The 144,179-nt window shown below is 33.4% G+C and overlaps 3 protein-coding genes across 3 annotated transcripts; all 3 read right to left on the bottom strand.

Moving 5' to 3' along the window:
• Nucleotides 1-4,973: 4,973 nt before the first annotated feature.
• On the bottom strand, nt 4,974-47,995 carry LOC129227575 (beta-1,4-galactosyltransferase galt-1-like). Its single transcript, XM_054862158.1, has 3 exons — nt 47,928-47,995; nt 7,957-9,884; nt 4,974-5,268 (listed from the first exon to the last, which is right to left on the bottom strand). The coding sequence occupies exons 2-3, from the start codon at nt 9,488-9,490 to the stop codon at nt 5,045-5,047; spliced, it is 1,758 nt and encodes a 585-aa protein (XP_054718133.1). The 5' UTR covers nt 9,491-9,884; nt 47,928-47,995; the 3' UTR covers nt 4,974-5,044.
• Nucleotides 47,996-75,244: 27,249 nt separating this feature from the next.
• On the bottom strand, nt 75,245-104,353 carry LOC129227646 (histone acetyltransferase KAT6B-like). Its single transcript, XM_054862236.1, has 8 exons — nt 103,592-104,353; nt 99,944-100,091; nt 98,422-98,537; nt 92,114-92,195; nt 89,312-89,356; nt 84,626-84,689; nt 82,144-82,258; nt 75,245-79,582 (listed from the first exon to the last, which is right to left on the bottom strand). Exons 1-8 carry the CDS (start codon nt 104,213-104,215, stop codon nt 79,463-79,465), a joined length of 1,314 nt encoding a protein of 437 aa, XP_054718211.1. The 5' UTR covers nt 104,216-104,353; the 3' UTR covers nt 75,245-79,462.
• Nucleotides 104,354-113,388: 9,035 nt separating this feature from the next.
• On the bottom strand, nt 113,389-139,850 carry LOC129228191 (SPRY domain-containing protein 3-like). Its single transcript, XM_054862855.1, has 7 exons — nt 139,704-139,850; nt 132,020-132,399; nt 129,005-129,160; nt 125,593-125,650; nt 122,955-123,014; nt 116,764-117,056; nt 113,389-113,786 (listed from the first exon to the last, which is right to left on the bottom strand). Exons 1-7 carry the CDS (start codon nt 139,726-139,728, stop codon nt 113,649-113,651), a joined length of 1,110 nt encoding a protein of 369 aa, XP_054718830.1. The 5' UTR covers nt 139,729-139,850; the 3' UTR covers nt 113,389-113,648.
• Nucleotides 139,851-144,179: the final 4,329 nt, after the last annotated feature.

Raw genomic sequence — 144,179 nt, 5'->3', positions numbered from 1 at the left:
GTAAGGTGGTTAGGTGTTGTTTACCAGGGCCTCGGGTGAAAGACGTTAATAAGGTTGCTGAAAAGAACGGGGTATTAAATAAGGAAGATATGGTTACTTTTTGTGGGTGGGAACAAATGATGTAGGTCACAGTAAAAATGAGGATTTTTCAAAGGAATGGGAGTCCATGTTGGCCAAAGCTAACAACTATTCGACCAATGTCCAAGTAGTTGGTTTGCTTCCCAGGTATGGAGTGCATAAGAGCTGACTAAATCAACGTGCTAGGTGTATGAACCTGCTACTTAAATTAATTTCCAAATTTTCAGGTTCATTGATGTATGGAGTCATTGTAAACGGGATTGGATTGCTAGGGATGGCCTGCATCTGAACTCTACAGGGGTCAAAATGGTAAGTGGTTTGATTTTAGAAGTTTCGAAGTAAAAAAACAAAGTTTGAATGGGTGGCATGGTTCCAGCATCAGGTATCGAGAGGAAGAAAAATTTTTAGGTATTGCTAGAAATGGAAATAGAGTGTCGAACAAGAGTAGTAATTTTAACAATTGTGATTTAGGAAATTTCAGAGTGTTAAATAAAAGCTATTTGGGCATGCTTACAGTTTACTATACCAATGCTCGCAGCATTAAGAACAAGATGGAAGAATTGAAAAGCATAGTTATAGATGAGAAGTTGGATGTTATTGGAATTACAGACATGGGCTACCGAATTTGATGTAGATTTATTACATATTGCTGGGCATAATTTGTTCAGACAAGATAGAGTAGGCAAAAGAGGTGGTGGGGTTTTATTTTATGTTAGAGAAAATTTCATTTGCAATGAATTGGTCATAAATGATAAACCTACTGATATTGATATGGTTTGGCTGGAGTTAATGAGCAATAAGGGCAAAAAATTGTGTTTGGAAACATTTATAGGCCACCTAATTCAAGCCAGGGACAAGATGAACAGATGCTTCATATCATTTGTGACGTGTCCAGTAAGGGATCCGTCATCATAATGGGGGACTTCAATTTTCCGGGTATTGATTGAAATATTTTTGATCCCAGTAATAGCAGAGAAGAAGAATTTTTAAAAGTAATTGGTGACTGTTTCTTATATAAGTTGTAACTCTGGGGACTCGAGAGGAGGCGATTTTTGTTCTAGTTTTCTGTGACGTAGGAAGTTCTGTTCAGGGGTTGTGTGTAGGAGATCATGTTGGAGATAGTGATTATAACAGCATTAGGTTCTGGATTGAATTTGATGTATACAAAGTTAAAAATTTTATGCCTGCGCCCGATTTCTAAAACACTGATTTTGTTGCACTTAGGCAGAGTTTGAAAGAGGTTTTTTCGTCACGATTGGAAAATAGCAACGTAGATTAGCTTTGGACGGAATTTAAGGGAGAAACTGGCAAAAACGGTTGGGGATTATGTTCCATTTAGGAGAAAAGGTGTTGGTACTAAAATTTGCCCCATGTGGTTCTTCAGGGAGATTAAAGAAGCTCTAAATTATAAGCAAGTGGCTTTTCGTCAGTTTAAGGAAACTGATCACAGTGCAAATAGGCTCCAGTATTGTAAGGCAAGGCGTAAATTTAAGTATTTGGTACGGACTCAGAAAAAGAGTTGGAGCAAAGACTGGAAGATAACATAAACAGGAATCCCAAGAGGTTTTTTGCATACGCTAATTCGGGAAAAGTTCGAGATAGTCATATTGGGCCACTGGTTGATGAGCACGGAATTTTAATCCAAAACGATAGGGATACTGTAAATGTTCTTAATAACTTTTTTCCAGTGTGTTTAACGATAACTGTATCTCAACAGTTGACACTAACAAGACACAAGCTATTATGCGGGGCCGTGGTAGCCTGATCGGTAGGGCATTGGACTCGGGGCCGGAGGGGCTCGGGTTCGATCCCCGCTGGTCGAAGACCCACCGTCGTCATTAAAGGGGACTGGGCGACGTTAAATATGCTCGTGGTCTCAATGTCCTCCAAGTGAAACGATACCTCTGGGGGTGCTAGTACCAGGTAGCTATTAGCTCTTGGACTAGTTCTAAATTCTCATTAACTGTTCGATCCGGTGATGGTGCTGCCATCTATCGGTATATAAAATAATGGAGGCAAGGCACTAGTATGCAGACCTCGACATAAAATACAGTTGAAGTCAGTTGTGACTCTTGAATAGAAATAGAAAAAGCTATTATGCAGCTTGAGGATTTTGTGTTTTCCAGGGAGGAGGTTCTATTTCATTTGAAAAAAAATTAAAGCAACTAAAGCTCCGGGAACAGATAATATTTATCCAAAAATTTTAGCTGAATGTGCAGAGGAATTAGTGGGTGTTATTTTAAATATTTTCAATGCTTCTTATATCTCAGGGACAGTGCCAGAGGACTGGAAACTGGCTAATATAACCCCGCTCTTCAAGAAAGGATCTAAGAGTAATGCTGGGAATAATAGACATGTAAGCCTGACTTCAGTAGTTTGTAAGATTTTCGAAACTTTGACCAAAATTAATATTATTAATTTCTTGGAGACTAATAGTCTGTTGACTAGTTTGCAGAACGGGTTCAGGAAAGGTAAATCGTATGATACTAATTTATTGCATTTAGATAACAAAAACTGTGTGGATGTTGTTTATATTGATTTTCAGAAAGCTTTTGATAAGTGACCGCATGTTGCGCTTCTCAGCAAACTAGCTAATATAGGAATAGGAGGAAAAAGCTTACTTTGGGTTAGGAATTGGCTGACTGGAAGGAAACAAAGAGTAGTTGTGAGAGGAAATCATTCTAAATGGAGTGATGTTTTAAGCACGGTTCCTCAGGGATCAGTTTTATGGCCTCTGCTATTTATTATTTTTATAAATGACATTGATGAAAATATTTCTGGAAGCATAAATAATTTTGGTGATGATGTAAAAGTTATGGGAATTGTAGGGAATTAAGAACAAGTAAAAAAGGTTCAAGAGAATTTAGATCATATTACTAAGTGGGCAGATAGGTGGGGTATGGCAGTTAATGTATGGGAAATGTCAAGTGCTACACATAGGTCATGGAAATAAGCGTACGAGTTATCGTTTACAGGGTTCAATCATTAGTCAGACAGAATATTTTATTGATCTATGTATCTTAATAAATCAGGACTTCAAGTTTAGTCAACAGTGCAGCACTGCAAGTAACAAAACCAACCGAATGCTTGGGTTTATCAATAGATCTATTTCAAACAAATCTGAGAAGGCTCTTCTGCCTTTATATAGGAGTTTAGTAAGATCCCATTTGGAGTATGCTGTGCAGTTTTGGTCATCTTACCTGAGGAAAGATATTTGTGTATTGGAAGTGGCTCAAAGAAGAGTAACTGGACTAGTAAGGGGATTTTCAGATTTAGATTGTGAGGCTTAATATGTATAGCTTGGAGCGAAAGAGGATCAGAGGGGACATGATTCAGTTGTTTAAATTTATCAAAATGAATGATGTTAACGGACTAAATTTTCCACCGAAAGCAGAACAGGAGTCATTGTTTTAAGCTATTGAAATCTCAGGCTGACCTGGAAATAAGAAAAAACTATTTGTGGGCACTTGGAACAGCTTACCGGAAGAGGTGGTAATGAGCAAGGGGGTGGATAGCTTTAAAAGGGACATTCATCTTTATTGAGAACTAATAAATTGACTAGGATCAGCCTAGCTGGGCCAAGAGCCAGTTGCTGGTCGTCACATCTGTATTTGTATTGTATTTGTATCTCACCATCTAGTAATGACAATATCATTTGCAATAATTCCGTTACTTGTAATGATATTTAAAATATGAGTGGATATTTAATAAAATACCTTGAAAGTTCTTTAATTGAGACCAGCGGCGCAGTGAAGGCGGGGGGGGGGTGAAAACACCCTTTAGAAGCATAAATGCGTATTATAATACAGTAGTTTAAACATATGAAAGGACTGCTTTAATAACGAAACTCCCTTAATGAGTTACCTTAATAAGGTACTTCTAACCAAAAAGCCAACCCTAGAAGATATTTTTTAATAAGAAACTACTTCCAGATGGTTCTTCTGGCTGCGCTAGTGATAGAGAATATTTATTATTTTCAGCTAATACCGAAAATACCGGTATTTTACCTCAGAAAATGCCGGTATTACGAAATTGCAAAATTGCCCGAAATACCCGTATTCGGTTTTTCGGTATTGCAATCACTAATTGGACTTTTCCATTGCTGTCTTCGTGACTGTCTCTCTTGCTCATTCTCTGCTAGTAGGCCATTGATGCGCAGACAGATGATTTGAAGTAGCAAGCCGGAATAAACGTAAAATAAAAACCTAGTTTAGGAAGTTCTTTTAACATTATGATAATAATATCTACCAAAAATTTAATAGCATTTTGTTCTGATATTACCCCCCCCCCCCCCCCCTCCTACGCATCTTCTTCCCATTGGTGTTTGCACAACATCAATGACATTGGCGGACACAACCAGGAAAAGAGGATAAAATATAAGTGTTATGAAAACAGATACCTGCACAGAGACGGTATAAAAAAGGAGACCGGAGTGCATGAGTGTACCAATCAACCTTGCATAATGCAACAAGACGCTGGCCGGAAAAAAAACGATTATCAAACGGCGTTATTATATTTTCTGCGATCTAAAAAAATATTACCGTAAAGTTCTTTAAATATTTCTGAATACTCGAAGCACTGTTACATGCAATATACCGACAGACCGGTTTTTTCTTCCAGATGTCATCTCATTGAAGCTGAGAGTGCCAACAGTGAGATGACATCAGACTCCAGCTCGGTTATTCCCTATTCCAGACTACTGAGTCCATAACAAGGACAAAAAAACTGCAGTCTCTGGTTGGGGAAACAGGGCTGTCGGTGTATTGCATATAGTTCTTCCTCAGCCTTGGGTTAGGTGTTGTAACTTCCTGCATAACATTGTTACATCTCTATTTGCCAGATTATTACTGTACTTTGAAAAAAGAAAAGGAAGCACAAAATGTTTTTCTGAGCTTAATTTTACTTAAAATATATTCCTACAATCTCAGACGAAAAAGCACAGTCGTAACCACTTCTTTTTAGCGTGCTACCAGGGTGATCCTAAGGGAGGAGATAGAGGACATTTCCCTTCTGATTCAGTGTACACCATGCGACACTGCCGTAGAACCCTCTTCAAAAGCTCCGGAGCAAATCTCTGAGCTGTCCTGTCCACGAGACTTTCCTTCTTCATACAGCTAAATCCGCCGAACTCACAAATCCGGTAATGATGCAGGAGTGCCACTGTATCCGGTACAGGAATTGCTCTGCTTCCTGAAAGGAAGAAGATTTAAAGTAAAACGACGTTATAGCACTCTCGGTGTACTGAAATCATGGATACGTTCGGAAACAAGAAACGGTGGCACTGGTGGCGCCACCTACCATCGTTCGGAAAATCTTCGGTTGCTCTCTGGCGATTGACCCGGTTGCAACCGCTCACACCGCCGTCTCGACGTGGTTAAGAGATCTCACGGTATTTTTTGGATAATCTACTGATGTTTCAAGTTTTACTTTCTTTGATTAGAGCAGCGGTTCCCAAAGTGTGTTCCGCGGAACCTCGGGTTCCGCCACGAATTGGATATTTTATAAAATTAAACATTTTTTCATACGAACGTCGAATAATCAAAACCAGTGATTTTTTTTCAATTGCTGGCACTACATCATATTAATGCCGTTTAGAAACGCATGTACCCCAGAGGTTGCAAAATTGAATACATGGGGATCGTCCTGTTATCCATTCTTTTTAGTGCTTTTCAAAGCCTTAGGCAGCTGCTTAATCTGCCTTCTTAAAAATTCAACACTGGTCATTAATATGGTTTTAGAATATGGCGTAAATATAATTTTTCTGTGCTATTAATCCATCGTTCAAATTATATTAAAAACAAGAGATAAAAAGGTTTTTTTTTTATATATGCTTTGAACAAAATAGATCCTCTCGTGAGCAAATACATTTATTTTTTCCCGAACAGCTTTTCAGTAATTGAGTTTATGAACGCACCGTACTTTCGCACGTAAGGCATATTAAGAGCAAGCAACATTTTTTTGCAATTATGTTGAAATCTGTATAGGTTTTCTGCAGAATTTGTTAACCACAGAATTGGTTCAAAAACTGCTTTGCTAACATGTGTTAACTCCTGAATTGAATAAATATAGGAGAGTGATCAGAAAATTTGAGGCAAAATGTTAAACGGGGTGAGAGAGGGCGATAACAAGAAGGAATCACATCGAAACATAGGCTCGCAAAAACAAAATCAGACGCGCTACATGCACACAAATTGACAAATTTGAAGCATGTTGTTAATTTTTAGCACAAAGACAGCATTAACAGGACTAATTACAGACGACATTACAAAACATTTTAGCTTTTAACAGAGTATTGATGCATTTGTTGAAGTTTGCGGCCAACAGCTGCATTTGCGTCGTAACGACAACCAACCGACCGTAGCAATAATGGCCAGCGATTTTGACGTAGGCTTAACAATGAGGCGGTGCATCCCCGAAATATAAGTATAAATAAATATTATATTATCAGCAGCACACTGAATTTCGATTTTAATCTCAATTATATCTGTGAATGAAACCCCAGCAAATATAAATAACACGGAAGTTTCTTTATTGAAGATCTGCTCGGCGACTCCTATGCAACATGCGATGCCTCCAAGATTTTTTTTACTATGTTAAAACGCTTCCGGGCATGGGCCCTCATAGGAGTGAGTCTGATACTCTGGTTTGCACAGAAAAATAAGTGAAAAATTGCAATACAGAGCCCTAGAAAAAATATCGTTTTTGGTTGCTTTTAAAATATTTTACAAGGGAATACCCCTATGAGTCTCCCAACTTGCAACATAACCATACAGTTTAGAAACAAAATATAATTATATACTTTGTGTTTGCTTTTTCCTTGTAAAATGCATTGAATACAAACACTTTGCCCTTGGAAATTTTTGAAATGATGAGCATGTTCAACAACCTAAAAAGCGCGTAAATCCATAAAAATTCGAAAAGTTACACGAATCTAATACCTTTTTCCTTTATTTTTATTTTTTATATCAGATATAGAAAAAGTAAAAATGCCAGCGAATAATTACAATTTTTTTTCTTTATCAGTGACTTCCAGCATTTGTCTTGTTAGGAATAAATTTCCAGGGTTCCTTGAAGTAAAGGTAGAGCCCTAAGGTGTCCGCAGCCTTAAAAGTTTGGGAAGCGATGGATTAGAGTGTCGCCTGCTGCTGAACTAGAACTACCGCGCTGTAACCATGAGTGTTCGGAAACACAACTGTTGCACCAGCTCACCAGAAAAATTCCTGTGACGTCATAACGGCAACATGACTAACTACGCGGTGTAACCTGTGGATTGTTTCCGAACACAGCTCAGATGTACTCAGAGGTGCCACGAAGGGAGGTCACTGTGACCTCCAAATAAGTCTTTATTCGGCAAATTTTGAGACAGCATTTCAACATTGAGGGACTTTTTTTTTTTTCAAAAGTTTTTCAAAATGTGTTTTTTTTTTTTTTTTGACACCTAATGTTCCTTCTCATTAGATCTTAGGTATGTATGATATGTGTGCATGCTCGCATTATATCATTTGGTAACACTGGAATTTCATTCGGCAAATTGAGAATTTTTTCCTCCCAAAACTTTTAGTTCGGGGAGTCCCTGAATGTACTGCGGGTACCCACATTTTCAGCCCATTGAGCAATATGTTTCCGACAGCTTCACAAAAGAATCCTCATAGCAAACTGTATGCTTCTTTTGTTGCACTTTTTAAACATAATTTATAATTATTAATTTGGGAATTTTTTAAAACAAATTCTAAATAAAACATTAAAGAAAGCAAAAGCTCTTCATACGTAATGTAAAGGCATCCATAGTCGAGTGACGGACTATTTTTCAGGGTCATTAATACAGGCTACTAACAGGTAGGCTAATTGTGCTAATACAGCATAAGAAGAAATACTCACCTGAGGTATGTCTCCAAACAACATGGTTTCCAACCTCAATTACCCTTTCAGGAACAATTATGTACTTGGAGCGGCTGCCAACTTTCATAGTCGTTGTTAGACGTCTAGTTTTGTACTGCGTTATGAGGTACGGTACCATCAGGGGTGGGGTTTCAGGTTCCGCTCCAAATGCTGTGGTGTCGTTTTCCCAATACAGGTAGAAGAATGTATTTTTGAATACAAAGCTGCCAGGCTTGCCACGGATTCTCTTGTTGTCTTCCTCCAGCTGTTGGATCATCTCCAAGTAAGTGTCGTGCTCCCGTGGAATGATGTATTCATCGAAGTCCAACATAACAACATAATGGAATAAGTACATTGTTCGAAATACACAATCATTCAGCGAAGAAAATATCCCTTCTGTTCGAACCTCTTTCTGGGATCGTATTGGTAAGTTCCACGGTAGAACGGTCACGATATTTTGTGTCATGTAGTACCGCAGAAGAGCATCGACACTAGAACCAACGGAATGGTTGTAGAAGTAAAAATGTTCAACTCCGAAAATTCGATGTAGTTCTATAAACTCCAGCAACCAGGTGGCTCTGTCGTAGTAGTAATGAAATGGCTTAACACAAACAGCAATCTCACCTCTCGGAGAGACTATGTTCTCTTTATTTTGGTGAACAGGCAACATTGCCGAGTAAGTAAAATTCCTCTGGAGCGATACCAAAACTTTTAATGGTGGATCAACATTTTTAGCAACCACACAGGAAAGAAAATACGATGCGTATTTGAGTCTCCAGTGTTCGTTCATTATTTTGCGAGTCACACGAACATCTTGTGAAGTACCATCCATCATCTGCAGCTTACAGTACACAGGAGGAGGGTTCTTAGTCACCATTATGGCCATTATTCGTACATAGTTTTCGTCAAACCTATCATCCCAGAATGCCGAGTACACAAGAAACTTAGTTTGATCTCGTGGACTGTTAGCCCTAATCCAGTCGTTCATACCCGTGCTAACATGTTTGTCGTTCATTTTAGGGGGACTCTCTGATGGAAACGATTTTGACCGAGCCATTTTATCAACAAAATCTCTATATTTTAGCCTTTTAGGAGAAATCATTCGTTCCTCTGTTGTCTTCAGTCTCTTGTTCACATGTCTTGGGTGGGACCGGATTTTGATAATGGGCATTGCAAATTTCGGAGAAAACATTGGTGGTGTCTGGGGAAATTTATCAGGAGTAATTTTAGATACGTTGTTGATTTTTTCCCCTGTTTGGATATGAGCATGAACTGCAGTCGTTTGTTTTTTAGTACTTTGAGGTTTCATAGTGGATTGAATGCTAGGTCTAAACTGAGTGGCAGCATGGAATTCATCCAACTTTGAGGTAAAAATTTCCTCATTTTCACTTTTTTGTATCGTCATAATGATGGACACAGTAATTACCACACTTAGAAGGATTATAAAATTGCAAGTGGTGAGAAAGCGTTTGAATACTCGAAAATTTGTGTATTTAAAACGTGCTGCACGAAATTTCTGTTTTGTTGTTGACATCTCAAAATCACCCAGACTGTCATTGTCAGATTTCGATCAACTCATTGCCGCAATAAAATATTATCCAGAATGCAATATCAAGTTTTTACTGCAAGTTACTAGCTGTTTACTCCCTCATCTTGAACACAAATATTGTTTACAATTGATATTGCAATTTTACATGCACATGCTTTATGCTCAAAGCTCAAAAACTTTCAAAATTAGGGATTCATCTTCTGCACAGAGTTTGCACATTTAAATGCATTCAGCATTTTCTCATTTGTTGAAAAACATATTTTCATATGAAATGGTTCTAGGTTTCCACTGAAAAGTTTCCAGATATACTTGAGCTGATTAAAATGAAGAGATTCAAATGTAGATTTTACTCACAAAAATAGCCATGTTTTTTGAAGATCTGAAAAGAAAAGAAATATTATTCATGACTTTTCAAAGTTAGAAAAGAAAAGAAATGCCGGAGGGTAGAATTACGGTAACAGGGTCGCGTTGGCGTATTTTTTTAAAAACTGCCAAATTTGGCACCTACGACTCAAGTAAACAAAGTACTTCAATGTAAACAAAGGAAATCATCCAATGAGAGTTGACCTAAAGAAAAGGGGCGGATCTTCGGATAGCTTAAACTATCACCTTGGTAACTACAACTGTTTTTCTTTCTCTGATCGCAACCGTAAAGAAAAAAAAAGCATTAAAATTCCTTTTTCCTTTTTAAAATATTGCAAAATATGGAAAGAAACAAATGATTAAGCCTATTTTTTTATAGAGCTATATCATTTTTCTTATTTTGAAATTAAGTTTGCAGAAAATATACTAATGAGAGGTAACGTTTTTCAAGATGTTAGCATAAACGTGGGAATATAAAGCTCAGATCTAGAAATAAATTTTTGAGACATTAAAAGAAACATGTTTAGGATTTGATACTAACAATAGCGAAATGATGGAATTTGACTTTTTTTCCCCCCCAGTGGAACATGAGCAAGCTTGTACAAGAAAGCTCAAGTACAACGCATGACAAAAATGCGAAAAAGATTTTAAAATAAAAATTTGCCGATAATGCTCTTTACGTTCCCATTGCAGTAATATTACACTCATTTTTTCCTTGAATTTGATACATTTTTAAAATTTAAAAAAAAAAATTATTTAGAAGCGGAAGTGTAGGAAAAGAAATAAAGTATCTGATGTATTTGAACGAAAAGGTTCATGACGTGTATGGTGTTACACTTTTTATCAACACGTTTAATTTCCTACGGAACATTGAAATGAAACATAAATTTCTACCAAAATTTAACAACAGTAAAATTTGGATAGAACACGACATTAGTCTGAAATAATCAGAGAAAAAGCCGTTAAAAATACGTATTGTCTAATTAAGATTTAAAACGATCTACTAAATAAGTTAAATCACATCAAAAGATCCATTCAGAGAACGTTATCATAACTAAAATTGAAATTCTTACTGAATTAATTATTACGATAATAAATAAATTTTGATGATTTCCTTTGTTTACATTGCAGTACTTTGTTTACTTGAGTCGTAGGTGCCAAGTTTGGCAGTTTAAAAAAAAAACACACCAACGCGACCCGGTTACCGTAATTCTACCGCAAACGCATTCCAAAAAAGTATCCAAAAGGTATGAATAACTAATTTTTAATTCTAAAACTTAAAAGTTAAAAGTGACAAACATTTCGTGATGTAAAATTTCATAAAATGTTTCGAAAATCTAAAAATTGAAAAAGCACAGTATGTTGCCAATTTTCAGGAAAAAAAAACCTTTGAGAAAATTAAAAATATTTCGATAATTGGGAAACTGGCGAGGTCGTCTCATTTTTGGCGTAAATAATTTTATTTTGGTAACCCTGCTGATTTATAGTAACACTATTTTAATCATAGACTAATAATAAGAGTAGACCGAGCTTTCCCAGACTTGCTGATGAAAAAATTGGTTCATGGATACATCATGTGACTGGTGGAAGGCTTGGCGAAAATTTTGGCAGCATGGTTGCTAGATGGCAACATTATCTATAGTTGGGCACTCGACATGTATTTTAGACGTAATGTGTTTTCATTATAATTTTTTCCCCAAGTGCAGAGATTGAACTGTTTTTCTTTTAGTTATGCATTATTTTGGCATTAGTTTTTGATCAGTTTTCAGTAACTTTTATTTCATTTGGAAATGCTACGTAGCGTTGGCGTGAACGTAATGGCGTAAACGTTTTGCGGTAACGCAAAAATGTACTAATCCGTATCTTAAATTGAAATTTTAGGTAAAAATCTTACATTTTGCCGATTTTTTTTGGGCGCTTGCATCTTTAATTGCTTAGAGAGTTATTGAAATTGACTAATGAAAATGCAAAATACGATCTAAACGAAAAACTCACTATATTAACAAAATATTTACAACTTAGAATAACAAATTTACAAATCAGACTCCATAAAAGATCATTCTTCCGTGTTCCATCAAATCTATTTATTTCTCGCGGGCGTTGATCGTCTGCTACGTTCAACGCCCGCTGTTGCTAGGATATCCACCAGTCACATGGTTTGGTTTATGAGCAGCAAAAGGGTTGCCATAGCTCGGTCTACTCTTATTATTAGTCTATGATTTTAATAGATGTTTCCGATCTCTTTGTTCAGATTTGCAAAGAAAAATTCCTCTCGCGCAGGCGCTGGAGCCAAAAATTTACGCCAATGAAGAAAGATCGCCAGATTCCCAAATATCGAAATATCCCCAAATATATTATTCTATGGAATTTAAAAAAAAATGATTTATTGGACAAATAAATTACAATTTTATAAAGGTGAATTCTGAAATAGTTGATTGGCCAAACGAATAGCAAATCAGCTTTGGTGTAGGTTTGCCAAAATTGCTCCGTCGCCAAGGTAAGGTAGCGGGTTGCCAGAATTAAATATTTATCGCCGTAATCTGGTTACCGTAATTCTACCTGCCGGAGAAATCACAAAGTTTTTGTTGAGTGAAACGCAACGCCAAATGCGTATTATAAAGAGTGGCGCTGCTGTCGCCAGCACTTGAGTGAGAGTGTGTGTGAACAATAAAAGGAGTTGAGCATCAATAAAGTGAGAGTGCAGTCCTCAATGAGATAGTTTGTTTTTTTTTTTTTTAGTAAGAGAAATTAATGAACTATGGAACTATCGACGAACCCCCATTCCGTTTTCATTTTCACTGCTGACGTCAAAAGTGAGCAAATCGCTAGGGTTACCAGAACTAAGTTTCAGGATGCCGCCAAACTTCACTAAATGAATATTTTATCACACTAACAATTCTCGTTCCGCAAATAAATTGCTCTCTGTGAAAAAATCCATTATAAGGCCACATCTTGCCTGAAAAGACAACCACGCACACAAATTCAAGATGGCTCTCATCACTTGTGACGTCACACGATGAAACATTTTGGTTAAAAATCAGACATTAAAAAAAAAAAAAGATGTGAATCACCGGACGCTCAGCCGAAGTGATAACTTTCATAGGATTAAATTATTATCATTATTTAATCTTATGAAAGTAACAATTGGCTTATGGTAGTTATAATAAGCAACGAAATTTTTGCATTGTATGTTATATAAAAATCTTGCTAAGACTGCATCAAGTGCAGTTCCGTGACTTACTCGTATAGTGACTTCTTCTGGCTTATTAATTATTTGTAATTGTAATTTGGATTGTAGAAAGATACTAAACTTTTAGCTCGATCAGAAGCAAAATTGAAATTAAAGGAATTATATATTAATATTCATTAACTAAAGCAGAACCTTCTTGTGTGTAATTTAAAAGCTGTTTATGAATTAATTGAATAATACTTGAAATACTTTTTTTTTGGAGATATATATATGTTGGCAATAATAATTTGTTGCTTTGCTTCATTGAGACATTACACATTTCACCAATATCGTTTTGTGTAGTCGTATTAAAGCTTGTAGCATTATTAACATGTAATCCTATACTTGGGGTGACAATATTTATGTAATCAAGATCATTCTGATAAACTGCTACACCTCCTGCTCTTATATTTTGACGCTTTAATTGCACAATACGTTTAAAAGATTAAATAATTTTAGTATCATCATTTTCAAGCCATGTTTCACATAATAATATTTCGTTTATCAGAAAAAGCACTCAAGCTTACGAAACATTTTAGATTTTACTCTGTGATACACAAATTTAATGTTTATTTATTATTTTTTGTTTTATCGGTTGCCCCAACCCCCGCGTTGTGGAGTCAGCGGGGATGAAGTTCGTTTAAAATATGTACACCTTATCACAGTTCAAAGCCCTAAATGAAGCGAGATATTTTTAGTATAACTAATCGCAAAAATGTTTTTGTTTTGAAAACAAATTTAAAGATTAAATGCTGTTTTGAATATATGCTGTTGTTGTACATTGTTATACAATGTTATTGACATTATATTCTATTGTTAAACTCACCTTTCGTTAGGAGATTGCGCAATGTTGCGACGATCATCCATCTTCTGTTAGTTTCATTACTTTTTCTACTATCACTTAACGCTTAAAGCTGACCCAAAGAGTAAAGTAACAGAATTTCCCCGAGCATGCGCGCTTCTGTCGTATGCACGAACAAAAGGAATGCCAGACGAGAGTTGCGCCGTTACGCGTTATGTAACAAATCGGTTTACCCTCCCATAAGAAGTAATCACTTCGAAAATTAATTAAAAATTAAAGGTTGGGGAAAAAAAAGTATTTTCTGTGTCCATGTTTTTTTTTTTTTTTTTTTCTTATTCTACCAATTTCCGTCATTAAAAGTAATACTTTTGACTGAAGGAAACATCCCCATTGTTGAAAAGTCTTTGAAAACGTAATAAATCGAGTCATTTTTTCAAAACTGAAGATTTTAAAATGCGATGTTATGCTATGTTTGGAAACGTAAGGTGTACTTTTTTGAATTGGAATTTTAGAGACGCAATTTCAGGCTATATGCTGCTCTTGCGCAATACAACCCAACAGAACTAACCAATCAGGCTATATGTGAGATGTTAGGTTAGGAGACATACACTCTCCTTCACAAATGTTTCGAAATTGAGGCTTAAAAATGAGCTTTCAGGCTACATTTGGGAGCATCAGGAACAGGGATGACCAGTAGAGGGGAGGGAGGGGCATGGCGCAGATTGCGCCATGGAAACATAGGGGGGATTATTTTAAGAGGGGTTTGACCTCATTTAGGAGAGGCTCTGATTTTTTTGGGGGGGGAGGGCGGGGGTCATAGCTTTTGAGGAGAATACGCCATCGATTTTGAGGGGAATGAACACTCTACGTTATTATTATTATTATTATTTATTTTAATTTTTTTTTTTTTTGGAGACAATAGATATTGTTTAGAATAATTTAGTTTTTATCGCAAATAAAACCATTTTCAGAAATAAGTATTTAAGCTGAACTATTGAAGAAAAATCTGGGACTAGTTTCATCAAGGGAATTTAGAAAACTTTCTCTATTAAGAACTTCTGCAGAAGATCTATTTACTCAATTTTCGAATTTGAAGGAAATATCTACATCCCGCATATTGAAGATGTATAAAAAAGTATTTAATGTGCAAAGTGGCAAAATATCGTTAAATATTTTGTAAATAGTAATCATTTTTATGTTTATACTAGAAAATCAGCCATCAAGGTATGACGGGTGAAAATTGCTTCTACATTTGAAAGAAGCAATTGCCTGTTTGATTACATTTTGATAGTTGAAATATTTACCCTAACTTCAGGGGATTAACCCTTAACTCTGGCATAGCTTTAATTGTTGACCACTTTTTCGTTTCTTCATACTCTTAAAATTAGTCTTACCAGTAAAGCAGTCAAGTTACCGGATCCAGTTCAGCCCTGTCAAAATAAAGCATTTCCCTGCATGTCAAACATCACCAAAAAATATCAAATTATCATACTATGGCACGAGTTTCATTGTTGATGACGTCAGAAGCGTTACTCGGTCAGTGAATTCGCAATTATGTATACAGTAAACTCCCGATTATCGGCGGTTTGGATTATCCGCGATCCTTTTCACAACTTTTTTTAACGGTTATTATTTTTTTTTAAACTTATGATTTAGTTGTTCGTTTTCATCATTTACATATGTATATTTTTTAAATAAAATGTTGGTAGATGCAATGTAGCAATGTTTTTAGCAATAATTTTAATGTATGTGTGGGTGTCATTCATATTTTTAGCTATTGTATACAACAGTATCGTTTTTTACCTATTTTTCGGATTATCCGCGGTTTTCGATTATCCGCAGTTACCGTGCCACCCTATAATCGGGAGTTTGCTGAATGAGGATTTGGTTAACGTATTGTAATTTTGCGCTTATTTCATTAATTTTTGCTCATTAATTAACTTTGGTCTTGTAACTCAACCTGTAGTTTGACTTTATCTGCCACGTGCAATAAAGTATGTCATTTAAAAAAAAAAATTTAACATTGACTTGCGCATTCGGGATAAAATGTATTTGCACCCGACAAATTCACATCGATTTTCTTTATTATTATTATTATTATTTTTTTTTTTTTTTTTTTGAAAAATAATAAGGTCTACCTACCGAGTATATAGTTTCAAAATTTGAAAAAAAGGTAAAGAATTATCAATTTCCAAACATTTTTATGAAAATACAAGTGTTTAAAATTTTTGTTCTGATACAATTCAAATGCTTCCTTTCAACTTTTTTTTTCACATGTCTTCATGATTAACTACATCAATTTATCAATTTACAGTTTTTAGTTCGCGAAAAAAACCTTACATTTTCGTGAAATCAACCAAAGGGTTTTTTTTTGTACGTTGCAGTGTTTTAAAGCACTTTTAATACACTTGGTATATTCGTCACGGAAATTCTGAGGCCTACTTTTGCTTATATCTCAACAACTAGACTACGTAGAGACTTCGGGATTTTACTAAATGATTTGTTTAATCGGAAGGTACAACTTAACGCTAAAACTTAAGTTAAGATAAAATTATTATTTCGACCAGGATAAAAAACAGTAAATTTCATGTAATTTCCCCCATACAATGGTTAAATATGAAACTGATTGTTACAAAAATTCGTTGCCTTACAGTAGTAATATTAATAGTAACCATAATGAAGATTTTGAATGAAGGCTTCTCTGCACTTTAAAAAAATTCCGAAACGTCACCGATTATTTCCGGGTAACGTTTCGGGATTTCAAGGGTTTACACCAGTTTCCTGAGAAAAACATGTTTTGTAGCGAAAAATTCCGTTTTCGCAACAAGTTCCATGAATACCGATTTTATACTTTGGTGAAAATCATTTTTAGCTACCAGTATAAAAAAATACTAGGTTCCTTTATTATGTGTTTCTCCTTCACTCGTGTCAGCTCAATCACGAATCTATTTCAGGCAGCGTAAAAGAGAGTGTTTGCTGTAGCGCGTTGCACGATCCCAAACTGTGTATAAGACTAGTGACCCCTCCCGACCTTATTCGGGTGGAAAAATTATCAATCTTGAATAATAATTACACAGGTACTTTTTTTTTAGAATATCACTGTGCACAATATTTTGTGTTTCGTTTTTATGAGGTTTCAAAACAAAAAGATTCACCTCATTTTCCGATCAAGAGAATTCCCAATGAACAATGCAATATCCCCATATGTAACGTTGTACTACGCATAGTTGCACGTTTGACTTCAGGTTTGATGATGGTGATGGTATAAGAAATATTCATTGGAAATTGTAATCACCTAATTAGGAAAAGGAAATATGCAGGAGCCATGGCAATGCGAGGAATATGAGTCAACCGATCTGCTGCTGGTCCTGTAAGACTCTAAATTATATTATTCCGTAGTGATTTTAATTGGTATGCGATTTCATTGCAAAGATTCGACAAATTCAAGTTTCACATACGTTGGGCACATACGTGACAGTTTGACTATAATAGCATTTAATACTAGATAATTTATTTCTATGACAATAGAGGAAGATATTTCCTCGTTTTGTTTAGCTAGTGCAAATTGTTTTATTTATGTAATTGAGTTATTTCTTAAATTGTCGAATCGATTTATTTTAATTCTCGCTGTTTCATATGTTTATATTCGTCAGTTAAATGGTTTTTAATTCTGTCATGCTAAACTGTGTACATCATCTACAAAATGCTTACGGATATGTAATAGCAGTTTTGTTTTAATTCACCTATAGTGCTTTTAACTTATTGAATTCTGTAATCTTCATTCATTCAATTCATTCGTCATAGAAATGATTTAACTGATAAGCGGAATCTCGCCAAGATACATTATTCTTTCGTAAAACAGTAACTTTATAAAAAATTTTGGCGGAAATCTTCCACCGATAAAGGCAGCTTTTGCAGAGCAATAAAGTAAAAATGGCGCACTATTTTGGCTATTCAATTTCCTAGCTTTTATTTTTTACTGTTCTAATTCTTAACGTTGTTTCCCGATTTTTCATTCCATTCTGCGATAAATATTTTCAAGAATATTTGTTTGCATAAATCAATTTCAGTTAGGTGCTGTAGTAACAATTTTAGTTAAATAAATTATTTTTGAATTAGGTGAAGGTAAATGCAGTAATTTTTCAGCATGACCCCAGTATTCAGCCAATGTTATTCAGTCCACTTTTTTCATCGAAACGAAAAACTCATATTTATACAAATTCACTCAGATCAAGAAAAATAAAATGTCTACTCACAGTTTTTCAGCAGATATTTTTGATATTACGACATATTGATTACAAATGATGAATCTCACAAATAAAAAAAATACACACAGCAAACTGCTTTTCTTACCCAAACTGGTACACGTAGAACGTAATGTTTTACCTTTTTCGGTAATTTTGTAAATCACCGCAAGGTAACGTATTCGAGCTCTGGAGTAGTGAATTCGCTCATATAGTATGTCAGTTACTTCTTAGATGGCGCTGTTGAAAGCTATTTACAACAAACAGCTTTAAAAGTAGTTCCATCTAAGGAGTAACTGACTAACTACGTGTTTAGTAGTTTCGTTCTTAGGTTCTTTTGTTGTTGGAGACTTGGTTTTTATCATGTTGGTATCATTATTATTGCAGTTTTTTTTTCCCCCCTTCTTCTTTCCTTAGCTCTCCACCGCAAATTTTCTATGAATTTCAGTAAATTCCCGCTCGGATTGACTACGCTCCCAATGAGAGCGAAAGAGTCTCTGGATAGCTACACCTTTGCATGGCAAAGGATGTACTTGTTTCTTACCTGCGTTTCTGCCTTAGCTTTAGTCAGGGTTGCATTGATGCTGCTGGAACTTTCGTAGTAAGTCAGGAAGGTTCTAATCAATAAAATTAAACCTACCAAACTTCCCTTGAAGATTCCTAAATTCATCAGAAAGATTCAAGGATTATTTTAAAAAGGTTACTGACTTTTAGCGGAAAACGTTCCTGGATCTAGAGATATATAGATATCTCTAGATATATAGATATATCTATCTATCTAATATAATAATAAAGAGTAAGATATCTATCTATCTCTATGTAGAGATAGATAGATATCTTACTGGCTGAAATTGGGCACATCAGCTGCCCATCCTTTTTCAGGAACGTTTCTGAATCGTTTTTACACTGTAGTCATGGCTTCTCTAAAGGTTTCTCTTGTAAATTTCTGCACTCTATGGATCATAATAGAGAATGTAATCTGAGAAACAGTCCTTAAAAATTATATAGATTATCTTTCCCTAGCTCTTCGCGGGCCACGTAAAAATATCTTGCGGACCACTAGTGGTTTTTTTTATTGATTATTCGAACTGGGTCCGGTCCAAATTGATTTGAATAATTAGGGTTCTACTGTAGTACCATGGCATTAATATGGAATGATTCTTTGGCTCTTTTCATTTTGGGATTGATAGTAGACCGTTAACCTTAAGCCGAACCTTCTAATTTCCCATGAGTTATTCCCTTATTATTGAAAATAGTTTGTTCCAGACATACGAAACGGAATGGATTTTTTAGTGTTGCTGAACAACTCGTTTTGTTCAGGATGGCGTAAAATACTATATTGGAATTCTTAATCAATTAGAAGCTTATTGCTCTCACTTTGACGTTTGTACTTCATGCCGTAGTTGTCTTTATGATTGGTCGGAAGAGTCACGTGTCTCCATCAAAGTGTCCTGAACATTTTTATTCATTTATTTATTTATTTATTTTAATTCTCAATTTTCGGAATGAAACTCCAAATTCCACCGAATGATAATCATTTTGACATTTAATCTCAATTCAATTCCTGTCTTTGAAATTATTCATAAGGCAAGTGAAATTAAATGATAATGCCTCGACGTTGGGTGTAATTGTTCTATCCGTGTAGGAACTGTTAGATCCGTTAACTGGAGGAGTAATCAGGGGGAGATCAATATCCCCGGATCCCTCCCCTGACTTTTGGAAACCAATGTATTTGAACATGTAAGTGGGCGTGGATTTTGCTGTTTTTTGGCATAATTTACATTGAGTATACACCCTTTGCTCTCCTCCGAGAATAGTTCAAAATGTTGGGCCTGGGAAAGGTACTCATTTTTCTATATTCCTTGTTTCAACAAGTGAATGGTGAAAACAATGTACGTATTGGCATTTTGAAATTTGGTTCAGTGTGCCGCGAGGTTCCAGCAAAATCGTAAGTGAGCCGTAAACTTAAAAAGGTTGAGAAGCACTGTTCTAAAAGGTTTCTATATTGACGAAGTTTGTAGATATACGACTAAATACTGAATTGACGACATCTTATACCTCTTTTAACGAGCCATTGGCCAGAAACAGCAACCAGGGAATGATTAACGCACAGTCCTGCAGGTTCGTGGACCGGGGCACGACAACTTTAGGGGCATCAATTTTTTAAAGGACCTGGGCATCACCTTGGCCTGATCGGGCACTGGCAGCAGCGCCTGATATGGTTTATTTGAATTGCGAAGAGCAGTCATGTGTAGACTATTTTGATATGCTCCGTCGCTAATAATAGCAGAAAATGTGAAAGTAACTAATCAACCTGCAGTAAAACCCATCTGGGGTATACGCCAACAGGAAGACATTTTTTCCCGTAAAAGGAAGGTGTCGCAGGACAGAATTTTCATTTAAATTTATTCCTTTTATTTTATTTATTTAATTTTAACTCTCAACATCTTCATAGTATTCACTTAACGTCTTTATAACTTTTTAATTTTAGTAGTTTTTTTAACTGCCGGGTGATCCAAAAGTCAGGACGAACTTGAAAAAAAAAATAATAATAAGATGCGGTTGCACTAAACGTATAGAAAAGAAGCCGGATTATGTGTGGAAACGAAACAAAAATAGTTCTGTTTGCGACTAAGAGATGGCACTACACTGTCAAAACTACGGGTGCCTTTGACTAACTATTTGGCTCCCTGGGGTAAAAACACCGGGCCTCAGGGTGCAGTAGAGGCTAGGAAGTGTGATCAAGGTGAATGACGCTAATAAATGTGAAAACGGACCTCCTAAATGCATGGGTGAAACGCTGGCGCATGCGCTCTCCGCTCTGACATCATTCAACCACAATCAATGGCGGACGCAAGAATAACTACGCACATGCACTTTCCCATTGAATGAAGTACGAAATTGGATTACAACTCATAAGTTTCTGCGATTTACTCTTCAAAGTTTCGCGTAAGTACATGCATTTGATCATAGTGTAGCTTTTAAGGCTTTCGAACATATTTAAAATTGTTTCAAAGGTACGTTGATTCTTCAGTTAGCCGTTATATACATTTGCTATTCCTATCATGCATAAATTTTACCTAAAAATAGCTATCAGCACCGGATAAGTAACATTTAATAATCAAAACGCTTAAATTAGATGATATTTGAAAAGTTATTTCAACTATTAATTTTGACTATGTGGTTTTACTTGCTTGTATTATCAACAATCTTGTGGATTTTTAACTAAGAGATTCATTGTTAGCAATGTGATGCACTCAGCAAGTAAACGGAAACTCTAACTACGATGATGCAAATAGCAAAAACATAAAAGCACGAAAAAAAAAAAGGAAAGCGGATTGAGAAAAAGAAATTTCTTCTCCATCTCGATTTTTTTTTTTTTTTTATTTATTATCTCGTGTCTAAGTTAACTAGCTTTCCTCGGCGTTATTGCTTAAAGCGAATGACTGAACTTTTTTCGTCACTCTAGTAATAGTAAGAATGAATAACTCGTTAGAATTTGTTTTGGCTTTTAATTTATCGAAAGACTTTTGTTCTTTTATATTCTTTACGGATATTCAAATGTCGAATCATATATACGTACGTACTAATATGGTGCTCTTTGATTAAAATTTCGAACGTGATGAAAGGTTTTATTTTTCCATGATTGCAACATAATTGAATATTTATTGTTCGTGTAAATGATTTACAAATAGTACCTACGTTCTTCATTTTCGGTACGATCGTGCTGCAGTAAATGTCAATAACATATTAAAATTACTGAGCAATCCAAGTGGATGTACGAAAATTAGTGCACGGCAGACAAATTTAAGTCATGAACACTTCTAAACTATGTTCGAAAGTTGAAATGTGATCAAATGCCTTAAAGTACAAGTTTTAATCATTTTCAGAACTATTCAATGTGGAAAATGTACCAAGACTTAGCTTTTTATAACTCAAAACAATAAATAATAATGTATACAATTGTTTACGGAAATGCACACAAAACCGAGGGGGGGGGGTGCTCAGCAACAGAAAACAGAGGGTGCCAATGTTCTGCCATAGGGTTCCGTTTTTCACCGCGGTGCACGCTGGGTGAAGGGTGCCGGTTTCGGCACCGTAAAGAGTGCCGCTGGTGAACAAGCTTTTCACCCTCGAAAAGTGCCAAATGCAACCTGTAGTTTTAACAGTGTATAGATTTTTATTCTTCCATAATTTTTGCAATGCACTTTAACTGAGACTGTTTTTTCAACTATGGACGGCATTTCGATGCATATAAGCTTCTACTACCATTGCCTGCTGCAGTTGCTCCTTTTTATATCGTTTGTTGCTTTGCATGATCTTACATCAGAAATCCGACAGCGCCATCTGTTGTTCGCTAACAGAACTATTTTTCCTTCGTTGCCAGACAAAATCCGGCTTCTTCTCCGTCCGTTTACTGCAAACCGCATATTTTTATCTTTATTCGTTTTCAAATAATTCAGTTTTAAAGTTCACCCGGACTTTTGAATCACCCGGTAAATGTTAATAATTAATGACATTTTATCAGGTAACATGGTATCAGTTTTCGCTTCTAAAGCCTGTTTGATGCACTAACGAATGCGAATTTTCGAATTCGTCACTGCCATAAAATTTCACTCTGATACGTGATTTTTTGAATCCAACGCGAAAAGAGCATCTTGCTGTTTTTCAGTTTTAACTTCCTTTATTATTATTATTATTTCAAATGACAGAGAACTTGAGAAATTGGCAAAATACAAATAGAACTAAATCGAAGAACAGGGGGGGGGGAGAGTCATTATCTCAACAATTTTAACTCCCCTCCAAGAAACATCAACAGTTTTGAGCAATTCGCTACTGCTTTTAGCGCCTTTCTGCTTATTCGTCAAATCATGGCCCCACTAGATGGCGCTGACGCTTTGACAAATTATGACTTTTCTGTGTTAAACCGATGCGACTATAATCTACTCTTGAAATTCTCGAAACCTCATTTGTTGCCCATTTTGATCACAAGAGGCGCTGAACGGAACTCTGACATCCACCAATCAATGTCAGCGTAATGGAGAACAGGGATTCCCCTGTAGCGCCCTCTTTGTTGCCATGAGTTTCAGCGATTGTCACGGCGTAAGCGAGATTTAGCGGGGCAATGATCAACTGCTTAAAACATAATTGTCTGTAATGAATTTTGAAGGTTTAATTTCAACATGCATAATTGACATTTCGGCGTTGTGCTTGCCAAATAGATGATCGTCTCTAAATTTTTTGAATGAAAACCTTTCAAAGGGGAAGTCGCATCGCTTATGAAGAAAACAACATACCTCTTTTCTCCAGCGAACTCATTATCCCACGTCACAAACAATACAAAAGTCTTCCCGGTCGAAGTCAGTCAGGTTGCAGTAAACAACAGAGAAAACTTAAGTAGATCTAAAGCAAGAACTCGGCGCCTTCCTGACACCTAGAAATATCCAAACGCATTATTGCAACAATGGCCAGCGATGAGGCAGATTTGCAAGAAGTTGCCAAGCATCTCACTTGTTTGCAATACACAGAATCCCGGGAACTATTCGCTTCCATTGCGAGCCTAGTCACGCTGGGCGTGCTATTGTTTGCAAAAAACCGATAAACCAAATAAATACGTTACTTTAATCTTTAAACTGGTAGCGAAAAATATTTTTCACAACAGTGAAAAGTCTGCGTTCCTGCAATTTATAGCAATTCAGGAAACTTTTTTGTGGAGTTACATATTTGATTAAATGGGGAAATAGGGGTCTGGTCATTTCCATGGAACCTTTCCATGAAACTCGAAACGTTCCATGGAAATGACCAGTAGCGTTTCGGAATTTTTGTGAGGAGTATGCATTCGTGCCATTCATGCACAAAATTTTTAGCGTCTTTGAAAATTTTCACTATAGCAGTTATTTGTCCGTTAAAGCAAAGTTTTGTCCTGCAGAACTCTGTAAAACAAGTAGGTTTCATAAATTTTAAAATGTATCAAGCTTTAAAATGTTAATTATTTTTTTCTCGAAGTTTTATTTCTTATTTTTGAAATAATTGTCCGTAAAAAAAGGATATATCAATGTAAATGACACTCAAAATAGAGTGAGTGTCCGTATTTGAATGTGTCCGCACGAGAGAGGTTTATAATACAATATAGCAAAAATACCCCGCGTTGCCTGGGTCAGTAATAATTGTAAGAAACAATCGCTACTTTCTTTCGTTTTCTGTTTTAACTGAAAGAGCTCAAAACACATCGCTTTGACGTGATTAAAAATGGAGCTTCTTCCGTACTCATAAAAGTAAAATAGCAATAAGTTTAAAGAACGAACGAATATTCATTTAGAAATGAAATCACGAATTTAAGCATGTAAAAATTTGAAGAATTTCTAAAATATGAACTAACAAAAACAAAGATCACTAAAGAAAACGTGCGCTTTATTTAACTAAATAGTACACATACACACACACACACACACACACAAAAAAAAAAAAAAAAAAAAAAAGCTCTCTACTATGTTTCTTTAAGGGTGCAAAAAGCAGAGTTTCCAAATGTTTATTAATGACTTTAAACTCATGTTTACTCTGGAGAAGCTTTGATTCAAAATTTTCATTATGATTACTTTTAATATTGCTGTTGTTAGGCAACAAATTTTCGTAATAATGGGTTTTATATTCGCAACTCCAGAGCTCGAATACGCTACCTTGCGGTGGATACCAACACTAAAAAACAGGTAAAACATTCCATTCCACGTGTTTTCTTTGGGGTAAATTACAGGTTTCAAGCAGTTTTGGTGCAATGTAATTTCAGAAGAATAGAAAAGAAAGCTTCTCACAAACACGATGAAAAATTACTGTCATTCACCTAGCGTCAAAGCAAGTTATGAGTTACAGCATTTGTTTGTTTTACCTTTTTCATCCGCCATTAGACAGTGGCTGCTGCGCCCCCTATAGTTTATTCGAATTGCGAATTTAATCATTTAATTGGGGAAATTACATGAAATTTACTATTTTCCACCATAACTTTTTAAAACTAAGTTTTTAAGGAATAAATTGTAGCCAAGTTGCTCCCTGATAATGTAGCTATCTATGGTGAAAAAATGGTTAAAATCCGTGCAGTAGTTTTGAAGTTTACCCCGGACATTCCCACAGAAGTAGACATTTATGTATAAAGATTAGTCTTTAGGCCTTACACTGTAAAAAAATTCCAAAACGTTACTGAGTATTTCCGTGTAACGTTTCGGGATTTCAATGGTTTTTATCCACTTCCTGGAAAAATCAAGTAGCATTGTCGAAAAGTTTCCTATCTTGCTACAAGTTGCACCAACGCAGACTTCTCACTGTTGCGAAAATTATTTTTAGCTCCCAGTTTTAAGATTAGCTGAGCGTATTTAAAAAGAGTATCGGCTTCTGTTCAGTTACGGTCCGTCCTTGCTTGCGATTCGGGATTGACTTTGGCTATGTTTGCATTGCTGCTTAGGGAATTTTACTAATAAATTAGGAAGGTGCTAAGCTATTGTTATTATACCTACTTAAGTTTCCTGTAAAGTTCCAGAAACACGACTGGGTTCAAACGGTAATATTTCTGAATTTTTTAAGAAGCTTCTGGTATAATTTATGGAAGGTTACTGAATTTTGTAAGGTATGTTACTGGCAGAAATTGGGCACATCAGCTGCCCATTATTTTCCACGAACGTTTCTGAGTCGTTTTTACAGTGTAGTGTCGGGGAATTAAAAACTTCCACATTAAAGGAATGTCCGTAAGGAGTTTTTTTACTGTAGTTATGAATGCAAAATAAATTATGTACTTTTTTAAAGATACATAAGAGGGAATGATTAACTTCTGGAAACAGAATGGTATTAAAAACAAGTATTTTACTGAATCTTATTAAAATAGAAAATTTTCCATTCGATTCCATATTCGATGAAATTACAAATATTAATTTTAGATAGAGATGCATTAGAAAACAACAAAATGCGTTCATATAATTGTTCCATTGTAAGAAGTTACTAAAAGTTAAAAAAAGACAGAAATACTCACTTTTTTCAATATCTCAACCTTATAAATTTTCTTTACAATAGTTGTGGCATAAAAAAGCTGAATTTTAGTCTAGCTAGATTTTATCACAATGCGTTTCTGCTAAACGTTTATCCACAATAGATACAATTTGTAGAATGGAACTTGCAGATTGTGCGGACAACTCAAGCGTCAAAGTTTTAACCACCCTCGTTTCCATGGAAATCGGCTGCTGTTCTTTTCCACTGCATTTTCTTTTTTATTTTTTCTTGGCATGAGTAAAAAAAGGGAGTTTTCTTTTTCATCCATGCGTATAATTAATGAAAGTCGCAATTTGAAAATTCAAAAAAAAAAAAACTTTTTTCATAACTTTTTGGAGCAATATGAAGCTTTTAGTGAGATTATGTCACGCCAGAATGCAATATAAGCGGCCACATTTAAAGCGTATAGCAGAAAAGAATGTTTTAGTAGCATTAATAAATAGTTCACAAACTACAACTCGGATGAATTAAACTAGCCAAAGATAGGGTATTTCATGTCAAATGCTGAAAACAGAAATTTTTATATTTAATTTGGACTTCTGATTACTAAAATTCGTGAAAAAGGATACACAACTATTGTTTACACGTTTAAAAGTCGCCTGGGCATCATAAAGTTCTAACAAAATAGCAAAAAAAACAGCAGCATGTCCTAAAATTTTGTTATTTTTTGCCATTTTGTTTCAACCAGTGCTTCACCATAAATTTTATTCAGACATAGCAAACAGGAACGGATTCAAAGATTCTGCCTCCCCCCCCCCTGCAAAAAAATCAGCAGGGTCTCACCAACATACCATAGCTTCAATGGATGACAAAATATATTTTATAATATCAATGTTTTTGATTTTCTGTATAACATTCCATTATTCCGTAATAAAAGAAAACATAGCTCAAAAACATATCAAGGATGTATATATAGAACTTACTGTTTGACTTTTGTTATTACTATTGTGGTACTCCGTTTCAAGTTTGAAAATGTTATCTCTTGTCGTTTTCGACGCAACATTGGAAGAACTGATGCTGAGCACGTTATTAGCACGTTTAATTTTCGGGTTTCCCTCCCTATTTCGATAAAATCAGAGCAGAAATGACGCATGCGCAAATCGGCGCTAGGTCTCGGCTAAGGAAAACAAACAGCAAAGTCACGTCTTCTAAAGTTTTATTACTGAAAAAATTCCTAAGCTTTAATCCAGTTTCAAAATTTGTTCAACATTCCGAAAGAAATCTTCTTGAAATTTTCTTTTTTGAGCAATCACGAACTGCTTATTGTTTTCATTTGACTGCTGAATGATGTCTTTTGATTTTCCCCCCGCCTTCCTCTGCAGCATCACCATCGACCGGCCCCTCCCGATGCTGCTCCTCTAGCGAGCAAAGTCTCCAGGTTGCATCCATATCCTACACACGCGCGTACACACGCCTATATAAACACACGCACGCCTACACACATGAACGCTTACACACATGCGCGCGTACATACATGCATACGCACACAAACGCGTGCCTACATATGCACACACGCTCGTGATTGCAAAAAACAAATTTTAAAAGCGGTCTTTTCCAAAATTTTAAAAGTATTTTATTCTGAAAGAGCATGCATAAAAACATAGGATCTGACCATTTTAAAAATTATGTGACTATGTTTAATATTTTTAAAAAATTACTTTAATCGGAGCGCTTTCATTGTTGACGCTTCTGCCGGATGACATCACAAATGACGAAAAGACATTTAATGTTGCCATTCACAAAGCCTAATATTTAATATGCATCTTTACTCAAGTGTACTGGCAACGATATAGTTGATAGCAAGAGAGTAGAGCGCAATATTTAATTCGCTTCTTAATTATCATAACGTGGAAACGTAGTAGAAAGATGCGAAAAAGTGCATCATTTGTGACGTCATAAAGACTACGCCTTGTTTGAAAAATCGGACATTTTAGAAAACTATTTAAAAAATAACTGTTAGGAAAATGAAAGTATTATCTGGGTCCATGTTTTTTTCCTTTTTTTTTGAGCAATCATATTGCTTATTGTTCTCATTTGACGGTTTTGATGTTCCTATGATTTTATCCCCCCCCCCCCACCTCCCTCTGCAGCACTACCGTCGACCGGCCCCTCCCAATGCTGCTCCTCTAGCGAAAACCGTCTCCAGGTTGCGTCTATGTAATACACACAAATGCTTACATACACACGCATACACATGCCTGCATAAAGACACAAACACACACGCATACATACACACACCTACACACACTCATGCATGCACACAGACACAAATACACACGCATACATACACACACCAATACACACACACACACACACATGCATGCACACAGACACAAACACACACGCATACATACACACACCTACACACACACTCATGCCTGGACACAAACACACACGCCTACATACACACACACTCGTGATTGCGAAAAACATAATTTGAATTCAAATAGTCGAAATTCAAATTAATTTATCTTTTTATTTATTTATTTATTTTATTTATTTATTTTTTTGAGCAATTACGATTGCTTATTGTTCTTATTTGACTGTTTTGATGTTCCTATGATTTTATTTTCCCACCGCCTCCCTCTGCAGCACCACCGTCGACCGGCCTCACGATGCTGCTCCTCTAGCGAAAACCGTCTCTAGGTTACGTCCATATCCAACATACACACGCATGCACATACACACCTGCCCACACACATACACACACACACACTCATGCCTGCACAGTGCACACACACATACACACACACATGCCTGCACACAGTCACAAATACAAACGCAGACACACACTCACTTACATACACACACACTCATGCCTGCATAGAGACACAAACACACACGCTTACATACACATACCTATACACACACACGCAAACCCAGACACTCATGCCTCGACACACACACACACTCTCGTGATTGCAAGAAAAACGTAATTTGAATTCAAAATGCCATAATTCAAATTATTATTATTTTTTTTTTTGCTTATTCTATCAATTTCAGTGACTAAAAGTAGTACTTTTGACTGAAGGAAGAAGGAAACAACCCCATTTAAGGTGAAAAAAATTCAAGTTTCATTTATTTATTTATTTTTTCATTTTCTTTTTGAGCTCAGCGGATCTTCTTTTCAAGCTTTCGAATGCATTTAAAATTCTCAGAGGATCTTTTACGTATTTCAAGTTTGTACTGTTTTTCCATCAGCAACTCTTGTTTATTTTACGTCAAACATATCTTTCGTTTGTTTCCCTTTGGTTTTGACTAACTGTCAATAACATTCCAATTCAGGATTGATGGCTCTCGGTTTTAGAAGAATCCCCCTCCAAACCGGTCGAAAACAAGATGTAGTTGTGCCCCGGATAGATGGCGGATGAGCTGGAAACGGAAACGGAAGACTTCATTTTGTATTAGGTGTGTTCGGCGAGACATGATGACCACCTACCGACACCTATGATTTAAAAAAATGCTGTTATAACTGGCAAAATGATCAATTTTTATTCAGATTCACCGCAAAGTGTTTTTTTTAATATATATATATATAATCTTTCTCTTTTTCTGTAGTCTCTGTCTCAAACAGCAATGTTACAAACATTTCCGTGAAATAAAAAGCATAGTTTGCGAAACAAGCTACGAAATGTCTTTTGCATCATACCCTGTGAAAACGTAGGCAGCTGAAGTGCCCAATTTCTGCCAGTAACATATCTTGCAAAAACCAGGAACGATTTCCCACTAAAAGTCAGTAACCTTTCTGAAATTTTCCTTGAAACTTTCTGACCAAATAGGAAATCTCCCCTGTTAAACTGAGCCATGTCTTGGAAACCTTCCAGAAGAATTAAGCAGGTTTAACATTATTTAATAGAATTTACTAAGAATTCTCTGCAAGCATTGGAGAAGCCATGGCCAACGCATTGCAAGTAAGAAACCGTTACCTGCAACTCCGACCTTGCAAAGCTGCAGCTATCCAGTTACTTATTCAGTTTCATTGGGGGCTTAATACGGCATTACTGAACCTCAGCCGATACTCTCAATAAACGTGCTCATTCAATCTTTAAACTGGTAGCTAGAAATATTTTTCACAACAGTGAAAAGTCTGTATTTGTGTGACTTGTAGCAGTTCAGGAAACTTTTCTGTGAAGAAACTTGATTTTATGGGGAAACAGGTGAAAACCTGTGAAATTCCAATATGTTCCACCGAAAAAAACAATAACGCTTCGGATTTTTTTTAGTGTAACGGAAGTATTACTTTTAATGTTTCCATTTCTGCTCTAATTAATTCCATAACATCTATTTGAACTAGGTAACATCCAACCTTATCTGTCTGGTGCCATTAAGGTGTGACCTTGCCACAAGACTGAACCCCGTTATTGATTCTGCAGGGCGGTAGTAATTTTCTCCGTAATGATTTCATGCACTCGTAAAAGATGACGGGCAAAACACAATTATGCTGCCCGCATTCATTTTAACAAACGTTGCTCCGAATATGATCAAAGCACCTACATTAATCTATCGCTTCTGAAACAGTAATGTTTGGACAAGTTATAACCGCACTATTTATGCGAGAAGTTGTGAATGGTTGTGTGAAATGTTGATTCATCACAGTTGAGGTAAATATACAGGGTGATAATAAATTAAAGACCCGATTTCAAAACACTCTTATTTCAGAACTACAGTTTCAAACGATTCGATATTTCCCAAGAACAGTCAATCTAATCGTCTGCGGTTACCTTTTATTTATTTATTTGTTTTATTTATTTATTTATTTTTTTCATGGTTTAACTGAAGCAGATTTTACGTTAAAAATGGGGGGGGGGGATTTGGGGAAAATTGCGTTTTTCCAGAGCAAACACCGATATAGATAAATTTTAATAACAAAACTTCTTTAAAAAAATTTCTAGTTTACTACTTATTCCTATTATTCAAGATTGATAAGAAATGAAAATATCATAACGTTGCACGCTATGATCTTTATGATATGTGTAAGGGTACGAATTGACCATAATAACCATGTCTTTTTTACCGCATCCTGATACATTTTTTTTTTTTTTTTTTTTTTAATGAATAATGCCACGTTGTCCAATCTATAAATCAGTTATAATATGAAGGGTGCGCATTTCCTATCAATTTTCATTCCATTGTGGAAACAAGAAAAATAACAATAACAATAAATTGTGTAAAATCAGAGAGAACATCACCTGGAATTGAAAACGTTGTAGAATTTTAGCAACCAGATAGCTCACAGATGGGAAGAACGGCAAAACAACCAAATTCTTTCTGGTGAAGGTTCGGTAAAGGATAAAAGTTTGGGATTTATTTGAAAGTTTTTTTTTTTTTTTTTTTTTTTATAAATAGAAACAATGAAAGTTGGCGAATAGCCTCTATCAATGGGGTGGTTTCCTTCAGTCAAAAGTACTACTTTTAGTCATTAAAATGAATAAAATGAGCAAAAAAAAAACATGGACCGAAAAAATGCTTTTATTCCCACCAGTTTTTTTTTTTTTTTTTTTTTTTTGAGCAATCACGTTTGCTTATTGCTTTCATTTGACTGTTTTTGGCGTGCTATCTTTTTATTTCCCACCGGCGCCACCCTCTGCCAGCACCACCCGTCGGCCGGCCTCATGATGCTGCTGCTTCTCTAGCGAAAACCATCTCCTGGTTGCTTCCATATCCTACATAAACACATACAAACACATACATACACATACACACACATACACAAACACCACCATACACACACATACCCCTATACACATACACATACACACACGCATTCATACACAAACACGTATGCTTACACACATACACATACCCCTCCCCCCCACACACACACACAAACACACACCCTCGTGATTGCGAAAAATATAATTTGAATTCAAGATGAAAAAATTCAAATTAATTTTTTTTAATTAATTTTTTTAAATGTCCGATATTTCAAACAAGGCGTGATCTTGACGACGTCACAAATGATGCGCTTTTGTGCATCTTCCTATCGCGCTTCCACGTTATGACAATTAAGCAGCTAATTAAATATTGCGCTCTGGGCTTGCTATCAACCATATTGTTGCGAATACACGTGAGTAAAGATGCAAATTAAATATTTTGCACTGTGGATGGCAACCTGAATGGCATTTATCATTTGTGACGTCATCGGCAGAAGCCAAAAACAATGAAAGCGCTCCGATTTAAGTAATTTTTAACACGCTTTTATTAGCTTCACCTGTATGTATGTATGTATCTTGTAACGGAATCTTGCAGCTCAAATTTCGCCCACTTCCTGCGATCGTATTCTTTTGAAATTTGGCACGCAGCCTCAGACCCGATGACAGTGCAATATTCTATAATCAAACTAATTAATTAACTCTTTTAATTGTTATTTTCCTCCAATTTTAATCAATATTTTGGCATAAATCCAACAATGCAAAAAAGGAAAATTCTAAAAAAATACATTAAAAAATGCTCGTAAAAATTACTTAAAAATATCTACAAAAACCTTTAATTTTTTCTGCATCAGACAAAATTTGTTCCAATGTTCCAAGGTAATTAGAACATGAAATATAATTGTTTTTAACTGATTTCATGCCAAAATTTAGGTAAGCCTTCAGTTACAAATTCATTGTTGATCACACCATTGTTAAACAAAACTTTTATTCAAATGCATCTTAAATTTTCAAAGTAATATAAATATGATTTCCGCAAACATACATCGATGACTCACAGTAGCTTCTCATCGGGGTGCCCTTGTCTTAACTTTAAGATATTACCTCGCACTCGTTTTATAAATAATTTCGTCGCCTGATAACTCTCCAACATACGACTAAAAAACAGAAAAATAAAATAATAGTTTAAAAAAACTAAAAAAAAAATCACGCTTTCGTAGCAAAATGAACTAAAAAGTGAAAAATAATCTTTGGATGATAGTAGTTGACCAATCACTTAATTTTAATGTAATACAAAAAAGAGTGGGGTGCTTCTTATCAGTTGTCTTGAATTTCTTCCATTTGTTATCCAAGCAAAAATGTAAATAGACAGCACCCCACGTTTTTTTTTTGTATTACATTAAAATTAAGTGATTAGTCAACTATCATCATCCAAAGATTATTTTTCACTTTTTAGTTCATTTTGTTACGAAAGCGTGTTTTTTTTTTTTTTAAACTGGTATTTTATTTTAAATATTAAACGTAAACAAATTTATCAAAAAGTGGTTATATCCTATGTTTTTAAGCATGCTCTTTCAGAAAAAAATACTTTTCAAATTTAGGAAACGACCCCACTGCCACAGTTTTAAGATAATTAAGTTCCTCCTCACGATGTTCCGGTGAAGAACAAATATTAATAGCACGATAAACAAAAGTATCGAACGCATAATATTTTTTATTAGGAGGATGGACCTATGAGGAGGTAAAGAAACAGCAAAAAGTTTGCGATAAACAGTAGTTTCAAAACCAATTTCAGTACGAGAGACGAGAACATCAAGAAAGGGATGCAATTATCCCATTCTTTCTCACAAGAAAAATTGAATATAAGAATCAACCGAGTTTAAAACAGATAAAGGCTCATCATTTCCAAATTGATTCTGGTTCGTTTGAACAAAAGTCATCAACGTCCGAATATAAAATTGAAACTGCAGTTTTTGGATGACCTTAACCTCAGAATAATGCATGTAAATACCACTAAGAATGAGGCCAAGTGGGTTTCCCATAGTCATACCATCTAAAATAGTGTAAAATTTCCCATTAAAAACAGAAGAACATTGCTTAAGATAGGTACAAGTAAGGAAAATTAAATTCTCAATTTCCGTAGAGTTGAAATAAAATTCAGAAAGTCTTCTCCGAAGGCATAACAATTAACCCTCGACGGGAACGTTCGTAAATAAAGAGTTAACATCTCAAGAAGCCATACAAGAATTATTTAGAATGAAACTAGAAATTTTTTTAACAAAATCTGAAGAATTTTTAATAGTAAATAAATTATGACTCCTAAGAGGAGAAAACACAGAGACTAAATACTTCGCAATTTTGTAAGAAGCCGTACGAATATTGGAAACAATCAAACTGAAAGTAATAGATGGAATAACAGAGCTTTTAACATTTTAAGGAATAGACTAAATAAGGGAACCTTCGGGGTTTTTTTTTTTTTTTCCGCCGTCGGACTTTTATTATTATTATTATTATTATTATTATTATTATTATTTTGCTATAATTGCGTCCTCAAACGTGTGCGCCTTAGAGATTTTTTTTTCCCACGCCCTGAAACCTGTTCGCTTTTTTTTTTCTTTTTACGCGCTTTAGGAGTCAAGGTTGGTGCTCTCATGGACCCAGTCTGCCCCTGAATAGCGGTGCTTGCAATGAAAGCAGGGCCCGACTAACTAAAAGTGAGATCCAAGGCCCACAATGCTTTGGAGCCCCCCTCTCTATTCTATCACTTTAAGTCAAAGCAAAATAATGTTAAATATTTATTTAAAAGAGGAATTTTTATTATTTTCACAAAAATACATGATTTTTGGAAGCTATGCATGTTTTTGAAGAAATTGGGGCCCCTAAAGAAGATGGGGCCCCACACCCAGGCGTAGCTGGCCTGTGCGGTAATCAGGCCCTGAATGAAGGGACAAGCCAGAAGTTGGCAGAGAATCTGCGATACGCGCTTAAGGCACATTTGAAGGCCATTTCGAAATTGCTTAGGTCGATAAAATATCAATACAGTAAGTATTTATTATTTATTTCTCTAAACTACAGTATAATTTCATCCATTCGTAGTTTCAAACGAGAAATAATTATACTTAATCATTCCATTATCGCCAGTTTGGTGAAAAATATAGCTAAATACTTAAAATTGAAAGTCAAAGGGGCAGTTTAAGATATTGTTTGGTTCAGCTCAAATTTTGTATAATAAATGGGCTTGGTAAGAGGCAACTTTTCCACACATAAGCGTTACGTATTTTTCAAACAATTTCGTTTTTTCATTCCAATATCGGGTTGATCACACAGGGGAAAAACCAGATAGAGATCCACTGTAGGAGCAATTTTATTTTTCATTCCATCTCCTGTCAAGCACATAGCGAGGAAGACTGCTTATAGTTACTAAAACGAAGTAACAGGTGAGTTCTGTGCCGGAGAAAAGCAAGTGTTTATTTATGTAAACCATTAACTTTAAATATTACTGGTAGACAGAAAGATAAAATCAATTAAAATTGATTAAGATTAATTTAAACAGATTTTATCTTTGGCTATCAATTTTTTCATAATTGACATTTATTATTTCAACAGAATCAATTACTTTCAACGTTAACTTATTTTATGTCAAAACATCTTCTTCTATATGCATATAATAAAAAAAGATGGTTTGTGTGTGTGTGGCGCGCGCATCCCGGGAAAACGGTAAGGCCTAGAAAGATGAAATTTAGTATACAGGTGTAGTTTTTGCTGAAGTTGTGCACCTCGGGCTTTGATTTTTGATATTTTAATTTGAAAAAAAGTTATTCAATGTTTTATGTGATTTTGAACTTTTTAGTACTTTTAACCTCACAGATCCCGAACCCAATCGCGGCAAACAAATATTTTTTTGTATTATAGTGTCGGAAATTTAATTTTAAATATGATGAAGAAAAAAAATTTTGACGATAGAGCAATTTTTGTATTTTTTAAGAATTTTTGAAAAAACCTTTACTTTGCATTTTTTTCTGGATTTAATTTTTTTCTAAACGCATCCCGTGAAAAATATAATAACTTCTTTTCTACAATTTTTACTATGTAGCCAAAGCATTTCGTCCTCTACAGAAAAAAAAAGTTTTCAAAAATATTCAAAAGTTTTTTTTTTTTTTTTTTACATTTTTTTAAAGGCAGAACGAAGTATGAGCTCGCTTCACCGAAATCTGCTGTCCGCTGACCACTTCGAATATGACGTAACGCACCCATGTGATCTAACTGAAGTGCGTAACTTGCTTTTTTCTTTTCTTCCTTTCGAAGGATTCATTCGCTTTTTTTTCTTTCCAGGTATTTCATTTGTTTCTCTCCCCCCCCCCCCGGATGTTTTGCTAAACATTCGATTTCGGTTAATCAGACGGACCACATCGAATGTTTTGGTCCCAGTCTTTTTTTTTTTTTTTTAATTTCAATAAAAACAATGATTTTTAATACTTTGGCCAACTCCGGATACCACAGAGACACCAATTTTTTGTGCTACTTTAATAAATAAGTAAGCGCGCCTTTTTTGCATGATTTTCTTTTTGTTAGGGAATAAGATTGGAGGTTAGATCAAAATAAATAGAGATAGATGAGAAAATTTAGAGATAGGTAGATAAATATACATTGAGTGTACAAAAAATGTTTTTTTTTTTTTCGAATTAATGCTTTTTTCTTTGAAAAAAAGATTGTTAATTACTATCAGAGGTAAATTTGCATGGCTCTAGAGAAAGAAAAATCTGCAGGTCGATGTACAGTGGGAGATAGACAGACCCGTTATTTAAAGGACAACAACGGGGGGGGGGGGGGCACCGCTACAATTTGAAAACATAATGCTTTCACATAAAAATGGACGCGATTTTTGTTATATTACGACTTCTTGACGTAAAATGGTGAATGACAAGTAAGCCAAACGGCCGCTGTAGGCGGCTGCTTGTATATAAACAAAAAAAGATTGTTAATTGCTGTCAGAGGTAGATACGCTTAGATCGTACAGATAGATAGATAGATAGATAGATAGAAAATGCAGAGGTCGATATAGTAGATGGACAGCAAGAAAGAGACATGCCCGTCATCTAAGGAACTTCAACGGGGTGTCAATGCCCCCCCTCCCACACACAATGACTTTGAAAAAACAATGCCTTCAAGTAAAAGTGGAAGTGTTTTTTGTTATTTTTCGACAAAATTTGCATGAAAAGCAAGCCGTTTGTGTCTCCCACCCCCCTCCTTTAAAAATATTCCAAACGACGGAACTGGAGATAGATCTAGAAAATATTTTATTTAAATTAATAATGATATAGATATAGATTTATTGATACCGCCACGAAGCTTTTTTAAGCAGCCGCCGAAGGTGGCAACATTGGCGTAAAAAGGCAGATGATAATATTGATATATAGAGAAAAACATTGATTAATACCGTCGCTAAATTCCCTAAGCAGCCGCCGAAGGCGGCAACCCTGGCGTAAAACGGCGGACCAGCTGGTCGCCGAAGGCGGCTAGTATTATAATAATGTAAGAAATACAGGTCACGATAAAGTAGTTAGTTAGTAGTCTCATAGATGGCACAAACATTTCCCGATGTGTAAAAGTTCTCGTTTTTGAGCGCCATCTGAGTTTCGATTTAAATTAATAACTGATTAATAAAACTGAGCGATCGGTTTTCGCTTCGTTTGCTTATCGGTTGGGTTACGGTAGTGGGGTCGCTTGGCGAGGTTGGCGATAAACAATAGATTTGCTGAATTATTTACATATGAAAGCTACTGTTAAAGTAGTTATATACCTTTTTTGTTTATTCGACTAAATATTTTTGAATACAAAAAGAAATAATAATAATAATTTCAATTTTGACCTCTTGAATTCAAATTATGTTTTTTGCAATCACGAGTGTGTGTGTGTGTGTGTATTCAGGCGTGTGTGTTTATGTGTGGGGGGGTATGTGTATATGTGTGTACGGGGGTATGTGTATTTGTCTGTGTGTAAGCATGTGTGTTTGTGTCTGTATGCAGGCATGAGTGTGTGGGTAGTTGTGTGTAGGTGTGTGAGTATGTGTAGGTGTCTGTATGTATGCGTGTGTATGTGTTTGTGTATGTGTGTGCAGGTGTATGTATGTGTTTGTGTGTGCGCGTACGTGCGTGTATGCATGCGTGTAAGTGTAGGATATTGAAGCAAACTCGAGACGGTTTTCGCTAGAGGAGCAGCATCGTGAGGAGCCGGTCGAACGGTGATGCTGCAGAGGGTGCTGGTGGGTAAATAAAATGATGGCACATCAAAACAGTCAAATGAAAGCAATCGTGATTGTTCAAAAAAAAAAAAAAAACATCCGCTTCACTCGCAAAAGAGCTGGGTTCCGGTAGCGTGGTGCTTGGCGCGTTAAGCATTGAACAATACATTTGGAGGATTATTTGAAGTTTCGAAGCAACAGTAAATGTAATTCACATGGATGGGATTGCTAATTAATCCGAGTTTGTTTCGCACGCTAACAGCTGGGTTACGGTAGCGTGGTTGATAGGTGAGTTTGGCTATAAACAATAGAGTTCCGGAATTTTTTTACATTTGAAAGATACTATTTGATGTCTTTTTTGTTTATTTGGCGAAACATTTTAAATTGCAGGAAAAAAAACGCTTCAATCGCTAAAGGGCAGCGTGGTTGCTTGGCGCATTAAGTCGTGAACTATACCGCTGGAGGATTATCTTGAGTTTTAAATATATGTACATATATATATGTGTGTGTGTGTATACTAGTTGTACCTGTCAAATAATCCACCAACGCTATTGGTTATCGCCAATATCGTCAAGGGACTAAGCAACAGAAACTCAGCCAATGAGCGAGCGAAGCGAACTCCAATCAATTAGCGATCCGATCTTTTTAACTAAAAAGTTGAAACAAAAACACCGCACTCTCTCTTTTTTTTCTCAGGAAAGAGGACTTTATGGAAAAACAGTTTGTATCTAAAACAAAAGGAAAGTCCTGTATCCGGTAGAAAAAAGAATTAAACTCAAATACGCGACGTAATTCATATAAAATTGATTATTCCGCTCCACCCAGGAAAAATGTTTTAAATTAAAATCCGCTCTGCAAATAGAAAAGGAAAATCCCTCTCCCCAGTAAAAAAAACGTAATTTACACAGAATTCAAATACACAGCGCAATTTATATAAAATTATCTTTCTGCACTCTTTAGAATAACGTTTCTTAAACTGTGTTCCGCGGAACCCCAAGGTTGCATGAAAATGCCTCAAGGGTTCCACGAAACTTTCATACTTTCCTTTAATGAATTTCAAGTTTTGTTACTTAAAAATCGATAACAGCTCTTTTTAAAGTTAAAGAAAAAGATAAATAGAAAAAGAATACTTATTCAAACTCTGCTGTCCATTTGCTAATCTAGATCAATGTTCTCGTTCAGGGTTAGCTAATGATCTAGCTAACTCTGAACCTAGCTCTAAATGTAAAATAGACAAAAAAAAAAAAAAAATTCTCTTTTTGTCTAAATTCACGCAAAATTTAAAGAATTCACTGGGATTCAGTTGGTGAGTTTCTGAAAATGATCGCCTTTTATGCATCGACAAAGCCGTAAAACATTTGCACATAGTCTTTGGCGTCAAAACACTTGCCGACGATTGGGAAAATTACAAAGGGTCTCAGTAATTGAAAACTTCCAGCAAGTTCGTCGAAGTTCAGGAATACGAGTAGCTTATATGCATCTGAGACGGGCCGTAACGAAAATGAAAGAGAAAAGCCTAATAAAGAAGATAAATATATTCAAACACCTAATAGCTAAAAATGTTTTTACAACAGTAAAAAAATCGGCATTTTCCCGAACTTGATGCGATTCAGGAAACTTTTTCTCGGCAAAACTTGTTTTTCACAGAAAACTGGTGTAAACCCTTGCAATCCCGAAACGTTACCCGAATGTAATCAGTGACGGTTCGGAATTTTTTCACAGTGTTGAGAAACAAAAATGTTTTTCTAATATAGCTTCGCCCCCTCCCCCGGCTGTCAAACAAACTCCCCAAATCGGACATTTTCTAGAGCCCACAACTGTTGCGACATGATTTCGCGTTGGAATACTTTTCTCTGTGGCAGTGAGGCTGATTTAATTGCTGTTCTCCGACACCATGAGCACGTGTTCGTCCAGAAAATAAATACATCCTTTCCTCTATTCCTTTCACTGTGCGCTAATTGGCACAGACAAACATTTGCTATTGAGTGCACTATGTCGGAAATGATTAATCTATTTGATTGCACCAGTCTGTTCCAAGTTTTAAAGTTAATGAGGCACAGTACCTTCAAAACAATTTTTTTTTTAATTTTAGTAATTTTTTTTTTTTTTTTTTTTTTTTGAAATCATAACATGCACACTTATATTCTGCAATCGATAACTTATTTTTAAAATTTTAAAAAGTTCCCACATTTTCTGAAAATTAAAATTTTGAAAAATTTCAATGTTTTAAATTCCTAAGACTTTTTTTGTTTTTGCACTTATTTAAAAAAACGTTTTTTGATAAGAGATAACAGAATCACCTCTAGTCATTTGCTTATATATGTATTAGAAATGTTCTGTGATTAATTATGTAAAAATCGTTTTTTTTTTAATTTTTAATTTTTGTTTAGAAAGGTATAACATGCTTTAAACATATGAGTAAATTATAAAATGCTTATCTAATGCACAGTTTTGTTAAATATATTATCCTGACTGCAAAAAGTATTACTTTTAAAGCTGTGTCTTTAATAGAAAAAAATCTTTAGGGATTCTAATGACATGAAAAACACAAAAAAAAAAAAAAAAAAAGAAACGATCACCGAGAAAAGCAATTTAAAGTTGTTCTTTTGCATTAAAGGGCACAAAGCGAGCATGACCTAAAACCACTCATAACTATTTAAATAATTGAACTAAAGTGATGAAACTTTTTCCCGGCGTTCGGACTAAGTTTTAGTGTCTAAAATAAAACAAATTTTATTTTATTTATTTATTTATTTATTTATTTTGATCGTTTGATCATTTTTGAGGCATTGTAACCCCTTAATTAGAACAGGAGTTATAAGGACTTCTAATTTTATCAGAAATTCCAGGCTGACCCTCAATTCAATAACTGAGAATAATCCTACTGGGCTTGGAGATCACGAATTTGTAAACGAGTTTGTAAACGATACTTATGGCCACGGTTTATTTTCCAACAAAATAAGTGTGCAAGCCATGCATCCTAAAGAACATTAACTCTTAAGTAACTTGTCTAAAACTCTGCACCCCCTCCCCCATAAAAAAAACGAAGCACAGGAGCTGAACTAGCAAACTCCAGTGTAAAAAAAAAATCCGAAACGTCACTGATTATTTCCGTGGAACGTTTCGGAATTTCACAGGTTTTCATCTGTTTCCTGTGGAAATCAAGTATTTTTGTTAAAAAAGTTTCTTAAATTGCTACCATAGACGGCTGGTGCACAAAAAAAGTAGAGGTCAAGGGAAGATGTGAGGAGGAAGGGGGCGTGACCCCTAAAACTTTTTTTTCTGTAAAATTAGGGCACAATTTTTAATTTTAACATGAATGATTAAATGACTTCTAAAAAAATGTGGAATATGGACTCAAAATTCAGAACGGGTGACCCTCGTAGAATAGAGTCCCTAGGGCCTATACCGTAAATTATCATCTTTTAATTTAAAGTACCATTCTTAAGAAATAACTCGAGAAAAGCCCATTTATTTGGAATTTTGATCTTTTATTTTCGTGAAACAAATCAATTCATCGAGTAAGAAAGCATTTTTCAATCAATCGTTAACTTGTAACTCTGAAAAGTGAGGGGAAAGTTACTTTTGGAAGTGAAGGGGCAGTTGCACCCCGCGTTCCCCGTACGAGACGCATATGATTGCTACAAGTTACAAGAATACAGATTTCCAACTGCTGCGAAAGATAATTTTTAGCTACCAGTTTTAAGATTGATTGAGCGTATTTATAAAGTGCATTGACATCAATGCGATTGTGAAAAATCCTGACCAATTGAGTTTCCGCAGGGAGCGAATACGTTTCTGGTTTCCGTAGCTTGGCAAGAATAGCAGGCAAGTCATATGACTTAACGACGAATGGTTGACACGTTTTGCATGAAACCAACGAAAGAAACCTGATTTCCTCCAATGCTACGCTTTAAAATCTATGATGTGACTTGGTATCTTTGTTTCACGAATGAAAGTGTTCACTCCCTCCATTTCATCTATTCTCAATGGCGGAAACCGTAGTGCAACGTTCTTCCAACAATTTGAGTTTTTAAAACAATGATACTACACACTCCAGCATTCGTGTAACGTATACCTATTAATACTGGTAACTTTACACAAATAGTTTACAGTGTTTAGCAGATCTTTTACATTTACCTATGTAAGCAGCGCCCGTCATTTAAACAACCTTTTGTAACCAAAATCAATAGAACATACGAATGAAATACAATTTTATTGAACTTATATAGATTTCACCAGAAATGTGTTTGGTAAAACCCTCCCCCAAATAAAAGTCTGGTTACTGCCCAAAAACTACCGTCGAAGATTGGCAACATCAGTTAAAACTATCAAGGACCCTGTGAAGTTAACCCACTCCCTCTTTCTCTGTTCTGCGCCCCTAATCTAGAGTAAAACTAAAAATCATTCCATTTGAAAAACAATATTTTCATCTTACTTCAGAAACATTTTATTGCTATTAATTTATCTGTGATATAAAGGTGGCAGTGACTGCAGATACATTTGTCTTGTCTGGTGCAAAGGATGAATGCCCAGATTCATATTTCAGCGTACTTCAATCACGGGGATCCAATTCCTTGAAAGCATCAGGCTGCCTCGCGGATTTTTCGGACGATTTAACTTGATCGGGAAATAATGTATAGACCAAGAATAATGTGCACCTTGCGAAAGTAGACACAAAAATGATTGATGAGTTCCTCGATGGGATGGGGCAATTCATTTGTAGCCCTAAAATTTATTCTGTGCTCTCTGTGTGGGATAACAAAAAAATCCACTCATGAACTGAAGGCATCTGTACACGAAGGAAACAGTTCTATATTTAAAAGTTTTTAGGAATTACAAAAAAAAAAAAAAAAATCATTTGAATTTTGACATCTTGAATTCAAATTGTTTTTCGCGATCACGAATGTGTGTGTGTGTGTGTGTGTAGGCGTGTATATGTGCATGTAGGCATGTGTGTGTGTGGGCGTGTATATGTGTATGTAGGCGTGTGTGTGTGTGTAGGCGTGTCTGGTGTGTATGTAGGCATGTGTGTGTGTGTGTAGGCTATCTATGCAACCTGAATACGGAGCTTGCTGGAGGAGCAGTATTGGGAGGGGACAGAGCAGAGGTGGAGTTCTTCCAAAAATCAAAGGACGGACGGACGCCTACGGTCAAGTGAGAAGAACAATAAGCAATTCGTGAATGCAAAAATCATTTAAATTTCGACATCTTGAATTCAAATTATGTTTTTCGTAATCACGAACTGAGATAGTAGTCGCAGGGTTTCTTGTTTCTAAAATGGCCAAGAACTTTTCAGCCGTCATATTATGACTGGTGATTTTCTAGAATAGGTAATAAGAGGCATAAATGGTGATTAGGATGCGGTAATAAAGATAAAGATTATTTTATGGCCGATATTCACCAATACACTTATCATAAAGATTATATACAGTGTATAACGCTATGCATTTTTATTTCTTATCAATCTTAGATTGTGGCAGTTAGTAATCAGTAAATTTTTCATTTAGATGAAGTTTTACTGTTTAAGTTCATCGATATGGTGTTTTTTTCTGAAAAAAACGTTATTTTACACATAAAAAATTTTTTTTATAGTGTTTATGCCTGCTTGAGTTAAGTCCAGGAAAAAAATTTGAATAAAATCAAACCACAGACGATTTGTAGCTATGGTAACAAAAATGTCGCTCTCTAAATAGATTTTTGAACAACCGTTTCATGGCAATCAGAAAAATCCGAGCAACATCAAATTTAGTCAATTGAGGGTAATAAACAATTCGTGATTACCGCCCCCCCCCCCCAAAAAAAAAAACTGTTTAAAAAATTATTTTTTAAAGATTTTGTCTTCCTATTTAATAAGTTAGAATTCGATTCTATGAAATTAATTTCAATGACTTTTTTATAAAATACACTACTGCAATCTATTTGTAAATAATTGTTGCGCATCGGAGCAGTGCCGTTCTTGATCCAAATACATATCCTGTTAACAGGGGTGATTGTGTTCCGGTATTTTACCGAATTTCCGGTATTTTCGGAAGTATTCCGGTATTTTCATGTCCGAAAATACCGGAATTATGTTTTTTTTTCGTTATGCTTTTATCTCCCACCTGCGCAATTTTTTTTATTATATAATACTCATCAAATATACCTGCAAGAGCCTTAAGATGGACACCTATCCCTTAAAATGGACAAATGTGAAGATAATTTGTATAACACCAGCTCAAAAGTAACTTTGTGATCCATTAAAAATTTAATTAAATGTACACACAAAATTTTGACTCAGAACTATTTAAAACTATGACAAAGGTGCACTTAAGTAATAGGGGCCAAAGATTACCCCCCCCCCCCCCGTTCTCGCTTTGAAACTTTCAGGTATTTTTCGATGAACTCACAATCACCCCTGGTTAAAAAATTCCAAAACGTCATAAATAATCTCCGTTAGTTGTTCCAAGTTTTCACTGGTTTCCACCAACCTTCTGTGAAAAGCAAGTATCTTTGCTGAATCGCTACAAATTTCATGAGTGCTAACTTTTCACTGTAGTGAAAATTTCTTAGCTACCAGTTTGAAAATATTCTCTGTCTCTATGTTTAATGTTCCGTCTTACGGTTCTTTTAGTTTTACGGAAAATACTAACTCACGGATAAAATGCAGACTCCGAATAGTGTAGCTAGAACCTCTGCGGAAGACAGGCCCTTATGCGTAAACTACGTCCTAATAGAGCTCGGTATCTCGCCTTGGTTCAAGTATTTGCAAAGATGTTAGTACAGTTGCTGGTTACCACGGCGTAAAAATGACCGAAGAGATGTTGAGTTAAACGCCACTTTGGAGCAAAAGCAGAGCAGCTGCACTGTAGAAAAATTCCAAAACGTTACTGTATTCCGTATAACGTTTCGGGATTTTAATGATTTTTATCCACTTCCTGTAAAAATCAAGTATCATAGTCAAAAATTTTCGTGAATTGCTACAATTGCAAATTCTCACTGTTATGAAAAAAATATTTTTAGCTCCCAGTTAAAAGATTAACTGAGCGTATTTATAAAGTGTATCGGCTTCAGCTCGATTAAAGTCTGTCTATGATGATTAAGTTCTGTAAGGAAGCGAATAAGTATGGACAACGTTGCCTTGAGAGAATTGCAAGCAAGTGAAATTCATGTTACTTACTTGCAATTTTGGCATAGCTTTGGCAATACTGTTTATGGAACTATCTAAATTAAGCAGGAAGATGCCAATATATTAAATGACACCTAGCCAAGTTTACTCTTAAGATTCAGCGACACGACTGGCTTCTAAGATTTCTGATTTTTTTCAGGAGGCTTCCAGGATAATTTCAGGAAGGTTACTGAATTTTAGCGGAAAATGTTCCTGGGGTACCCTTTACAACGTCTCCTTTTGCAAGGCATGTTACTGGCAGAAATTGGGCACATCAGCTTCCCATCATTTTACAGGAACATTTCTGAACCGTTTTTATAGTGTATTGGAAGTTATCCTTCTCATCCTAACTCTCCCCTACATAAATACACAAATACATCCCGAAATAAAACTGGTCAAGATCGATTCAAGGATAATTAAAAGGAAATTTCGGCAAATATTTGAGCGGAATTTGTGTATATGTGTGTGTAGCTGTGGCGTCGTAGATCCTAAAATATCAACCGATTTTGTTCATTCTTTTATTGTTCAATTCATCAAGGGTGTTTTTATCTAGGTCTCATATTTATGAAACTTTAACTACCAAAGATATTGCTTTAAAAACACGAAAATTTGCATTCTTTTGCAACTTTAGCAGTGAAAACTTACTCGCACGTTTAAAATAATCCAATCGAAAAAACAAATTTTTCTGTGCTTGATGAAATTTGTTTGGGACTTCCAAGTTGTATGGAACTGGAGTTATAACGATTTTAAACTAAATTTTAAAAGTCTTTATTTACAAGTCTTGTAAAGGTTTCATTGTTGGCAGAGAAGTCTAGCAACACCACAGAAGAGACTCTGGGAAGAAAAAACTTACAGTCTACTATTTGTGTTTTCTGCAGGATTTTTTTTTTTTTTTTTTTAAATCATTAACCGTTTTCCTTTTGTAAATTTTTGAAAACAGTCAGTCTATTTCAGGACACCCTGTAAGTCGTATAAAGATGAGGGGTTCGCATTTCAACAAATCTAAAACATGGATGCCCCCCCCCCCTCTAAGAGTAGGGGGCGCGAGTGTGTGGAAGGGCTCTCTTGGTCTCACTAGGTTTCTAGTGCACTGTAAAAGTGATTCGGAAACGTTCCGGGAAAATAATAGGCAGCTGATGTGCTCAATTCCTAACAGTAACATATCTTGGGAGAACCAGTAACCTTTCTGAAGAATTGAGAAATCACCCCTGTTGAAGCCAGTCAAGTCTCGGGAACTTTCTAGAAAATTAAGTAGGTTCAGTGTAAGCGGCAAAAACGTTTTTAAGATTCCATGAAAGACTCCTGAAGCATTAAGCAAGCATGACTCATGCGGGAATGCAAAACCCAAACAGTTCACTTGCCTGCACTTCCTGACTTACAGAGTATTCGCTCACACTGGGAGTTTAGCCAATTTGTACAGACCATATATCGATCAGATACAGATATGTGATTTTCTAGGCCAGAGCGAAGCTCTTTTACCTGGTGTGAAGTATTGACATGAAGGAATTGACATTAGGCAAGGTGGAAGGGGGGCTGTGGAGGGGGAATAAAGGAGTCGTTTCAGGGCCACTCTATTTACAATGTGTACAGCATGTGTGAGAAGCAAGTGTGAAATGGAATAAAATATGAACGAGTAAGTCTAGAGTAAGATAGACGAATGAACATGGAGATTTACAATATTTAAAAAATGAACATCATGTGTGTGTAGCATGTGTGAAATGGAATAAAATATGAACGAGTAAGCCTGAAGAAGATAATCGAATGAACCTGGAGTAAATATGAGATGAATGGAAAACGAAACAAGTCAGGATTAAAATAAGTACTATATTTACAAAATCATGAGTATAAACAAGGAGAAGCGGGCCAGAATCGCAATACACTACCTCTCGATGGAGGAGTGTATACAAGAGAGTCGTCCTAGTATACTAGGAGATAAATCCCAGTATACCGGAGAGCAAGTATTAGGCATAAAACGGTACATTTAATAAAATCTTTCATTCAATCTTTAAACTAGTAGCTAAATATATTTTTCACAACAGTGAAAAGTCTGCGTTCGTGCAACTTGTAGTCCAGTTGCATACTTAAAGAAAAAGACTCTCCGTGTGAAATTCCGTGAGGAAATTGTGAGACCAGTTCTAATACATTCCTTATAGCCTATATAATGTATGCCTCACCGGGTGTTTTGCTTGATTTTGCGTCAGACGGCCTGTGTGACGTCATTAATCCAAGATGGCGGGTGTACTAGATATTGATGAAAATTTTCGGTTTTGATTCATTTTTAAGGCATATTATGACATTTTTTCTACTTATCTTATACATTTAATATTTGATACTATTATATTTCAAATTTAAAAACAAATTGTTAATTTAAAATTAGTTTTTTTTTTTTTTAAATTCTTGATACAGAGTTTATGAACTTTTTTAGAAATCAACAGCAGTTATAAAATATTTATGAAAGCTTGTATGATAAAATCAAGTTTAGTATTCAAAAAAAAACCTGTAAAATTATCTGCATACGCGTGTTTCGGGGTTATAAGAAGCTTTTTTATTTCAATGCAGAAAAAAATTACTATTTCCGTTACTTAATATCAGATATAATGATAAGTTTATTATTTACATTTTGCGTACTCTAAGAAATGAATAATTAATTTCACAATCTAAACTCTGAACTTAATTCAAAAATATAGATTTAAAGGTAGACAAACAGTTCTTACTTAAAGTTCCTCATCTGAAGTGTCATCAATATCGCTTTGTAGGCTATGATTTCCGTAATAAGTCCTCATCACCTCCACGCACGCAAAGTTAAGATCAAGAAATATTTTGAGATTTGCATTTGCATGAAATAATGCATTTTCCCTTTACGCAGCTGCATCGAACTACTTTCAAGATAGACTCAGGTGCACAAGGAAGTGTACATGTAATTGGAACATAGAAGTTGTCTTTCTTTTCCCATCCGAAGTCTGACGGTGATGGTAAATTCGGGTAGTGCTAGTCACACACCAAGACGCCACTCCAATAATTAATAATGCGCTTTTAAAATGTACGGGGACAAAGATGCTCTTGTAGGAGGCAAGTTTTCATTTTGAGTCTCCTGCTTGGAAAGCACGAACCAACGAAATTTTCCAAAATCAGAAATCTTTGTCAGCGGCACATACACAGAACAAAGAAATCCATCAATAACAATTTTATCATTTGCACTGAATTCTAAAGTTGACCCCTGATGACTCAAAGCATCAAAAGAGTATTTGTCAGCCATCCTATAAATTTTCCAAAAAGAATGTTTTCCCTTCTTAGCAAGCGAGCCTGGTATATTACTTCCTGATAGAGCATGGAGTCCTAATATTCTTCTTGTTTTATCTGGTCCAAATGCGGTCATAATGCTGGTGAGATCTATCTTTCTTCGGTTGTTAACTACACCGACCAAAAATGTGCATGGACAGTGAAATTATTTAAACCAGAACAATATATATATATATATATATATATATATATATATATATATATATATATATATATATATATATATATATATATATATATATATATATATATATATATATATATATATATATATATATATATATATATATATATATATATATATATATATATATATATATATATATATATATATATATATATATATATATATATATATATATATATATGCGTACTGGTTGCTCTTTCTCTAGAAGCATGAAGACAGTGCAATACTATTTTAACACCAACACCTAGCCTCTTCATGACTGCTTTACTGTGCAGTGACTCACATCACCTTTTAATGATGATTTAGTTTCATTTCTCCAGCTAACGGTTAGGTTTTTTTCAATGCTGCTTGCGTATGTAAAAGCTTTATCCGCCAGATAACCTGTCGAGTTGTCCTTTGTTTTTATCACGGTCTTCATCTGTACATTTTTAATAATAGTACAGTCGGTTGTTTTAAACTCAGTGGGTGTTAAAGTACTCATTCTTTTTTTCTGCATGGCAGATTTTAGCAGGTTTTCGATGTATGTGTCAAACATTAAGTGTGTTTCATTATAATTCAAAATAATTTCCTTGATCTTATGATTACTGCAGCTAAATCATACACTCTGATTTCTTCATTGAGTGTAACTCTGCCATTCCATCAAGAAGATCAACGCTGTAAGATTTTCCGTTCATTAGCTTCGGTATGTTTGAGTCTCTCATGTGGTTCGACAAAGTTTCTTCGATACTGCTATCTACTTTTTCTGAACCACATGTATAGAAATCGGACTCATACAGGACAACAAACTTCGGAAACTAACCTTATCTGATACATGTAATTTTCTGACTCCACTCCTAAGCACAGATAATTGTTTATAATTATTTAAACTTTTATGTAAACTTTTAGATTCTATTGCTTTATGGCAAACATTTGAAAACTATTTCTAAGACAAGAGATTGTGGAAAAATGTATTGAATGTCGTTTAATGTTAAACGATATAAACCAAAGCCTAATTCAAATAAAAAGCAAAATTTGTCAATGATGCGGAAACTCAATAGGATACTTTTGTTTGCCACCGCCGCAGAGAATCAACTAAAAACAATTTTTAAAAAAATCAGAAACGCAAATTAATTTTTATCGGCATTCCCCAGTGGAAATGGAAAAACTAAATAAATTTAATGCTAGCCAAAGCTCGATCAATAAGTCTTTGCGCTAGTTTTTCACGGAACTGCTCGGACTTTATTTTGGTGGGAAACTGACCAGTCCATTACTTTGAAAATCTCCTACAATAAGATTTGTATGTTCAGCAAGAAAAAACGCATAATTGTGAGAAATTCTTCATGAGGGGGTCTCATAATGTAGGACGAATGGTCGATGAGCCACTCTTTGATTACAAAGGCGCAGATAGAACCCTTAAAGGTCACAAGTTTTCATATAAAATTACGAGAGATGTCACCTTCGTAGTTGACGTTGACTTTGGCCATTTTCTTCCTGTGGTAGCCTAGAGGAACGCGTGCAGATATACTTTAAATTTGATTAAAGTCGTCCCCTTTACAATCTCTATGTCTCAAGAACAACTATAAGAGCCCGTTTCAGAGATGGTGGTAAATATTAGTAGAGTATTTAATGACAAGTAAGTAAAAATACCTGGAAAAAGGTGTCTTATCAAAATAGATGAGGTGTGAAATTCTCTCTGAATGATTTGAAACTCAATGTTTATCCTGAAACCAAGACTTTCAAAAGAATTACATTGGATATGCGAGAGGGCTATAGTTTTTTCCACCAACGCTGTGCATCATCTAAAAGAATTCCTTAATTACCTTAACTCCCCGGGACTTCATGCTTTTAAAATTAAAAGCAATATCCCAACAATTTTATTGCGCTACTTTAATTTGCCTAACCTATGCAATGGGGGGAGTTCAACCCCTTTTAAAATCACTACGGAATAATATGATTTTGACTCAGAGTGTTGTTCTAACTTCACCTGCAGCAGATCAGTTGGCTCATATTCCTTGCATCCTTATGGTCCTTGCATATTTCTTTTTCCAACTTTAGTGATTGCTACTCCCAGTAAAAAGTTCTTATGAACGTTACGTATGGGAAGATTATACTGCTCATTGGGAATAATGTGTTGGTCTCTCTTGATCAGGAAATGAGATAAATCAATTTGTTTCAAACCTCATAAAAACGAAACAAAAATTTTGCTATTTATTGAATTCTAAATTAAAAGTACCTGCATAATATTTTTTAAAGATAGATCGCTTTTTAACCCAAACAAGGTCGGGACGGGCCACTAGTCCATAATTTTTTTTTTTTACTCAAAACGTTTTTTTTTTTTTTTTTTTTTTTTTTGACTACCTGTTTAAGTTTTGTATTACTAGTCGCCCGTCCCGACCTTGTTCGAGTTAAAAAAAAGCTATCCAACCCATCTTTAAAAAATATTATGCTGTTACTTTTTGATTTAAAGTTTAATAGTAAGCATTTTTTTATATAGATATAATTCCCACTGAACAATACACTCTTCCCGCGTGCACCGTTGTACTACGTATCGTAAAGTTGTACGTTTGAACTTTAGATTTGATGATGATGATCGCATAAGAAATGTTATTCGAAATTGCAATCACTTAGTTGCAAAAGCCAATATGCAGGGACCATGGAGATACAAGGAATATGAACTAACTGATCTACTGACGATGACTTATCAGATTTTTTTTTTTAATGAGTTAATAAACAAATAAACTTTGTATTTTACTTTTAACTTATAATTAGAAAAGTAAAAAAATATTAATCAAGAATTTACCAGAAAATTATCACAAAATACCCAAAAATTGAGTCATAATTGCAAAAACTCATCAGAGTCAAATGCGAAGTCGCCATCTTGGAATGATGACGTCATACAGGCAAACTGACACAAATTCAAGCAAAACACCCGGTAAGGCATAGTTACACTAACCACAAGGAATACATTAAAATATTGGTCTCACAATTTCCTCACGAAATTTCCCACGTAATGTAGTATGCCCCCCCCCCCCCACTATTGTAGCAATTCAGGAAACTTTTTGTGAAGATACGTATACTTGATTAAACGGGGAAATAGGTGAAAACCTGTGAAATCCCGAAACGTTCCACGGAAATGACCAGTAACGTTTCGGAATTTTTTTAGTGTGGTGTTGAGCAGAGAGATTACACATCGATGGAGAAAGCTCAGTGATTCAAAAAAAATTTATTTGTTGCCGTTTTCTGTTTCTTTAACAAGCAAAATACTTCAAATTAAGTTAAGTAAGTAAGTAGGCTTTTAGAAGGACTTTCAAACTCACTCCTTGATTCTGCTTTTGCTACTAGAAAAATTTATTAGTTGTGATTATCGATTCTTTTCCTTGCTTTCGCACATTATCTAGAAAAAAAGTGTAAAATGTAAAAATAAATTTTATGCGTATTCTAATTCGCAAGATTCATTTTAATATGACTCTGGTCCTTAGGGTCGAGTCTTTTGGAGCAATCAAAGATTGTTTATTAGTTTCACTTGATGATGTTGATCCAATTTTTCAGTTCACCATGATGTCGAGAATAAGTCTAGCTCGTTGTTTTTAATATTTATTTAGCTAGATTAATTTTCGTCGTCATGGTTACAATTTGTCTGTGTTCATTCAAGGCTTAACTCAAGCAGATTTTACATCAAAAAACGGCTTTTTTTAAATGAAAAATCACGTGTTTTCAGAAAAAACACCTACGCTATATGACCGTAATCGTGGGGAGTCGTTCGCAAATAATCTGTTTCTATCGTGAATCATACTGAGCGCAGCGGCACAAGGGGAGGGTCATGAACCCCCCCCCCCTAAACCATCGACAACAATATCCATCCTCATTGTGTTCAAACACTTTATGGGCATAAAAAGTAAACGACTGCTGTATCTTTTCAATTCATTAATTATTTTTAAAAGCAAATATTTGAACTACTACTTCACTGCATTGCTTATGAAAATAATTTACAACATTTATCTCCAATAATGTGCCGTATTCCTGGTGGATTTGGCACCATTTATTCACTCTCAAGCAGTTTTAGAAATTTTTCGTACCCAAAATCCGTAGGTTCGTTCATGGGGGGAGGGTCATTTTTCAGCATGACCCACCCCCCCTGAAATGGCTTTCTGTATCCGCCCCTGGCTGAGCGATTGCAAGTAGATGTTGGGAACTTGCGAACGACCCCTAATGAGTCGCGGTTTATCCACCAAGAGCTATTCAGATTTGGTTCATTAGAACGCTGATAACTTTCTGAATTTTTGATATATTGAACTGGAATTTTATTATGAGTTGGAGAACCTAGTTGAGGTTTAGTTTATGAAAGTTATTAAATGCTATCTTTTGCGCTTGCGCAATAAAAAATTAATTGCATTAAACAACGTTCACTAGTCGACCCGTGCGGAACTCCGCACTGTGCTTCGAATCGTTTCATAAGGTATTTCGCCCTTTAAGAATTTCAAAGGAAGAACATTATGAAGAAGAATCGAAAAAAAAGTAAGCGCAGAAGAGAAGGCATGTAATTTAAAGACATCAGTAACAAAACCTCGTTAAATATAACGTTGTGATAATTTGATCATCGCTCACCTTTTGGTCGTACATAGTTTCAATTCAAACATAAATATCATTAAAAGTGTGGATGAGTAGTGACTCGTGAAAAAGCAATAATTGTGCATGTAAAAAAACAGGTTGTGGCAAATACAGTCCTGCCCATGTGAGCATCTGACGGGAAAAAAAGAAATATTAAAGAGATATTTATTGGCACGGATTCGAATTGGCGCCATTCTAATTAACAGCCCGACACCCCAACAAACCTAGCAATTGCGCCTTCCTTTTCGAAAGCTATTCATTGAAGGAATGCGTAGTAAAAAATAGCAAAAAAGCTTTTTGCCAAAAAAAAAAAAAAATACAGTCGACGCTCATTATAACGACCAGTGGTAGAAGTCCCAACTTTGTCTCTATAAACTCTATGTTAATTTGCTTTCTTTATAACGACCGTTCTGTATAGTCTAATCCAATACAGCGACCGAATCAGCGGACGCTATTTCCTGTCTTCTTTCCAATAAAACAAATTTGTAGCTTAAAATGACATTGATTATTGTTTACAGACATCTGCTTGAAGTTTTCAATGTCAAATCCAACTTTAAGAGGGGGGGGGATTACCATTCACCACAGCTAGCACAGAAAAATAATGGGAGGAAAAATCGAGGAAATTCCGGATTCCTAAGAAAAGGGAGTTGACAGATGTATTGGTAGTTTGGTGTTTGAATCTAGTATTTTTAACGATTTGGGGTTCTCGAGGGACTTTTAAATGTTTCTTTGGAAAGCAAGAGAAACACAATTTATCACCTATATCTGAAACAGAAAATAAGTTTTTACAAAAATCACGTCTGCTAAAAAGGCAGACCTCTGTTTCTGGTTTTATCTTCAGAAATTGTTGTGGTAGTAGTAGTAGTAGCAGATCTGAAAGTGTGTAACATTTTCCTCCCTATATTTTCTACTTTAAAACTTTTAATATTCTGTCATAATATTTTGCACACTACTTTTCTAAAAATTCCTATGATAAAAAACATTTGGGCATTTACTTGGGCATGCATGATGACGGTGTACATTTTTTAAATTTATACCTCTTATAACGACCACTCGTTATAAAGACCTTTTCCTCTGGGACGGAGATGGTCGTTATATCGAACGTCGACTGTAATAATAATAATAATAATAATAATAAGATCATGCTTCTATGTTTTGTCATTAACCAGCATGATACGATTTAAAATTATTCGAAAAGCATGGAATTTGATTAAAGAATGACGAAGATCTCACGTAGCGATTGAAACGAACATTCTAGAGAAGTAATAAATTAGATTGAAAATAAGTGTTTTTATCTTTGAATATTGAACTATTTCACATAGAAGGTTGCTTTAACAGTTACGGCTTAAATGCCCGCACATGTTTCTCTTTTAATCGAACACTTAAAATTCAAAACCAAAACCAGTTGAACTGAGTCCGTTTTTTAAGTGTAATTTTTCGTACGTAGACAAAATGTATTTTTTTTTCCAGCAGAAAGCAGAGGAGGAGAAAATGATTTCTTGCTAATGAAGTTGATAATAATTTTAATGCTTTATATCGTATTAGCGTTAATAAAAAAATAAAGGTTTACTGGGTGAAACTCGTAGTTTTAATTTGGCGCAGTATTTTTCATTTGTACAAAAGGTCGAACACTGCTATTAGAAACATCTACATTTCAGCATACAATGAAAATGTTTTTCTGCACAAAAAAGATTTCCTTTAGGTAAATCTAATACTTTTTTATGCTTACATTATGCTGAGTGGTCTGGATGTAGTCAAAGCTTTAAAAAAAGGAAGAACACTCTAACAGTCAACTTATCCGAATGATAACTGTAGCCTGCATAAAGGAGTCGAAACACCAAGTAGCATTCCCACTGCATTTATTTTATTACGTTTGTATGTTATGAGTACATGTAATGCGTAATACTAATATAAATTTGATATTCTTTCTGACAGCCCAAACTTGCCCGAAGTTCAGATAGTTTATAGCCGAACGCTCTGCCGAAAAAACTTATCAATTTAACCGAACAACTAAGTCCAGTGCTTTTAAGCTTTATTAAAATATGAACACACACACAGGCTATTTTTTTTTTTTTTTTTTTTTTTTTTTTTTTTGCCGAAAGCGACGTAAAAAATGGAAAACTGCATTAGAACTTTGCTTTTAAAAAATGCATAAGAACTACAGGCAGCATCAAGGTTTTGAAACAGCAAGGGGCGTTTTCGAAAACTTGATTTTTCGACCGTAAGTCTATTTTTCTTCATTAGCCAGCCTGATAAGTTTTAAAATGAGAAGGGAATAATATATAAGATAAGATATCGAAGAAACATTTTTTATTCTTGAAAATTTTTACAATTTGTTACCGCAGACTGCTTGAACCGTTATGACTTAGACGGCAGCACGTGTTGATCATTTAACAGCACGGTTAAAATACAAAATAAATTGAACTATGCTATTTTTTAAGCGTAGCTTTTCAAATGTAGTAAAAATGTGATAAGCTATTTTTTTTTTTTTTTGCAAAAAGAAGAAAAAATATACATTTTACCCTTCAAATTGAGGTAGTAATTTTTTTATTTGTACAAAGAGTCAAAAACTCATTTGAAGAATATATATTTCAATATACGATTTATTATTTTTTTCTGAACAAAAAACAATTCTATTGTAGTCTGAAATCTTAAACCTGTTACTTATATTTTCGCTTGCATTATGCTTTAATTTTCTTACCAGAGCCAAAGCTTAAAAAGAAAAAAAAAACCGTGCAATTCCGAAGTAATTTAACACAAAATCATTTCAAGTTTTCATATCAGCAAGGAGCGTTTCCAACTCATTTATTCTATATCTTCATAGTTGTTATTCACTTAATTAAGTGTTCATGTAACGCGCGATATTTCTCTAATTTTTTGTTGCAGATTGTCCGGACGGGGGCCCGAACACGCATTCTCCTGGTTACGACGAGAACGCTCTGCCGATCAAGCTATTCAGCTCTGTCGGTCATAACGCAAATTAAAGTTATAAGTTTAACCGAAAACCTCATTCTGGTTCTTTAAAAACAGGTTTTTCGGCTGAAAAAAACAATTTTTAGACCGTGGGTCTATTTTTCGTCAGTAGCCAGCACCATAAGCTTTGAAATAAGGCGTAAATCAAAGAAATCGATCAAGAATTGAGGAAAATCTGGCGTAGAAATCAAAAACAGGCTACAGAAATAATATATAAGGATATTTCATCAAACTTTCAACATTTTAATTTCAAATTTTAGCATTATACTTGTCTTGTATGCTGTCAATATTTCTGAAAATTTGGTAAGTTTTGATTTAAAACTTTTAAATTTATTGATTTAAAACTTTTAAGGGTCAAAAACCTTCAAATAAAATTTGTAGTTTTGAAAGAAATGCTTATATCTTCATGAATATCATTGATACTTTCTCGAAAGTATGTAAAACAATACCACATAGTGGGCTAATTAATGTCTGAAATTTACTGCTTATTCCCAGCTGTTTACAATGAGGAATGATCAAAAAACGTTTTTGATTTCTTCAACTTGTGGCTGATCCCCTAAATGCATGGACAAATTAATTTTTGTTGGAAAATGACAGCGGGTGCATACCTTTTATGTGACAAAAGCTACAGAATAATCGGTCTCTTATTTCTCGAGAAATCCATAAAAATGTTAATTTTTGAAAGTGTCCCAATACTTTTGGTCATAGTACAGTGAAACCTGTGTAAGTTGACCACTCGCGGTGCACTCATTGAGAGGAGATAAAATATGGAGGGAGTAAACACTTTCTTACGGTGAACTAAAGACCCCAAGTCACGTGATAAATTTTAAAGCAAAGCATTGGAAGAAGTCAGGTTTCTTTCGCTAGTGTCACACAAAATGTGTCAACCATTCGTCGTTGTTGAGTCAGGTGATTTGGAAGCGTAGCCTCAGCTTTTGCTAAGCCAATGATTGAACTTGCTTCCTTCATTTATATTCCTGCTCTAAGAGTACACTTCTTTAGTGGTCAACTTAAACAGGTGCTCAACTTACAGAGGTTGATTTATATGATAAGGGCTGATTCCGTGCCTGAAAAAAGTGGTCAACTTAAACAGGTAGTCAACTTACAAGGGTGGTCAACTTCACAGGTTTTACTGTATAGATAGATGAACTTAATAGTAAAACTTCAATCAAATACAATATTTTCAGATTACTAATTCTCATCATTGAAAATTGTTAAGAAATAAAAATATCATAACGGTATATGCTGCAAATATAATTTATGATAAGTGCATGAGTTCAAATGGATGTCTTTGTCACCGCATCCTTATTCCCAGTTCTTTTATAATGGATATGCGTCGTATTACCTAATCTACAAAATTACCAGTCATAATACCACGGGTGCGAATTCTTTTCAATTTCCATTCCAGTTCATCGGTAGAAACAAGAAAAACTACGAGTAGGTTCCTATTGCAATTCGATATTGCGAAAAACATAGTTTGGATTGAAGATGCCAAAACTCAAAAAAAAAAAAAAAAAAAAAAAAAAAAAGGCCAGGCTAAATGATTTTTTTAGAAGATTTTTCAAAATTAATGATAGAATATTTCTTTTACTTAGAAGTATTAAATGTCATTGCTTTTAAGAACAAAAGAAATATTAATTTTGATTTAAATACATTTACGCTTGGTGAAAATTTATCGCTACAAATATGACATCTGAACAAGAGAAAAAACAGGAACTCGCTTACCATCAACGCAGCGTGAATCCAAGTGTCACAACACTGCCGAACAAAAATCGCTTTGCTTTTTGAAAGGAGTAAAATTGGCGGTAGGAAGTGTCTTTCATATTAATCGTTAGAAGTATACACACGTCCCAATTTGTTCTGCTAGCTGTGAAGGATGTAGGGGTATGATCCAACTGACAAGGTCAAAAAAAGCAGATCATTATAATGTTTCGGAATTGGCACAGAACAACATATCGTTTACAAGACTTCTTTTTATATTTTATTATGTCTTGGAAAGTAATATCCAAGTTTCTGGTTCCATTTAATAACGTCAGGCGATAATTATAACTTCAATGAAATATTTCTCTCAATAACAAATAAAAAATAGGAACGCACATTTTCATTACTAATAATTAATTTTATATTCTTCCTTCAGTTAAATCAGGGGTGCCCACCCCCCTAAGAGCAGAAGAGCACCCCTCCTCTAAAAAAAGCAAGAGCCCCCCCCCTCTAAAAAGCGAAAAATACACCTTAAAACACACACCCCCCTAAACCCTGGTTAAATTCTTATCGTGAAATTCTTGGACAATAATTTTTTATTTTGAAATTTTTGGTTTCAGCATTTCCGAAATGATAACAATCAAAAAATTCAGCCACGAATTTAAAGGAAAAACTTATTTTCCAATGTATCAGCTTCCGGAATCTCTAAAATTTCCATATTCGGCAAATTTTGTATAACCATTCTTCAAATTTGATGACGTCATTGCAACGCTGAAAAATTCAAATGCCCGAAAAGGAAGAGATATAGGACGGCTATGAGCCCTGTCCAAGGGCGCCCATATGGGGGGGGGGGCAAGTGGGGGCTCCACCCCACCGCCCCTTGAAATTAGAACTTCCTTGCTTTAAGTACTTTTTTCTTTCCAAAAATGTAAAAACATTTCTTCTCCAGCAATTGATGAATAAGTTATTAAAAATGTCAAATTTTAATAACTCAAATCTGTACTGAAGTCGGTTTCTATGGGGAAAACATCCTGCTAAACCATGAGGAAAATATCTGAGTCCCCCCACCCCCCTTAAAATTTTGCACGTGGGCGCCTTTGACAGTCTGAGGGTTCATATCAGCATCAGGACTTGGTAATTAGGAACTTATTGATGAAATAATCAATCATGCTGTTAAATTAAACATATTGAAGGAAAATTTTAAATTATCGGTTAAAAATTTAATCATTGGAAACAACTTCGTTTTTCGTCAAGATAATGATAAAAAGCACATGGCTTTCAACGTTTGCGTCTGGTGCCTCGAAAATTGTCCTCAAGTTCAGAAAATATCTCGCAATCGCCAGATTTCAACTTAATGTAACATATTTAGAGATATCATCTGGAGGCCAGATTGCGAAAACGCGGCATTGAAACGAAAAGAGAGCTAGAAACATTAAGACTCTAAGTGTGGTTAAACACAAACTCAGAAATAGCACAGAAAAAAGTAAAAAATAGTGAAATCTATTCTCAGACGTTCAAAAGCTGTTGTGGATGTTGAATAATATTCTACTAAATAATAACTTAATAAAAACTTAGATTATTCAATAATATATTGACAATTTTTAAAGTGTACGAAGTCTTTTGTGAGATAAGGTTTCCGGCACTTTTTGGTTTTTGATTTTTCAAAAATTAAGTTTTATTATGTTATTAAAGTTTTTCATGTAGTTTTGTTAAAAATAGATCATAGATCTAATTAAATACCTGTTCCGAAATATTAAACAGTGGATAGGGGCCTATTTTGTTGGGATCCACTGTATATAGATGAACTTAAATAGCAAAATTTCATCTAAATACATAATTTCCAGATTACATATTCCCGTCATTTAAGATTTACTAGTCAACCCGTGCGGAACTCCTCACTGTGCTTCGAATCGTTTCATGAGGCATTTCGCTCTTTAAAAATTTCAAAGAAAGGACATAATAAAGAAGAACCGAAAAAAGTAAAAGGAAAACGGTAAGCGCACATGAGAAGGCATGTAATTTGAAGACAGCAGTAACAAAACCTCGTTAAATACAACGCTGTGATAATTTGATCATCGCTCACCTTTTGTTTGTATGTATTTTCAATGCAAACATAAATATTATTAAAAGTGTGACTGAGTGAGTCGTGAAAAGCAGTAATTGTGCATTTGAAAAACGGGTTGTGGCAAATACAGTCCTGCCCATGTGAGCAACTGACGGAAAAAAAAAGAAACATTAGAGAGATATTTATTGGCACGGATTCGAACTCGCGCCATTCTTATTTATAGCACGAAAATCCAACAAACCTAGCAATTGCGTCTTCCTTTTCGAATGCTACTCATTGAAGGAATGCGTAATAAAATAACAGCAAAAGAGCTTTTTGCCGAAAAAAAATAAGATCATGCGTTTGTGTTTTGTCATTAGCCAGCATGATACGATTTAAAATTATTCGTAAAACATGGAATTTGATTTGATTAAAGAATGAGGAAGATCTCACGTAGCGATTGAAACAAACATTCTAGAAGAATAATAAATTAGATTGAAAATACGTGTTTTTGTTTTTTCATATTGAACAATTTCGCATAGCAGGCTGCTTTAACCGTTACGGCTTAAAATGCCCGCACATTTTTTTTTTTTTTCTTTTAATCGAACACTTAAAATTTAAAACCAAAACCAGTTGAACTGAGTCCGTTTCTTCAGTGTAATTTTTCGAACGTAGACAAAATGTTTTTTTTTTTTTCAGCCGAAAGCAGAGGAGTAGAAAATGATTCTTACTAATGAAGTTGATAATAATTTTAATGTTTCATATCGTATTCGAATAGATAATTAAAGGTTTACTGGGTGAAACTCGTAGTTTCGATTTGGCGTAGTATTTTTGCATTTGTACAAAAGGTCGAACACTGCTATTAGAAAAATCTACATTTCCGCATACAATGAAAATGCTTTTTTGCACGAAAAGGATTCCCTTGAGGTAAATCTAATACTTTGTTTATGCTTACATTATGCTTAGTGGTCTGGACGGAGTCAAAACTTTAAAAAAAAAGGAAGAACAACCTTCGATTAACAGTCAACTTATCTGAATGATAACTGTAGCCTTAATAAAGGAGTTGAAACACCAAGTAGCATTCCCATTGCATTTATTTTATTACGTGTGTTATCTGTTGTATGTTATGAGTACATGTAATGCGTAATGTTAATCTAAATTTGCTATTATGTCGGACAGCCTGAGCTTGCTCGAAGTTCAGATAGTTTATAGCCGAACGCTCTACCGAAAAAAACTTATCAATTTAACCGAACAACTAAGTCCAGTACTTTTAAACTTTATTAAAACACACACACACACAGGTTGATTTTAATTTTTTTTTCTTGCCGAAAGCGACGCAAAAAATTGGAAAATTGTATTAGAACTTTGCTTTAAAAAAATATTTTTTTAAAAGAACTAAAGGTTGCATTAAGGTTTTGCAGCAGCAAGGGGCGTTTTCGAAAACTTGATTTTTAAACCGTAAGTCTGTTTTTCGTCATTAGCCGGCCTGATAAGTTTTAAAATGAGGGGGGGGGATTTCTTCAAGAAATAAGAAAGGTCTCGCATACTAACAGAAAAATAATGCCACAGAAATAATATATAAGACAAGATATTGAAGAGAAGTGTTTATTTTTGAAGATTTTTACAATTTGTTATCGCAGGCTGCTTGAACCGTTATGGCTTAGATGTACAAAGAGTCAAAAACTCATTAGAATAATCTATAGTTCAATATACGATTTATTATTTTTTTCTGAACAGAAAACAATTCCATTGTAGTCTGAAATCTTAAACCTGATACTTATATTTTCGTTTACATTATGCTTTAATTTTTTTACTGGAGCTAAAGCTTTAAAAAAAAAAAACTTACAATTTAGCTCCATGTGCATCAAGTATTTATAACAGCAAGGAGCGTTTCCATCTCATCTATTCCCTCGTTTTTGTTATTCATTGTTCATGTAATGCGCGATATTTTTTGATGCTGATCATGATTTAATTTTCTTACCCAAGCCAAAGCTTAAAAAAAAAAAAAAAAAAGCCTTATAATTCAGAATTAATTTAGCTCCATGATGCATCACGTTTTCCTACAGGTTTCCATCTCATCTACTCTATTCCCTCACATTTGTTATTAAGTGTTCACGTAATGCGCGATATTTCTCTAATTTTTTGATGCAGATGTCCGGACATGGGCCCGAAAACTCATTCTCCTGGTTACCAGTCGAACGCTCTGCCGAACGAGCTATTCAGCTCTGTTGGTAACAGTGCAAGTTAAAGTTATAAATTTAACCGAAAACCTCATTCTGGTTCTTTAAAACAGGTTTTTTTGACAGAAATAACAAGTTTTAGACCGTGGGTCTATTTTTCGCCAGTACCCTGCACGATAAGCTTTAAAGTAAGGTATAAATCAAAGAAATCGACCAAGAAGTGAGGAAGATCTCGCATAGAAACAAAAAACAGGCTACAGAAATAATATATAAGGATCCCACCCTTTACCAGCCCACAGCAGTATAGATGCCTTTAGTTTGAGACGGGTAAACCCTCTCTTTGTGATATTGTGTATTTTAAGCTTTTCAAGCACAAAGATAGATGTACAGATAATCAGGAACTGATATACAGAGGTGAAGCCGGTGACTCAAATTAAACAACCTGAATTCAAGTTCCCTAACATTTGGAATTTTCGAAATTCTTTAAATATTTCATAATCCAATTCTGAGATTACACATTTGTGTCATAAGTTTGTTCTTTGATTAAATAAAGTGTGCATTAATTATGTTGTCTATAAGAATGGAACACTTTTTTTTTTACCTTTTAATGTAGTTTGCTATAAACTTCAAAATTAGAATAGGTAACTTCTAAGCAATTTGTTTTTGCATGAAATATGTTAGTATGCAATGGTTTCAACCTTTAATTATTGCAACTGATATGAATATTGGCTCGTGTTGATGTGCAGGTGCAAAATATACCTCATCATAAACCAACAAATAAAAATTTTAGGGAGCTTGGCCATCTGACAGGCAAAACAAAAGAACATGCCTTTGTGACCTTCAAAAAATGAAAAACTACTTTAAATACAAATGCTCTAACCACTGAGCCAGATTAGCTCAATGGTTAGAGCGTTTGGCTCCCAAGTAAATAGTCTCAGATTTGAATCCCTCTTATGGTTTCAGGAAAGGTAAATCCTGTGCTACTAATTTATTGCATTTCTATGACAGGTTTACCTTGGCTTTAGGTAACAAAAAGTGTGTGGGTTTTGTTTATATTAATTTTCAAACAGCTTTTGATAAGGTACAGCATGTTGCTCTTCTTTGCAAACTAGCTAATATAGGAATAGAAGGAAAAACCTTACTTTGGGTTAGGAATTAGCTGACTGGAAGGAAATAAAAAGTAGTTGTGAGAGGAAATCATTCTAAATGGAGTGATGTTTTAAGCAAGGTTCCTCAGGGATCAGTTTTAGGGCCTCTTTTGTTTATAATTTTTATAAATAACATTGATGAAAATATTTCTGGAAGCATAAATTATGCTGATGATGTAAAAGTTATGGGAATTGTAGGGAATGAGGAACAAGTAAAACAGCTTCAAGAGGTTTTAGATCATATTAATAAGTAGGCGGATAAGTAGAGTATGGTAGTTAATGTAGGGAAATGTCAAGTGCTACACTTAGGTCATGGAAATGAGTGGATGTTATTTACAGGGTTCGGTCATTAGTCAGGCAAAAAACATATTTGATCTGGGTATCTTAATAAATCAGGATTTCATTTCAAGTTTAGTCAACAGTGCAGCATTGCAAGTAACAAAGCCAACAGAATGCTTGGGGTTATCAGTAGATCTATTTCAGACAAATCTAAGAAGGTTCTTCTGCCGTTATATAGGAGTTTGGTAAGACCTCATTTGGAGAATGCTGTGCAGTTTTGGTCGCTTTATCTCATTAAAGATATTTCTGTATTGGAAGAGGTTCAATGAAGGGCTACTAGACTAGTAAGAGGACTTTCAGATTTAGATTATGATAACAGACTTAATAAACTTAATATGTATAGCCTGGAGCACAGGATAGCCAGAGGGGACATGATTCAGTTGTTTAAATTTATCGAAATGAAAGATGTTAATGGGTTAAATTTTCTCAGGGAAAACAAGACAAGGGGTCATTGTTTTGAGCTATTCAAATCTCAGGCCAACCTGGAAATTAAGACAAATTACTTCTTTAGTAGGGTTGTGGGCACTTGGAACAGCTTACCCGAAGAGGTGGTAATGAGCAAGGGGATGGATAGCTTTCAGAGGGCAATTGATCCTCATTGGGGACTTATAAACTGACTAGGAGCAGCCTAGCTGGGCCCAGAACCTGGTGCTGTGTGTCACATTTCTATTTGTATTTGTAAATTAAACTTGTTATTAACTTTTCGGTCGGGCCCCCAGTTGCTGAATGTGCCCCCCCCCCCGTCCTGATCTTTGCAGACAAAAGCAGAGGTGTAGCATGTTCATGAGATGGAGCTACAATAAGCCATAATTTGAACTGCTCTTATATTGCATAATTAGTACTACAATATAAGTGCTCTTTGGAAATAAGCATTTAATGGTATTGTCCGAAAATTCAGCAAAGAAAAAAGTAAGGAAGTATCATCAATTAAAGGAGTTAAAATATTTTTCTTTTTAAAATACACAATCATTCCTAATGCCCTTTTCTTTCCCAAATTCAGCAAATAAGAGCATAAATGACTGTTTTAAACAGTGATGCCCGACCTAAAGCTCCCGAAACATATGCCGCCCACAAAGCTCGTGCATGTGGCATGCAAAGCTGGGTAACAAAGGTGTTCTGGTTTGGGTTAATTGCCTTGATATGAGATTTGGCCATTAGTTAAAAAAAATTGGGCACTACTAGTTTTAAATATTGTTTACTAAAAATAGTAAAATTTTATTGAAGTTGTTTAAGCAATCAAATGTTGACACTTCTCAGGGCAACCATCATTTTTAATAACTTATTGTTTTGGGAACAGCAGGTGGTCGCTTCTGAAAAGTTTAACTGAGTATATTCTTTGTTTTCTTTTTTACAAATATATATATATATATATATATATATATATATATATATAAAATAATAATAAAAGTGAAATATATTGAAAAGACCACACCAAGAGCCCATAGATGCGCATCGCAGCAAAACTAAAAAGCCAAGTAAATATAAAATTAAGCAAACAGAATTACAAATATTAAACAAATTATAAATACCAAATGATGATAAAAAGGAAAATGCAAACAGCTATTAAGTAGGAATAGAAAAAGAGTGAATCCAGAGCTCATCAGCCGTGGAGGATTCATTAATTATGGTCAAAAGACCAAAATTTTAACTATAAACTAGAAGAGAATGCTTAAGCTCCAGTACATGTAATATAGAGTAACAATGGGCAAACGCACCATTTGTTAAGCTAAAAACAATAAACTAGAGCTCTAGTTTATTGTTAAGATCTGGCACTTTGTGTGTGTGTATATATATATATATATATATGTGTGTGTGTGTGTGTGTGTGTGTGTGTGTGTGTGTGTGTGTATATGTATTAAATTAATAGTTTTTCATTAACTTATTTACTTTCTTTCAAAAATAAAATTGAATTTCTTCATTGAAAAATTATAGTGGAGAATCAACTAAAATCAACAGATTCAAGTTGCACTTTGTTTGAAAATGTCATAATATTTATTGTGCAACATTTCAAGTTAACAATATCAATCAAAAACAATATACAAGACCTAAAAAATGTTGATAAAATAAGCTACTAACATACCAGGAATGAAAGAAAACAAACACAATTCCTAATCACAAACAGGAAAAAATAATCTTTCTAAATGACATACTTTTAATGGGGAGCAAATTTATTGATTTATAATTGAAAGGTTAAGCGAGTAAAAGTGATATGTTACTTCATTTCTGTAACAAGTGTTTCAATTTTGTTGTTGAACGTGAAGATATTTTTGCCTTTAATAATAATATACTTTTGATTAAAGGGCTGTCCATTAATGATGTCACTTCATTTTAAAATAATTGACCCCCCCCCCAGTCACATTTCACCTTTCCCTCTCCTTGTCACACATTACACATTACACAGCTATGTTACACAAATATATTGTTATAAAACTGCTTTTATTTCAACTAAAATGTGTGATGTCACACGTCTTGTTACCTCCTCCCTCTGCCCTATCACAAACTGCCCCCATTTCATTCCCCCTTTAAAGGGTGACATAATTTATGGACAACCCCTAAGAAACTTGCATTCAGAACCTTCTTTGTTCTTTCCCTTTTTAACCGAACCACAGTAACCTTTCAACTTCATCAGAATATTTGCTTAATAAAGATTCACATTCAGCTATTTACAATTACTCTGACATTTCCTATAATCTTACAATGTACCTATAATTTCAATTAGTACTGTTACATCCATTACTGAAAACTAAATAAATATATTTGACAAGTATGATTTTTGGCTTACATTATCAGTATATAAATGAGAAAAGCATTCAAAACCACAACATAACAATTAGAAACATCAAGCTGAATTTTTAAAATCTAAACTATCACAGAACAGTCAGCATCTTTTATTATGTGTGGGTTAGTTTTACAGTATATGTCTTACTTTATTGATTTTCCATGTGTTACTGGCTTTCTTTTTACATTCTATTTTCAGAATGTGACAATTTTTTAACATAGAGTCCATAATAATGGTGATCATGTAAAAGAAATATATATGTTACCTTCAAAGTATATAACTTGGTTATTTCATAGAATAAGCACATATTTCATGAAATAACTCAACAAGTTAAAGCTCAAACTATAGATGAACAATTTCATACTTTACCAAGTTATTCAAGAAAATAACTAATTCATCTACAAAATAACTAATAGATACTGTCAAAGTGAAAAAAAACAATTACTAAACAATTAGGCTGGTCTCCTTTTCCTGCAAAAGTCAATGCTCAGAAACAGGTTGCAAAAATATTTGTGAACTAGCCGCCTGCGGTGACCAGCTGTTTCACCTTTTTACGCCATTCACCTTTCTATGCAAACTGTGGCCCACGGCGGCTGATTCATTTACTTGCATTCACGTTTTTATGAATATTCAACTTTATAAAATGAACTACGGTAAAAAATGTCTTTCCAAATTATTGAGAATTCCAAACTGATATCAAAAATGTAGTTTCAATGCCAACAAATTGAAGTAATAACTTCACATTTTTCAGATGTTGAATGCCAACATCTGCAGGTCTATTAACTATCTCACCCTTATCATAAAGAAATAAGTATATTTACTAGTCGACCCGTGCAGAACTCCACACTGTGCTTGAAATTGTTTCATGAGGCATTTTGCTCTTTAAAAATTAAAAAAAAAAACATTATGAATCGAAAAAGTTAATGAATTAAAATAAACGGAAAAAAGTAAACACGAAAAAGAAGGCATGTAATTTGAAGACATCGGCAACAAAACCTCGTTAAATCCAACCAATGTCATCATCGCTCACCTTTTGGTTGTACGTATTTTCAATGCAAACATAAATATCATTAAAAGTATCACTGAGTAACTTATGAAAAAGCAGTAATTGTGCATGTGAAAAAACGGGTTGTGGCAAATAGTGAGCCTATGTGAGCATGTTAACAGCACGTGTCGTGCTGTTAGTCCAACCAACCGAGCAGTTGTGCCTTCGTTTTTGAATTTCACTGGCCAAAAAAAAAAATTTAAGAGTGTAATTTTTCGAATGTAGACAAAATGCATCCCTCCCCCCTGAAAGCAAAGGAGTAGAAAATGAATTCTTACTTATGAAGTTGATAATAATTTTAATGTTTTATATTGTATTCGAATAAATAGTTAAAGGTTTACTGGGTGAAACTCTTAATTTCGATTTAGGGTAGTATTTTTTCATTTATACAAACGGTCGAACACTGCTATAAGAAAAATATACATCTCAGCATACAATGAAAAAGTTTTTCTGCACAAAAAGGATTCCCTTGAGAACTGAATTTTTAAATCTAATACTTTTTACTTTCTTTTACAAAAAAGGAAGTATTGTAGTCGTGAAAAAAAATTCACTCAAAAATCGGCTGTAATTTCAGGCCGAGGACTGCTGATGGCCTTTGAAAAAAGTGAGAAAGGTGACAAAAAAGTAACTAAAAGGTGACCAAAAGCAATTCGTTAAGAACTCAAAAAACAGAAAAGGATTATCCCTTTTTACTGACTTTTACCAAAATAGCCCTATATGCTTTTTGTAAAGATTTCTACAGTTTCACTTTCAATATATGTTTTAATTTTTTCCATTTTCTTAGTTTCTTCTTCACAACCCTTTCTTTTTTGCTCTTCTTTTTGCTTCTGTTTCAATTCCAAATTATTTTTCCTTTTACATTCATCCATGTATGTTGTGCAATTTACGTGTGCTTGTTGTGCACATTTAATTATTTCTGGACCAATTGATAAAGAAAGCAAATGAGGATATTCTTTTACAGCATCTTTAACTATAAGTATGCTGTTTAAAAATCTTTCAGTCCTTGTTGTCTTATTTTCACCAAAAAGGTGCTTTGAAATAGAAAATAGTCTTTCAATGTCAGCATTACCATGTGATAATGCAAGTGAAGCAGGGTTGCCAAGGTTTTGGACACTACGGTAAAACCCATAGTAAAAACCCTGGTTTTTATCGTCCTGTCCAAAACCCTAGTGTCCAAAACTGTCCAAAACTATATTTTAAGAAAAATAGTATTGTGTGAGAAAACATCAAAAAACAGAATAAAATGTATCAAAGTAATGTTTTATATTGAACATTTATTCAATGAGAACATTCAACTTACTTATGCAGCTGATTTTAATCTAGTTGCATAGGAGTTGAATTCTTGATAAAAATTTCAATTTTTATGCATAAGTTTATTTATTTTTGATAATAGGAACAAAATTTCCCTATGTTTATGCATGTGTGCAAATGAAAGCAGGGTTGGCAAGGTTTTTACCATCCTGTTCAAAACCCTTGTGTCCGAAAATGTCCAAAACTATTTTGTGAGAAAATATCAAAAACAGAACAAAAAGTGTCAAAATTATTTTATTGACTATTTAATATATTTATTAACATTCAGGTATAAATATATATGTAACTTATTTATGCAGCTGATTTTAATCTAGTTAAGTAGAAATTATTAAATTCTTCATTAAAAATTTCAATTTGTATGCAGGAATTTTTTTTTTGCATAAACTAAATTTTTTGACATTTATGCATGTGTGCAAAAGAAAGTGTTCAAAATAAAGTGAAATAATTGACTTAAATGCAATAAATTATAATTTTTTTTAGTTACAGAATGTATATTAAAAACATAAACTAAAAAAAAAAATAGCACAAGTTTTATAATATAAGTGTTTAATCATCAATTTCTTGTTCTTTAATCTAAGATTTAAAAAATGATTTTTTGTTAAAAAATCATGTAAAACTTATTTGCAAAAACCATTTAAAAAATTTAGCTTTTTTCTTGCACCTAAATATTGTACATTTAATAATATTCCTTTGCGTTATGAATGGAACTGAAATTAGTTGTCTTGGCCGTGTTGTGAATTTCCTTTCAAAACTCTACCAACTGTTAAATAAGTTTTTGTGAAAAAGTTATTGGCAATTTTTTTTAAGTAAAATGTTTTTTAAATGAACATTTTGAAGAAAAATATTATCAAATACTGATTAATTAAACCTCATTAATATCTTTATTTATGCATCATGAATATTGCAGTGAAAACGAATTGATTAGATTACACCCCTTTAACTTGAACATAGTTTTGGACAGTTTAAGGCAGTTTCGGACACTTTTGAACAGTTTTAGAGTTTTGGACGGTAAAAACCACCTGTCCTGTCCTAAACCAGTTTTGGACAGTCCAAAACCCAACCCTGAAGTGAAACTTTTATCACCTTAGAAACATTAGATCATTGGAAGTTGAGTCGTTTTTTGAAATGTGCTGTTGCCAGTAGATATCAATGGTTTTGTTTTCGGATGCTTCATCATCTTTTTCCAGCTGCAAAAGTTTCCATTCATCTTGCAACTTATCGAGTGGAACATTAAAAGGCATGATTTTGGCAACCTTTATCAAATCCTTACAGCTTCTAGATTTACTTCTCTCTTTTGGATTCAAAAATTTAAAACTTTTCAGTAACCCGTTTGATATGCAACCTTTTTCTATTACATACTTGCATGCAGTCACACAGTGCTTTTTAACAGCTCTTAAAAACATAACCTTTTCATTTTCTTTCAGTTTTGACAGTTCATCTGTCACCTCTTCACTAACAACGAGATCTTTAAGAGGTAGTCTGTTACCAACTGCAAACAGTTCATCCGTGTCTACGTTTAAAAAATCAACTTACTTTATGACATGGGCTTTTATAACCCATTCATAAAAGTCTGAACAATGGTCTCTATTTCTTGGTACAATTTATGTATCATAGGTGCTTGGCATTAAAAGCGTTTCGTGAACTGCATAAACAAATCAGCAGATGAAAAGATAAAATGCAGCTCAGCTTTTATAGAAGATCTTTTTAAAACATTTGCAACAGCTTTATATGACCTGCATTGCATAGCTGAATTCTTTTTTAAAGGCACATGTTTAAAAAAATAATACTGAAGAGCATCCCACTTTTCCAATAGTCTGTTTGCTGCTGGTCCAAGGGTAAGTCAATGGGTAGTTGTGTGTTTCAGGAACTTGCGATGAGGTGTATTTAGTTGAACTTGCACTTCTTCGAAGTCCTCCTAACGGGAAGGCCAACCATCAAAATAGCTATAAGTACTAAGAAGAAGTTCAGATACTTCTTCACCTAAATATTGCAATGCTTTGACACATGCATTATGCATTGTATGAATACTGCAAGTACCAATATTTATTAGGCTTTTTTCTCATGTCTCAAGGATAATAGTGTCAAACAACCTAAAAACCTTTTTATTAACATAAGGACCATCCAAAGGAAAGCATGAGACATTTATTCATGGATAATTACTCTCGGTAAGTGCTTCACATAGCTTCTCAATCGAAATTTCACCAACTGCCTTGCCCAAGAAGAAAGTTTTGAGATGCCTTGTTGTGATGTAACAATGGCTTTCAGACCAATATTTTATTGTTCATTGCAGTTCTATTTTGTCTTTGACATTGGTAGTTTCATCAAAGCTCAAAGTATAATAGGATAAACATGCTTCCTTTAACATACATTCCCAAAAATAAGGAGCAAATCATTTTGTGAAAGGGATAGAAAGATTGGTTCTGCTCATAGGGTGCAATTACAAGCGATAAAAAAAATTCCCTGATTTCCCGGTAGCATAGTTATTTTTCTTAAACAACAACAAGGTGGGGGGGGGCATATTTAAGGCTATTTTTTAATTAATTTCACTGTTAAAGCTATCATTCAGATACTTTTCAAAGATTTAATTATTTAAAAAAAAAATCCTATGACGCATTTCAAGAAAGGTGAGAAAGGTGACAAAAGTTGCAAAAGGCGACTAAAAGTAACCAAATTTTCAAAAGGTGACTAAAGGTGAGAAAGGTGACTGACTCCTCGGCCTGTAATTTCCATTTTTCTCACCCCCGAATGAATGCTGAGTTTTTTTTTTACCCGATCACACGTGGATATATGCCTAGGAACCTACAGACACCCGAAATATCCATTTTGACGACCCCCTGAGTTAATTACAACGAATTTTCTCGTGACGTCCGTATGTACGTATGTATGTGCGTAGGTGCATATGTATCTCACATAACTCAAAAACGGTACGTCCTATAAAGTTGAAAATTTGTATGTAGAATCCTAGTGGGGTCTAGTTGTGCACCATCCCTTTTCATTGCATTTGGATGTTCCTAAGGGGGTCTTTTGCCCCTTTTAGGGGGAAATTATTGTCAATTTCGATGTAAACTCAAATGGTGTTATAATTTGTCGGACACTTGCCAACTTGACGACAAATTTGGCGATTTTTTTTTAACTTTAAATTTGGTTTTTGGTTTCAATTTGGCCACTGTTAGTGATATTTAGAGAGTAAACAATTGAATCACATTAAAATTGCCAGTAATGGGGAAATGATATTAAATTGGAGTAAAAGAAAGTCATATGATGCACACATCGGCTCGTTTATGCTTACATTATGCTTAGTGGTCTAAAGGGAGTCAAAGCTCAAAAAAAAAAAAAGAAAGAAAAAGAAAGAAAGAAAGAACACCCTTCAATAGTCAACTTAACTGAGTAATAACTACAGCCTGCATAAAAGAGTCGGAACAACAAGTAGCTTTCGCGTCATATTTATTGTATTGCCTTATGTGGGTTATCTGTTGTATGCTATTAGTACATGTAATGCGTAATATTAATCTAAATTAGCTATGTCGGGCAGCCCGGGCAGGCATGAAGTTCAGCTAGTTTATAGCCGAACGCTCTACCGAAAAACTTATCAATTTAATCAAACAACTAAGTCCAGGGCTTTTAAGCTTTATTAAAAAGAAAAAAAAAAGAGCAGATCAATTGCAGCTTCTTTTTTTTTTTTGCCGAAAGTGATGCAAAAAATTGGAAAATTTGTATCTAAAATTTAATTGTATTAAAATTTTGCTTCAAAAAAAATTTTTTTTCATAAGAACTACAGGCAGCATCAAGGGGTGTTTCCGAAAAAATGATTTTTAGGTACGGAAGTCTCATTTTTCACCATTAGCCGGCCCGATAAGCTTTAAAATCAGAGGAGAAGTTCTTCAATAAATAAGAAAGATCTCACATACCGACAGAAAAATAATCCACAGAAATAATTTATAAGATAAGATAATGAAGAAAAATGTTTTTATTTTTTTGAAAATTTATACAATTTGTTATTGCAGGCTGCTTGAACCGTTATGGCTTAGATGGCAGCATGTGTTCATCATTTAACTGAACGGTTAAAACACAAAATCAGTTGCACTAAGTTCGTTTTTTTAGCGTAGCTTTTTGAATGTAGTAAAAATGTGACTATCTATTTGTTTTTGCCGAAAGAAGAAAAAAAATTATATTTTACCCATCAAGTTGTTAGCAATTTTAATGTTTTACTTCGTATTGTAATAACTACTCATAGTTTAACTAAATGAAAAGCATAATTTCAATTTTTATTCATTAGAAGAATCTACATTTTAGTGTACAATTTATTTATTTATTTATTTATTTTTTTCTGAACAAAAAAACTATTCCATTGAAGTCTGAAATCTTAAACCTGATACTTGTAATTTCGCTTACATTATGCTTTAGCTTTCTGACCAGAGTCAAAGCTTTAAAAACAAAACGAACAAAAAAGAAAAACAAAATTTACAATTAAGAATCGATATATTACATATTGCATCAAGTTTCTATTACAGCAAGGAGTGTATCCATCTCATTTATTACCTCACTTGCATTATTTATTGTTTGTATGTGTTCATGTAATGCATGATATTTGTTCGATTTTTTGATGCAGATTGTCCGAATTGGGCCCGAACACTCATTCTTCTGGTTACCAGTCAAATGCTCTGTCCATTGAGCTATTCAGCTCTGTCAGTCACAGCACATGTTAAACTTATAAATTTAACCGAAAACCTCATTCTGGTGCTTTAAAACAGGTTGTTTTGATGGAAAAAACAATTTTTAGACTGTGGGTCTATTTTTCGTCTTTAGCCTGCACGACAAGCTTTGAAATGAGGGGTAAATCAAAGAAATCGATCAAGAAATGAGGAAGATCTCACATATTAACAAAACACAGGCTACAGAAATAATATATAAGGATAATATAACAGCATAAATATGGATATTTTGCTTTCTGAAAGGGAATAAAAATTGAAGCAAAATTAAAGCAAGCTTAAAAAAAAACATATATTTAATCTTGCATTATTTCTATACACAAGTAAAAAATTTTAAAGTTTAATCTCAATATTTTTATATTTTATGTACATCTCAAATTTTGATACAATAAGCTTTTTAAAATAGTACGATTAATAATTCTAGATTAAGTTCGGAAACCCCAAAATTGAAAACAGCAGTACAGTCAATACGCTGACCAACCAAAATTAACTAACATTTAGATGAAGGGAAATGTTCCTGGCGAATAAATTTAATACATGCAAATATGTTTAGCCGAGTACATACCAGTATATACTTTGTTATATTAGAGTATATACCATAGAGTATACCAGTTGATGTCATTCATTAAATTTCAAATAGAATCATTTAGTCAGAAAATTTAAAAGCATTTTGTGTTCCTTTAAAATATCAATTTATAAGCTTTGAAGACAACTTTTAGAAATGTGTTTTTAAATTTTATCCCAAACTTTTACCAAAACAATTTTCATGAAATTTATTACCATCTTTCCTAAAGATTTTCGAAATTCTTACTCACAAGTATTATATTAATGATGGATAAGATTTTTCATAAACTTCAACATTAACTTTTTCTGTACAGTACTCTTAGGATTACAATGTGTAAAGGGCTTCTCTTAGATAATTGATAATGTTTGAAATATACATTCACTGCATGCCACTTAACTATTGGCACTTCAAGCTGAAGTGATATTAAATTTTTCTACACAGCAAAAACCAACAAATAAGATCTATTCAAAATATACTACATACATCCATCAACAATAAATCTGCCAACACTAAATTTTTATTTTCACACTTTTATTTTTGACAGCAATATTTTTCTTTTAACTAAGAGTTTTCTGATGGAATTTTTTAAATGTTACCAATATGAGTGAATGACTGATCTTAACAATCTACACCATTTTGAATAACCACCATTACAACAACACTTCCATTATAGTGACCAATGCGTTAGCTCTCATTTGTTATTTATTACACAGTTTCAATGTTATTTTATTGTCCATAAAAATTTCTATATTGAACTATTTCTTGCAACACAACATTTTCAGAAGTTTCAACTATCATCGCATTTTCAAGAAAATCAATTTTTGAAAACAAAGCTTTGCTTTTTAAAAAAAACTAATTTTTGTAAATGAATTTTGTGTTTACATATACTATTTTGATTCCATATTGTAATTTATGCATTATACTTTATTGCATAAAAATTGAACTATTATTTTCAATTTTGTAAAATTTCTTATATATTTTTTAAATAAAGCATACTTTAATTGAAATTGTACCACTTTTTAATTTTGCCTAAATAACATGCAATATTTCATACTTATGACATAACAACCTTATGCATTAGAGATCATTTTTGTTAGGAGTACAGGAGAAGATATCACAAGTGTCAACTATAGACATTTGAAGAAATTTTTCAACCCAAAGTATGGGCGAAAAAGATTGAAATCCTCTTTTTTTCTTTTTTAACATTTTGTATGTATAGGTTAGCAGCATGTACTCAGGGATGCCAACTTTAGGGAAACAATTTGAGGAGCATCTGTGGCAATTTTGAGGAGCATTTTGAAATTTTGAGGAGCAGCTAGCTTTGTATTTAAAATGTCGAGTAAAAATATGAGCATACAGAACATAAAATTCAATAATACTAAAACCACTTATTTAAAATTGTTTTAGAGCTTGGATAATCATTTTAAGCACTGGCATAAAAACAAAAAAAAGCTTTAAACAGTATGTCATGCTAGCACTCTTTCGCGGAGTTTCGATATTTTTGCGATGCCACTCCGCACAATGCAATTGGCAACCCAGGTATTGCTTTACATTGTAAAGCTGCGTCCATACATACAAAGAGAAACATAGAACTTTAAGGGGGTATTCTAGACTAGAAAATCAAAAAAAAAAAAATCAATTTTTTTTCTTTCATATTCTCGAAGTTTAGACCTTTAAGAATAAGTTTCTAAGAGGATTTATGGGAGCTCAAATTATTTTTAGAGTTACAGTTAATTTTGTTAAAATAAACTCTTTTGCTTAAATGAGACTGCAGACTTTAAATGCGTTTTTCTCGAAACTAGTTTTTTCAATATGGTTGACAAGATATACATGATATCTCAAGTTCTAATGCACTGATTTACTTGAAATTTGGTACATACTTTCTTAGTACTATCAAAATTGTCTCAGCGAAGGGGTTTTTGTATTTTTTTATTTTTAAAAAAATACTTAAGTTCAAAAAAAGAGTCAAAAATTGAACTTTTTTTTTCAAAACAACGTCATTTTGTGAAAAAAAAATATTTTCAAATCGGCTACGTCCAGACAATTCTACATCCTTGTTCAATAAGAAGTAACCTTAACTTTATGTTTCAGATCACCTGGAGGATTGGAATCATGTCAAACATGAGACCCCCCTTTTTTTAGAGTCCCCACTTTGCCAGTCTTCACCAGCTTCAATTTTGATTTTTTTTTCCAACTATTATGCATTTTTATGCTTTTAAAGTATCAATAAAAACTAATAAAAAGGAATAATGAAAATAGCAACTGTTTTTTTTTTTTCTATTATGCCCGTAAAATCACCTTAAACTCAAGCCTCTAGACTAGAATACCTCCTTAATATTAACAATGAACAATTTCAGGAGAAACAATGTGTATGATTCTGATACAATGCAATGAAGATAAAGCTTGAAGTTTTGGTAACTCCTTTACTGTTTACATGCAAACTATGAGAGTTACAAAGAAAAAAAGTTAATTTATGTGGCAATTATAAAATGATTCAAAATAATTTTGCAAGAGAACAATGAGATAATTAACTTTATATTAATTTGCAAAGATATATTACTAGTTAGACTTTTAGTTTGATCTTTTTGACTGTCAACATAAGTTTGAAATTTTGCCTGCCAATATTAATTTAGTCAAATGCAGCAAATTGTCATTCATAAATTAGAAGACATATGTGTGGTACCAATTTTCATTGCTCACTGCATGAGTCTATTGAACTTGCTCTCCGAGGAGTTCTTAAGGTGCCAATTTGCATTTATTATTCATCAATTTATTACTGTCTGTAATGTTTTATATATTTTCTGTAATATTTAATTAAATTATAACCCTTGCTATCTATTGTTTTTTCATTACATTATTTTTAGGGTTTTTTTTTTTTTTTTTTTTTTTTTTTTTTTGCAATGGCTACTACCATGAAGAAATTTGGATAAAACAGTAGAACTGTTTTCATGGAGTGTGAATGTTATTTTTCTTGCCAGTTTTTGGCAGAGAATATTGTTTATATTTTAACATAAATATGAAAGTCTTTTTGTGAATAAAAAGTGAAGCATTTTGTTTACTTATTTAAAAGCAGAAATACAATAATTTTTAAATTTCAAAAAAGTGGAATGGAAGAAGCGATAGCTGTGTTGCATTATTAGCAATTCTGAAATTTTTTAACCACCAGTTTGATTTAAAGGGAAACTTCAATTTATCTGACACTGAAGCGTATCTAAAACTAAATCTGAATTATATCTGCAAAAAATCACATATTGGTTCAAAGAAAAATAAATCTATGGGAAATATTTTGATAAGAAATTTGTAAAATATATAACAACTGTTTCAGATAATTAAGGACTTGAATGGAAATGCAATTTTTTAAACTTCAATTCAATGTTTTGAATTCTAGAACACATACTTATATATGATCACAAAACCTAAAGATCTTAAAGAGAGAAAAAAAAAACTTTCATCTTGTGCTATTTTTTTATAGTTACGTTCAACATCTCTTGATTTGCTTATAATAAAATAAATAGATATTCTTGTAATTTTGAAACCACAAAAGCACAAATTTAGGAAGCAAATGTAATCATCCCCAGGATTCAGAAGTTTAAAAACAAGTTATTTAACAACTTATATGTCTTTCTCTATCGATGATAATGCCGTGCAAATTTTGGTTACTATATTCAAAATAAAAAAACAATACTAAGAAATAAATAAATAAAAAAAATTTAACATAGAAGTACCTTAAACTCCCGATTATCCGTGAGTGGTTAATACGCGGAAGGGATTATCCGCAATCTCTCACACTTTCAAAAGCATTTTTTTTCGGCGATAAAGTTTTGAATGTAGATAAATGGACACCTTTTAACGAAACAAGTGCAAAAATTTTGGGCATTTTCCCCCCTCCTTTTCAATTACATCAAAACTTCCAAGGTTACCGAAATCTACCTAGTAGTTACCCCTGATTTTAAGATCTTCACTACTTATTACTGCTTTAAGTCTACACTACTTACTGGTTTTCAGATCTAGGTCACTTACTAAATTTTAGATGCTCACTACTTACGCACGTAAACGAGTGACTGAATCCTGTCTTGAAAAAATTCTCGACCCTTCCCCATTGCGTTTTAAGTGTACCTAACCTAGCTTTATCTGTTGCAGGTAATCTGTTTGCACGATTTGCTTGCATAAGTGTGTAATCCGTTTGTTAAAATGAGTGATCCTTTTTTAGCTTTTACATGCAATTTTTACATACTATTATCCTATTAGCTGTAATTTAAATGTATGAGATTGCAACTGGTATTTTTAAGCTATTTCATACACTAGCATTGTTTCTACCCAGTTTGCGGATTATCCGCGAATTCACTTATCCCCGGTTACCCCCACCTCTGCGGATAATCGGGATAGGCAAAATTAAAACATTTTTCAATAACAAAAGAAAAAGAGTTGTGAATGGCTACAGTATAACAATGCATTGAATCGATGTATATTCACAATAATTATTGTGGCCATTGCTGAATAACCTACTGTTGCAGTGCTAATTCCAGATTTTAAGTAGCACCTTGCAAGGATAGTACATAAAAAAAGTTACAAAATCTGTACAATAATATTCAATGAAATTTAGTGACTAGCTAAAATGTGTGACAGTAAAATCTGGGAAATTTAAGGCCATTAGAATATTGATATATTTCTCTCAGAAGATATTTTCATAATGTACGGAATATATCTGAGCAGAAAATAATATTTTTTTCCTTACACACTTCAGAAGAATATATTAATAAAATTAATGGAAGCAAGATATATATAGGGTTACAAGTTTGATGTAGTTGCACAGAATGTATGGAAAACCATTTAAAAAGTTTGTTGAGAATGTAAATATCCTACATAAATGCCCATGCTGTTTAAAAAGAATGTCCACGATCATAGGATTTCTTTAAGAGCACCATACATTACTATACAGGTTTGTAGATAGGGAATATGTACACAATCAACACAAAATGACAATAGCATGTCTCATGAATATCTAGAGAGCGTATGAGGCATTGGTTTTGCTACTAAGATCAGCCTCAGGACACTCCAGAGATGTATTCGGCTTTAATTGTTTCAATGATAAAAGATGAGAATATATAATGCTATTTTAATGAAGAATACGAACTTAAATTTCCTTCACAGACTTTTTGCATCATAAATAGCAGAAATTTAAAAATAATGTCCAGATATTTCATTCATGACAAGCAATTTAAAATGTTTCTTTGTTTTATTAAAATCAATATTTGAGGTAGTCAAAATTGCAAGATATATTTTAAGCATTCATTTGTTTGACTAACAAATGCAAATAAAAATTCAAGCATAAAAATTAAGCATGTTTGACACAGATGCAAGACTAGAACAACCAACAAAACTCAGTTACACTGCAGCTTGACAATATGTTTATAAATTTTCAGAGCAGGACCAAGTTTGATACCGAGACCAGTCAAAACGTCATTTCTTTTCATGAGTAAAAGAGACATTCCATCAATTTCCTGAAAAATGAAATTAAAATATCGTTCAATACTAATTTTATATGATACTTAAGCGCTTTTAAGCGAATTTACAAGAAAATATAAACACATTCCATCAATTGAAATAACTTTGCCAATTTTTGAAAATGATATTTGGCACTGGACTTTGTTTTAAAACCAGGTAATTCATTGCACAAAGAAACACATTAGCACATATTAACTGCTTTTGTAACTTAATACAGCACCAAATATTTTCCTTTTTAAAAACCAGCAAAGATGCCACCAGCAAGATTATCAAATTTGTACCGTTTGATGGTATATTAGTGTGACCAAAAATGAAATTAGAAAATACATACCTCAACTTGATCAAAATACATATCAAAATATGCATTTGACAGCCCTACAGCATTTACCATGCCTATTTGCTTCATATTAGGCACAGTAAAAGCATGCATAAAAAATGTCGATAAAATGTCAAACAAAAAATTAAACTTGATATCATAACAAATTAAGTGCTTATAATGCTTCAGTTAAGAACACAGCTAATAGATTACTATGGGCAAGAACCCTTTCATTATGCTAAATTTGGTGGCAGGGCAAAAAGACACTCAAGCAGTGCCTAAAGGTTCATTGTTCAATGCATTTAATTCTATTTTTGAGTGAACATGCACAGGGGTCAATCCAGGATTTTTTTCTTGCTACCTATTTTTGTGAAAGTATTGCATCATTCTATTTTTGTGAAAGTTCTTTTTTATCAGCATTGTTTTTGTGAAATTTTAGAGGCATCCTAATTTTTGTAAAAGAGAAGTAGAGCAATTGAAATTTTAGTTCGAAAAGTAAATGTCATCTAGCATTATTTTTAACAGGTTTCGTTTCTTGGAGAGGGGGGGGGAGCTAAAAACCTAAAAAGTACGAAAAATACCATCGTAATTTCAGCTTAATGGGCTATGTACTGTGTACAATATAGGAAATTATGAGAAAAGCGGCTTCCCAAAACAGATGTTTAAAGATTGCGAAAATATTGCATGAGTACTTTGGCGAGAAACAGTTAAAAGCTAGTTAAAATACTACAAAAAGGTTTCCATTTAAGCAATTGTTCATATAAACCTACTTCGAATATTATTTCATGAGTAAATTTTGTTTTAAACAGAGAAACAAATTTTATATTTTAAAAAGCGAATTTTTGTGAAATTTTCTATGTTTTTGTGAAGCTACTGATTTTATTACTTGATTTTTGTGAAAGTACCAATTTCAAAACAAGATTTTTGTGAAGGTACCGAAAAACGGAAGCAAAATCAGTCTGTATTGGGCCCTGATGCAAGACTTTTTAGGTCACATTCAAACAGTACCGATTAACTGAGAATATTAACTAACTCATGCTGAGCGTAACTAATTACACTGAGTTAAAACTAATTAACTATTAACTGGACGACTGGTTAAAAAGGCTGCTAACTGCATGATAAGATAATAACTTCAATGTTTAATGCCAGGAGTCGATCCAGGTTTTATTTTCAAATCTGCATTTTGTGAAAAAAAAGCGATTTTTGTGAACTTTTTTCTTTTTGTGAAAAAATAAGAACTATTTTTTGGACATTTCTCTTTTATATATTCTTTTGTGAAAAAAATTTTTTTATATCATATACAGCGTTTTAGTTATCACTAATCTGATCTGAAATCCCTTTGGCCTAAGGATTTTATTGGGAATGACTTGGATGCTAGAGGTTTTTTTACTGATGCTTTGTGCAAGGTCTAATTTTAAGATATAAAATTTTGTGAGGTGTTTCCCTTTTATGATATAGAATTTTAATTGAACATAACAAGTTAAACAGTTTCAATGTCTCAAGAAGGTAGCAAGTCACCAGTCATATGCTATATACAGTCGTGCTTGTTTATAGCAAAGTCATTAGTATGAATATATGGCTATAACATAATAGCTTCATTTGCCCTTCAAATTTTACTGTGTATTATTTAATTTCTTATAACCAAATTATGATTATAAAGACATTTTATTTCGCACTTTCAATGCTGCTAATTGCTATAAACAAGGGCATCTGTATATAGAATTAGATGTTTATAAATTGGATATTTATGACAGAAGCAACCAGATAAATAGAGATACATTCTGCAGTGGCTAAATAAAGAGCAGTATCTTTTTTTTTTTTTTTTTCAATTTTGTAATCTATTGTGCAGTAGCTCTATTGTGAAGACTTACTTATTCGGTTTCTGCTAAAAAGAAAACACGAAACAAAAAAACATCAAATAAACAAAAAACAATTCTGCCTTTACCTTCCCACAGCAGCATTAAACTTTATTCTGAAAACATTTATAAAAAGGCTTAATCCATTACACATTTTCAGCAACAAAGAAGATGTACTGTTGAACTTTATATAAATTAAACCAAAAAAAAAAATATAATCATTTTAATATCATTAATAATTGAAAGTATAATTGTTGGAAAAATGATCTATTGAACAGACACCACTGAAATATCCAAACCTACTTCCTTTCTAATGCTATTTACTTAAAAGTGGTCTTGTTATGACAAAAACCATAAGATAAAAATATCATTCAAAATTACTCACTTGCTCACGAAAAGCAGAAGCCTCATCATCATAACCTAAGTGTCTAATAAACGCTTCAACATTTCCTATGCTCCACTTTTTAGCTAAAGGTATTGATGCAGGGTATTCTTGTATGCTATATAAAGGATGGAAAAGTTTTTTTTTATCAATCAAATCACAATTTACTATCATAAAAATGTAATTAGTTAGACATATAAGTTTTTTATTAACATTTCCTAATAGTAGTGGCATAACATCTTTATCATAGCAGTCAGAGGACATTGTTGTTCAGCTAAAAAATGAAGATTATTAGCTAAAATACACGTTAGAAGTTTCAGAAAAAAATTATATATGATTAATTAAATGTCTTGTGTATCTGCATGTAGTCATTTACAGTCACTTACTAATGACCGGTGATGTTCCCATCAATTTTTCTGAGGGATACTCCCAGTAATCCATTACACACAAAATGTGTAAATGATCATACACATAGTATGTCATAATATGAAAATTTATGAAGCTTGAGGGTATACGCTATATGTCTAAAAAATGTTTGAGAGTACAGTAAAACTTGTAAAGTTGACCACCCTTGTAAGTTGACCACCTGTCTCAGTTGGCCACTATTCTCAGGCACAGAATTAGATCTATATCATATAAATCAACCTCTACAAGTTGACCACCTGTTTAAGTTGACCACCAAAGTAGTTCACTGCAAGTGGTCAATTTATACAGGTTTCACTGTATACAGCCTATATGGAGTATACATTATGGGAACACCACTGATGTGGGGGTCCCCTTGCAATTGCGACATGGTAAACAGTGATGTTCCCACCAATTTTTCTGAGGGTATACTCCCAGTAATCTACTACGCACAATTTGGGTATGTGATCATATACATAGTATGTAGTTCTTTACTTCTTCATAGTATGTCATAATATGAAAATTTATGAAGTTTGAGGGTATACACTAGGTGTCTAAAAAATGTTTGAGAGTATACAGCGTATATGGAGATGCTCACATAATGATGTTTAAGATGTTCAATTCAAATAGGTAAAAGAAAAAAAAAATGATCTCTGCTGAAAATACAATTTTTCACAGATTATCTTTTTTAATAAAGTTTATATTTCTAAAATAGGGACAGTGCATCAAATTCCAAGAAGATTTAACACAATGGTTGGTAAAATTTAAAAAAAGATTAAAACTGTGGGATCATAGGCCGAAGCCAGCTAATTCCAAAGTCATTGATAGTCTTTGATGGTGTTTTCTCCAGTGCTTGGGAAATACTCTGTGCTTGGCCAACTTACCAAATAGTAAGCACTTTGCGAAACTTTGGCTATGTACTTGATTAATAATGAGTACTTGTAAAAATTTATAAATATCAATGAAGACAAAGAATTTTCAATTGATAGACAAAAATACAGTCAGATATAAATTTATAGCATGTGATCATTTTGTACTGCTCGATTTACAAAGTATGACTTCATTGTATGTAGAGATTTAGAAAAATTCCATTTATAAAATTGACGTTAAGTAAAATTTAGCTATGCCCCCATCTTTTCTTTTCATCCATATATACTTTGAAACATTTTTTCTTTTTTAACATGGCAAAGTTAAAGAATATGAAGCTTCAAGGTTATTCAAGTTTTGTTACAACTAACAAAACGTATTTATGACTGCAGAATTCTAACGTTAGAAAGAGCAATTACAGATTTATTACATAGTTTCAATTTAACCTCGATCAATTTCACTCTATTTTCCTAATATTTTAACAATGATTTCAAATAGGTCAGAAAATAACATCTGAATGAAAAACAGAAAACTAATGTGAATGAGGATGAATATGAACCCAATATTGATATCATTAATAAAGTTGGATTCAAAAAAAAAAAAAAAAATTAACGGTCAGAAACAAAAAAGAGACTTGGAGGACTTAAAGGCCACACAAAAAGCAAAGGACATCTTGCATTCAAAAATTATTACAAAATTAACAATATCACAACGCAACAAATTCACTAAACAACTGAACATTTGAAAACTATAGCAAATATACACTAAACACAACCCATGATGCTTCAGAGGAGCATTTCTTGGTACTAACAATGAAAGCTTTAACCCAGTACTGCCCAACCTTTTTTTACTTGCGGGCCCCACCTCACATAAAAGTGAATCGCGAGGGTAAGAAAAAATATGAAATTTGACTATATTAATAAACTTTTCTAGATAGCATGGGAAAACAACAAAAAATGAAAGACAATTACAAACCAAATAATGCTGTCATCATTTAATACGTGCTGAACATAACACTGAAAGAAGATGATCAGTAGTTTTAAAATGTTTCAGATACATTCTTTGTCTTGAAACATTGAACACAATGAGGGGTCATACGGATTACCTTTGCGGGCCACATATGTCCTGCGGGCAGTAGGTTGGGCACCACTGCTTTAAACAACAACCAATTTTTTTACAAAAACTACTTTGGATATTTAGATATGGTGCAAGTTACCTCTTTAGAAAGCCATCGTTGGAAGACTGATATGAAACATTTGGTTCGTAACTTTCATCATCAGCTAAAAAAAGGACAACATACTTAATAAAATCTAAAACGTATAATTGATATTTTTTTACAAAAATCTTTAAAGTATAATGTATTCCACTTGCTAATCACAATATAATAATTAAGAGTGAAAATTTTTTAACAAAGTCTAAAGGCCCAGCAAAATTATTTTGCTGCAATGAAATTTCATTATACTGATATTACAAATATTGACATTGTTCCAACGCAATTTGAGTTGGAGACTGCCTAAGTCTTCGCTAAAACGAGATTTTTGCTGCAATGGCCTTCACTAAAATAGGATTTGCCTGTATCACTAAAAACTCTTGTATCAAAATAAAAAATCATACAGTCCACCCTTTCTTCCATAGTCCAAAACAGAAAAAAATTAAACTTTTTCAGCTTTACTGTTTTATATTTCATTTTAAAAATAATAATAATAAAAGCCCTGTTTTGAATTAGGAGAAAGAAAATAAGGGAAACATATACAGAAAATTTAAAAGATAGTACTAATTATGTAATACATTGCATTTTGAAATTCTAAAAGAATCAATATAAGAGCTAAATAGCAAGGGTTTACTTCTTTTTTTTTTTCCAAGATGTGAAATTACTCCTTGACATTTTTTAAAGGAATGAAGTTCTGTTTGGAGAAGAAAAATATATGAAAACATTGAAGACAATAAAGGCGATTAATGCCGTTAACTTTCTCTAAGAATGAAATAGAAGATGGAACAGAGTATTTTCTTTATTCTAAACATATAGAATGTTTGAATTTTGTACTTAAGAAAATTACAAATTATTTATAAATGTATTATTTTAACGATTCCTTCATTCTTCTTTGTTCTCTATGGCGTCAGATTTTTATCTAAAATGTAAGGTATAACAATATGCCTGACTAGATTTTTGACGCATATTTCCTATTTTGAATGCATGAAATAACCTTGTAGAGGCATTAAAAATCTCTCGGGATATACGGATATATATAAATATAGATTAGGGTTGTCACTGAGACCTATTTAACCTGAATCTCAAGGACACAAGCATTCTTGCAAACAAGGGTCAATCTTGGGGGGAAATGGCGTTGTAAAGGTGATTAAACCCATTTCAATTAAAATAAATACACATTTCAAGATTTAATTTCTAATTTACTATACTTATACTAATTATTATTACAAACTTATGTGAAACACTTCAAATTAAATGCAATAGTATAGATTAAAAAAGATAAGTGCATACAATTCTAAAAACATTTTTTATCTCTACTTACAGAAAATCTCTAAAAATTTTCCTTTATTTCGTGTTAAAAAGCTTCAAGTGAGTTAACTATTTTATTTAAATTAAAGCTTTTGAATAATTTCAAGATTGGCAATTGAACTACATTTGATTTTATTAGCACTTGCTGTTTCACAGTATATGCTCTTACAGCAATAACTAATACGTAATTCCCTTTTCACCAATCTATCATTTCAAAGTTTGGTTTTAACAAGAGTTAAAGTTGTTTGTTATGATTACATACATTGTGCTCTGTCAGGGGCGGCATTTCACCATTTCATTTGGGGGTCAAGTTTCTTAAATATGTATAACCCCAAAGCGAAACCAAATACACATTAGCTAACAAGAAGTTGTCATAAAATCGGTTTAATATGAATAAAATAAGTGTTTAGAAACAATTAACATTTTGATTCATTGACTAAAAAGTTGTCATACAAAACATCTCGCTACTAAAGTTTTTATGCCTTTCGGAAAAGTTATAATGCATGATTTTTGGAATCCGGAAAAGCAGGGAATCGTGTTACTAATCTATCAATGCTCAGTGTCGTGCTGTTTTTCCAGTTCAGCTAAATGGAAAATGTATTTTTCTTTTTTTTCCCCCTTTGAGATTCGAAAATATTTCTCTAACCTCCTGAGACATAAAAAAAAATCTTTCTCTACTAGCTGAGCTGATTGTAATAGTTAAAAAATAATTGAAGTAACACTGAGTTATGTATAAAAACACTTTTTATATCTCGCTCTTCAAAATCACCCAGGCTACTTCAAAACTGTGAGGGGCTTAAACTTTTCATCACTGAATAATCTAGTCATGTCGGCGCTCTCAGCTTCAATGAGATATCATCTGCCTCCAGCTCTGTTATTCACTATTCCATACTGATGAGTCCATAACAAGGACGAAACTGCAGTCTCTGGATGTGAAAACCATTCTGTCGGTATAGTGCTTGTAATCTTTCTTGCCTCATGCTAAAAATTTTACTCACAGTTGAAACATTTTATTTTTCGTTTTCAGAATCCAATCCAAATAACCATAATCCCAGCCAACCATACAGAAAAGTAATTATCATCAAATCTTGTGTTAATTTCATTCGAAACTGAATCTATTACTTCATACAAAATATTCAAAAATTAATGTTTGACATCACATCATCGTGTGGATTTTTGTCACTTTTTTTTTTTTTTTGCGTCTCTTTAAAATTGGCTTGGAGGAAGATTTTTTTTGAAAAATTTCATGATTTATTGAAGTATACATCTATAAAAAAATCTATTTTCAATTTCAATTGTAGATTGAACTGTGGTAGTATGGTGCACAGATCAATTGTAGATTGAACTGTGGTTTGAATAGTTGAGTAGCAGATTGAAGATATAGATTTTTAGAGTAAAGCACTTTTCAAAAACCTTTTCCCGCTGCAAACAAATTGGATAAAAATTCAAATGAAGTCATACATGCTAAAAAGCATGAGCTTTTTCACCATTGAAAGAATCGTTTTTTGCTTTGAAGATATAGAGAAATGTTTTTATTGTTTTAACTCTTGAAGATTATCTTGTGTCACTCCGCGATTGTATAATTATAGAGCCTCATAAAAGGTATTTGGTTGATATGTCTTTTTTTATTCAATAATTACATGCATTTTTAAGAAGTTTCTATGAATGTATTGAGCAGCTGAAACGTGTTTCTAGCAGAAGAAAGCGATGAACACTCATTAAATAAATATACACTTAAAAATGAGCGTAAAAGTGAATGTAAAATATCAAGGAATTTTCTTGTAAAAACCATGCAGCCACACCATCTTTCACGAGCCTCTCATATTGGACATACCATCGTTACACTAGGCACACAAGTGTGAAATATTTAGCCTATATGAGGCAATTTCTTCTTTAGTTAAAATTAACCATGGTTCTCTATCAGTTTTCTATGTTCTGAAAAAGCCGAAAATACTTCACGAATTTCTAAGTCATCATCCAAATAACGAAAAACACTTTTTCTAGTCTGAGAATGTGTCGAGTTTCATCAAATAGTTGCTGAGAACCATCGAAATTTCCTTTAATGAACATTGATTTCCGACTTATATAAATTGAATTCACTCATTTTCTATCATTCTGCTCAAAAAAATTGGGGGTGCAACCGCCCCTTCTTGACCCCCTTATTTGCCGCCCCTGTGCTCCGTTGTAGGGGAGATCGATTAGATGAGGAAAAAAGCACTTTCTATAGCCAAATTTACAAGTCCTGCAATATACATGAACTCTATTGATACATGCTTCTCCAGTTCGAAGGCAGGGGGATAATTGATGTGCTATGCTGCATGCATACACAGCGTGATCTAAACATAGGAGGTTGGTGCATCAAAAAAGCGAGGTCAAAAGAAGTGTTGGGGTAAAAGGGCAGGGCCCCTAAAGCTGTTTTTTTTTTTTTTTGTAAAATTAGGCCTTTTTTTTTCTGGGTTTTACTTGATTGATTAAACAACTTTTAAAAATGTGGACTATGCAGCATCAAAAATCTGGACAGATAGCCATCGTAGATTTACTCGTTCCATTTCAAAGTTCAATTTTATGAAATAAGATGAAAAATGTCCATTTATTTGGAGTTTTGAATTTTTACTTTCATGAAATCAATCGATTTATCCTGTAAAATTCATTGTTCAATCAATCATTAATTCCTGATTCTGGGAGGGGACAAGGGACCTTTACTTTTGAAAGCAAGAGGCAGTTGCCCCCTCACTTCCAAATGTATTCCAAACAAGCTGCCTATGGATGTAAAAGTAACCTATCTTTTTAATCTTTACTAATAATAAAGCTGAAAGTCTGTATATCTAGATCTCTGGATGTCTGTTATGCACATAGCGCCTAGACCATTTGGCTGATTTTCATGAAATCTGCACGAAATTAGTTTGTAGCATAGGGGTGAGCACCTTGAAGTGATTTTTTGAAAATTCAATTTTGTTCATTTTCTATTCCAATTTTAAGTGCATTCTACCAAGCAAATTATCGCAACATGGAAGTGCAAATTACCATAACATGTGTGAGCATGTTAACATAGCCATATTGGCGAGAAATGCATCATCCGTTATTTGTGAATATACAGACATTTTTCATTTTCTACTACGAACAAAGCGGTGAGGGTACTGCTAGTGATAGAATAAAGTAGGTGTGGTAATAAGTTGAAAAGCTAATATTTATTCAAAATACGATCTGTTTAACTCAAAAATGTTTTGTATGGGTAACCAATCTATCCATAAACTTTTACCATTAGGTTTTGGGAATGTTCTTTAGCATCTGTGCCATGTTGCTTGAATGGCTGGAACACCATCCTAAAAAGCTCCTTCCATTAATAAGCAACAAGAATTAACAAATTTAAAATGCATAACTTACTTTCTGTTTTTGTGTTGGTTTCGCAGTCACTGCAGAGCCATACTCCTAAATAAATAAATAAATAAATACATAAGTATTACCACAGTAATACCTACTTTCTTTTAAAGCAAAATGAAAGCAAAAACTTTTGTTGTTTAATGAACTGCAAAAGGTATAATTATGCATTATGCTGCTTTTGCCCACATGTCTCAATTTTAGTTTCTTCAAAATCTATTTCAAGTAAATGCTCAAATAATGACTGTATAAATGTATAGTAAGTTCAACTTAAGTTTTGTATTGCCTTTTTATTTGCATACAGCTTTCACCTCATTAATATTTACTGTTTAAATATCTAGATTTAAAAATAAATTTTTAGCAAATAACACCATTTAGTAAAATCACCTATAACCCCATGAAGATTTTTTCCAATGGTCACTACTTATTCTAATAGCTATTTAACTCAATGATGTCATATCTAAAATGATGTGCATGAAGTCACTGACAAACTGCAAATATCGCGACAAAATTTAGACACATATGAGGTACAAGTATAATCTGTAAGAAAGTACATAATACTAAGCAGCTCATGAGTTAGCCTCGGAAAAGTTTCATTCCAGTGAAATGCTTATGAAATTTATTTATTTTAACTTTTCTTAAATTGATCAAAAAATCTAATCAAATGAATGTATTTAATAATAAAAAGGGACAAGAAAAGCAGAGTTTTGAATGCACAAAGTCGTAAAAAACGTAGAAAATGAGGAATAAAACGACAGCAAACTAGCATTGCATGAAACACTCAAATGCTTTAATAAAGGAAACACACAGGTGACATTTCAAGTTCACATCAATTATTTCAAATTTAACTCATATTTGGGTGACATAAAATGTAAGTTGAAAAAGCAAGCAACAAAAATTTGTAAATCAACATATATTGAGACAAATTGAAAGAGAAAAAATATAACTTGGAGCTATAAAAAAATTCACATAGAAGCAGAGCAATTATTTCTTTACGCATCTTTTTAAAAATGTGAGATGATTTAAAACAGCTAATATTACACAAATACTGAATCATGATGCTTTTTATGATGCTTTTTTTTTTTTTTTTTTCACTTTCTACTTATGTAAACTGCAATTGTTAGTAAAAGAAAATTCAGTGCTTTTTTTTAAAAATTCCCCAACAAACCAGCAAAATTATCTTATCAAATTAGACATGCAAAACACTATCTACTTTCACAAAGAGTCGTGTTATTTTGTTTGATACTACACCTTTTAAAAGAATTGTTTTTAACCTTAACACTGAGCAACAAACATTATAGGTGACACATAGCATCAAAATCATTCAATAATTTTAAGAGAAAAATTCCCGAATATTAAACAATATAGGATATTTCCTGTTTTTAGAGTAATTGTAGTTTAGAAAAAATATTTTTTGCTATTTTGAAAAGATGTTTTTTTTAAATTGATGTTTTGAATTTTAATTGAGATTTATTGATGTCCAGTGCAGCACTTAGTTAATATTAGGCTTGATCTTAATCTAAATCTTGATCTTAAATATTTAACATGATTTCTGAAATGCACATGGAACAAAGTGAAGTAGTTCAGTTTGTTAATTATGTTAATTTATTCATTTGCTTATCAAATTGCTTACATATTCATTCATTAATATCCCTCCAATTATTAATTCACATATTTGTTCATTCATTCACTACAATATTAACTCAGTTTTTTTCATAAATCAATCAATTTATTTGTTTATTGTTTCGTTATTTATTCATTAATTTGATAAAATATTCTTAATATTCAAATAAAAAATATTTTATTAGTAAAATATTTTATTTTTCATTTTACCTCATGCAAAAAAAAGGGAGAGGAAGTGACAATTTTTCATTTTTTTTCTTTTTTTTTTTTTGAAGGTACAAATTTACTCCAAAAAAATATAATATAATATTTCAAATCAAATTTTATCATAAAATACACATCCTTTCTTTATTTACTGTAATTTTCAAAACAGAATTTCCAATTCATTCATTTCAAAAAAGGTAAGTTATCTTAACTACTATTTCACTTTGCCATGCGCAAGTAAAGCTAAAACTCTACATATTTTTCTGACTGTAGATTAAATCAAAATTTCAAGTTAGATGGAAAAACGTTAGCAAATTCTGACCCTAAGACCCCAAGTCACGTGACTCAACAACAATGAATGATTGGCACGTTTTGTGTGAAACAAGCAAAAGAAACCTAATTTCTCCTAATGCTTTGCTGTAAAATTTATCATGTGACTTGGGGTCTTGGCTTCACGAATAAAAGTCTTCACTCCCTCCATTTTATCTCTTCTCAATGGTTTAAGCAAGGCCTGATTAGACTCTGAAGTAAGGGAAACTCACTCCCATTTTGGGGGTCCTTTGCTTTTTCTTTCAGGATTTTTTTCTAAATTCTTCACAAACTAATGCTACAAATATTATTTTCAAAATAGGTTTAGCATAATTTAGACTCAAACTGATCCCTCCCCCCCCCCCCTCTCTATTACCATATAGGTACTCCCATGACTAAAATACATGGTTATGCTGCAATTCTATTCGCATTGTTTTCAACTGAAGTACAAGGTCAAAGCTTGAAGATTTTCCAGTTTGACGAGAAAAAAAATTACTAACTTTTTTTCCCTTAGTTGGACAATCAATTATTCTCAAAAAAAAATAATAATAAAATCTGAACAAAAGCTTCAGCTTCTTCAGCCTTTCAAGTAATCAGGCTTTGAGTTTAAGTTCTATTTTGTTAATGTATTTTATAAATTGTTCCAATGAGTCTTAATAAAAATATATTCACCAGATGGTTTGATGGTAACTCTTGGCTCATGGCAATTCATATGATAGCCTTCAAAACACATATAACAAGTCAGCAGATCATTCTAAAAAATACAACAAAGAAAATTATTCTCAAAATATAAAATAATGAAAAACAAATCTCTTTCTAGTAATATAATTCAAAATACATTATCCTTCAGAAAAATAAGGTTTGTAACCTATGTGTGGAGCTTAGCTGAAATTTTGTATAACATATTCATCTCATTATTGTTTATAGACTCTCCTCCACCCCTCAAAGCCTGTGTCTATTCAGCTGCATGATAAATTAAATGGAATTTACAGTGAAGATAATCCAGTAAGGAAATGAAATTTGTTAGTCTTAATGTTGGTTGTTAATCTTTCAGTTTTTGCTTGACTATCAGGGCAGCGACCGCAATGTAAATATCGCTACAAACTTGTATATTGAGTGCTGCCTGCCTCAAACTGCAGTTTGTAGCTCAATATTACTACTACAATACAATTGCAGTATACAGTTAAAGAAAAATAAAAAAAGAGGGTTAAACATTGAATGTGGAGAGAGTTAGAGTTAAATGTGGTGCGTGGTTTTCGTACAACTTCTCGAAACTTCTTTAAACTTATTTATGCTAAATTTAAGTGAAATTTGTAAAAAATACTAAGATATTTATTCAAAAATGTTACTGTCAATAATAAAGAGTTGATTATATTTGAAAGTAGAAATCATTTGGCATTAAATTGTATGAACACAGGGTTACACATTAGATGAGGTGTCATGGCACAAATTGTATTACCATAATGTTTAGAAAGAGAAGTGTTTTCTAAGGGGAGGGTTCATTTTGGGGGAAATCTTGGTTTTGGGGGGTGGGAGGTGCCATTGCTCTTGGGGTTATGAGCACTACTATTTAATCTACAAGCACTGCTTTGAAGTGATATCAAGCTTAGTGGGCAATATCAGGTATCAAGAGGAAAACAAATTGCCGACGTATGACCGTGAAATCCATGTTTAATTGGTGAAAATTGTAAAAATAAGTTTTGAGAAGCCAAGAAAAATTGCTTTGGTCATTGCTGATTTCTCAGGACTCAATTTGATTCATGGTAGAACAAACTAATGAATGAGATTAGTAATTATGCACTTGTCTTTATTTATTTTTAAGAACACTACTAGCTGTGGTGTAACCAAATAAATGCTTCTTACACCATATGCACTAAGATCTTACCATTTATGTGTACTGTTAATATAAGCACTCCTATGCCTCAGTTTTTAAACCCAGATCTAGAGTTTTTGATACCCATCTGAGTTGATAGGGCGTTTTTTTACTCAAGTATTTTTTTGGGGGGGGAGGGAGTCAAATAATTTAGAATTTTAAGATACAATGAATTTTTAATCTCTGTAAATTAAAACTTAATTGAAATTTTGTTATAAGCTGCAGTTATTTACCGGTTATATTGACAACTCTTATAAAAATATAAGAAAAACCAAATAGTTGTACAAGCAAAAGAATTCTAAACAAACAACCTGCACTTTCTATGTAAATCAGAAAAAGACTTCCTCCTAATGATGAAGGAATACACTCAAATCTCCTTAAAACAAACAGAAAGAGACCATTAAAATTAAATTTGTCCTAACCTCAATTCATCTTATATGAAAAAAAATAAACAACGTTATGTGTAAATACAATAGAACCGAGATTGCAATGCAAATGTAGTTTGATTTAGCAATAATTTGTTTTAAGCATATTTAAATGAATGAGTTTTGACTGCCTCACAAATCTCAATATTCTCATCCCATTTTTGATAAATGATTATTTGATTTCCAAATACACTAAAAGTATAACTACTTATCTCATCTATACAAAATCTATGCACAAAACATAGTTACAGTAATTTCTGGAAGAAACGCTACAACGGCATAATTGCTGCACCTTAAAGAGAAGTGTGTCAAAAAAATTTTAAATGCTTAGGAACACTGCATTGCCGTACTTAAAAACGATGATTAACTCATCAATGGTATATCAAAGTAGAAAAAATCCATCAAAAAGCATATTAAAAATAAATAATTTACAGTATATACTTGCGTATGGCTGTATCCTCCAACTTTTAAAGACAAACTTAAGAAAAAAAAAGACAGACCCAATTTTAGGAAAAAAATCAGGAACGTTTAGCCGAGTTTTTTTTTTTTTTTGGTTTTGCAATTTTTAAAAAATGGTTCGTTTTGCAAATTTCTGTCATCTGTTGCTTTTATTCTGTATTAAAACCAATAAAATATGCACAGGATTGTATTTTTTTGCTTTTTTATGTTCCTTTAAGGTTTTACATTACCCTTTTGTTTGAAAATGAAGCTCCATTTCACTTGTAATCAATTATGCAAAAAATTTGCGAATATCAAATTTGGCTTTTACCCCCAGTTTTCAAACGGTTGACCGTTTGCTGTAATTAAAGCTTTTAAATAACGGGTAGATAATATATAATTGTATCAGATTGTGTCAGTATCTATCCTTATTGGTTCGTTAAAACAGTTGGATTAAAATTGCGGCGATAAAAAGAAAAGTCGATAGTAAACGCTGCATCGGCAGAAAGATCCGAAATTTTAACTTTTAAACATGTAAACGCTGCGCGTTTCTTCCAGAAATTACTGTATATCACAGGGTTGGCAAGTTTTTGCCGGGGGGCAGAAAAAACCATGATTTTTACCGCCCGGCAAAAATAGGTTATTGCCAGTTTTTGCCAAAGTGGCAAAAATAGATTTTATGTTAACAACTTACGGACAGTTTTTTTTCCTTTTATATAAAAGTAAAAGCATGAAAAGATTTCAATAAAATTTTAATTTAATAATTTTTATAGTTTAAAATAAATTTAAGGTTTAACTTACTTTTAAAGTAATGGAGCATTTTTACTTCTAAATTTTTAAACATTAACATAAAATTTCAGTTTGTAACATCTAAGACAAATAATTAACTTACAATGAAAATGTAATTAGCTTGTTTATTATAGCATTTTTTACAGAATACTAAATATCTATATAAAGTATACTTAATCAAGATACAACTATAAAATAAAAGAAATAAAAGTAATTAAAAAGCAAAATACACATTTCTTTAGATTGAAATATCACTTAAATCATCATCGTTTATACCATCTTCATCAAAACCTATTTGTTGTTTAAGCATGGCATGGCAATAAACTAGTTTCGTGAGAGAAGCAACTGACAAATGGTTTCGTATTTTTGATTGTATAAAAGGAAAATTTGAGAAATATCTCTCTATTGCAGCAGAACTTGCAGGACACATTTGAAGAGTTGCAACTAGTGTGCAGAAATCTTAAGGTATTGAACTGCATGTTAATGCATTATTTCTTTAGTGAGGAAAAGTTAATATTTTTCTATATTCAAGTAAATATTCTGTTATTAATTAAATAGCTTAAAAATCTTAGTGGGATGAAAAAAAAGTGATTAATTAAATATATGTATATATAATTAGAATTCAATCTTCTTATTAATTTACTAAGCTTAAGTAAACATTCTTTGTTTTAGCATTGAAGGAATTGGCTCATTCTGAAAAAATTGTTTCAGCAAACATTTAAAATCTTAAGTTTTGCAATCCCAACATTTCTTTTTTATTTATTTTTCACCTTATAAATTAGAAGTAACATGGAGAGACATAATTAAAATATTAAAGTGCATTATTTATATTATATTGTCACTATTTCTTGATTAACAATATAATGCTACTTTATTTGCAATTAGGTTTTCGCCGTTTTTTCCATTTTTGCCATGGTTTTTTTCCACTGTCCCGGCAAAAATACCTTTTTGCCGGCAAAAAACCCAACCCTGGTATATCAATAATATTGATTGCTGGAAATGTTTGAGTTAAGTATTTACTTTCAATCATCACACAAATGCAACTTTCTTTTAAAGCTAAGAGTCTCGATACCATATTTTACTGTTCTATAGCATACCGTTTTTGATTTAGGCAAAATACATACGAACGTTACAAGAAAACTCATGGTAATTAACTTGAGGATCATCAAAATGGACATTTCGGTCATCCAATATGTTCTTAGGTACACACGCTTGTGCTGTCTAGCCAAAAAAGAACTCGACATTCACTCCGGGATGAGCAAAATGGAAATTCAGGAGGATATTTGAGTGAATTTTTTTTTCTGAATACAATACTTCCTTTTCTATGTAAAAGGAAGCAAAAAGAATATTTGGTTGAAAAATTCATTTAACAATTTACAAAAATCACATCCTACTCAAATATTATGGTTGAATCTTAATTTGACTGATGATTTGGATAGTTCTTGATGCTTTGACTGACTACTGGTAGTTAGGAAACAAATGTTTTGTGTATATTTTGGTTAAGAATTAAAATAATATATTGTAAAATTCCGAAAAAAACCCCCTATTTTCAAAACAAAACTTGTTAATTTTAGGAGGGGGCGATATAATCGAGATTTTTTTTAAAAAATAGCCAAAATAATTGTATTTAGTAGTATTTGCAGCTCCAGTGCTTGAATATGCTACCTTGAGGTGATTTATAAAACTAAAGAAAAAGGTAAAACATTGTGTTCCACGTGTGTCTGTTGGTAAAAGAAATTGTTTCCTCCCATAATGGTATTCTCGAGCTTCTCAAAATAATGTTAGTCTTCATTATTTCCCTCTGAAAAGGGAGTTGATTGTTGTAAATGGTGAAAGCGTAAACACAAGAAAACTTTGGATTAAAAAACTTCGCATTTACACGAAATTATCAACAAACATGCTCATCTGTTGGATGCTTTTTCTTTTTTTTTTTTGAAAGAGGATAACATACCAGGTTAAATTGTTTTTATTGTTTTGTGTGAATTTCTAAGAATACAGTTTTTTTTTAATCTTAAGCTAGAAAGAAGGATTTGATAACATTAGCAGAATAATTAGGGCTTTCATCTCTGTCTAATTTAAAAATAATTAATTTAACTAACCTTATTTTACAGCAGAATTTAGTTGGAATGGACAGTATGTAAAATATTTTCTTGAATATATAATCATAGAACAAAATGAAAAATGTTTAACGCTGAGAAGTTTCATCGCCAAAATAGTGTGCCAACTTTACTTTATTGCTTACATTATCAGCTGAAGAGTTTTGCTAAAAATTTGTTTAGTGTTATATTTTTAGTATTATGCGAGCAAAGAACCCTTGGCGAAATTTTTCAGGTCAGTTATAAATCATCTTTATTTTTTATATGTGGTTTAAAGAATTAATGGAAGATAAATTTAAAAGAAAACTACCACTACTATACTCGATTGCAAGCTTTCTTGGCTATGGAGAAATGAGCTGCGGCCAAGTGAAGGAAATAGTTCCTTGCGCTTTGCCAGATAATCGGGGGGAAATTACGCACTTTGCTTTAGAAATCGGATTAGTTAGTTAAACCGACGCAAAAGGGACATTTTTTTGAAATAATTTCTGTGAATCGTTAAATATTTTCAATTTTAAGAGCGGTGCAGCGCGGATCCATACATTCATTTGCAACTGAACGAACCAGCCAATCAGAGCTCACAAACAGCTGGCGATCTCCGGATATTCTGCGTTTGGCGCGATTTTGCTCAAGTGCTCCACTCTCGTTGAAGTATGCCAAAGCGGATTAATTCGCCAAGCAGGCAACTGCGAGTGCGGTGTCTTATCGGAGATCCTCCTTACAAACCTACAGGCGGTCTTTTCACTCAGTGTTTTTCCTCCGCGCTTAATGACGTCACTGACAAGTTAACTTGCAAGCTAGTATAGACATTTTCAAAGGAATACACCGTGGGGACCTTTATTTATTTATTTCTTTGTTTAAATCATTGTGTTTCCTTTTCTTTCTTTCTTTTAGAAAAGAAACTTGCACATGGAGGGGAAAGCTTTTTTTTTTGGAGAGTAGCAAATGAAGATGATCGGAAAAATTTTAGGTGAAGAGGGGGGGGGGTTAGAGATTATAAAATTATATCACTTTTCACAAAAAGGGGGGGGACTATAACCGATAGGGGGTTACTTTCGGGGTTTAATTGTTGATCGCAAACGGATTTTTTGATATTTAGCACTTTTTACGTTTCCTAAGACAGTAGAACTATTGAACTTAATTTTAATTTGATAAAAATGATTTTATATCTTTTCTTTCATTTTTTCTAAAACAAAAAAAAAGGAAAAGAACTGGCTCTTTTCCTCAGCTTCACATCTCTAGGTATTATATACAAAATATATATGAGTAAGGATAACAAAATACATGGGAATGACTTAATTTGTGGATGAATTATTTAACTTGAATACAATAACTCTTAAACATAGATACTAAAATACTTACAGAGCCAGCTGTCTCATCACAAACAATGCACGTTTTGCAATCAGGACACTGCCAATTTCGAGGTAAAGGACAATAATCTGGCAGCAATTTTGTATATTCCATACAACTAGGATGAGCTGCATTTTTGTAAAGAAAAAAATGGATTAATTTCTCTTTTTTAAAAGGGAATTTTTCCTTAAAAAAATTACTTTAAAAAAATTATGCACAAAATATAATTTTACAAAGTTAATTTTATAAGTACCTTAACATTAATCATATGTCTTCATTCTATAAACATACCAGCAAAAACTAATTTTAAAAAATAACACTTTCAAGGGCCTTTGAAAAACAACAGCATTAAAAAACTAAAGCTTATATTTACATGAATCTTTATTTGCAATTAAAAATTAAAGTTTACAAAATCAAACTATCATATTTGTGACATTAATTTACTGTTTTCAAACTTTTATGTATATTTTAATCAAACTTTTATGTAGGTCATTAATAAATCTAATAATGACCAGGAAAATTTAAAAATTACTGGTTCAGTAGACCAGTAACTGATTCTTTTTGTTGTGTAAACCTCACTTTATACAGCATTCAAAATTAATAGTGCACCAATTTCGAGATTAATTGGAAATTTCACTCAGGAAGAAAATGCAAGCATGCAAATTTAAATAAGTAAAAAAAAAAAGACTACTTAATTTTTCTGTTTACTCTAAGCCAGGGCTGTCCAACTGCAAAGAGCCCACGGGCCAGAATTCCGGTCTCTGATTACCAGGCGAGACGCAGTTTGAAAAAGTTGAACAAAAGTCTCTTACCTCTTACACAATAACAATTAATATTTGAATTATTAATTATAAAAAATGAAACAGAAGGATTATAAAACAATTTGCTTAAATTTTAATGGGAAAACTGAGGCCGATCCACCTTCTTTACAAATGCAGGAGCGTCAACATCGATGTTTAATACTGCCAGCAGAAAAAAGTCTATGAATGAACTGTCAGAGAGAGAACTCCTGTGATGATTCTTGATAAAGTTCATCGCCGAAAAAGCACTTTCGCAAAAATATGCACTCTCAAACATGGAAGTGACAAGAGCAAAATCTCAATTTCTTTTTCGAAATCAACAAAGGCCGTAGAGTCAGTAAGGGGGTCTTTATTTTCAACCAATTGTAGGCAGGTTTTGCTTATCTGAAATGTTTTTCTCTTCCCTCACTGTCTCTCCCTGCCATCGGGAGGCAATACTATTGCTAAGAATTTGTTTCAACACCAGCCTGCAGGGTAGGACTGCTTGACCTTGACCTGTAGATAACCTGTATCTTTTTCTCCCAATACAATGAAAGGAGTAAAAGAGTGATCAAGAGGAAATTTTGGGAACCCCAGCTGGACCAAGAATAGTAGCTTCGGATGCTTCTTGATACCATAGAATGTAGAAAAAAGAAACATGCTGTACAGGAAGTTGGCGGGCAGCAGAATATGTGTTGGCGGGCCGCATGCGGCTCGTGGGCAGCCAGTTGGACAACCCTGCTCTAAACTATTACCTTTAGAACTGCAGTCTTTGCACACCAAAAGATCTTCAGGTTCACCTTTCCTATTGGCAGAAGCAGTCAGTAAACAATAATCACAACGATTTGGCTTGGGATCTTTGGTTGCTTCTGGACTTTTTGCATCATTCACAGGCTTCCATGACTAAAATGAAAGATTAATCGTGATAGTACCTATTCATGATAACAAATTTAGGCACTGTCAGCCTTAATTGCACTTATAAACAGAGCTGTGGAGTAGGACAGAAAATGATGGACTCTTGGAATTTTAGACCTTTTGACTTCCGACTCCTTTTCCTCCAAAATCAGTCCAGACTTCTACTCTGCAGGCCAGACATAGAGTCAGACTGATTTTGAGATAAAGGAGTCAAGGTTGCAGTATGTCACTTTCTCTGGAAGTCCGCAACACTGCCAGGACAGTGGAGTCTGACAGATTTTGGGGTAAAGAGGTTGGCGTCAACTGTTCTAAAATTCCAGATGTTGGGTGGGTCAGTTATTTTGACCCCAACTCCTCAGCCCTGCTTGTAAAGAATAGTTTATCTTGTTCTTTATTAAATTTTTATTTAGTTACTTAGAAAGAGTCTTCCCTAGTAAATGATTAAATGTCGAAAATTAAAGAAAGTTTCATTATAAGAAGTAGAATCAAAGAGAAAAAGAACATAGTTACACATTTCTTAAAAGGAATAACTAGGTGAACCATAAAGCTTGTGCATATTTTCAGTCAAAATTTAATTTAAGTGTCTCTCAAAAAGTTTGTTCTTCCTGCACCTGTTACCACATGGATGGTGTTCTACTGTCTATAAGACTTCAAGTTAATTATGAATAATAGGGTCAGGTGGGGTGGAATGGGTATAAACACCTAGATGTTTTTGAAATAATTGTGAAACTATTTAAATCTGATATCCAACAATTAAAAAATAATAACTGAGTTTTTACATTTCAACAATACACTTCACATATCCCGTTATTATTACTGAAATAATTTTATTGTTTAGCAAAAAAGCTGTTTTTTCAAAGTCCGTTTTTATGCCCATTCCACTCCATGGGGTGGGGTGAAATGGGTATTATTTTTAACTAAATTTCAGAGTGTGTGTGTATGTGTGTGTGAAAACATGAATTTATATATTATATTTTCACAAAAAGATATCAATAAAAGGGTAAAAATCTATTGAACAATATATAAGTCTGTAATTTCACTGCAGTTGTATAATATCCATGATTATTGTGTATTGGCTCACTTAGAACTTTGATGATCTGTTCTTTTTCAATCTCCATTTTGCATTATTGGGGAAGGTGAAAAAATTTCCCATCAAAGACTTCTTAAGAATTTTTGTAACATAAAGCACAAGTATCTAAAGATTCTAGAACTTGAGCAATAAAATACTTTTTAATTTTTTAGCAATGTATTCAACTAGCATCCAATTTCCTGTGATATTGTTCTTGCACAATAAGCTTAGTGGAGCGGAAGTTTGATCAGGTTGGTTTTCAAGTTATTTAGTCAGCTATGGCTTCGTCTATTGGTTGCAGGGCATGACTCATATTAGGTGGTAGGCAAATGAAAATTTCATTATCAATATCATGCTTTACACTTTCATATGTCAGATGACTTGCATGTCTTTTCAGATGCCATTAGTGATGTGGATCGGGTAAATACCCAGCGGGTAGGTAAATATTTTTTGGGTATTTACCCAAGGCCTGGGTAAATACCCAAAAACTGGGTATTTTACAAAAAAATGCAAAAAGTTAATGGGAAATTTTTTTTACAAAATCTAAATATGAAATAAATGGTAAAACTGATACATACATATGTATTACACAGTTTATAATATTTTTTATTGAAAGACTTGATGAAATTATGAAAGAAACATATCGTGAACCAAAGAATTTTTCTTTTCAATGTCATAACTCGAGAAGTATGAGCAATTCAATGATGAACATCAGGATTTCAAAATCAAAATTTAGGTTAGTCATCCAAAATGAAAAAAAAAGGAAGCATGAGGGATATATAGAAGAATAAACTGATAATTTATTAGGACTATGATGTTATTTATTTACTTTATTGCTGTTTAAGTGATAACGTGGCAAATACAGAAACAGTTTGCACATTAATGAGCAAAAAATAAAAAATAAAATCAAAATACTGTTTTCTGTTGCCTTGCTCATTTGCATTTGCTCCCCGGTACTTCATGATGAAAATTTATTCATCATGAAGTTGCATTGAATTTCATCATTGAATTGCTTATACTTCTCCAATTATGACATTGTACACCTGAACACTTGAACTAGGTTTGGAGGAAATTTCTGCAAAAGATATAGGTAGATAAATAGTAACAATAAATTGAGCGACATTTCGTTACATTTTGATGTCATGCAGGGACATATTACTGGGTTATAAAAGACTAGGACCTTAAAAAATTGATGTTTGCTTTTTTTTTGTAACCAGTTAAGCTTCTTACTTTTTGTAGAATGACTTTTTATGTCTGAAATTTCGCTATCAACATTGATTAGGCATATCCAACACATTTAATATGAACATCATATTAGACTGCTAAGTTGTTTCACACAATAATTCTTTAAATATGTGATCAAAATACAATTTTTGGGCAAAAATGTATTCTTGTGACAAAAGTTGGTTGGTTATATATATACATAGTGGAATACATACAGAAAAGTATTTTAGTTGAATATAAATTTTTGAAATAAATACCCGGGTAAATATCCAGTTTGGGTATTTACCCGGGTATATACCCTGGGTATTTACCCCTAAAAATAAATACCCGGGTATTTTGCATCACTAGATGCCATGCGAAAAGTTTGAACTGTTCTTCAAAGATTGCCTTCTAGCTAACCAGATTTCGTGCAACCATAAGCAACCCCTTAACATAAGGATTTCAGAACATAAAATGAACAACTTACTTCAGAGAAAAACTTTTAATGAGAAAAAATATTAATTCCACAGCCTAATGTCATTAAGCCTAATATTATACCCATTCCACCCCACTTTAAAATTTTTCTTAAAATGTATGGAATTTTTCTTTTCTGATTTTTTTCAGTCGACAAAGGAGACTTCCTTAAATTAAAATAACAGCAATAGAATGCTATCTAAATTCAAACAAAATCTTCAAAACAAAGTTTCAAAGGTATCAGTTATATATATATATATAGTTTTGAATTTCACAATGCAACTTTCAAGAAGGTTGCTACTAAACTGATAATTTCCATTCAGTTTTTTTCTTTAACCAAAATAAAATCAAACTATTGTAAATAACAGGGTTTTTTTTTTATTACATTTTTTTTTCTGTAACCCAAAAATTAATGAACTACCTATTTCACCCTGCATACCCATTTAACCCTGCCTGGCCTTAGACATTTAAAAGCAACTAACATAAAGTTGAAAATATAGGGAGGGTTCGCCCACTTCCAGACCACACTGTCTGTATATCATAATTAAGCTGTGTTACATCATGGATGATGCTCTACCAACTATAAGACTCCCACTAACTCTGTATAACACATTGAACAGCAACCAACATAATGTTGAAAACATAGCGGGAGTATGCCAACTTCCGGATCACTCTGAATACGAAATGCATTACAATAACCAATAAGCTAGATTTATTATATTAAAGTCCGGTTATTGCCTACCTTAGCAGGAGGAACACCATCACTTTTGGAGCTGTTGGAAGATGTTTCTTCATTGCTCACATTTTCAGAAAGCTGAATTTTCAGTGGAATATATTCGCCAGATGGCAGTTGATGAAGATTTCCTTTAACAACTTCTTTATCCACGTAAGCACGTATCATCGCAGGATTGAACGAAAACTGAGAATCTGCTTTCAAAAGATACTGTTCAATGTCTTGCACTGAAGCACTTCTTAACTGTTGTTGACCTTCTGCAGGAATAGTAAGTACACGAACTGCATCAAGAACAACTGTTGATAAATCTGACGACGTGTGACAACTTCCGTGAAATTGTGTTTTGGTTTTGATCCATTTGGCCGCATTTCTGTAGCTGGTACTTCCTTTATAATCGACTTTAATCACTTTTCGCTCATTCACTAGCCTATTCAATTCGTCTGTCACAGCGGCTCGCTTCAAACCATGTCTTCTGGCAAGCATATGGCATATTCTATCAAAATCCGGTCTCGCTTTTCGTTTCCGAAGTTGGTCGATCGTATCCAGTATTAATCCGCCACACTTGGTTTCATTCATTTCTGAATGTTGAGCAGTGTAAGAAAGCAATTCCTTCTCAATGTTATCCGAAACCATAAAAGCTGTTACACAAATAACACCTTCACGAAAATTAATCAAACAGCTTCATTTGTATTAAAATCTTCAAACATCCATTCAAAACAACATAACTTTTCAATACTCGAAACTTTCAATTCAGTTCTGGGAGGCAGCGGCGAAACACCTCTCTATTGTATTGTCTGTAAACAATAGTAACAAGACCCTTCAATCTTTCGAGCACGGTTACGATCTAAAGCTACAGTTGAAGTAGAAGTAAAGGTCGTGTTCGAACAGACTTAAGTTTTAACCAGGGTGACCACCTCAAATGCAACCAAACACGAGCGGTAAAGACATCAAAGAGGAAATGGTGACTGCCCCCCCCCCCTCCCTGGCAATGGATTTAAAATCTATAAAAAATATCAGAGGATTGATGTCTCAGAAGGGGACATGGAGACTTTATAACGGATTTTTTCTTTTTTTAAGCTTAGTTTTAAATTTTGGGCGCCGTCACAAAAGGTGATGTATTGCTCCCAAATGCTGCCTCCAGGCTACATTCCTGGACAGAGCCCTTGAACCTTCCCATTACTTTAACCTTACTAAATATATAAATTAAAATTTCGAGTTTAGAAATTTCAGCAGGACCAACCAAACAGTTCCCCATAGAATAGGTATCCTAAAAATTGACTTCTGTTTCGAGAACAAAATTGGCAGCGGGGGGGGGACACTTTGGCTAAGTTCAGAAACACCTCACCGATCGCACAGCGCGGTTGACTCTAGTTCTAGTTCAGCAGTAGACGACGCTTCCATGGACGCTCCAATCACAGAGAGTCTAAAATCCGATACATGATCAGATTGGCCGAATCATGCCACGTGATCTCACTACCACGTCGAGACCGCGGTAGGAGCGGTTGCAACCTGATCGACAGCTAGAGAGCAACCGCAAGCATTTCCGAACGCTGGTCGGTTAAATATCAGCTTATTGCGTTCCCGAACGCTTGATGTGGCACCGGTGCGACCGCGGCGAGTTTCCGAACTTACCCGTATGCACTTTTCTTTATTGCTCCCAAACTCAAATATAGTCTAAACTTGAGTTTTACACTTCGGTTTTGAAACTTTTCCAAATGAGTTCCCCCCCCCCCCTCCCCTAAAGGCACAAAAGATAGCCTACATTGAAATTTTTCAGAATTCAATTACGAAAAATTTCCGGATATAGCCCCATTACATTAACGCCACTATTAAAAATAGCCTAAAATTGATTTTAAAACTTTTAATTTCGGAAAAATTGCGAAAGAGGCGATGATTTATTGATATAGGTTGCGTTCGACGAGCTTGACCGAGAGCGACCGGTTAGTTAATCACGTGATAGCTAATGATCACGTGCTCCAATCAACCAATCAACTGCTTAGAATGGTAACCGCCGTGGTAACCGGTTGATCATAGAACGATTCGGTTAGTTACCAGTTACTTACCGGTCGACCGGTGAGTTTCGTCGAACGCAACCATAGTGATGTAGTCGACGACTGGCAAAGAGCGGTCAAACTCCAAAGGATGCCACATTTCAGCCTGGGTGCTCGTAATACACAATCTGCTATTAATTAAAAAATTATGCTTAAAATTTTGAGATTTTATGCTAAATATGAATTACATTGAACATTTAATTCCACACAATCATGTTTTTTACTTTAAATGTATCCAGTTTTAAGCATTTTAAAAAGTTGATTTTGCTTCAGGCATTGCTGATATAAAAACAAAGAAAGTAAAGCTAAAGTGTGCAGTCAATGTCAGTACATAAAAGTGTGCCAAAATTTCATCCTAAATCATGCCAAATTTAATGCTTTCACATCATATAATATTTAAAGTTTCCCATATGAGGCAGTGTGAAGCAAAGGGATGCAAGTCGTAAAATTAAAAATTTGGAGATAACCAGTGCACATGGTAGGTGAACCTCTCTTCTGTCTTGGGGCAAGAGATGTTACTAGTAGCCATAGTAGTTGCTGCTATACAGCATGATTTAGAAAAAAAATTCAATGAAAGCCTACGTAGGAGCTAATCTTTAAATGAGTTTATCTCAAAATGTGCTTTATCTCAAAACTTGAAAATGTCCACTTGCATCCCTTTGCTTCTCACTGCCTCATATGATACAGAAATGTATCACTTTAATATAACTTTGGGAAGGAATTTATAAATATTACTTAACATTATGTTTAGTGATCTTCTGAGAAAGTTTTTGTTGATTTGGATGATTTCAGTTAGTTATCACCACCAATATTTCAAAGGGAAATCAGTGTTGCCATCCAACAGCTAAATGAACTACATAAAATAGGATTTAAAAATTTTTTAAACTAAAGGTAGCACAAGAAAATAGATAGGTCTGATCAGAAAATAAGTGATATAATAAATTTTAATTTTGTTTAAATTATGTTTATAAATCTGTAATAATGTTTATTAACAATTAATAATGAACACTAGATATACTTTGGATAATAAATATAATTAAACACCCATAAATGTTTATTAATTATAGAAAACCTCATAGCTAATAACCCACCTGTCACAGAATAATTTCTAAATATATTTGACACTTTAAAGAGAATCATTTTGCTTAAAAACAAAATGTCATTCACAAGTCTTAACGGATTCAACATGCTTTTTACAAGCCGATCATATTAAATAAAAAAAAGTAATTTTAAGATTGTTAACACAATCTGACATAAAAAATGAAGATTTGAAAAAAATATTAAAAACTATGTAAAATGTAATGTGAGTAACAATGTAATCAGGCTAGAGAGAAAGATATATATGTTTAAAAAGTAAAAAGCCAGAATTCGGTACTTTTGTGTAACTTTTATTTTAACTACAAAAGAATGTATCTCAAATACAAATAAATAATTAACATTCATCACATTTATTAGGAAGGCACAATATGTGTTGAACTAATTTGTTCTTGTCAAAGATAATAACTGAAAAGTTCATTCATCAATATTCTTAAGTTATTAGCATATACAAAATTGAGTTTTCAAGTAAAACATTCACTTCAAGGGCGCCCACACAGGAGGGCAAGTAAGGGCTCAAGCTCCTCCCCCCCCCCCTTAGATATTAGAACTTCCTTGCTTTTAATACTTTTTTCTTTGCAAAAATGTAAAAATATTTCTCCAGCCATTACTGAATAATTTATTAAAAATGTCAAACTTTGATAACTCTAATGTGTATTGAAATTTGTTTCTATGGGGAAAATATCCTACTAAGCCACGGGGAAAATATCTGAGCCCCCCCCCCCCCCCAACCCCTGAAAATTTTGCATACGGGCACCCATGATTCACTTGAAACACATTTTTAAGCAATTTCACTTTTGAGAAAGGAAATATGGATCTGAAGTAATATGAAATTTGGAGGAATTAGTTAAAAATATTTTGGAGAAATGAGTGCTAATTTTAATCACAACCAACAGTAGGCATCAAACCTGCTCGAGCAGAAGTTTTGGGACTTAAGTTTTTCACACCGGAAAAAAAAAATCAAAAATAAAGCAAAAAAAAGGAGGAATAAACTTTAGAGAGTGTAGGCTCAAACACAATCTTCTCCTTTTTAAATATTTCTTCTGGTCTGGAACATTTTCTTGAACTTGTCCCCTCTACTTTTTGTCATGCTTGAAAATTTCAGTACATTTATCACAAAAAGTATAGGATCTGCATTGGCACATTATAAAGAAAAGAATATTGCTGGTATTAACAATATTCTCGATACATATAACTCTTGAAATTATTGATGATTCAAATGAAAGATGTGAACGGGTTAAATTTTAGCATGGAAAGCAGGACGAGGGGTCATTATTTTAAGCTATTCAAATCTCAGGTTAACCCGGAAATTAGGAAAAATTACTTCTTTAGTATGGTTGTGGGCATTTGGAATAGTTTACCGGAAGAGGCCGTAATGAGCAAGGGGGTGGATAGCTTTAAGAGTGCCATTGATCTTCATTGGGGACTTATAAACTAACTAGGACCAGCCAAGCTAGGCCCAGAGCCTGTTGCTGGTTGTCATATTTATATTTGTAAGCTTGAAGTCCCAAGGGACCGGTTAATACCCTCGAGTAATCGGTGGTTCAAGCCATTGGAAGCTCTTTTCCCAGCCTCCTCAAGAATTATTAATTTTTTTAATTTTGAGGAATAGTGCGCAAGAGATAGACTTAACACTTATATTTTGGATAAATTAAGTATTAGTATGTAATACATAATACCTTTACAGAGAATAACTTTTATTATGATACTTGGAAAAAGGAAGTTATTTTTGATTGCTTAGTTTTTTTTTTTTTTTTTTTAATTACATCTGGAAACATCATTTAGTTTGTTCACACAATTTGACTTATCCACGTTTTTGGAATTTTCCAGGTACTGGGGTAAAATATTTGCAAAATCCTCCTCCTCATCCGAGAAAAAAGATTTTAAAATGATCCTGTTCGGTGACATTAGCTTCCTCACCATTGCTATTTAAAAACAACAGCTCTTAAAGCACGGTTTTAACTATTGTTTCTCTTATAGGCAGTTTCTATCATCAACGTATAATTATTTGAGTCATCCAGGAAATTAAAACTCTGTATTTTTTCAATTTTTGACAAAATGTTAAGTCTCTCAAAAATTAGCCATCAATGAAATTTTGGCTGTCAGCCAAGACAAAAAATAGCTATACCCGATACTTTTCACTCAATTTTGTAACACTATGCACATTAAGGAGCACTATTGTAAATTATTACCTCAAGCAAGCTGATAAGTAAAGCAATGTGTTAAAAGAGGGGGGAAAAAACTTTTTTTATGAATAAAATAAAAACAAAACTTTCATAAATACTTGAACTTAAAAGGAGTACATACGAGACAGCGAGACAACCTTGTATTGAAAACACTAAATTATTTTGGGACTGAATGATGAAAGAAAATTCAAGTTTTAAGATTTTTGGCTATCAAGCGTCGACTGCATATTGGTTAATTTTTTAATTAATGTTTGACAGCAAAGTACAGTGAAATCACACTGCAATGAATACCAATACAATGAAATATTCACAGAAGTAAAATAAAGTTTCATTCTAGATTTAACTGCCATTACATAGCATGAATTCCACTACAGGGAATAAGATTTGCCTTCCCTTGAAGTTTGTTGCAATGGTATTTCACTGTATAAGCAATTAATAACAGAAAATTTCAGAACTTGATTCACATAAAATAATAATGCATAGTTAATTGATTAGTTTCATTAAAAAAACTAGTCGACCCGTGCGGAACTCCGCACTGTGCTTCGAATCGTTTCATAAGGTATTTCGCTCTTTAAAAATTTCAAAGGAAGAACATTATGAAGAACCACCGAAAAAAAAGTAAGCGCAGAAGAGAAGGCATGTAATTTAAAGACATCAGTAACAAAACCTCGTCAAATACAACGTTGTGATAATTTGATCATCGCTCACCTTTTGGTCGTACATATTTTCAATTCAAACATAAATATCATTAAAAGTGTGGCTGAGTCGTGACTCGTGAAAAAGTAATAATTGTGCATGTAAAAAAACAGGTTGTGGCAAATACAGTCCTGCTCATGTGAGCATCTGACGGGAAAAAGAGAAATATTAAAGAGATATTTATTGGCACGGATTCGAATTGGCGCCATTCTGATTAACAGCCCGACACCCCAAGAAGCCTAGCAATTGCGCCTTCCTTTTCGAAAGCTATTCATTGAAGGAATGCGTAGTAAAAAACAGCAAAAAAGCTTTTTGCCAATAAATAAATAAATAAGATCATGCTTCTATGTTTTGTCATTAACCAGCATGATACGATTTAAAGTTATTCGAAAAGCATGGAATTTGATTTAAGAATGACGAAGATCTCATGTAGCGATTGAAACGAACATTCTAGAGAAGTAATAAATTAGATTAAAAATAAGTGTTTTTATCTTTGAATATTGAACTATTTCACATAGAAGGTTGTTTTAACCGTTACGGCTTAAATGCCCGCACATGTTTCTGTTTTAATAGAACACTTAAAATTCAAAACCGAAACCAGTTGAACTGAGTCCGTTTTTTAAGTGTAATTTTTCGAACGTAGACAAAATGTTTTTTTTTTCAGCAGAAAGCAGAGGAGTAGAAAATGATTTCTTGCTAACGAAGTTAATAATAATTTTAATGCTTTATATCGTATTCACGCGAATAAAAAAATTAAAGGTTTACTCGGTGAAACTCGTAGTTTTAATTTGGCGTAGTTTTTTTTCATTTGTACAAAAGGTCGAACACTGCTATTAGAAACATCTACATTTCAGCAAACAATGGAAATGTTTTTCTGCACAAAAACGATTTCCTTTAGGTAAATCTAATACCTTTTTATGCTTACATTATGCTGAGTGGTCTGGATGTAGTCAAAGTTAAAAAAAAAAGGAAGAACACTCTTCGATTAACAGTCAACTTATCCGAATGATAACTAGCCTGCATAAAGGAGTCGAAACACCAAGTAGCATTCTCACTGCATTTATTTTATTACGTTTGTATGTTATGAGTACATGTAATGCGTAATACTAATATAAATTTGATATTCTTTCGGACAGCCCAAATTTGCCCGAAGTTCAGATAGTTTATAGCCGAACGTTCTACCGAAAAAAACTTATCAAATTAACCGAACAACTAAGTCCAGTGCTTTTAAGCTTTATTAAAATATGAACACACACACAGGCTATTTTTTTTTTTTTTGGCCGAAAGCGACGTGAAAAATGGAAAACTGCATTAGAACTTTGCGTTTAAAAAATACATAAGATTTACAAGCAGCATCAAGGTTTTGAAACAGAAAGGGGCGTTTTCGAAAACTTGATTTTTCGACCGTAAGTCTATTTTTCTTCATTAGCCAGCCTGATAAGTTTGAAAATGAGAAGGGAATAATATATAAGATAAGATAATGAAGAAACATTTTTTTATTCTTGAAATTTTTTACAATATGTTACCGTAGGCTGCTTGAACCGTTATGACTTAGATGGCAGCACGTGTTCATCATTTAACAGCACGGTTAAAATACAAAATAAATTGAACTATGCTCTTTTTTAAGCTTAGCTTTTCGAATGTAGTAAAAATGTGATAAGCTATTTTTTTTTTGTTGCAAAAAGAAGAAAAAATACATATTTTACCCTTCAAATTGAGGTAGTAATTTTTTTATTTGTACAAAGAGTCAAAAACTCATAAGAATATATATTTCAATATACGATTTAGTATTTTTTTCTGAACAAAAAACAATTCTATTGTAGTCTGAAATCTTAAACCTGTTACTTATATTTTCGCTTACATTATGCTTTAATTTTCTTACCAGAGCCAAAGCTTTAAAAAAAAAAAAAAAAAAAAAAAAAAAAACGTACAATTCCGAAGTAATTTAGCACTAAGTCACTTCAAGTTCTCATATCAGCAAGGAGCGTTTCCTTCTCATGTATTCTATTCCTTCATAGTTGTTATTCACTTAATTAAGTGTTCATGTAATGCGCGATATTTCTCTAATTTTTTGTTGCAGAATGTCCGGACGTGGACCCGAACACGCATTCTCCTGGTTACGAAGAGAACGCTCTGCCGATCAAGCTATTCAGCTCTGTCGGTCATAGCGCAAATTAAAGTTATTATAAGTTTAACCGAAAACCTCATTCTGGTTCTTTAAAACAGGTTTTTCGGCTGAAAAAAAAAACAATTTTTAGACCGTGGGTCTATTTTTCGTCAGTAGCCAGCACCATAAGCTTTAAAATAAGGCGTAAATCAAAGAAATCGGTCAAGAATTGAGGAAAATCTGGCGTAGAAACCGAAAACAGGCTACAGAAATAATATATAAGGATTGTTAAAATAAATATATGCTGTGGGCAACTAATCCAAACATATTATTTTAACACAGTCACATAATTTCTATCTTTGACAATGTATGGCTAAGGATGGAAAGGATTTTTGAGCCCCTTCCCTTTCTGAAATCCACGGCAAATAGATTTGGCAGGCATTTAAGAAATTCAATGCACTCTCAGTATAAATTTATACTATTATATTCTAAAATACACAATTTTGCTATGTCATGCTGCAAAACCAAATGTATGGTTAATTAGGTCAACTTAATAGTGAGAACATTTTTGGCTAACTTTCTTATATACAGTGTAACCTTGATTTAGCGATTGTCAAGGGACTGAAAAAATATATTGTTGAATCAAGGATATCATTAAATCGAGCAGCATAGACATTCAATGCAGTGAATCCAGACTAGTGAAATGCGTCATTAAATTGGGGAAATCGTTAAATTGGGTATCGTTAAATTGAAGTTATACTGTACTAATAAAAACTACAAAAGGATAATTTCATGACTCCAACGAGAAGCATGTCCATAAGTGTTTATCAGTGGTGAGGTAGTTATTGATCTCACGGAGAGGTGATTATCATTTATATATGAAGCTTTGATGATTGCAGGATTATTTAAAAAAGCTATTTTTTAGACACGTCTGAATTTCTAGAGGGAGAGAGGAATTTCCCCGAAATACACCCATGACATTGTGGCACAGAAAAGGTTAAATTACAAACAAGACAAGCTATAATCTATTCTATTAATTTTATCAGTAATTACAATGCTTATCAAATATCAGAACATAAAAAAAAAAAAAAAAAAAAAAAAAACACTTAAAAAGCAAGCAATAAACATTTTACTTGCATTTGAAAAAGAAAATATCTGGTATGGTGCATCTATTTTTAGTATGCAATTTCATTAATATAACTCTTAAAGCTTTTAATATTGATTTACTGCTATAATAGAAATTCTTACAGAAAAACTGGCAAACATTTTTCATATTCTAACATCAACATCATATACAGTTAAAAATATTTTGTGGCAGTTAAGGTTGCTAGACTTGAACTTTCATTTATTTATTTATTTATTGCTCGAGCAAGAAACATTTAAACCAACAGGCAAAATATTATTTTTCAAATAAATAGATAAAAATATTTATTTTTATCTATGCATTTCAATTCATGCACAGTTGCATGCTGTTTAAAAATTGGAGAATTCTATGCATCAAAAATATTCTTTGAGGCAAGCCATTTTGCTAAGAAAAATGGCTAAAACAGAATTTATTCTTTAAAAATATCAAGATGGAAGGAATTAACACGTGAGAATAGTATCAAAATTGCTCTTTAAAACTGCTCTTGAAGATGTATAAAGATAACAGTTGAAAGGTGTATAAATATTTATAAAAATAAGCTATTTTCATTTCGTAAAAAGCATCATGTACATTACACATAAAGCAATGATAAATAACATAGCAGGGAAAATAGAGCTCTAGACTACTATTTACAAAATTTGATAGTAAAAGTTCTTTCATAAATCAAGTTGAAGCACACTGTAATACATGTTGTGCTATGACTGGATACAGATAAACTAAATGTAACTCATACAAGAAAACTATCCAAGTGAAAAATATATACAAATAATTTAAATTATAACTATTGTTAAGATGTCGGCGGATTTAAGTCAACATTCATTCTAATAGCACTAGATGAAAACACATGAACAGTGGGATAAAATCCACCAACAGGGATATAGGAATAAACTTTTCCAACAACTCTCATGTTATGCGTGAAGTAGACCTATAAAGAGAAATACATTATATTATAAGTAAAAAATATGCATTTATACTGTATCCCAGTGTAATTAATATGTGACAACATAAAAATCAACAGGATTCTGCTTTTTTTTTTTAACTGGATATGAAAATTTTCGATACTAAATTTTCGATTTTAGATACTATGTTTTATCTATTTTCAAAAAAAATCAAGAGTTTTTACAACAAAATAATTTCTGGAAGTAAATTTATCAGCCAAGTAAATGTCTCAAAGGGCTTTTAGGCAAGGCAAAAGCAAAAAACTTTTTATTCCCCAGTCCAATCATGTATTATTTATCCATGGGCTATGACCAATAAAAGATAATGTAAAGTAAGGAAGAAGAACTATTCAGAAGTGCAATAATTTGATAAAAAACTTCTAGATTCTTAAAAATACTTTTAGTTTGAGTTGAGTGTCTTACATGTTGAATTGACTATTGCTATCAGTCATCTTAAATGTTCCAAAATGTTTTTACCCATTTTCCTTTCGTAGAAATTTTACTCACTACCCTCATGATACAAATACCAAAAATTAACTGCAAAAAGTTACAATTTTAGGACACTTTAAAAAATTGATATTGGATTTATCACACCACAGTGTTATATGGAAACAGAAATGTTCAGACCAGAAAAATTGTCTGAAACAAAAACTATCTTCTCCCCCAGTCCATTTTGCACCTCCTCCCCCCCCCCTTTTTACCATTTTTTCGTAACCTGCTTTTTTTAATATTTAGTACTTACGCTTAAATATTCAAACTTTTAACTAAAGCTGTGTTATAGCATGAAAATGAAAATCATTACTTGCAAATATATAAAGCAAAATTTTAATTGTAAAAATACAAAATGACAAACACACACAAAAAAAAATCTGGTTACATCTCCATTTATCCCTGGAGGACATTAATCATGGCTAGGTCGATGACCATTATATTAATACTATAAATACATTACATAAGATTAACCTTATTTCTTTGCCATGTGCAAACTTTTCAGTTTAAAATGATGCAGATTTTGCTTAATGGTTTAGATTATTTAATTAGGAGTTTTCACACACTCTTAACAACTCTTTAACTCATTCAATGCTTAATTTTTTTATGCAACATTAAGTAAAAAATTATAATCAGCGATTGCAGACATAAACTGCAATAAGACGGAATTTTTCAGAATTCTATTCAAATAACTCAACATGATTTCATTTTTGCCAACTTAAATAAAATCTATACAAAAGCAATTTTGCTTAAAAGTTCAATTTGAATCAAAATAGTAAAAATTCAATATTTTCTAGTTTTGATAATCTACACCAGGGATATATAATGAAGTACAATTTTAAGTGTTTCCAGTATCAGTAGACATCCTGTTACACACTAACACAATAATAGCAAAGTAAGAAATAACAACGTCAAAAAGCACAAATTGCAGATTACTGCAGGCACGTGTTTCGGAGTTACAAGGAATTACAAGGAACGCCTTTTTCAATGCAAAAGAAATGAGTTTATGGATGGAAAGACATTCGACCTTTTGCCAGGTGTCTTTCCATCCTTATGTTCTTTTTTTTTTTTTTTTTTTTTTTTTTTTTGCATTGAAAAGGCGTTCTTTGTACAGGGTTCATACTCAATTTAGATAAAAAATTTCCATGACTTTTCCAAGACTTTTTCATGACTTCATAAAAATTCTCATGACAATGTTACACGAAGAAGGTAGTGCTTTATAATGTCAAACATGCCAATTTTCGGATATGGGCTTTAAAAAAAAACTTTATATGAATGACACTACCTTATGGGAGCACTTACTTGTGACTGAAAAAATATCAGTGCATGCTGTAGAAAGTAATAAATTATTCGTATTCGTCATTATCATATGAATTCAAGTCAAGTAAAAATATAATGAACGCAATACACTGATGTTTAAATGTCTACTAAATATTTAATAAATAGGGCAGAATAGTAATGAATTGAACAAAAATTGAATGAGTCATTACTAAGTTTTCAATAATAAATTCTTTTCATAAAAACATTGCCTTTTGGAGTCAATAGTGCATCCAATCACCCATGTTACTTGACTGTACATTCGTAAAAAAGTAATGCCACGTTGTTTGTTAATTCATTTTTCTAAACCAGATGTATTTCAGCTGGCCACAAGGATCAGTTTTGAGAGCTGTATGTTGGGCACCTCTGTTTTAGAGTATTAGAATTCCCCTATTACTATGTTCTATTGCCTGACTAAAGCCTTCATTTTCTACAGCCTTCAAAATATTGAGATTAACTCTGATAAATTTAACAATGAATTTTTTACAAGTAGTTGAAACGAACTCGGATGTAATTGAATTACACTTTTTGAGGGCGCGTGGCAAAATCAAGAACGTGCATGTCCACCACTACAGAAAATAAAATATAAGAAATGCTGAAAATAATGGTGAATTTTCAGTTAATGATGCCCCAGCAGTAAAATCACATTACAGAAAATGGCGAGCGGCAGTTACAGAAGCGGATGAAATTGGATTCCAAAACTCGAAATTGTTTTTGAGATCCTTCAATTTATATGCCAATATTAATAAATCGCTCAATATTTCCAGCGCTCTTTTAGTTATTGTAATTTTCTTATTGCCCAAAACATTTTTCCATGACTTTAAATAAATTTCCATGACTTTTAATGAAAATATTTGCTTTCCATGACTTTTCCAGGTCTGAAATTTGTAAAAAAAAATTCCATGACTTTCCAGGATTTCCATGACCCGTACGAACCCTGTTTGTAACACCAAAACACCTGTCTGCATTAATCTGCAATTGTGCTTTTTGACATTATTACTTACTTTACTTTTCAGCACAAAGGTATTTATTTATCTACACTAATAGCAGTCCATAACCGATACAAGGCTTCAGAATGATCTTATTGATAGTATGTCTTTCAAAAGTTAATCATACGAACACTATGCCTCTCTGGGTAATAAATGTGTAGATACTTACCTCTACCTGAGTTCGACTCTCAACAAAATTTTCATTGTAAGAATCGCATTCATCACCGGTTGCCTTTTCAGTACCAAAGGTCACTTCTTCTGTGCCATTAAAATTTGCAGCACCATCATTCCCTTCCACATTTAGGTTCAAGACATTGCAAACGAAATCCATAGATTTTTTATTAGTTTTTAATATCGAGGTAAGAACCACATCTGTCATCCCATCACTATTGTCATCAGTAGATAAATCTACATAACGCTTGTAATGCGAAGGATAAATGATACCACAGCCAATGACGTCACCTTAAAGAGAGAAAAAAAGCCTCTATATAGATAAAACAAAGAATATATGCGAAATGTATGTTTGCTATACAAACCCACAGTTTAAGCCAGATTGTGACCAAATTTGGCAGGAAGGTACTTGGACACTCAAGAAGGAACGGAAGGGAGTTTTCAAATAATAAAAAAGTACTAAACCATCCAAATTTCAATTTTAGGACTTGAAAAAAAAATGGCATTATGTAGATCTTTTTACCCAAAAAAAACTATCTGATTGGTTCGATTTTAGTCTCATTCAAAAGCCCCCAAAAACTACACCTTTCGAATTTCCTCAGGATTTCAAAACCACCAAGGCTGTAAAATCACCAGGAGAAAAGTTATAAGTCTTTTTAAGTACAGGAAAATCAATTTTAAATTGGGAATGCATCGTCTGCCACAAGCTCAGTTTTAATTAGCATGAATAAAATCATTAAGGAGAAAAAAAAATTTGTTGCCATTTTTTTTACAAGTGTGAGCAAATTAAATTATTGCTTTTACTTTGATGCTTTTCCCGTAAACAGGGGATTCAAAATGTATCTTTTTGGGTTTTTTCCCACGATCTGTCCGGAAATTTTGCAGTTATTTTTTTTTGTTCAAGCCTGATTGTTCAAAATGAGTCACTTGACATAACTTTTATTTTCAAGCTACAAAGCTGACCGACATAGCTAGTTGTAATTAAAATAAAATCACTAAGAATTTCACTACTATAGAGTATACTTAAATTATTTCCATTTCACAACTAGCGGAGTTTCAGGAGGAACGGGACAGCACTGCATTTATACTGAAATTAAAAGTGAATAATTATTTCTAGCTGGTCCAGTAGATATAGCAAAAAGAGTTCACATCTGCTTAGTGATGTAAAATACCCGGGTATTTATTCTTAGGGGTAAATACCCAGGGTATATACCCGGGTAAATACCCAAAATGGGTAAATACCCGGGTATTTATTCCAAAAATTTATATTCAACTAAAATACTTTTCTGTATGTATTCCATTATGTATATATACAACCAATCATATACAAAACAATAAATTTTTGCCCAAAAATTGTATTTTGATTACATATTTAAAGAATTATTGTGTGAAACAGCTTAGCAATCTAATATGATATTCACATTAAATGTGTTGGATATGCCTAATCAACGTTGATAGCCAAATTTCAGATATAAAAAGCCATTCTACAAAAAAGAAAAAAAGCTTAATTGGTTACAAAAAAAAAAAAAAGCAAACATCAATTTTTTAAGGTCCTAGTCTTTTATAACCCAGTAATATATCCCTGCGTGACATCAAAATGTAACGAAATGTCGCTCAATTTATATTACTATTTATTTACTATATCTTATGCAGAAATTTCCTCCAAACTAAGTTCAATTGTTCAGGTGTAGTCTATATCACACACACACACACATATATATATATATATATATATATATATATATATATATATATATATATATATACACATACACATAATATACATAAACATTTAAAATTCATTTAAAATTTTTAATCTTTTATTTTGGGGTTTATGTTTAAAAAAGAAAATAGTCACCTTTTAATACTACCTAAAAAAAAATTGCAAAATGCGCAATTACTAGGGGATTTACCCTGCCAACGGATAAATACCCAAAAAAATATTTACCTTCCCACCCCTACAGGGGAACAAATGCAAATGAGCAAAGCAACAGAAAAGAAAATTTTGCTTTTTTTTTTTGCTTATTAATGTGAAAACTGTTTCTATATTTTCCATGTTATCACTTAAATATCAATAAAAAAAATAACACCATAGTGTCTTAATAACTTCTCAGTTTATTCTTCCAAACATCCCTCATGCTTCCTTTTTTTTTCATTTTGGATATGACTAACCTAGATTGCAATTTTGAAATCCTGAAGTTCATAATGAATTGCTTATACTTCTCCAATTATGGCATTGAAAAGAAAGATTCTTTTGGTTCACGATATGTTTCTTTCATGATTTCATCAAGTCTTTCAATAAAAAATATTATAAACTGTAATACATATGTATATATCAGTTTTACCAATTATTTCATATTTAGATTTAAAAAAAATTCTCATTCACTTTTTTGCATTTTTTATAAAATACCCAGTTTTTGGGTATTTACCCAGCCCTTGGGTAAATACCCGGGTAAATACCCAAAAAATATTTACCTACCCACTGGGTATTTACCCGATCCACATCACTACATCTGCTACATCTACAGGACAGGATAAGCTAGCATCGATTTTTAATTTTATTTCAGCATAAATGCAGTGCTGCCCCATTTCTCCTGACTCTCCACTACTATTTTACATTATTCAAAATCTAAAGTTCAGATTTCTATATGACAAACATCCACAATTTTTCCATCCAAAAAAATCTGTATTTTTTTATTAGAAGTATTTTTTGTTGAATTATAAAAATGTTTGGTCGTTAGGCAAAAAGGAAAAATACATGCCAGATTTTTACATGCTCCATGCATGTTGGGTGAATATATTGAGTCTTACCAGATTTCTACAGAAGTTTCCAGATATTTCTAATACAAGTCTGGTCTTGAAAAATATATTATGGATTCATTAAATTTACTTATCAGCTAACTACACTCCGTTAGCAATAACTGCAAAGCTGCGATATACGTGGCAGATTTTTGACCAAGTCTGCAGAATATTTTTCCGATTTTAAAGAGAAAAAAAATTTAATTTCATCCAATTATGATTTGTACTATTTTCCGAAATATAATTCACAGATAGCATGCAGTTGTACAGCTGAACCCTGATTTAACAAATTTAAAGGGTCCGAAACTTTTATACTTTAAATCAGGGTTCTTTGTAATATCAGCAGGGGTAGAAGTGACCGATTTGTCACATATAGGACATTTTCCACAAAAAATATAGGACAAATATAGGACACATATAAATAATTTTGCTATGAAAAACGAAATAATACATATCATATATTATTTAGTTGTTCTTATCAATAATTTTGTTTAAAAAAAACCTCAAACAAAATTATAACTTACATCTGAAATGACTATCTTGTAGTTGAAAGCATAAATTTTTGAAAAAACAGTGTACTCTATATACTTAATTACTAAACAAAATTTGGACAAAGATAATTTTTATTTTTTCTTCCTCACTCATGACCCAAGTACTAATTCCACTGTTCTTTGATTTTAGATCCAAACTGAGCACCTTACCACTTGTATTGAGAACAAACAGAGCTTGAGAAGGATCCTTCTACCTTTTTCAGAGTTTTACTTTATGCTTGAATGTTTTAGAATGCTGCCTCAATTGTGAAAATCCACTATTACACTGGGGCACTGAACAGTTGCAAAAACGGCAAAAAGAGATAAAATCATCTTTTCCTTTAGTGCACCATGCACCAAAATTTGTACAATTAATGTCCTCCTGGTTCAACTACTCCACATGTCATTTTGTTAAGCGATGCGATTTCGCCATTATAATTCCACTTAATACAACAAACTACGTATTAACGTCATAAGGAACTAACATTCCACGATCCCAAAATTCCACAAAAAGGAAAGATTGCAAAAAGAATATTAGAATATTGCACTGAGCACAAAAATATACCAACGAAAATGAAAACTATAATGGAAAACGAAAGAAACGGCTGTTGCCCCCCCCCCCCTCCCCCGCCAAACGCAAAATTCTAAAACCAACTTTAGACTTAGTTCTCGAAACTCCACCTACTATAGAGGGACGTCACATTGCTGTAGCAAATGAGGGAAGATGCTTATTGTAGGATTTAGCCAGTTGCGTTTTTTAATTTAAAATTCGATGGGGCACGTACTTTCAGCAAAAAATCAGAAAGTTTATTTGCTGTTCTTTTTAAGAGAGATATATAGGGTAAAAAACGGGAATATAGGAAATATAGGACATTTTTGAAAAATATAGGAAATTATAGGACGATTTTGATGCTTTTTTCGAAAATATACTAAATATAGGATATATAGGACTACTTCGACCAATGATATCAGGGTGTTAAAAATGTTTTCAAAAAAATTCTCTTGCCTTACCTAAAACCCCAAATAAGCAACTGTGCAAAAATATCCATGATTAGAAAGTGTACTTTTTATTCAGCATTCCAGGACCTATTACACGCTAGTTAATTTGAAATTCTCAACTAGTGAGTAATAGATGCTTAACAATTTCCTTGATACTTGAAATAGTTCTCTTTTTACTTTATGGAAAGAGAAAAATACTGTGTCTTTTGCAGTATGTTGTATGAGACATGTTTTAAGTTTCCAAGTCATGTAAGGCAATTGAAAAAGTAAGTTTTAATGGGTGTTTTACCTCTGCTTCTGCACCAGAATCACTATTCGTTGGTTGTCCCCTCGCCCGTCAAAAATCGATAATCCCAAGAAGTCTTTTTTCTGCTTTGGACAATATGGATGTAACATTTGGAAAACAATCCAATATTTCCTAACTCAAATGAACAAAAGAAAAAAACTGTGACCCCCATTTCCTCCAATCAACTCTATTTTGAATTCTGAAACTTAATTCAAATTATATTTTTCGCAATTACAAGTTAAGACAAGACCCTACTCATTAAATTATTTTTTCTAGAATCGGCTCCCCCCCCTCCCCCCCAGAATATCCCTTCTCCTGGTTGGTTACGTGTGTAAAGTTGAGTGTGTGTGTGTAGGCTTAAGTGTGTGCACGTAGGTACGCGTGTGTGAGTGAATATGTATGAGCATGTGTGTGTAGAGGACAAGGATGCCACTGCTGGCGCCGTGCCGGTGGGCGGTGGTGCTGCAGAGGCCCCCAATAATCAAATGATTCAGATGAGAGGAAGAACTAGCAAAATTCATCATGAGCATCTAAATGTCACAACTTAAATTTCATAACAAATGAATAAGAAGTTTTTTCACAAATTTAAACTCCAATGTACCTTGAAACTGCACTTGTAGCTTAAAGAATCATTCAAACCAAATTATTAGCACAGCATTAGCCATCACTGCCATGGGGTTGCTCATGACAAAACATTAAAAAGATGTTGCTTGCAGCCACCAGCTAGTTTGGCTTTTCCTCCAATAGTTAATATAGTTCTGCCGTGAAAAGGTAGTAACAACAAATTTTTCAGTTTTAATTTTTGGGCTTTTTGACATCTATTGTACTTTAGCTCTACTGTAAAAGCTTGCTAATTTGGTTTCTGCTGAAAATAAAACACTAAAAAAGTGCTAAATTCCAACATTTTCTTATTGTTGGTAAGGAATCCAAAACACATTTCTTCAAATACTTCAAAAACTCATTTCTGCTGTTACTGTGCTTCACCTCCCCATGATACAGCTTATTTCAGTCATTTAAATAAATTTAAATTATTAAAGTAAACACCAGAATAGATACATCAGATACAATAGATACATCAGACATACATTATACTCCAGGATCCCCATATCACTATACGTAGTTGGGTGCCCCCCCCCCCCCAAAGACAGTTCTGTTTTGTGGCCCAGACCAGGAGCCAAGCAACCGCTGATCCAGCACCCCCAAAGTTATTGATATGGATTGGGAATTTGGGGGACTTTGTGACCACGAACATGTTTAATGCGTCTCGTTCAAAAAAGTAGTCACATACACAATTTAATAAAGAAATTTAGCATTTTATACATTTTGAAAGTTCATTAAAATGTAAAATTCTCAGAAATAGCTAATAAAAATCAACTGAATAAAAAGAACTTAGAGATCAGTTATTTGAACACCAGAAAATCTTTGTAATTTTTCAATATCATGTTTCTCCAGTAAAGAAATTGAGATACTAAGAAAAAAAAACTTATAGGACCTTTTAAGCTAATTAATAACACAACAAAATATACTTTATACAGAATAAAAACCAAATAGTGAAAGAAAAGAATGCATAATCACCTTGAGAAAATGTCATCCCATCCAGATGAACCATTCCCTTAATATGAACAGAACCTGTATCTAAAAGAAAAGAATTCTTAATAAGGAGAATTACAAAAACAAATGTGACGACCAGCAACAGACTCTGAACCCAGCTAAGCTGGTTTTTAGTCAGTTTATAAGTTCCCAATGAAGATCAGTGGCCCTCTTAAAGCTACCCACCCCCTTGCTCATAACCGCCTCTTCTGGTAAGCTGTTCCAAGTGCCCACAACCCTACTAAAGAAGTAATTTTTTTTTAATTTCAAGGTTAAACTGAGATTGGAATAGCTAAAAACAATGTCCCCTTATATTGCTTTCCATGCAAAAATTTAACCCATTAACATCTTTCATTTTGATAAATTTAAACAACTGAATCATGTCTCCTCCAATTTTCTTTGGCTGCAGATATTTGGCTTCGCTATACATAATAAGCCTATTCTAAATCTGAGATTCCACTCATTAGTCGAGTAACCTAGTCAATCGAAACAAGTCCATTGAAGTAGCAGGTAATAAACAAAGGTATGCGAATGAACATTCAGTTCTGGACAAAGTAAAGGGGGCTAAGCCCTCCTGAAAGCTTATTAGCCCCTTCAAAAAAAGATACAAATAAAGTTTAATGTAAGTAGACTTTAAGTCATGGGCAGAGTTAAGGCTGCTAAGCCTCCATGAAAGCTTATTAGCCCCTCAAAGGAAAATACAAATAATGTTCTTCAATCTTCTTTTGCATGTGTATCTCTAAAATAGTTATTTTTATCCTTCAAAAATTATACACTGAAAACAGTCGATTTTTTTTTTGCTCAGCACTGAACCATCTGAAAGGCTTTTTCTGTTATCTCACCCCCTCTTAATTTTTATTTGTTGCACCTTTATTTTTGTAAACAGAGCAGCATCTGTTGCAAAGACAAGCTGGGCACGAGAAACAACTTTCAACTTCTGAGAGTGGCAAATTCGCTTACAGCATGCCAGCCCAGATCCAAAAGTGGAGCCATGAGCCTTCCTTGAAAAGAACAAAGAGACTAAAATTGTGTTTACAGACCTTAAATTTCGGAAAAAGTTTGGGGAGTGCACCTGTTTTACAAGCTCCTCCTTTACGCCACAAAAGATAACTAAAAATTATCTTTTTAAGACTTCAATTTTAAAACATTAACTCAGAATTGCAGCTTACCACACTCTTCTTCCCTAAATTGGCCAAAGTCTAAAATGGTGTTTTAAAAGAAGAGAAATTTCCAGATTGGAATCTTCCCCTGCCTTATTCAACATCGCCAAAGATAGCTTTGAAACATGTGTTTGGAAAAAAGAGCATTTTGTGTATACCATCATTTCCCTAACGTTATAAAAATTTAAAAAAAAAAAAATAGTTTTCTTTCTGTTGCTTCAATGTGAAAAAATTTCTGGAGAGAGCCACTGAACCCTTTTGTTCCCAATAACGTCATCAAACATAAAGTAAAAGTACATTTTCAGGCCTTCAATTTCGAAAGGTTTCTGAAGGAGAGTACTTACATCATTCCCAAAGTTTCTCAACATATACCCTAAAATTTCATTTTTTAAATTCACTTTCAAAACATTAATTGGAGCAGCCTTCAACCTGATGCTTCTTCTAACATTATGAAAGATAATCTGACGTGCATTTTTAGGACTTCAATGACAAAAAATTTCCTTAAGCCATCACCCTTTCCCTAAAATTAGCATAAAAGATAACACAAAATTACATTTTTTTTTAAATTTAAATTTGGAAAAAATTCTGGATTAGATTCTTTCTTACCTAATCTTCCAAAGATAGCCAAAAATTGCATTTTTAAAACTTCAATTTCTAAAAATTCTAGGAGTGAGGCACAAACCCTCTCTATTCCCTTAGCATCTTAACATTACTTAATACAGCTTAAAATTGACATAAATGTTGCTACAATTTTGAAGTAACCCATAATCTTATTCTTCTAACATTCCAAATAATTGCAATTTCTAATATCAACTTTGAAATTATTTCTGGGGGATTCTTTTCTACAGAAATTTTAATAACAAAAGATGAAACATTTTTTAAATTCATTAATATATGATTATCTGAATATTACAATTTTATTACTGAGATTGAACATGAGTCATAAAATATTTTTCAGATTGCTAGAAGCCAGAATTATTTGTTAACATTTGGAACTATTCATTTAAAATTTGAAAATAAGTATTCATTAATTTAGCAACAAATGTGTCAAAAAGAAAAGAAAAAATCTCTCACTATGCCATTACAACATATTTCCCATTGTTCTACATAATCGCTATAGTTTTTAAGGACAGAAATCACATGATAAAATTACAAGTGACAAGAAAATCATGATTTAACACAAGTTTATGATGTCAACAAAGTTACCAGGTTGAGGATTTATAACTTCTTTACCCCTTTAATAAAATAAAAGAGGATGAAATAGGATAACGGCAATTTCAAACTTTAAAGAGCGTTTTATTGTTAATTTTAAAAAATTATTCACTAACTATGAAAATAATGATGAATACCCACCAAGCCAAAAATACAGACTTTTATTGATTAGATTATAATGATTAGCTTTCAGCTCTGTTGTAAATGTGTATTAGAATGAATAACATAAATGAAAAAGTGTTCATAATTACCAGAAAAATATCCCACAGATCCTGCATTCTTTCCAGGTGCTACTTTGCTAGGATAGTCCTACAGAAAAGAAAAATAGTTAATAGAAAGATATTCATGAAACAGACATATGCCACAATTTATAATAAAGAAAAAGAAAAATATATTTGAGGGAAATAATTTATGGGGAATCAATATGGTAAAAGGGGAAGGTATTTAAATAATGAAAACAAAAAATAACAAAAGGCAAAAATTCTTATAAAAATATTTTTAAAAAGATCCTGAATAGCAACCGATTGCAAGGGAACAACAATTTCGAAAAGTAAAAGAAAGTAAAACATAAAAACGCAAATTTTTCAGAAAATCTACATACACATATTTTGGTATTTCAAGGTACCCCTTTTCCAATAGGAAAAAAAAGCTTTTGGATGTAAAACATTTTGATACAATCAATAAGATTGAACAGTAGACAGTTTATATGGAAAAAACAGCAAATTTAAAACAAACATGACGAAATAAACCTTAGGAGGTGAAATTTATTATATGATTCCCTTCAAGGAAAAAAAGTTAAACAACAAATTTCCCAAGAAATTTTGTGATAATGAAGTTTACTATCCAACTGAAACAGCTGAATAATAAATAAGCAATAAATTTCATGTTAGAAAACGATTGTAGCAAATCATTGCTACATTTTGCAAAAAGGCAAAATAAACATACTACAAGGGTTGCTACTTATTTGTTGCTACCACATTTCTTGCCTGATAATGGAAAAACTAACACTTATGATTTAAATTGGTTTCTTTGTTTGAAAAATATTCTTCATGAATTTCAATACACTTTTGCATGTATATGAACCAATTTTCAAAGCACTTTTCCACTTTGATCAAGGTAATGCCAAAACATGCATTTAGAAGGCATGAACCGCTTCCTTAGATGTCAAAATCATTGCCCATGTAGTTTTCAATGTTTAGGAACAAAAAAAAAGGCACAGGGTGCCAAATCATGACAGACGAACCATCAATTCTACGTTTTTTAAAAGTCAAAAATTCTTTTGTTTTGGTTGACGAGCAGGGTGCGCACATTAGTGTTATGAAAAATGTGATGCACTTCTTATATTTCGCTTTATTTCAATTTCTCCGATGATTTCTGACAAACAAATAATTGTGTATCAGTCAGAGTTTACCATCTTGCACTATTCTTTCACCATTGTCACCATTTGACTGGTAATGTCAAAGAAACAGGCAATAAAGCAGAAAGTTGCGGCTCTTAAACCACGGCTTAGGTAAAATTACATGCAATATACCGACAGTTAGGTTATCACATCCAAAGAATGCAGTCTGCATTCGTCTGCATTTTGTCAGTCTGCTGATCAGTTTAGAAGAGTTAGTAACCGATCTGGAAGCAGATGTCATCTCATTGAAGCTGAGAGTGTAAACAAACTTGCAGATAAAAGTAAATTTCTATCACCAGCAAGGATCCATTGAATGGTGCAAATTTACGAGTTGAACCACAGTTGATCTTCAGCCTTTCATGTGCCACCATTAAGGCAAAGATGTCAACAGCAGACAATTTTGCCATATCCAGTTTTTCACCAGATAGTAGCACCTGAGTTCTTACAATGTAAAATTACACTAGAACTTCAAAATAGCAGATTGTGCATGTGAACCAAATAGGCACTCAAGGGATTTTAGCATGGTACATTATCATCGCATGCATACTGCTGATTTTCTGTCACACAAAAGTTCACTGCCTGGCCATTTGGACTGTGGGTTCAGAATCCATGACCCACCAAAGGTGAGCAAGACCAAGACCAAACCACTATGCAACCCACATTTCAAAATTATAGATGCTAAAAGCACATAGCAATGTAAATTCATTGTTTTTTTTTTTTTTTTCTTAATTTGATAACTGACTGATCAGAAAAATAGTGCTAGAAATACTTCTAAATTTTATTATGCAATGTAGAGAGTGATGTAATCGGAAAATTAAGTTTCTTAGTCTAAACATTAATGATGCTAGGGCATTCAGGGACATGCACAGATATTTTGGGGCCTGTCACAAATGACTCTTACGACACCCCTCCATATTGTTTACCCCAGCGTCCCTACATATATTCGAAACCTCATTGTAAAAATCTCAGGCCCCCGTCAGGCTTGAGCCAACAGGTGTCCCTTCTCCTGCTCTGTGCACATTGTAAACAGTGATACATTTAAACCAGAAAAAAAATATCACAACCGCAGTATAACCTCGGTTTAAATATTGTCAAGGGACTGGAAAAAGCTATTGTTAAATCGTCGGAGGATAATATGAGGTGTGGTCACAAAGTAGAGCGAATAACTTTTTTATTAAAAAACGTAATAAGGTTACATAGTATTTGATTTAATCTCATTCAAAGAACTGTGCTCGGCGAGCAATGCACATATTCAAACGTTACTCCATGACTGGAAATATTTCTGGAAGGAGTCTTTTGGAAAGGCTTTCAGTTGCTCGATCATGGCACTCTCAATGCAACAATTATGTCAAAATGTTTTCCTTTAAGTATAGTTTAAATTTTTGGGAAGAGTCGGAAGTTGTATGGTGCTAAGTCCGACGAGTATGGCAGATGTGGACAGACCAGAACACTTTTTCCAGCCAAAACTCGCGAAACATGATTTTCCTTTGGTTCATCAATCAAAAAAAGTAGGAACAAATTTTTTTCTTACTTGTCTCTTTTGCAACTCATCAGTTAAAATGCTTTAAATGGAACCATATGAGATGCTTTGGTCTTCAGATAGCTCCCAAATAGTCATTCCTGTATTTGAACGAATCATTGTTTCCACTTTTTGCACATTTTCTTCTGTTTTTGAGGTTAAGAGACATCCCACACCTGCTCCTCCTAATTTTTGTTTTTAAATCGGTCATACCACTTTTACAGTGCTCTTAGTTACCACATTATTGCCATGCACCAATTTTAAAATTTCATGATCTTCTTTGGAATTCTTTTGCAACTTGAAACAAAACCGAATATTAATGCGTATTTTGAAATCCATATTGCATGACAGACACTATAAACTCAACCTCACTCTAGTGGCTCTAGCAGCTGACTGACAAGTTTGAACGTGTTAAAACTTGTCCCTGCCTCTCTCATCTGATAACGCTACAGAACAAATTACAGCATATAGATGTAACGTCGGCAGTTGTTGCTATAAACATTCATTCACTGTACTTTTTGATCACACCTCCTAGATATTTAATACAGTCAAACCTGGATCAGTGAAATGTATTATTAAATTGAGGAAACTGTTAGATCAGATAATGTTAAATCAAAGCTATACTGTACTTTATAATCAATAAATACATGTCTAACAATCTTTAATAATGTAATACAAGCCACATGGACTGAAACATGATCTCAGAAGGGAAAGATTTTAAAATTATTTGAAAGAAACAAATTACCTTTCTGCTAAGGCCAATTGTAATACTGCTTTTATCATCACATTCCAAAATTTCAACAGAAAAATAGGAGTACAAATAATTGAGTGGCTTTTTTGCTTGTGCGAACCGAAGTTTCTTCACACTAGATCTTGCAGGATATGTTGAACTTAGTAGCTCCTAAGAAGAAAAAGAATACATGTAAACAAATTTAAGAATTCTTTGCCATTTAAAGGGATCAAAATGACCAATGCACAAAATATAGGACATTTCGTGAAAAAATGAAAAAAGACAAAAAAATAAAAGTCTAGCATACATCATTTAATTTTGCATACACAAAACAAACAACAAAAAAAATTACATTTTTGTGTTACTATGAGAACTTGAATTATTATACATACCTTATTGATTCTTTCATTTTTCACTATTATATTAATAGAAATAAATAAATAAAAAATTTCATGCCAAAGAAAAAAAAAACTAGTTTAAAACTAAAAATGATTCAGAAGCAAAATCTACAGAAATGTTTATTTCTCTCAAAGCAGCTCTTAACCTATGCTTTGTTAATGGGATTCAAGCTGTTAATTACACAAAAGAGGTAAAGTTCAACTATAATAAATACCCAATCTGTGCAATGTAAAATTATAACTATAAAATTTACACATGTCATGTTTTTCATTTTTACACATGTTTCAGAAACATTTGTAATAATTGAGGCTTTATGAATGAATCAGTTATTTAGCTAAAGAATTAAGTAAAGAAACATTATACTAAAATATCATTTAATGAAAGCAGCATGAATTTAGTACTTACAAGGAGACACCACGACCGTGGGGTCGGAGATTTGCGTCAATTTTTTCTTGTGGGGAAAGAGGACCCCTAGTACTTTACGTGGTTAAAGTAATACAACGCAATACTCAGAAAATTATGAGAAAAGTCGATTTAAAGTCGCCATGGAGTCTCCTAGACACCTTATGAGTTTAAAATGTCAGTCTGTAACATGCTGCCGCTAGCCTAGTTGGTTAAGGCGCGATCTTGTGCACCAAAGATAGCACAATCGAATCCCACTCTGGCCTTTTTCATTTTTCTCTTTTTTTGCTACCACAACAATTACTGGTAACAAAGTAGTGGTAGGGTGAAAAATATGAATTGTTTTAAATTGTTTTGTTGGAAGAAAAATAAAATAATTTTTTAAAAAATGATGTAAATAAATTCTTAAAAATTATGTAGGGAAGAAAAACTTTTAATAATTGCTGTGATAACAAAAAAAAAACATCCGAAAGGCCTATGAACAGATGTCATTTTTAACCGTAAGGGGACCACAGGTCAAAAACCTTTACTAGGCAAATCAAAACGTACAGAATAACAAGCAAGAATGTTTTTCAGTGAATGAAAAAGTTTGCGATCCTTGGCAAAAATAAATTTCAGAAAGTAATATAGCAGTGAAATGCATTACCACTAATTGTTGTGATAGTAAAAAAAAAAAGAAGAGAAAGGAAAAAGGACCTTAGTGGGATTTGATCGTGTCATCTCTGGAGCACCAGATCGTGCCTGAAAACAACTAGGCTAGCGGCGGGCCGAACAAGACTGACATTTTAAACTCATAAGGCGCCTAGGAGACTCCATGGCGACTTTAAATCGATTTTACTCATAATTTTCTGAGTATTGCATCGTATTACTTTAACCACGTAAGGTACTAGTGGTCCTCTTTCACCACAAGAAAAATTGACGCAAATCTTCGACCCCACGGTCGTGCCGTCTCCTTGTTAGAATAAAAAAGGTTCCATAAAAGTGCAGATTTTAAGTTGAGCTCAGCAATATAGCTTTGTTATCAAAAAACTGAGAACTACTGCTTCAGTCTTTCAGCTTATATTCAGCTGATTTTTTTGGAACTTGATTAGGTTTGGGTCCCCCTCCCCCTCCCCCTTTTTTTTCCTTTTTAAGATTTTTTTTTCTTTATCTTTCTCTAAGTTTAGAAACACTGCTTTGAATGAAGGAACTTTTTTTTTCAACAACATTATATGCTTTGAATTTTGCTGAATCTTATCACTCTAAAACCCACAATAATCCAAACTCATGTTTGGCTTGTCATTTGTTACAATTCTCTTTTTCAAAGAAAAGACTCTCCACGAAAGTTTAGCACAGGGAAAAGTCAGAACAATGCTTGAAAAATTTCTTCAAATGAGAATATCCCAGCTTTTCCTTTCCATTTTTGGGTTTAGATAAAATCAAAATTTTCGATACTATCACTCACTGATATATTTACGCCCTTCTTTGGAGCACATGCAAGTCAAATGGTCAGGCTCGGATTTTTAAATTTTGTCCCCCCCCCCCCGCAACAAAATCCCTAGACACCAGCAATGTAAATAAGTCTTAATGCCAGTATTTTCCAATTTCTTGTGCCACTGGGCCCTTTAAGGACGTGGGCCTACCAGCATTACTGGGTCTGCGAGTACGCAGCTAATGGCTTGCAAATGGTCAAAATGACATATTTTCACCAGGCATGGTAACAACATTGGAGTACTGTAAATGCAGTGAAAGATTTTGTAATGTGACACCAAAATTATAGAACTTTTATTTTAAATATAGGATTTATAGGAAATATAGGATAGCTTCTTAGCTTTTCAAAGAAATATGAGTTATAGGAAATACAGGATAACTTTGATCCCTGCTTTTAAATACAACCTTGAAATAGTAGTTGCAAGTTTGCAGCCGGAACATTATTCTTGCAGAGAATCTAAGGCATAAAACAGTATAAGGGAGAGAATGAGTGTGGGAGAAGTTGTGCCCGGTTTTTGGACTTATACTTTTGTATCTTAACTTTCTTAGAAAATACTGAAATCAAATAATATGAGTCAGAAAGCAATAGTTCGCAACAGAAAAAGAATGAGTTTAAAGAATGAGTCAAGAGTTCAACTATGATTATGATGAAAAGCTTATGTTGGAGATAGAATCTGATTGAAGCAAAATGAATGAAAAACTTCCAAAGCTCAATAATTATAAATAATTATTAATTTTATAATAAAAACATATACGTACGTTAGGGGTTATGTGAAGTCCAATCGTTCTTCGCCATGGGTTGCGTTTATTATAATTTACAGGCAAAAAATAAATTACATTTTCTGTTGAAGGCACTTCTGTAACATCAGCACTTTGGCCTATTCCAAGTACATCATTTCCACATTCCTCGGAATCAGATTCAGTTAATTTTTCTTGAGATTCTTCAGAGCTCTTAGAATCTCCATGAATTGGAATAGGAGTAAAATGTAAGTCTTTATTTTTCTTTAACGGATATTTGAGGCCACTAACATCACGAGAAGGTAACTTCAGATCAACGAAACGATGCTGATTTAGATCGTTGTGCACGCCTTGCAGAATCTCAGCAAAGTATTGTGCTTGCCTCAATTCTGATTCATTTTCTGCAAAAAAATTAAAAAAACCCCATTAAATAAGGAGTATAAAAGGTTTACTTTTTTCAAAATACAGTAGAAAAAAAAACGCAAAAGCAAAACTGGACAAAAAAAAAGGAAAAAAAAAATGCAGATACATATTTTAGAGTTTTATCCACATGAAGTTGTCAGATGAAAGAAACACAAGAAATTTCTCAGATGATGTGTTTTGTATAACATATTAGGATTGGGGCAAAAGTCATGACAACTATTTTTTTCTTGAAGTTATCAGGCCGGTTGCAAAATGCGACACATACAGATGATAGGACAAAATGTTAGCTACATGTGTGGACAATGTATAGCACTGAAATATCGTAACATACTAATTTATTATGGCAGTATACAGGGCAATATGGGCTTCATAGTGCAAAAGAATGACAATCACAGTAAACATAAAATTGACATGACAAACCTAAAGACCCTTAAATGTAGTCCTCTGATACTGTCACCACACGCTGCCAACAATTTAGGAGGGATTGAATACTATCAGCCTCAACATTTGTCACACCATGTATGAATCAGGTTACCTGTTGACTCACAGCATTAGCAATGACCTCTTGTGTTGCAAACCGCTTACACATGTTGGTGTGTTTTCAGGGGTATTTTACAATTATTATTCTTGTTTCAGTGCCGGGGGAGTGGTTCTCATAATACTTGGGGGGGTGGGGGACATGCTCTTGGAGGCAATGGGCACATCTGCCTCACATAAGTTAAATTAAATGTGCCAATACTACATATTATTAGAGAATTTCCCTGTTAGTAAATGACAGTACTGAAAAAAAAGGTGTTTCATTAACAGATTTTTATGGTTTGGGGTCAAAATGTCGGCACCGAAATGTCGCGGGCCGAAATGTCGCCGGCCCGAAATGTCGCCAGCCCAAAATGTCTCCTGTCCAAAATGTCGCGGGTCCAAAATGTCGTGGATCCAAAATTCGCTCATTCAGTTGGTAAGAAAAATGCAAATGTACAAAAATGCTGTTTAGCACCAAATTTGCGAATGATAACTGCCTTCAATGAATGTCTCTGTTAAAAATGGGACTGGACTAAATGAGTTTCTTGATAAATTCTAAAAAAAATATTCCGTTTTGATTCGCAATTCTCGGCTGTTTTTCAGCAAACAAATAGAATACAAGCATTACGTTATCTTATTTCTTGTGACTCGCTATCTACCAACTGTAAAACGTTCTGACGTTCGCTAAATTATTTAAAAATTTTTTCAAGAATAGTGTGCGTTTGTATGTGACCGATTTTTTGGGGCCATTCAAAACCTGTAGTAAGAATTCGAACAATACCCGCAAGTACCCATATATGATTTAGGGCTGAGTGTCTTTTTGCATCAATTCGTTCAAGATAGTGGAGTAACGAAACCTTTTCATCGATATGCGTGACTGTCATTGCTCAAAAAATGATGAACGGAATCAAATAAAATGTTAGGAAGCAGCAGGGGGACAGATTTTGGGGCCAATAACACCAGAGGGTGGAGCAATCGAATGTTTTTTTTTCCTTTCTTTTTTATTATTTGTGACTGATATATCTCAGAAAGTAATACAGTAGACCCTCGTTTTAAGCGGGTTTATTTTACGGGGTTGAAGATTTGACACCTTTATTTTAATTTACGCGGATGAGTTTCGGTTTTACGCAGATGCGGCAATGCAAACAGGTAACATTTTTCTCTCTTTCAAAACCCAAGCTCCTAAAGATTGCAGATTACACGTAACAAACTGCATTTTGCCTTGCTAATAACCGAACTTGGGTCATTGGAGACATTTTATGCGATTGGCTCAAGAGCTTTTTCCAGAAGTAAAGTGATTAAATTCACACAGTTCAGAACTCACTGGAAGAAGAGCTTTTAGGAGTGACAAAGGAGGTCAAAACCAACGAGGATACCGACTCTGGTGACACACAACCAAAAACGCTCACATTGAAAATTTTGAACCATTCATAGACAATAGAAATGATCTTTCTGATCTGTTAGTGAAGGAAGATTCTATCAAGGAAATGATGCAAGTGATCATGGATGCGTTAATGCTCCCCAAAATTTTAGAAAAATTCTTAATGACTACCAAAAGACTATCAGCCAGCTCTTCTTTATAAACAGAACACAAAATTAGTTTGTTTTCTTTATGCATATTATGCTAAAAATAGATATAAGTACACATTAAACTTATCATACAGTTAGTCATCACTAGAATGAAGTATTTTTTTTTATCTACGGAATCTAACCCCTATTTTCACACTAATATTAGGTCTCAATTTACGCAGTTTCGATTTACGCAGCAATTGCGTGGAACATAACCCCCGTGTAAAACGAGGGTCTACTGTACAAGGGTTAAGACAAAATTTGGTCTACAGGTATATCTTAAAGGGCGAGTCGCTCATTTATTTTTGGCTTCAGTCATCCCAAAAGGATCGCTCACCGAATAATTTTTATCGCTTTATGTGACTGCTATATCTCAAGAAGTAATGCAAGGATTCATACAAAAATGTAGTATACAAGTGAAATTAAACGAAAACAAGACTTATTTTCGTTCTAAGTTGTGTTTCGTAATCGTTTACATGAGTCAGTATAATTAAATAAACAATGAAAAATAAACTAAATTTAAATATAAAAGGTTGAGCAAGATATCAAAATCTAAATTAGCCGTGTATTCCTCTCATTTTTGTAGCACTTTAACTAGCGGGGGTGTTAAATAAAAACTTAGTTTGCCTTCTTATACAATTTTCATAGTAAAAATTCACTAATTAAAACAGCGATTTTTTCTGAGAGAGAACAACTTATTTGTTTATTATTATTATCAATATTCTTTTCTTTCTGATTCAGCTGACAAGCGCTACTTCGCAAGCATGAAAGTATCCTCTTGGAAAACCTTCAATAAAATAGCTGTTCTGAAATTGTCCCTTGATGTTCTATCAAATATTTAAATTTCATGAATGTTGAGAGTTGAAAATATTTGTCATCGCGTTGAGTCGTTTTTCCAAAATCTGAATGAAAGACACCTGTTTTAGCAGTTACGGATTTCATTGATTTCAAAAGATTTGACGGTGAACATTTCGACATAATTTCAGAATTTTACTCATAAGAGATGGGAGTTCCCACGGCAATAATCTGTCATCTCTGTTAAACATTTGTTTTGCTGTCCCAAAATCTCGGCCACAAAGGACATGCAAATGTCCTCTCAGAGGAAGGTCTCGAGCAGTCTTGTTAAACTTCTCCAGTTTCATTTCCAGAAGAAGTCTCAGAACAGTTTTGATCTTTGACCAACATATATCTCACTAAAAGCGTGTAGTTTTTTTTTTTTTTTTATTTATTTATTTTTTTTACAGTTCTTTGAGTGATGTTAATAAATCTATGAGAAAATAAAATTTCATTAAGATACTTTTCTACTTTACATTTCTACTTTACTTTTTCTACTTTACTTTTTGTTCATTGTCTTTATGAACGATATTCACAAAAATATTTCTGGGAACATGAATTGTTTTGCTGATGATGTCAAAGTTATGGGGACTGTAGAAAATGAAGAACAAGCAAATCAGCTGCAAGAGGATCTAGATCATATTACGGAGTGGGCTGATAAATGGGGTACGGCTGTTAATGTTGGGAAATGTCAAGTGCTACATTTAGGGCATGGAAATAAGTGTACAAGTTATTATTTGCAAGGTTCAGTCATTAGTCAGGCAGACAAAGTTACTGATCTGGGGGTCCTAATAAGTCAGGATTTAAAGTTTAGCCAACAGTGCAGCATTGCTAGCAACAAAGCCAATAAGATGCTTGGGTTTATCAATAGATCTATTTCAAATAAATCTAAAGAAGTTCTTCTGCCCTTATATAGAAGTTTGGTAAGACCCCATTTGGAGTATGCTGTTCAGTTTTGGTCTCCTTATCTTAAGAAAGACATTAATGTACTGGAAAGGGTTCAAAGGCGGGCTACAAGGCTAATAAGTGGACTTTCACACTTAGATTATGATTCCAGGCTTAGAAGGCTAAAAATGTACAGTCTTGAGCAAAGAAGAGACCGAGGGGACATGATTCAGCTGTTTAAATTTATTAAAACGAAAGATGTTACGGGGCTAAAGTTTAGCACTGAAAACAGGACAAGGGGTCATTGTTTTAAGCTATTTAAATCTCAGGCTAACATGGATATTAGGAAAAATTATTATTTTAGCAGGGTAGTGGAACCTTGGAACAGCTTACCGGAAGAGGTGGTAATGAGCAAAGGAGTAGACAGTTTTAAGAGGGCCATTGATCTTCACTGGGGATTGTAAATTGACTAGGACCAGTCTAGCTGGGCCCAGAGCCTGTTGCTGGTCATCACTTTTGTATTTGTATTTGTATTTACTTCCACCCTGGCTCGTGATTTCGAATTTTTCCAGTGGGAGGGGAGAGGGAGGATAACGGGCGTATAACCAATGCAAATTTCATAGGACTGCTATATAAACCACTTCCACTTATATATATATATATATATATATATATATATATATATATATATATATATATATATAGTGATGTAAAATACCCGGGTATTTATTTTTAGGGGTTAATACCCAGGGTACATACCCGGGTAAATACCCAAAATGGGTATTTACCGGGGTATTTATTTCAAAAATTTATATTCAGGTAAAATACTTTTCTGTATGTATTCCATTATGTATATAACCAACGATATACAAAACAATAAATTTTTGCCCAAAATTGTATTTTGATCACATGTTTAAAGAATTATTGTGTTAAACAACTAAGCAATCAAATATGATATTCACATTAAATGTGTTGGATATGCCTAATCAATGTTGATAGCCAAATTTCAGATATAAAAAGCCATTCTACAAAAAGTAAAAAGCTTAACTGGTTACAAAAAAAAATCAATTTTTTTAAGGTCCTCATCTTTTATAACCCAGTAATATGTCCCTGCATGACAACAAAATGTTGCTCAATTTATTATTACTATTTATTTACCTATATCTTTTACAGAAATTTCCTCAACCTAGTTCAAGTGTTCAGGCATATTCTGCATATCATTTTTTCATTAAGCCTTAGATTTCATTAAGCCTTTTATTAAAAAAATTATAACACCAATTTTTTTATATTTTTAATCATTCCTTTTTTGGTTTATGTTTAAAAAAAATCATCACCTTTTAATACCACCTAAATTTTTTTGCAAAATGCGCAATTTCTAGGGGATTTACCCTGCCTTCGGATAAATATCGTAAAAAAAATTATCTTCCCACCCTATATCACTAATTGGTTGCATTAAAAATAGTTTGAATAAATTTTCATCATGAAGTACCAGGATGCAAATGAACAAGGCAACAGAAATCAATATTTTGAATTTTTTTTTTTTTGCTTATTAATGTGAAAACTTTCTATATTTGCCACATTATCACTTAAACAGCAATAAAATAAATAACATCATAGTCTTAATAACTTCTCTGTTTATTCTTCCAAGTTCATCATTGAATTGCTTATACTTCTCGAACTATGACATTGAAAAGAAAGATTCTTTGGTTCACGATATGTTTCTTTCATAATTTCATCAAGTCTTTCAATTAAAAATATTATAAACTGTGTAATACATATGTATGTATCAGTTTTACCAATTATTTCATATTTAGATTTTGAAAAAAAATTTCCCATTCACTTTTTGCATTTTTTTGTAAAATACCCAGTTTTTGTGTATTTACCCAGGCCTTGGGTAAATACTCAAAAAATATTTACCTACCCACTGGGTATTTACCCGATCCACATCACTATATATATATATATATATATATATATATATATATATATATATATATATATACATATAAAATTCAAAGTCGGGGGTCACTCCGCCTGATCCTTTAAATGAATGACCTGTCGCGACTGTAATAATATGCTAGAGTGAAGGAGTTATTTGTTTTTATTTCATTACGCCAAAAAATACAAACCGCTTCTTCTCTTGCCATATTCACATTGCGCCTCACTATTCTTTCATTTGCGTTTAGAACAGTTTAGTTTTACTTCCATACCAATTTTTTGTCTAAATCCTTGCGTTACATCTTGAGATATAGTATTATTATTAATCATATTAAACAAGAAAGAGAATTCCGTTGCAGCAGCCTTTCACATGTTTATGCTTGTAATAGTATACAGAAAAACGTATGTTTTCCTGTATACTATTAACTTTCTGGAATTAGTCTGATGTTTACGAATTAAGACAGGAGAAAACTTTTGGAATTTTTGAAGGAACTTACTTTGAAAGGCAATTAATATTCTTTCGCAACTTCTATGCTGAAAAGCATCGACGTACATTTAAATTTTGCGTACCAATTGAACTAGCGAATTTTGGGCCGGCGACATTTTGGACTGGCGACATTTTGGACCGGCGACATTTTGGGCTCGCGACATTTCGGGCTGGCGACATTCTTGGCCGGCGACATTTTGGGCGTATACCGATTTTTATTTATATAGCTTATTTACAGTCAAAAGTAGCATTTTCAGAAAAAAAGAAAATTATACCCACATGCACCACATCCAAAAGTGTACCTATTTTTGATTATTTTAGAATATCTGCAGAAAATTAATAAACATGCTGCTGCATTCCTTAAATAGTGTCTTTTTTCTTTTCTTATTTGCATTTCAGCAGGGCATTTGGCGACAAGTGGTACTTGAGACAAAAAGTGGGAACGCCAGAATCAAATCCTTTGAAATGAAGCATATGGTCACGTTAGTTTATACTCAAATATTACTTCTTCTTAATGTCTTTGTATACTTTTCTATGTGTTTTTAACCAATTGATACAAAAAATATTTCAGCATTTATCAATCAAAGTTGGTCTTGGGTCTGGTTAAGATTCATTTAATAACTATTTAACATAACATGATAGTTAAGTGAAATCTGTGACTATTTATGATAAACATTCACTACTTTGATAGTTTAATTAAAATGCCAACATACCGATAGTTGACAAGACCCACTTTACAGAGAGTAGAAACAGATGGTTGTTGAAATTTTTAGTCAACAACATAATTACAATCGTCTTGAGAAATTTTATTAATTAACATTAAAAAACTATAGTAAGTAGGAATTCGCTTGAGAATGACAAAGAAATAAGAACTCCTAAAATACTACACGTGAAACCTTAAATTTACAACTGAAGTTCAAACAATTCAAATACATACGACATATTTTTGTCAATGATTGATAGTCATTTAGTGTTATATTATTTTTTAGTGTGGTGTCAAATATGTATTTTGTGAACTCATCGGAATAGGAACAGTTTGTAATTACTTACCAATACGATTCATATATTCAGCCATTTGAGAAAATTTGTTGGCGTTCGGCACATCAAACGAACATGACGCAATAACTGAACTAATTTCTTTAAAGACCCTCAGAAATAAAATATCATTTCACCTCGAAAAGACTTGCCATTCATTGCGTAAACGGACCGACCAATGCCAACTTCAATCACTCTATCAAAACAAAGCTCACAGTTACGGTTAATTCTTAATTTGACTTTGTTCACTAATCCCCAAAACAGAGCGAAATTTTAAAATTTTCGGGGGTGAAGGGTGATCACGATGGAAGGGGCGAGTTGCGGTGCATATTGTAAGGTGAAGACAATCAAGTACAAGATTGGGGGGTGGCAGAACCAGTGGGTGGATCCAGTTTCTGATTTCGGGAGGGTCTTTATTGGGAAGAGGGGTGCTGTTTTACACGATTCCCGCTTTCGGACAAGTCGTTTAACAGTTTTCGCGCCTTAAAACCTGTGTCACTGTCGGGAACAGGGGTGTCCACAGAGGGGGGGGGACTATGGCGCAAGTTGCGCCATCAATTTTTTTGGGGGGGGAGGAAGGCATTTTTTTTCCAGATTTTTTTTTTTTTTTTTTTTAATACATGTACGTATAAAATATACATTTTTGACGTACTCATTCCAAAATTTACTAGCCGTACCTCTTTTTCAGTAAAGGGATCATCAAAGACGGGATGGAGCATCACCGTACTAGAGTGGTCACCGTACTGACTCTAGTGTGGTGATGGATGGAGTCCGTGTCCGTTGCAAATCCGGATCAGACGATTTGATTTCTTTTTAATTTATTATAAACTAGCTGCGTCGCCCGGCTTTGCAAGATTTACCTCTAAAATAAAAGTTATGTCAAGTGATGCGTGTTTAACAATCAGGCTTGACCAAAAAAAAAAAAATCTGTAAAATTTCCGGACAGATCGCGAAAAATAACCAAAAAGGAAAATTTTTAAATCCCCCGATTACAGGAAAAGTCTCAAAACAAAAGCAAGAATCTTATTTGTTCACAGTCGAGAAAAAAAATGGCACCAGATCTTTCTTCTCAATAATTTTATTGACGATAATTAAAACTGAGCTCGCAGTAGACGATAAATTTCCGCTTTGATTTTGGTGCTCCTTTAATGCGTAAAGCTTTTCTCCTGTTGATTTTACAGCCTTGTTGATGGTTTTGAAAACCTAATGAAGTAAATCTACATCAGGGGTATTTGTGCGGGCTTTCGAATGAGACTAAAATCGAACCGATCGGATAATTACTTCGAGTAGGAAATAAGTCTTTAATGCCATTTAAGATCTAAAACTAAATTCGAACGATTTGGTATACTTCTTTGCCGCTTGAAAATCCCTCTACGTTCCTTCTCGGGTGCCTAAGTATCTCCCTGTCAAATTTGGTCGAGATCCAACATAAACTCGATTTTTATATGGAACATGCATAGATACATGCACAGATATTCTTTGTTTTATTTAGATAGATTTTCTGGGAGTGACACAGTTCTGTATGAGGAATACGTGTAACAGTGATGAGAGATAATATTGTTAATGTTTTTGCATTACTTTTGGATTTACGATATATCTGATATGTTATAGAATGAAGTATTAGATTCGTGAAAATTTTCGAGTTCTAAATTTCAATGTGTATGTGTGCTGATATAGTCCCTCTTTCTAAGCACTATAGTGCTGAATAGCTGAATCAATTTTGAGGATTTTCAAAAAATATATCTGTCATAGTGAATTTGTGCGTGACCCATCTTTTTTGGATATGTGACTTCAATTTCGGTAAACGTCCAGGAGAGCTCCTCCTTTGTAACGCCCAAAATTAAGAGTCATCTAAAACTGAGTTTCCAGAACTGCAATTTCGAAAAATTTATGGGGAGAGCTCCTGAACCTTCCCTCTTCTTAACACAATCAAAGACAATCTGCAATAGCCTTTCTGGAGTTTCAATTTCGAAAAATTGCCGGGGAAAGCCACCGAACTTCTCCTTCCACTAACATTACCAAAGATCTATCAAAATTGCGTTTCTAATCAACAGGTTCGAACATTTTTGTTTAACGCCCCTCTCCCTTTCAGCTTGGACCAGGGACACCACAGTACCACTGCCCATCGGTCTCTCGCGGCTCCGAGCACTGCTTCCTGGAATCCGTTTCTCCTGGTCGGGGGCGTCCATGTTCTACACACACGCGCGCTCATACACGCGCACACACACATACACACACACATACACGCACGCACATACACACACCACTCATACACACAAGCCTTTACACACATGCCTACGTGCATACACACAGGTCTATGCACACACACAAAGCCTACACATGTACGCACACGCGCCTACACATACACACACGCCTGTACACACACACACAACTATATACGCACGTGATCGCCCAGGAGGAGGGGCAGGCTTTTGAGGGGAAAGGGGCCGTTTCTTGAAACAATACCTTCAATGAGTAGGGTCCTGCCTAAACTCGTGATTGCGAAAAACATAATTTGAATTCAAAATTTCAGAATTCAAATTATTTTTTTTATATTTAATTTATGTTTTTAAAAATACTGTGAGTATTTTTTTCCGCGCTCACAAACCTGTGCGACTTTCCTTCGCTTTTTTTTCTTTTCTTTAAACTCGTAAACCTGTGTACCATCGTTTTTTTTTCTTTTCTTTTTGCCTTAATTTCTTTTTCTTTTCTTCTTCCTTTTTTTTCTTGCTTTGCATTTTTTCCGCACTTTTTTTTTGCTTTTTTGCATTTTTTTCGCGCTTTTTTTTTTTTTTTTTTTTTTTTTTTGCACCCTTTTGAGGCCAAGGTTTGCGCCCTCTTGCGGGATGCAATCCGCCCCTGGAGATATGTACAAAAATATTTTGCAATGCAAGCCACCGGAAACTGAGCCTGTGTAGTATATATTGCTAAATTTCTACGATCTGCTATGATACAAGTATGTTCTAGTTACATTTTAAAAGGAAACTTGGTATTTATCGGCAAGGAAACATAGATCAATCTGTGAAAATACTAATAGGCAATCTTCCTAAGCGCGATGGATCGAATCGGAAACGTTTTTTTTAAATTAATTAATTAATTTAAACATCGGATGGTTACATCTTTGAAATGATAAATATTTATTTTAACCTATTGTTGAGCGAGAACTGAAATAAATATTTAACCCGTTGCCAAAGGACTTTTGTACTGAAATTTCCTATTGTGATATATGTCAATTGAGAATTGAGAATAGATAAAAACGTAGAGAGAGTAGTTCTGTGCACCCAAGATCAGTGCAGTGGAAGATTTTCATCTTTAGTGGAAAGAAAACATTAAGCAGTATATGAAGTTTTAAAAGTTTTCGTTCAGAAGATCGGACCGCTATTCGGTCGGAGTTAGCTTTTCTTACTGATCGGCAGGAGTACAGTAACGTGGTGACTTGGCGACTTTGGCCAAAACAATAGAGTTGCGTGATTATTTGTTCACTACTGTTAATGTACTTTATTGTATTTTTTGTTTATTTGGTGAAATATTTTAAATTGCAAAGATTTTTTTTTTTTTTTTGATTTTTAAAGAGTGTTTAGTCATTTTAGTTGAAAAATGTGTTTATTTTACATCGAGGAGGGAGGGGGGGGGAGTGATTTTCGCTTATTCAGGGACCTCTTTTTACCTTTATCATTTTTTCAAACGTCATCCGTTCGATTGTTTTACTTTTCAGGGCCGGATTTAGGGGAGGGCAGGCAGAGCTACTGCCCCGGGGCACCCACAACAAAGGGACCCCCCCACAGTAAAATTTTTACAAAATATCCTAATTTTCACGGGTCAGGAAATTTTACGTTTTTTCTCCCAGACATTTTTTTTTCTTTCTTTTTTTTTTTTTTTTGTATTTCCACAAAGAATGCTTGCACAAAAATAATATTATTATTAGTGATGTTCCGGATATCCTTATCCGTATCCGTATTCGCGGATATGCGAGGGAAAATAAAGATCTGTATCCGTATCCGTTACTTTTTTGACGGATCTCTAACGGATCATTTCTATTCTAAAAAATTTAAAATATTTGAATAAAACTCTTAAAGTCCGTTTAAATTAGGTTTTATTCCCTATGTAATTTATAAGCAGTGGCGTAGTTAGAGTGTTTGCCGCCCGGGGCGGTTCTTCAACTTGCCGCCCTTTCGTTGTGAAATAGCTATTGCATAAAACTGTCAAAGTTGTTTAAATTAAAACTAGCAATTTAATTGAAGAAAAAATAAGACTTAATTATTCTCTATATGCTTTCAAAAGAAAAAAAAAGGGGGAGGGGCACACTTGAAGAAAATTGCTAAATTTAAGTCCAATTCCGCAATTTTAGTAAAGTTATTAGAAAGGGCGCGTTGGGTAAGCTCCCGATTTTTTTCAAAATTACTCACTTTTAGTATTTTTTTGTTGATGTTAAGGGATCGGTGAGCAACGAAGGGAAATTTTACGAAAGTTTAAAACGCAACCTAGGCTACT

The sequence above is a fragment of the Uloborus diversus genome, chromosome 8, assembly GCF_026930045.1.
Source record: "Uloborus diversus isolate 005 chromosome 8, Udiv.v.3.1, whole genome shotgun sequence".
NCBI lineage: Eukaryota > Metazoa > Arthropoda > Arachnida > Araneae > Uloboridae > Uloborus > Uloborus diversus.
Note: the sequence above shows the minus strand (reverse complement) of the source record. Positions and strands in the feature narration are given on the sequence as shown.

What these genes read in the sequence shown, in the direction of transcription:
- LOC129228191 (XM_054862855.1), bottom strand. Translation starts at nt 139,728, where the DNA reads ATGGCTGAATATATGAATCGTATTG. An exon ending in TGAATATATGAATCGTATTG is followed by an intron (nt 132,400 to 139,703) that starts GTAAGTAATTAC and finishes ATTTTTTTGCAG; the next exon opens with AAAATGAATCAGAATTGAGG. An exon ending in ATCTGTGGGATATTTTTCTG is followed by an intron (nt 123,015 to 125,592) that starts GTAATTATGAAC and finishes CTTTTCTTTTAG; the next exon opens with ATACAGGTTCTGTTCATATT.
- LOC129227646 (XM_054862236.1), bottom strand. Translation starts at nt 104,215, where the DNA reads ATGGTTTCGGATAACATTGAGAAGGAATTGCTTTCTTACACTGCTCAA. An exon ending in CAAAGACTGCAGTTCTAAAG is followed by an intron (nt 98,538 to 99,943) that starts GTAATAGTTTAG and finishes ACAAAAATGCAG; the next exon opens with CTCATCCTAGTTGTATGGAA. An exon ending in GTGATGAGACAGCTGGCTCT is followed by an intron (nt 92,196 to 98,421) that starts GTAAGTATTTTA and finishes TGTATTTTTTAG; the next exon opens with AATGATCTGCTGACTTGTTA.
- LOC129227575 (XM_054862158.1), bottom strand. Translation starts at nt 9,490, where the DNA reads ATGTCAACAACAAAACAGAAATTTCGTGCAGCACGTTTTAAATACACA. An exon ending in TGTTTGGAGACATACCTCAG is followed by an intron (nt 5,269 to 7,956) that starts GTGAGTATTTCT and finishes TCTTCCTTTCAG; the next exon opens with GAAGCAGAGCAATTCCTGTA.